The sequence below is a fragment of the Conger conger genome, chromosome 2 (assembly GCF_963514075.1).
Source record: "Conger conger chromosome 2, fConCon1.1, whole genome shotgun sequence".
NCBI classification, from domain to species: Eukaryota; Metazoa; Chordata; class Actinopteri; order Anguilliformes; family Congridae; genus Conger; species Conger conger.
This window is the reverse complement of record NC_083761.1, coordinates 27,225,364-27,369,542: the sequence shown is the minus strand read 5'-3', so window position 1 is coordinate 27,369,542 and position 144,179 is coordinate 27,225,364. Positions and strand designations below refer to the sequence as shown.

At 41.9% G+C, this 144,179-nt stretch overlaps 2 protein-coding genes across 2 annotated transcripts; both read left to right on the top strand.

The window, feature by feature from the left end:
• The first annotated feature begins 1,445 nt into the window (after positions 1–1,445).
• pdk2a (pyruvate dehydrogenase kinase 2a) lies at positions 1,446–14,215 on the top strand. Its single transcript, XM_061231695.1, has 11 exons — positions 1,446–1,705; positions 3,061–3,202; positions 5,654–5,725; positions 5,924–6,108; positions 6,645–6,734; positions 6,957–7,034; positions 7,392–7,468; positions 7,579–7,677; positions 8,907–9,017; positions 11,708–11,821; positions 12,254–14,215. Exons 1-11 carry the CDS (start codon positions 1,588–1,590, stop codon positions 12,395–12,397), a joined length of 1,230 nt encoding a protein of 409 aa, XP_061087679.1. The 5' UTR covers positions 1,446–1,587; the 3' UTR covers positions 12,398–14,215.
• Positions 14,216–33,606: 19,391 nt separating this feature from the next.
• On the top strand, positions 33,607–139,271 carry myo1d (myosin 1D). Its single transcript, XM_061231199.1, has 22 exons — positions 33,607–34,163; positions 66,395–66,603; positions 69,160–69,253; positions 70,980–71,145; positions 71,376–71,429; positions 73,064–73,159; positions 74,822–74,938; positions 76,124–76,327; positions 76,953–77,098; positions 77,436–77,550; positions 78,814–78,984; positions 87,446–87,516; positions 89,121–89,195; positions 90,019–90,151; positions 91,370–91,536; positions 94,924–95,131; positions 109,769–109,992; positions 110,265–110,403; positions 112,959–113,063; positions 113,190–113,303; positions 120,505–120,659; positions 137,760–139,271. The coding sequence occupies exons 1-22, from the start codon at positions 34,069–34,071 to the stop codon at positions 137,914–137,916; spliced, it is 3,015 nt and encodes a 1,004-aa protein (XP_061087183.1). The 5' UTR covers positions 33,607–34,068; the 3' UTR covers positions 137,917–139,271.
• The last annotated feature ends 4,908 nt before the right edge of the window (positions 139,272–144,179 follow it).

Sequence of the window (144,179 nt, the reverse complement as noted above, 5' to 3'; positions counted from 1 at the left end):
TTGGACTGTGGGAGGAAACCGGAGTACCCGGAGGAAACCCACGCAGACACAGGGAGAACATGCAAACTCTGCACAGAGAGGCCCCGGCCGGATTCGAACCCAGGACCTCCTTGCTGTGAGGCGGCAGTGCTACCCACTACACCATCCGTGCCGCCACTTCCTGTTTCACTAGAAAATAAAAAAAGAGGTAACAAGCATGCAAAATCCCTTTTCCAACCATCAGCATGGGAAAAGCCCAAGAACTGTCAATTCAAAAGACACAGATGGTTATTGACCACCCTTACAAAACAAAACCAAGCATCTTGAGTTTGCCAAACTTTATTGGAATTATGACTGGAAGAGTCATAGCTATGGACAGCTATGGTCAGATGTGACCAAAATGTATCGTCTTGGCAATACACACCATGAACATGTTTGGTGGCGAAATGGAATGAATGCAAGGAGAAGCACCTCATACCTGTCAAATGTGGCTCTAGGTCACAGATGTTTTAGAGATGTATTGCTGCCAGTGGTCCAGGGGAACTATTTAAGATCAATGGCACAATGAATTCTTGGGAGAAAATCTGGTTGCCACTGCTAGGAAACTGAATCTTAGTCATAGGTAGATTGTCCAGCAGGACAATCATTCCAAGCATACACCATCTCGGTCCCAAGACTTAAATCCCATTAAAAACCTATGGTCTGATATCCCCAAGGATATCAATGATTCTGAAAAGTTATGCATGGCGGAATCGTCCCACCAAATGTGTTCTATAACATTATTGGACTCATGGCTGTCATCTTTGTCAGGGGTGTTTGCACAAACACAAAGTATTAAACCAGGGGTGCCAATAATTGTGGAACCTGTTTTTTGGGGAAATATATTTTTTGTTTGAAAAATGTAAGACTTTGGTTGATTCCATTGAAACATTAATAGAGTGTACTACTTTATGCATGTTGGAAAAAATAGAATTTTTTTGTTTACATGACTTTTTGTGCATATTTATCAAGGGTGGCAATAATTCTGTCCCACTGTATATTATTATATACCATATAAAAATGTTTCCATATGGAAATAAATTAATGCTATACATTCAGCAGAACAATGCAGTTATGACGCTCTAAACACAAAATAATTGCCAACATGATTCACTACTTCTAATTCAAATTAAAAGATGAGACAAATTTGCTTGGCCCACTAAGTGAGATACTATTTCGAAGTTTGTCTATATATTGTCTAGTTCAAGAAAATGCATTTTCGACGTCACAGACACGACAGCAGAGAGATCACGTTCCTTCAAGAGAAGACAGGGTCATGAAAACATGCTTCTCCGGTCAAGTACGCTTGTTGACAAGCTATTTTGCAGGAGTTTACCCTGGGACTGCCCCCCGCTTTCATTGGGCGGATCTGTGACTTTTGCAATCGATTCGCCACTCTATTGGATGCAGTCATTGTGATATGGCTATAGTTGTGCTTTACAAAATCATAACGACTTCAAGAGAGGGAGCAGTAATTTGGGGATATCTTATTTAAGACATTCGTGTCAGCAATTAATTGGAAGCTCTGTTTAGTACTAGCTTACTTGCTATTAACGGTTTGTTTCCGCAATGAAGTTTGTGAGGTTTCTAATGAAAAATGCTGCTCTGGCCAATGTGCCAAAGCACATTGATCATTTTTCTAAGTTTTCGCCTTCACCTTTATCTATGAAACAATTCATTGATTTCGGTAAGTAGCTTGCTACTTCTGCTGTTGGAAATGAAAACTATACTTCTATAACTAAGAGTACCTGTTTTATTTGGTGGTTTTGTGGTACACTGTAGCCCATCGCGTAAGGCTCGATACGTTCACCAATTGTGTGTATGTGTGAATTATTAGCCATCGCAAGAGTCGTGCAAGTATTCTAGTTAGATAAGGTAAATTATCTCGCGAACAACAAGAACATAACCTGCCTGGCGGTTGCTAGCTACAGAATTTGGGGTTATCAATGTGACATTCTTCGGTTATGTGGACAGGACTCAAAGGAACAGAAATGAGTAAATTGTATTTGTAATTTGTATTTATTTGGGTTCTGCAAAAGCTTAAACAGTGGCACAATGCGATATATTTCTATGCATATCTTTTAACACTTTATGGGGTTTACACAAAGAATACGGTTGCAATTTAGCAATATTACCTTCATAGCTAACTGCAGTCCATAGACGCATCCAGTCATGCGTCTGCATGCAGTTCCGAGCTAGCATTGCATCAGAATTATATGTGGTCTGCGAGGTGGATAGCCAGGGAATCCACCAGCTAGCTCGCTGCTACTAACATAATAGCGCTTAAACTTGTATATTCTGCGTGCAATAGATGTGATTTCTGCAATGCAGTGTTGTGTTTATTAAAAAAACAGCAGTAATTAGATATTGTCCCAAGGCAACACTGCTGTAAATGATACTCGTACTCCGTACGAACTGGGCAATATCGCCACACTGCAGGAAAACAACACAATGATAGACCTGGCGTGACAGTGTCTTCGTCAATCCTAGAAAACTACAATGCTATATGTTAATATTTTATAGTGTCATGTGGATTAACATTTGTCCTGGATTGCTCAGTGATTTCAGCCTTTGGAAAACACTGCACGTCAAAATAACTCCTTTTCTTTGCTGTGTTTACTTTTTTGTGCAAAAGTGCATCGACCGTGATGTCTTTATTTATTTATGATTTTTTGAATGTATTTATTTATATGAAAGATACGGGAAAATAATGGCTGCCTGTTTTTTCTTTTCTTTTTTAAATACTTTTTTAGATGCGAAACGGCTCTGGGTGAACCAGTTGTAGGCCCATGTCTTAACCCGCAGAAAAATATGAGATCAGGAGTTTAATATTCTGTTCAGTTTCTATAAAGTCGGCTACTCATCAACCTTCTGTGCTGACAAGGCTGTCTGACTTTGCATTAACTTGAAATAGTTGTTTGTATTGACCTGCCCTGACTTGGTCACTGCTACCCAAACTGTCTTATAGTAATGCTTTATGCAGAAGCTATGATGCAGGCTTGTCATGGTTGAAGATCATGGCTAAACCCTTGCTTTTTGCAGGTTCCACAAATGCCTGTGAAAGAACCTCTTTTGCCTTCCTGAGACAAGAGCTGCCTGTGCGTCTGTCCAACATTATGAAGGAGATCAACTTGCTGCCCGACCGTCTGCTGACCACCCCATCAGTGCAGCTGGTGCACAGCTGGTAAGAGAATAGTGTAATAGCTAGAGGTGGGAGTAAATTTTTCTCTAAACAATGATAAGATGATACAGCAAAAATATTTGTGCATGGCTTAAAAGGCTATATATTTATTGATCATATGGAAAAAGTCTCAAAGATTACATCCAAGTGCTTTTAATTTTAGCTCAGGAAAATAAGAAAAGGATGGATTGTATGTTTTATCTTGTTTATCTTGTTCTTGAAACATTCACACTTGGAACTAATGTTTCTGTTTTAACTGAAGGGTGTTTTGGCAGACTCTTGATTGCTAGCTTTAAATCTACCATGCTGAAACGAATACAAAATATAAGTACCATAGAGTAATTTTGATTCAGATAATTACTTATTATGAAACAGTATTCACTCGCTAAGTTGCATATTAAGACAACAGAACTGTTATCGTTTCTCTGAAATGTTTCCCTTTAAAAGCTTAAGAAACATTTAAATGTATTTTTAGCAGTTTCCACAATTTCATTACTCGTATTTGCCATTCTTCCGTTCGTTCCAACAGTTAAGCAGTTAAGATAGCCTTAACTGCTATCTTCCTATATTATTAATAGTATGCCCTTTGTCCCACATTCATGCATCGTAACTGACTCCTTCGGCCCAGTGTGCGTAATACGTGCAGTGAACTTTGTCCTAATTCCGCTCCCCCTTTTACCACCAGTCACGTGATCAGTTGTTTTCGAGGTTTGCTTGGCCGTCTACTGGATAACGAAAGAACGCGATGCCAAACTGTAACAGTGATGTGTTGGATTTTCGTATATTAATTGTTAAAGTTAAAAGAGAAATAATTACGAAAATACATATTGTAGTAAATCGCTTTCTCTAAATGTAATACATTGCTAAATACCTTTAGATTTGGGGGTGGGAGGACCTCCTTCCTCCTCAGTTGTGGGCTCGTATTGTTTTTGTACTGTTGAGTGTAGAGGACGTTTAGTTCCCACTACTGCTGGCTTGCTTTGATTATCGATAGATGACCAATCTGTGTACATAATTTGGGGGGGGGGGGAGGCATAGATCCTTAGAACTGCAGCCCCCTGGGAGATAAAAAAAAATAAAAATAATAACAGCTATGAAATTATAATCTGAAAATGATTAATTCTACAGGGAATTGAGGGAATTAGTCCAATAATGGAAAATACAAACTACTCATCTGTTGATCGCAAATTACAACATTTTGTTTTGTTATATTGGACAGTTGTAACCCTGTTAAGAGCCACAAGGAAGGTGCCAACACCATGAAATGGCATCCTGAAGTCAAGAAAAACAAGTTGTGCTGTCAAATTATGACTTGATTTATGCTCCCTCCGCCTGCATGTCTGTACAAATGGTCATATTTCCGAAGATATCCTGGCTTGTGTTTATCTTCTTGTGGTTGAATGTTTTATTAGTTGAGGTGCATTAGATTTGCACCTCAACTCAGGTTCCCAGTAAGCTCATTATCTTCGCAACACCAGTAAATGGGTACATGAAAACTTTACTATACCGGGGAGTTTAAAATAGGTTTGACATCAAGAAAAAAATACATATTAATCAAGATTATATCACAAAATCATACTTGAATTTCCCTTTTCAATGTATTCAGCATGCATACATGGATATACTTACAGTTTATGTTTTTCTATGTGTGTGGGGGTGTGGTGCACCAAGACAGAGACATTTTGTGTTATGATTACATAGAGATATTTTACAGTTGGCTGGCACAGCACGAGGGTCATATCAGCTGTACTCTTAGAATGGAAAAGTACACCACTCTTCCAGTAATTATAGATGTTCTTGGAAGTGCAAGGGGCAACAGATCTTTCTCCTTAAATTGCCAGATAATACTGTATATTACTCATATGCTAAATGGATTCATACTGAACATCAGTTATACTGAAAGGAATTCCATAGAGAAAAGATATAGGCCATAAACATCAGAAATGTTACCCTGTTTTTAGTAGGATTAAGCAGAACAAACTTCAGGTACTTGAGCTATGGTTGCTAGGCTTTGGTTGTAACCGAAGAGTAGATTTTGACATACTTTTACCACTCCAAGATGGCTTGCTTTGCTGGCATTGTTTGGTCCTTATGTTAAGAGACAACAGCAACAGATGTTACCAATTCTAGACCTTTTTGTTAGCTTTCTTGTGCATGAACTAATGATGAAGAGACACACATCCAGTAAGAAACAGCCACTTGTCTAATTCATTTTCTCCCATTAAATGTGGAGACTATGTCTGTAATTACTACACGGATCACTGGAAATGAATTGGAATGCCCTTAAATTAAAGCTGACAGTCTACACTTTAACCTCCTACTCATTGCTTTATTTCCACTCCAATGTGCTGGACTACAGAGACAAAACAATAAAAGATACATCACTGTCCAAATACTTGCAAACTGCACCGTATGTTGTGAGCCTGATCTGATCATATCTGTCTGTGTGTTTAGGTATGTCCAGAGCTTGATGGAAATCCTGGATTTCCTTGACAAAAGCCCAGGTGACCACAGAGTTCTGGGAGAGTAAGTTTTATTTTATTTCATGTATTTATTTTATTTATTTACGAGGGACATTAATCAACGTTTTCAGTTTCCATGTAAATGTGCCAGAGTTAAATAATGAGCTAATAGTCCCTAACCCGCACGTCTTTGTGCATGTTCTGCCCTGTTCTTCTGATTTCACTGATCCAGTGTTATCAACACCATTTGTCTGCCCGCCAGGTTTGTGGACACGTTGGTGACCATTAGGAACAGGCACAATGACGTGGTGCCTACTATGGCACAGGGCGTGATCGAGTATAAGGAGGCCTTCGGCCAGGACCCCGTCACTAGCCAAAACATCCAATACTTCCTGGACCGCTTCTACATGAGCCGCATTTCCATCCGAATGCTCATCAATCAGCACAGTAAGTCAGACTTCAAATCGCACTGCTCGCTCCTTATCTGAACCGATTTCCCATTGACGCTTAGGTTCAATTCCCTAACTAATCTAGATTCAAGTCCAGTGCTATCAATGAGTAACTGGCAGCTGCTCAGGCATTATGTAACTTATCTGTGCCGTACAAAGACGTTCTGCAGCATCAAGGAGGTTCACAGTAACCCTTTGAACTGCTGACACATAAACAGTGTATGCCAAGGGCACGATATCAAATTAGTCATGATTAAAATTTCCTCATGTTCAGCAGTTTTTATAATAGACAGAGCACTGGAAGCTGCTCCCAGTGTGGTTATATGGCAACTTTATCTTGAGTCAAATTAGCAGTGGAGTGCCAGGCTTCCAAAAGTATAATCTTGCCTCTTTGCTTCAAAGGCCTTCTTCTTTGTCTTGAATCCAATCATGCCTGTCATCTGACAGTCATGCTTTTCTATGTTGCTTTTGTCCCACTTTCATTTGCTGTTGGTTGCCTAATTTTCCATCCCAACCCTACTTCCCTTTTTTCAGCACTGATCTTTGATGGAACTACAAACCCACTTCACCCGAACACTATTGGGTGCATCGACCCTCACTGTGAAGTGGCAGAGGTTGTAAGAGGTACAGTGAAACTTCAGCTTTTTATTTTCTGTTGTGGCTGTAAAAGCAACATGTTTGAAGAGATAAGACATAGATCACACTGGAGCTTATGTGTTTTGAACTCTGGTTCCAGGGGTAGTCAGTCAACCATTATCTCTGGACCCAGATTTTATTGTTTTACAGCTTTGCCAAATCTTTCATTTTGCTTCCCATTTTGTCTTGTTTTTGTTTGCATTCTTCCAGATGCGTATGAAAGTGCAAAACTGCTCTGTGACCAGTACTACTTTGGCTCACCTGGCCTCGAGCTTCAAGAATTGAACAGTAAGTGGTATTTCAATACCCAGTAATGTGCCTTGTGTTCACTTTCTGCATGACGTAATTCAGATTAAATGCAGAATTGATGGTAGTCACCTTTCTTTACTAATTTCACACACTATTAATTTACAAATAACCCTCTTTGTACTGTGCTTCAATACATAAATAACTTGTTCATCTTACGGATGACTCAGCAGAATCTGTCGTCTTCCCTACAGCAAATATAATAGACCAGTTTAGATGGGTTGCTGCCTGTGTCAATATTGACATTGGCTGACTGAATTCCTATTACTCTGTGAATAATGTTCAATGTCCAGTGTTTGTATCTGTACAGTTTTGAATTAATGCCTTTTTCTTACCTAGCCAACCAGAAGGGGCAAGCAATCAACATGGTCTATGTCCCCTCCCATCTCTACCACATGCTGTTTGAGCTCTTCAAGGTAGGATGATGTTAATTTATTTCCAAAGCACACTTGCGGGAAGATGTTATTGGAAATTATAATTATTTGTTCATATGAATGGTTAACTGGTCCTGTTTTTCCTCTCCCAGAATGCTATGAGGGCCACCATTGAAAACCATGAAGCAAGTAGCTTCCTCCCACCCATTCAAGTTATGGTTGCCATTGGTGGAGAAGACCTGACAATCAAGGTATGTGCATTCTTATGGTTGGTTGGCATTGGCATTTACATATCCAAAACACTGCACAATTGATGCTTCTCATGCACCCATTCATACACACACTTACACACCAATTGCGTGTCATGCAAGGTACCAAGCACCAAGTCAGGAGCATTTGGGGGTCAGGTGTCTTGCTCAGGGACATTCGACACACCCACACCCATTCGAACTGGCAACCCTCTGACTGCCAGATGACTGCTCTTACCGCCTGAGCCAATGTAGCCCTATTCAAATTCAAGAACTGCGCATGACCTCTAAACCTGGCTGAAGCTTTAATGCGAATTGCTCAATCGAGCGCCATCAATAGTGAATTCCCATATATAATCAAACAAGGTGGGTGCAGAAATCAATGGTATAATGCCCTGTGCATCAGGTTTGGCTGTTCTAGGTAGTAAAACAACTTTTAAATGTTAAACAGAAATGGGAAATGTCAGTAAAAATAGCCTAGATTTACAATTACATTTACATTTCAGTCATTTGGCAGACGCTTTTAATCCAAAGCAATTTACAAGTGCATAGGTTCTTCCACAGGTTAAAGCATCACATCCATAGTAAAATACACATGAAATGCTGTTCTAAACATACAGTCATCATAAGTGCAATTATATATATATATTCTTTGGGTTAGACAAGAGGAATAGGGATATCGGAAAGGGGAGGGGGGAAACTGCTGATAAAATTAACCTTCCAATAATCCGAGATCTTCCACCACAAATGAGAAGCGCTATATGAATTCACATTGTTATTATTATCCAATCGTTTCACTACCTCAGTCACCATTTGTGCACATTTCGTAAATTGCTCCTTTTCTTATGAATGGGTTATGTAAGGTTGAGCCCTTCTTGTAATCTGATAATTAGGGTCATAGCCTGCAACTAATCCAAGTTAAAATTGATCAGATTTGGCACTGCCTGGAAAATTATAAGCCTTTTAACCCAGTCTGGATTTGTGGGACTTTCTCTGGCTCTAGCTGGATACATTTATAGCCGTACATATGCGTTTGTGAGGAGTGAATGAAGGGAATTGTCATTGTTAACTCAACATGAAGGTGTTGATATGTGCTGCTAGCCAGCACAGCTAGCCAGCACAGTGTAACTACATTACTCTGCCTCAACAGTATGTTTTTTTTTTTTTTTTCCGGTTTGACAACTCTTACAAAAACAACCCTGTGACTGTGGCATGTTTTTCTCCTGATTCAGATGAGTGATCAAGGTGGTGGTGTCCCCTTCAGGAAGATTGAGAGACTCTTTAGTTACATGTACTCAACCGCTCCTGCCCCACAAATAGGCCGCCACGAAATGGCACCTCTGGTGAGTCTCCCTTCTAGCAACATTTGGCACATACGTTGCTATTGTATTCTAATATGAGTACATGCTACAGTATCTAAATAGTGCTCTCTGTTGTTGTTCTTTCCAAATCTGCTTCTGCCACCTTCAAATTCTATACACACCATGTTTACTGTTTACTAGATAACCAAACCCTTGACATAATGCCGTTGACAGCAATTCTTTTATTATGCTATTATTAGGCGATAATTATTTAGGCCATAATTATATGAGGGTTTCCTTTGGTAATAATCAGCCATGACACTTGAAAAGTGGCATCTAAAATACCGCATGCAGCGAAAAAACATGTGAAAACAAAAAGTGAATTTGTCAACCTCACCCACATGAATTTCTTTACATTTACTCAATGCTACAGTCATGATATTTTACAAGTTACACGGTTACCCCCTACTGCTATTTGTTCACAAAAGACCAAGTGATGTGGGCTAAATGCTAGCTATTGCTAATGATGGTGTTGCAAACGAAAGCTTGCACAAACCTACATCACCTGGTTCTATCTGTTAACTTTTGTGCACAAATAGCAGTAGGAGGTTCTATCAAATTTGTTGGAAATAAACATCAACTTGCTTACATTTACTCAATGCTACATTCATGATAATGTATAAGTTCACCAGCTCGTCTATGTTAATTTATAATGAATTTGACGGAAACCCCTACTGCTATTTGTTCGCAAAAGTTAATAGATAGGACCAGGTGATGTCGGTTTGTTAGCGTTTAGCGTAATAGTCTAATGAGACTAATTATACACAGTTCTGTCATTGTGCTAGAATTACCATGAATTTGACTGGAGAATGAGTGTTCCAGTTCAATTTTCTTTCTGATTACCGTATTTTCCGGACGATAAGGCGCACCGGACTATAAGGCGCACCGTCAATGAATGGCCTATTTTAGAATTTTTTCCATATATAAGACGCACCGGACTATAAGGCGCACACATTATAAGGCGCTAAGTCAACAAAACAGTCAGATACCGTAACTCAGTCAGTCAAACTTTATTAATACAATACAAACCAGCAGTGCAAAAACTCAACGTTGTTCAAACGTTAATGTGCATACTATTCACTTGTTCTCCCAAACGTGGAGGTAAACTTTTCCCTAAATCAGTAAACTCGTAAAAGAAAGGCATTCACAACAACTCACAAGCAACTTACATTGCTTTGCTTTGCCTTACGTATAACACGTACTGTACTGGAAGCAGGTCAAAGTCAAATATAAAAACCTATTGCAAACAGGTATTGCAGTTCAGCTTATTCACCAAGGTGGAGACTACAAGTTAGTGTTACACCTCACATGACATTTGGGAACGCTATTAAAATATTTGATTAAGCCTATACGTAGCTAAATAATCTACCGCCATTGTGAAACCCTCTTGCAAGTTATGTGAAATTTACCTGTACTTTGCCTTTTGCATTTTATGCAGGCAATGAACTATTAAGTCTGCATAAACTGTGAACTTGCTTTGTGAAACCTTAAATCCTGACTTCATCCCAAAACGGCGACAAATTAATCTGGTTAACCGAGTTAGCCACATACATGAAACGGGGTTAGCAAACAACGGTACTGGTGTATAGGCGAGTGACAATGGGGTGCAGGCGTCCTAGGTTGCCTATGTCTGCTAGGACTCTAAACTGCTAAGTGTGCAGTGGTGCGAGTCAAGAGGATGCAGGTTCAAATTAATACAATTTATTCAACATTGTGCAGAGCAGAAATATAATTACGTGGAAAGGTGCAATATGAATAGCTATACGCGAATGGTGTGCAAGAGGTCGTATTATCGAGTCTCCTCGAACCATTCCATGTTTCCCTCTATATACCCAGGGTTTACACGAAAGCACCAAGAAGGACCGCCTCGAAAGTCATTGATGTTCATGTCCTGTGCTAGCGCTGCTGCCTTCATTCGAACAGTGACTGTAGAGACGCTTCTACTTGCTGCTCTCTGTTCAACAACCCACTGTTCGAGTTGGTCCTCCAACTGTGGCCATCTCGCTTTGTGCCCTCGCAAACTCTTTTTATTCTTTTTACTTGGCGCAGGTCTTCTTGCTTCCTCCATTTCCGTACCATTGATTCATTAATGTTGAATTCTCTCGCTGCTGCTCTATTCCCATGTTCTACTGCGTGACTGATAGCTTTGAGTTTGAACTCTGCGTCGTAAGCGTGTCTCTTCAAAGGTGCCATTTTGGGGTCTTTTTTTACAAGTGGTGTATGGGTAAGCACAGTACCTACCGGTATTTGGCGACCCCACCTGACTACCGTAATGCTGCAAACGGTGCGCATTTGTAGTTTACCAGCCGTACTGAAACATTTTGACAGAGCGCCGTGTACAACCACTATGGATCAAACAATTAACAATTTGATCCATATATAAGGCGCACCGGACTATAAGGCGCACTGTCGGATTTTGAGAAAATTAAAGGTTTTTAAGTGCGCCTTATAGTCCGGAAAATACGGTACATCATAATCTTCCAGCACATTCCTTCCATCCAGTCGTAGCTATGATCGCATTAAGACCACAAATAGCACTACAGTATATCCGTTTGAACATTGTGCTTGTGCTTACATACGGCAGAAGACATCTGGCATTCTTATTATAAAGAATATGGAGGTTTGTAGTTAACTGTGAACTTAATGACTGAGGGTGTCTGTGTCATCTGCAGGCTGGGTTTGGCTATGGACTCCCAATCTCACGCCTGTATGCTCAGTACTTCCAAGGAGATCTACAGCTCTACTCCATGGAGGGCTATGGCACTGATGCTGTCCTTCACATGAAGGTAATACTGCACTGCAGGGAACAGCCCATCTAACATTCAGCACTCACCACACCTGGGTCAAATACCTATTTCAAATTATATTATTATTTATGAATATTATATTATTTCATAGCCTTTTAAATAATTTTTATTTGCTCTATTTTGTATGGTAAAATGTTTTTTGTTCATTAAAATACATCAATTCAGCAAAAATGTACATTAGAGAAAGCGTAATAATGCCACTGTTACTCATAGACATCCACAGCCCCTTGTTGTGCACGGTTTAATTGAGAACTACTTTCTACTGAACTACGGCAACTGGATATATCCATGCAAATTCTCAAACACGCCAGTATTCTTGGGCACAGTGTCAACATTGTTTTAAGCCATTGTTTTAACATAGGCTTTCCCTAGATCTGTGTGTGAATTACATTGCTGATCTCCCCTCTCTAGGCGTTGTCAACAGATTCAGTGGAGAAGCTGCCTGTCTATAACAAGACGGCACTGAAACACTACAAAATGAGCCAAGAGGCTGATGACTGGTGTGTGCCCAGCAAAGAGCCCCTGAATCTGGCTATCAACAGATTAGCCAAGTGAGGGACCATCAACCCAAATTCTCAAGTTATTGTCTCGGTAGAGGCCAAGCAAGATGGACCTTGTGCTCCGCTGAATTTGTGGAGGGGAGTCCGGAGAAGACAAAAGACTATTAAAGAGACCAATCTCAGTAGTGGCTGTTGGACTCTGTAGACCATCTTGATTTATTTTGAATCTAGTGACCAGGACTGACCCTGCCCCACCTGTTGTGTTTCTAGCCAAGAAATTAAAACTGAGTTGCGTTGAGCTGAACGAAGGTTTAAACATCACTCAGAACACTGCTGTCATGGGAATTCATGAGATTCTTATTACATCACCATTCCCTTCATAGAAGTTCTGATGAGTGGTTGTAGAAGCACTGTTACCAGGGTCCATAACAAAGGGTAGGCGCCCAGTCACAGGCCTTTGTACTTTGGGAAGGCAATAAGGATCAAGGGCCAAATGTTAGCCAAGACCAAGAGATGATTGGAGGCTTTCGTATGTTGACATGTGGGAGCTGTGTAGAGAGACTAGCCTTAGGCTGAAACTGAACTTCTTAGATTGAAGAGTCTGAAGCATCGTTGTTGATTCTGCGATCAAGTGCATTCTGTTGATATTATTGCAGAGACATGGAAAGAAAGGATGAGAGCCAGCCCTAAACTGAATATGTAGGAAGGATCCTGAGATCATGGCCAAAACAAGAGGCTTTGTTTTTGAGGCTCATATCCTGGTCTGTTGAGACCACTCTCACTAGCGACAGTGCCGTTGGCTCCAGTATAGATGTTTCGGCCACCCCTTTCAATGCAAGTCAATGGTGACAATACTAAGTCAATTTTCTTCCCCCACAAGTAAACGTAGTTGTGATCTTTCTTCATCCTGCACACAGGGAGACATTGCACATGGCCATTTCCCTACTGCCAATTAGAACAACATTGCCACGCCCAAAAACTTCACTTCTGCAGTGTCAAAATGCTTTTCACAAACCCATGGAAAATCACTGGGTGATGTCACAGACGCCCGGCACTCATTTTTTCTACAAGTGTAAATCTTCCAGATATACACTTGGCTCGTATTGTAGTATAGTAGTATCATTTCCTGGATTCAGTCCGCTGTTGTGGCATTTCATGTATGGTCATGTGTGGTATGTAAGGATAAATCTGTGGACCTATCCAAACAATTCCGAAAGTGTTCTGCAGCTGGTTTAAACCAATGCTATACTATTTAAGTTTGATTTAACCTGCTTTCATATTTTGAAGTGAACTGAACAAACAAATGACAACATGTAAGTTTCACTGTTATTGTACCCATCATGTCTAAACTGTCTTCAGAGGCCATGATGTTGTGCCTCAATACTTGTCGGCATTGTGAAATGTAGTTGGTGCTAGAGTGCCCGACAAAACCGCTTGTAGTTTGCCCAGAGTACTTTAGCCTTTACTCTCTATACATCCAGAAATGTATGTCATGTTCGCACCCAGTTGTAACCCCAGAATGTACATGCACACTTGCTGGTATTGGTGTCAGGGTAGTAAATGTATTGTATTAAGGGAAGCTGGTTGTCATCTGTAAGGCTGTTTTTTCAGCCATTTGAAGAAAGTGTGGCATCTGTCTAAAGGTAGTGGGTCCACCAGTTGCACACACAGATTATATTTTTAATGTTTGACCATTAAAAGTTCTTGCCTTTTTGTTTCTTTTTTTATTCCCTTTGCTTTGCATCCCACTTTAAATCACATGCATTTATGTAGATTTAAAAAGATCATATTTTTGTAAAGAAACCATGTTTTATTTCTGAAATGACTATTTTGCTATTGAAGTTAAATAAATGGCTGTTTCAATGAAAAGCTATTGGCCATCTCTGACTGGTTATTAGCACTGCATTGCTTCCCTGGGGATGGGTGAGTAGGCAAGGTGTTCGGTAGGTGCTATGCATCTTGCCAGATTCTCAATTTGACTTCTACACAATGGATTTGGTAGGATTTTAAGTGGATAGAGCTGATCCTGGACTGGAAGTGGGTGGGAATAGAGTGCGGAGAGTTCAGGGGATGTCATCTTTTGTTCTCGCATTGGCTAGAGTCTAATCAATCAGTAACAGGCACAGTCAAAGTCAAATGCACCTTGTGAGCAGGAGAACTAAAAATGTGACCTCAGTTGCTACAGGCTTTAGTGTAATTGAATCAATGAAGAAAATGCTATAACAAAAAATAAATAAAGATATGACTCATTGTGTTTGGGCATAAGCATTTTTGATTCATATTCCCAAACACAAAAGATAGTGCTCACATGAAGATTTTCAGATCATTTGGTTGATTTGCTTTGATAATTTATCAAATAATGATAATTTATGTAATTGGGTACAGTAAATTATTATTATAAAGTAAATCATTGATATGAGAAAATCTGCCACTATTAAACTTAATTAAACTGTAGTTTCATGGTCAGAGGACTACATGCCGACAGATATACAGCTGAATATTTACATGTATTTACAATAAAATTAATCAAAATACGATGAGAATTGGAATCAATTTGGCCAAGTGTGCTCACACACACTCCAGAACAGTGTCTCCTAGTGCCTTACATAATACAAAACAAAACGAGAAAAAATAAAAAATAAACGCAAGACAATAAATGTAAAAGAGGTTAATATAAAGCACAATATACATGATGAATTAGAGAGTATTAGATGAACTAATTTGAGAGTATATACATTACATTACATTACATTACATTAATGGCATTTGGCAGAGCTCTTATCCAGAGTGATGTACAGCAAAGTGCAAAGTGCATACCCAGGGACAAGTCTGCTGAAAGTACAATTTGAACTGCTAACAGTACAACAAAGATAAGGAATAGGGCCTATTTGATTAATGGATTATATTTATACCTAAACCTTTTTTTAACCTTTATTTTACAGTATATTTTTGTGCTGTATATACATTACATCCATATCGAGTAATCTGTGTATGAATTACAGGCCTTTTTATACATAGTCCCTCCATTGTACCAGACCAAATTTAATTGGACAAATTAACATGATCTGAAATAAAAGTTGTCCTGTTTAGTACTTGGTTGCATGTCGTTGCAACCGATTGATATCACTGGAGACTGTACTGCACTTCTCTGGTGATGTTATGTCGGGCCTGTACTCAGCCATCTTCAGTTCCCGTTTGTTTCTGGAGTGTTTTTTCCTTCAGTCTAGTCTTTAGCAAGTGAAATGCATGTTGAATTGGGTCCAGGACAGGTGATTGATTTGGCCAGTCTAGACATTCCACTTTTTGGCCCTGAAAAACTCTGTTTGCTTCAGCAGCGTGTTTGCACGGCCATTGTCCTGCTGCCAGGTGAAGCACCATGCAATAAGTTTGAGTCATACATAATTAATGAATGCTTCATGGTGGACCAGAGAAAGATAAGCCCTTTTACAGTAGGTCCTGAATTACTGGCACCTTTCATAAATATGCACAAAAAATACTGTAAATGAAAACATAATACCGTTATTGACATAAAATGTATTTTCCAACATGTGTAATGCCGTATGCTTTATCAAGGATTCAATAGAATCAATCAATTGTTTCACAATTATTGGCACCCCTGGTTTAAAACTTGGTGCAACTACCCATAGCAAAGATGAATGCCTTGAGTGACAGATGACACATATGGTGTCAAAATGACATTACGTTATATTATATTTTACTTCATAGAAAACATTGAAGTATAGTTTTCCTATATATTTGAACATTAAAATCATTATTATCAGAATGTTTTTTTCATATGGAGCCTTTTTCTTTTTTTATCAAGGGTGCCAATAATTCTGTGGCTGTCTGTATATTTTGTTTCTGGTCATCCTTCAGTCCAATACATCTTTTTGGTAGTTTTCAGGAAAATAACACTCTCCTGTAGAGCAGTCGTTCTCAAACTGAATCCTTAGGGACCCCTGTGCATGCTCACTTTTGTTACAATTTTTTGCTCAGTTAAGGCTGTTGAACACAGATATTTAGGTTCTTTCATATTTGTTTTTCTTTAAACTTATGAACACAATGCAGATATGACTCGTTATCATTGGATTGAAACTTTGAATTCTTTGTTATCTACCAAATTGTTAGTTTTCGTGGCCAGATGTCCACACTTTCACAAATTAGAAGCCTATTGATTCAGCTTAGTCTTTAATTTGATCAGTTTTTTTTTAAAATTTATTTTATGCCGCCGTTTGCACAATAACACAACAGCACAATGTGAACATGAGTTGTTTATTCTTCATGGCATGAGGGCATCGACAGCCATTTTTTAAATGTGCCGAAAGAGCGTAAATAGTCCCTTGAAGCATGAAAAGCATCTAATTAAGAACAATTCACAGCTTCCTGGGATTGCAACTGTGGTTGGAACAAAAACCTGCATACCCAGGGGTCCCCCAGGACCGAGTGTGAGACCCAATGCTGTAGAGAATTGTTGCGAAACAGTGTATTGCTATGTTGGGTGAGGGTAAAACAGGATGATGATGAGCTGTTGAATGACATGACATTGGCTACCTTGCCAAAGGTTAATGTTACTGTAGGCCTATCATAAATTGTATGTCCAGGCAGTATAATTAAAGGGGCCATTCACATTGACACACTATTCTCATTTAAACATTAGTAAATGAGAATCAAGCACCTCTGCTCAGAGGTCGATACACTACTCTGATTTGCTATTAAGGACACCACCCGACGACATTGGGGTGACATTGGCTCAGGTGGTCATCTGGCAGTCGGAGGGTTGCCAGTTCGATCCCACCCTGGGTGTGTTGAAGTGTCCCTGAGCAAGACACCTAACCCCAATTGCTTCTGATGAACTGGTTGGTGCCAGTCTCCGTTGTCGTGTGTGTGAATGGGTGAATGAGAAGCCTCAATTGTACTGCGCTTTGGGTAAACGCGTTATATAAATGCAGACATTTACCTTTTACCACACCCTCCTGCGGCCACTAGTTTATTACAAGGGACTTTATCCATATTCAGTTTCCGTGCAATAATAATCATTTCAACTTCAGTGAGAAGTCAACCAGTGGCAGGCCTCATAGTGGGTATGCGTCAGATGAAGAGAACTAAGATCAATCACGTCACTCTTGCATGGGCATATTATATAACCTACCAATTGTGTGCCAGCAATGCATGATAAGGACCAAAATGCTAGCCAACTGGGCAAAGGTTGGCTGCATGGGTCACATATTGAGAAGGCTCCTGCCAACAACGGGATGGCCTTTTGCTTTATCAAACGAGAGCAAGGGCAAGTGGAATCTTTTTTCCATTGCCAAACTTTCCTTAATCAGAGCAGGCCATATCAATGAAATAATCACTACTGACCTGGGATGGCTAAAGTCAGCTCAATAAAACAAATTCATTGAATATCTTCCACTTATTAATGTGTCTGTTCTGAATGGCAGCTTGCGGTCCGTTTGATCTAATCTTGTGTACTAGCTTTGAATACTCTTTCTGTGTTTGCCTGCACAATACATGCAGAACTATACAGAACAGGGCAGGGGAAAGGAAATATTAAAGAAAAGGAAGTAGATGTTCTTCTGCATACCACTGTTGTAATGTGTGGTATTGCGTTACTGTCACCTTCCTGTCACCTTTCACCAGTTTGGCCCTTCTCCACTAACCTCTCTCATTAACAAGGCATTTTTGCCCGCAGAACTACTGCTCACTGAATGTTTTTCTTTTTCTTTTTTTTCCACATCATTCTCTGAAAAACTAGAGATTGTTGTGCATGTACAGGTGGTTACGGTACACGACTGTGTAGGGTTCTCGCATGGGCCACCAAATAACGCAGGGATTTTACTCTCTACGAAACCGGGGCGCCAATTCATGTTATGTTGCAGTATAACTGCAAAAGGTAATCGGTCTCATAAAATTACAGAAATATTATCAGAAATATCTAACCACAAATTTAGTATTTGGAAGGTTGGAAGTTCTTCGAAAGACTGCTTTAACTCGGCTCTCATGTCTATGTGATGCCAAAACAGACACCGGGTTTAATAAAATATATTTATTAAACAAATGTACAAACACAGAACAGATAAACTAACGGGAAGTTAGGAGGGTGTGTGTGTGTGCGTGTGTAAGAGTGCGCGCAAGCGCCCGTGTCCCTTGAACAAAGGAAAGTAAAAGAGGGTGTGTTAGTTATTGTTAGCTGTGAGAAGACTACTTGCGTAGTTTATATATGCGCAAAAGACGGTGAATCAATTCAAGTACATATATATATAGCTAACAAAATACATTCCAATGATGAGACGGCAAATATGGAAACACAGATTCACAAAATCAGTTAAGACTAAACTAGACACTGGCTATGCCTGAATGTTTTTTGTCTTACTGAGTCCATACGCATTGGATCCAAAAGACGTGCTGTACTTATAGGAGCCGCAATGGTGCTGTGAATAATGTCCTGGAGAGGTGCGCAAAGCTGGGGTGTTCCTGTCGCGCGTTGTCATCTGGTCCGCTCGGTTGCTGGAAGGATGTTCGCTGGTCCTTTTTCCGGGTTGTTGCTGTTGTTCGTTGGTGAGCTTTGCAGGGGTAAACTGATGTAGCGTTCCGCGTACACCAGTTTCCACTCGCTATAGGCCTCGAAGTTACTGCAAGGTAAGTAGGTGTGTCCGTAGGCCTGGTAGTGCGCTGTGCAGCATTCAGCCTCTGTCCGAGTCTCGGAGCAGATGAGCTGAAGCGAATGGCCAAAAAGGGTGCGTCGAAAATAAGTGGGAAGAAGAGAAGAAGAGAAGAGGATCCCGAGAACATGTCTTGCTCTTATACAGGAAAGTTTATTGCCCCCGCCATTACGGGATTGGCTGAACTAAGCTAGACATCATGCGGGGTGGACGTCGCGGAATTGTCCTGTGGGATTGTGGGAAATGTGGATCCTACAACTGGGACCCGCAAGGTCGGTGGTAGATCCCCGGTGTAGCCACAATAAGATCCGCACAGCCGCTGGGCCCATGAGCAAGGCCCTTAACCCTGCATTGCTCCAGGGGAGGATTGTCTCCTGCTTAGTATAATGAACTGTACGTCACTCTGGATAAGAGCGTCTGCCAAATGCCATTCATCTAATGTAATGTAATGAAAATCCCAGGAGATCAGCGGTTTCTGAGATATTCAAACCATCCTGTTTGGCACCAATAACCATTCCACGGTTAAAGTCACTGAGATCACATTTCTTCTACATTCTGATATTTTGTCTGTAAAACAACTGAAGCTCTTTACCATGTCTGCATGCATTTAATTGCTGCCACAAGATTGGCTGATTAAATATTTGCATTAACAAGCTGGTGTACAGGTATACTTAATAAAGTGGTCACTGAGCGTACAGTATGTAAAGTTTATGTTTTTGTATTAGAAATAGTGTCACAATACCAAAATTCTGACTTTGATACCAATACCACTACCGAGTACAGATGAGTGTTTTTCCAGCTGTATAAATTGATACTGCATAAAAATGCAAAAGCTGTGTAAGTCACTCTGGATAGGAGCATCTACAACACTTGTAATGTTATTAAATAGGTCAAATTAATTGCAGCTATGTGACATTGGGCACTGTGGACATTGTTGATAGGTAACAACATAAGATGGACAGAAAAATATTGTGTGATACCATGTGACTTTCTGGTCATCTACCACACCCTACAAGGCTGTTCAGTCTCTTCTACCAGGCCTGTGCTTATTTCATAAGCACCCTGACCTCCAAAAGGTTATAGAAATAAACAAGCCTAATCCTGCCTCCCATCAAATTTGACTCATTCTAGAACCTCACAGGCACAGTCATTTCTGCAGTATAGATTAGAGCCATTTGGAAATTCTTTCATTGTTTAATCCTATTTCATTAAAATGAAGTGTCAAAATACAGAAATAATAAATATGAGGTCAGCTACATTTTAAAAACAAATACAGTAGTATAAATACATAAATTACCTGACACCGACTGAATGATGTATCAGCTGACCGCTGTCACAGATATCTCCTACACAAGCAGCTATTTTTACGTGTCGCACGTAAATGTTTCCGCATGTTTACAGCCACCATCATCAGTCATCAGTCAGGGAGGGTCAGCTGATTGGTTCCCTATCAAGAAGCAGGTGGCTTGACATTAGACTGTTACAGTATCTGGTTCACATCATAGCAACATTGCCCTTTTATTTATATGTCATATCAAGTCACTTCCAGCAGATGCAACTCTCGTGAAAGTCACTGGATTCTCTTTATCTCTGTAGTGAATAAGCAAATCAAACATCAAGCAAATGCTGAAAATGAATGCAGTTTACAGTTTACAGATCTTAAACACACATCCAAGTGATTGTTTCACACTATCTTTAGGCTATTGGTCAGAGCAAGGATCTGTGACTGCTCAAAGTGTTCATTGGCACACATAGGGATCATAATCACAGCAGTGTAGCTATAGACAAGTTCTTTGTAGGACCTGGAAATAAGTTCCCACCAGCTGTTTACATTGCAGTCTTACTCATTTGTGTTTCACGGTACACCAAAACAATACTTAGTTTTAAAAATGGTTTGGAATCAGCAGGGGTGTCTCCTGCATTGTGAGGATAAAAGCTAAAACTCTTCTAACCTTACCAAATATCCATGTAGCAGATACCCCGACATTCAAGGAGTATAGACTAGAGACTGGTTCCAAAATAAGCTAGCTGGCTAGCATAATTAAAAACCAAAGGGTCCATTCACATTGACGCACTATTCCCATTTAAACGTTATCAGGGTTCATAGACATTAGTAAGGGACATTATCAGGGTTCATAGACATTAGTAAATGAGAATGAAGCACGTTTAAAAATAGGCCTACCATTTATTTTCACTACTGTCATTTTTTTTCCCCTTGTGGTTGAGTCATCCACATCTCTAATTATTGTTGTATTCATATTTATATAACATAAAAAACTGTGACATAATAAAACTGCTAAATGGCAATGCTGGATTGTTAAAAAAAAAAAGACTCCCTGCTAGCAAGGGCAGCAGTTTAGATGCCTATCAGCCTCTTTACAAAGCAGGGCAATAAAACTCCAGCCTCTCCCTTACCACACTCATAGTTTATAAACCTTACCCCGCAACAGACTCAGACAAAAAAAAGCATATTTGATATTTGAACAATCCTTGATACCATTTCTCTATGTCAAATAATTATGTCCCTGGCACTGCGGTAGCACACGGTTAAGACATCGGACCTTGACGTAGGCATCAGTTCAAAGCAGTTGCACACCGGGATCTGGGGTTTGTGCCCCAGGCGTGCTAAATCCAAGAATGGCTAGCGCATGAGTATTGCTGCATACAAAAAGCTCCCTGGATTGCTCCGGAATCAAGGTGCATAGCATGAGTCAATGTGGCTTGAAGGCAAGGTGATCTCCTTACGGCCACCAGGGGACGGGGTTGTAGCAACGGGGGTCCTCAACAAGTGATTGAAATAAACAGGGTACAACTGGCAACCAAATTGGGAGGAAAAAATAGGAAAAATATTAAACTTATTTATATATATATATATATATATATATATATATATATATATAATATATATATATATATATATATATATATATATAGTTCCAATATAAGAAGAAAAATATACAATATACAATTTAGAAGTTGTATGAAGCACACTTTTTTTGCACGTCTGTCTGACATATTTATAGTTTGGTACAAATATAAGTTTGTTTTGCTAATTATTTGAACATATTTATGGAACCAAATATCCCTCCTGGTTATGAAGCTACAACTTTTTTAGAAAACTATATATTTGCCGGGAATATACCTAAGTGCGAAATGCATTGCTAGGTCATTTCAGTTCCAAACTAATGTAAAACATGGTAAGCTTCCAACAAGGTATAATTTGACATATTCAGGTGACGGACAGTTAAGGAATATCGCTGCGTTCGCATAGCAGAATTAATACACACGTGCTTAATTACAGGATTTGGACTGGCTATAGATAAATCTGTAATTGTACTGGCTACCGGGGCTAATGGGGCTCTGGTTAACCTCATTTTTAAATAAAGTTTCATTTTAAATGTGATGCAGAATGGTTAGAAAGCATTAGGGTGAGTAATACTTTTTGGACACTTTGGGCATGCTAAAACATACTCCATATATGTGAATGAAACACACATGTACATTTTCTGTACATTTTGTACCAAAAAATAGAAAAAAAAAGCTTTTCCTAATTTTCATGCGTCTGGACATTTAGTTTAGTATCGGATATTGTGGTTTCTGTACTCGGTAGTGGTATTGCTATCAAAGTCAGAATTTTGGTATTGTGACAACACTATTTCATACTGTACGCTCAGTGACCACTTTATTAAGTAGACTTGTACACCAGCTTGTTAATGCAAATATTTAATCAGCCAATCATGTGGCAGCAACTAAATGCATTAAAGCATGGACACGCAGCCAATATGTTCAGCTGTTCTTCAGACCAAATGTCAGAATAAGGAAGAAATGTGACTATGACCGTGGAATGATTGTTGGTGCCAGGCAAGATGGTTTGACTATCTCAGAAACTGCTCTCCTGGGATTTTCTCAAGAGTTTGCAGGGAATGGTGTGAAAAACAAAAAACATCCAGTGAGCAGTAGTTCTGCAGGCAGAAACAAGTTGTTAATGAGAGAGGTCAGAGGAGAAGGGCCAGACTGGTTGAAGCAGACAGGAAGGTGACAGATAACCATGCATTACAACAGTGATATGCAGGAGAGCATCTCTGAACACACATGTGTCAAACCTCTAAGTGGATAGGCTACAACAGCAGAAGACATCTACATAAGTCTAATAAATACCTAATAAAGTGCTCACTGAGTGTATATCTAGCCATTGTTAGCCAGGTTTATAGCCTATGATATATTTAATGACCATGCACTGTAACTGAACACAACTAACATTTACACTTGTTAATTAATAAATGGCTCCAAAGTAGCCTATGCTGCAGAAAATTCTATTGAAAAAACCCCAAAAAAATGTATCAGTGCAATACAAAAAAGATTTATATTCCCAGCTAAAATACACTTTGTTTTTTTTTGTTTTTTTTTTGTGTGACAATACTCAGGTACTGTATATCACGGGTATTGTTGCTATGAATAGCATTCTAGCAGGTAGAACATATATAGTATAACTATTTTACCCATAAGGTAATGATTCTGTGCTGTAGAGTGAGTTTAGTGAAGAGCAGAGTTTAGTTCCGTGCATCTAAAAATTAAGCTCTCTACCTCCTCTAATGCTCTATGTGCACCATAATACATTACAGCTGCAAAACAGTGACAGAGCTAGTTATCAAGTTCATATATTGATTTAATAAAAATGAAAGAGGGCATATAACCAAAAATATCTCCATGAGGGCAGTGTCTGTTAATGATAAACCGCAGACTGCCATTTTTCCTGTATCACTGATATGTGAAAATGTCTATTATATAATAGAAGGTAATTTCAGGGCAACTCAGCACTGTCATGTACATTCCCCTCCAAAAGTATTGGAACAGCTAGGCTAATTCCTTTGTTTTTACTGTAGGGAAGAATACAATTCCTGCTTGTGTTCTTGGATAGTCACCTAACATGTTAACCATACTCAATGATCAAGGGGGGTTAAGATCAACTGTTTACTGTTTGCTTTGGTGACAATGACCATTTGGTTTCATTCCACATCATATGCATAGGTAACAATGTCTGTTTGTCTGCCTGTCACCCAGTCAGGGACAGGAACCTGCATTGTGGGGTATAAAGCTTATACCCACACAATACTTCTTTGTAATTGCCCTGCCTTGCTTTTACCCGGTATGCTTCATACTGTAATTAAGACTATTTTTTCTGTATAATAAATTGTTATTAACCTGAATTTTGGACTACAAGGTTTACTTCACAAATGACCAAATTCCTACATCGCTATATACTGATGACAAGTTTGAGTTTGAGGTCAAAATATGTACATTAGATGACAGATCCAAATGTCAGCTTTTAATTCCTGGTATTTGTATCTAGATTTGATAAACAACTTAGAACATATTACCTTTTGTATCAGACCACCAAATTTTTAGGTGAGCAAAAGTATTGGGACATGTGACTGACAGGTTTTTATTATTGCCCAGATGTGTCCTGTTAGATTGATTGGTTAAACAATACATTGTTCTGAATGCCTAACTACTCTTGGTTTTAGCCTTGGATTTTGCCTGGGAAGACTGCATTTGTGTTAGGAAAGATAAACCAACATGAAAAGCAGAGAGCTGTCTTCGGGAGAAAGGCAAGCCGTTTTGAAGCTTAGAAGAGATTGTCCATACTAAGCTTAAGTCTGTGTTTGTGAAACCAGCCCTAAGGCTTCACAAATTATTTTTGTGCAGTTATTGTAAAGTCATGACCATTGTAATGAAGCTAAATGTGCATTCCTGAATATGCTTTGTAGTCCACAAGATAACAGCTTTATGAAATGATAAGTAAAGCATATTATAAGCCATTCATAATGCTCTATGTAATTTTAATATAATGAAAATGTGTTATGCTCATGAATGTATAATGAATGCTTTATGAGAGAGTTATATTTAATACCTACACTCACCAAGCAATTTATTAGGTTTTAATTAGACTTATTTTATTTTAGACTTCTACTGCTGTAGCCTATCCACTTAGAGTTAGGATGCATTGTGTGCTCAGAGATGCTCTTCTGCATACCACTGTTGTAATGTGTGGTTATTTGCATTACTGTCAACTTCTTGCAGATAGGATTGACACTTCTCTGGATTCGCACATCCCTACACACTGGAGAGACACAGGCTAGTGCTCTGCAGCAAATGGCAATGAGTCTGTACCGAGACTAGGAAACAGGGACCTTTATGGAGTTAACACATTACATTACATTACATTACATTACATTACATTGTTGGCATTTGGCAGACGCTCTTATCCAGAGCGACGTACAGTTGACAGGAGACAATCCTCCCCTGGAGCAATGCAGGGTTAAGGGCCTTGCTCAAGGGCCCAACGGCTGTGCAGATCTTATTGTGGCTACACCGGGATTAGAACCACCGACCTTGTGTATACAAACTACGCTACAGGCCGCCATAATCGTGACACAGCTTTGCACTCGGAGAAACCAATGCCTGGGAGCCTCCCAGTGGCCCAGAGCAGAACCACACTGGGCCACCACCTAGTCACATCCAAGTCAATCTCCCTTCAGTTCAGTCTGGTTTCCTTAAGCAGACTCTTAACATGAAGTCAACATAATATGGGTTCCTATTCATTGGAATTGTCAGTGCTACAGCACAAGAGCATCAGGAAGAGGCAATGACCATTGCAAACGTCCAGGCATTCATCTTGTAATATAACCATTTTTATTACTTTAATTTTAGGATGGGGTGAAAAATGGCTGCTACATTATAAAATGCATTAGCACAAACAGCTGACATGGCCTGATATAACGTGAATGTGCAATTATCATGAAGACTATTCTAAAAGCATGAATGGTAAAAACCTTGACCTCAGCCCTGCCAAGCTAGCTTTTTGCAGGACAGTGGCAGGTGACCTGAGGGGGAAAAACGTTGTCAGAAGCTTTTAATCAGATCAAATGGTTTCCTGATTTCTGCTGACTGTTAGAACGTTTTTTGGAATCTGAATCCAAGCAGACTCAAATCCAGAGGTAGCTCACTTAATGGTGGTAATCCCACCCTGTCACCAGAAATACTGTGTGTTGACTCATTCATGAAGGGTCACTTCCTCATCTTAAATATTATCATTCACAGAGCAGGATGTTTGCAGAAACTCAAGGTGCTACAGCAGTGGCCTCCGGGGGTTTGAACCTTCCACTCAGCCTGCTTCTGAACCATTCACTGCCAACCCCGAAACTACAGTTCCCTGAAAAATTTGGCCAGCTGTTTCTTTCTATTATTACATATTTGTTGTAATGAATGATTTCAGGTCTGTAGATAAAATGTAATATTAAACAACGGGAGCCTGACTAAACACAAAACAAATTTCTATTTTATTTATTTCATGAAATATAAAGTATCAAACAGCCAAATCAACCCTGGGAAAAAGTACATTTAGCATCAATAATTGTAACCAAATACTTAATTTGATATTAGTATTTTGCATCACTGCAGAGGAATTTTAGTTGACTCTTCTTTGCAGAACTCGTGAAATTAGGTGATTCAGACAAATTGGAAAGTTTCAGGTCCTTCTTTTTCACGGCACTGTATAACCTGTCCCTGAGCTACCAAGGCTTAATGAGCCACTGGCCCTATTGACCAATTACACCATTAGAGAGGAAAGCAAACACTTCAGACTGAAAGGGAAGGTCCATTAACTAAAGAACTAAAGTGTTTCTGGGGAGCTCATTGATATACACTCACAGAGAACTTTATTAGGAGCATCTGTACACCTACTTATTCATGTGATTATCTAATCAGACAATCACGTGGCAGCAGTGCAATGCATAAAATCATGTAGATCTGGGTCAGGAGCTTCAGTTAATGTTGAAATGAATCATACATACAGATGGTAGGGTCAGAATTTGGTGCCAACAGCATGAATCCATGGACCCAACCTGCCTTGTGTCAACAGTCACACTGCCTATTTGAGGATTGTGACCATGTGCAGCCCTTCATTGCCACAATGTACCCTTCATCTCATGGCTACTTTCAGCATGATAATGCACCATGTCACAAAGCAAAAGTCATCTCAGACTGGTTTCATGAAAATGACAATAAGTTCAATGCTCTCCAGTGGCCTTCCCAGTCACTGGAATCCAACAGAACAACTTTTGGATGTGGTTGAACAGGAGATTCACAGCATGGATGTGCAGCTGACAAATCTGCAGGAATTGTTTGATGCAATCATGTCAACATGGAACAGAATCTCAAAAGAATATTTTCAATATCTTGTGAAATTGAGGATGTTTTGAGAGCAAAGGGAGGCCCTACCCAGTATTAGTATAGTGTTCAGTGAGTGTGCATGTCAGCATATCATCAGAGCAGGCTGATTTACACACAGTCTCTGACATCATCAGGAGTGGGCTGCAACAGGTGATACATGACATGCTACAATGTTATAGAAACCTTGTGTAATATGTCGTTTGTCTGTCTTCCATTACAAAACATAATTCTCAGCATAATTTTGTACAGAACATGTCTGAATTACACCATAATTCAATAATAATCAATAGTAATCATTAATAATTCATCATGCTTTTTATACTTGTTGAACCAGGGGTGAACTAGTTTTAAGTAGCACTGCAGTGGTGCTTAATTGTTATCAATAAAGATAAGACATTTCAAACTAGAGAATTAAAAATAACAGCATAGTCCCTTAATGTAGAAAAGTGGTTCAGCCCTAACACAGGTCTTCAGGCTAACACTCATCTGTGCTATTCAACATATTAGACCGCAAGAACAGCAGAACAGAATGTTACATGTTTGTATATAAACAGACTAGCACATGATGGACTGCGCAAGGTTGCTTATTCTCTGGAGATGGTGAACTATGTTTTTACTATAAGCAACACAAAATTCCATGCTCTCAATATTTTTCACAGAACACACCTTCCAGTTAACAAAAACAAATTGTAGAAAAAAGGTTAGGGTCAAAAGGTAAGCAGGATACGATAATAGTGGCCATTTTGTGCAACTGCTGAATATTGTTCCACTCACATCAGGCTACAGTGTGGGATATATATGTATTGTGCATGAACAGTGCCCTCTGGCTGTTAGACAGCACATATTACCTGTTACATAGTTAATGTTAAATGGTACAACATATAGTAGCACATTTCAAGAAGTGTGCAAACCACCAAGTGAATCACTGAGTCTCTTATGGATCATAGAGGTGATGGGATGATCTACTGTCATTAATTCAAATACTTTTTGCTGATCTCACCAATGAAATTTGTTTGTTTGAGATCTTAGGGAGAATGTTATAGATCTTAGACAAATAAAATGCCATTTCAGCCTCCTTCTGAAATGCTGTCTTGACACACAGTACAAGCCCCTCTTTAAAAACATATAGCTGGCTTGTTCAAAGCTATTATTTGCATAATTGGCAACAAAAGAGAGGAATGACCAACTATTTGAGGTGTGAGAAGTTCATTCATGTTGTCAAGGTCGGCCTAAATACCCCTCTGATGTGTAGAGAAGGAAAAATCCCAGTTTTACAGCCTATAAAATAAATATTATAAAATTACTTGGATATCTAACTCATTACATTGTGTAGCAGGTAATGAGTACACTGCTTATGACCAACTCACATGCAGTGTTCAAGGCGTGACCGGGCTTGTGTTTCACTGAGAGTTGATCACACTCAATTATTCTGGCTCTGCATCCAGTACCAGCCTATTCCTGCTCTCTGCTAGTTCTTTCATGTCCTCTTTGATGATGGAAACAGCAGCAGATTTTTGACTTAATTTATATTTAGATATTTGAGATTTTCTACTTGTTTAACTTATTTTATAATAAGGTACATTAATTGGCATTAACAAGAATTATTTGACGTACAAATGTATTATAAATTTACTTTTCATTATAATGTATTTGTTAACTACTTACTAATGTATTAGTTACATTAATATTTATACATTAGCAAACAATAGGATAAACATAGAATTAGTTAGCCATTATCAAATACATTAACTGTTTTTATTTTCATTCCAATATGAATTGGCAATAACTAATGAAGTAGTTAACACAAATTATTAATGTACAAATACATAAACGAAGCTGTACAAATGGACTTCTCAGTAATTAGTTAACAACTACAATAGTTAATGCCAATTCATGTAAAATTATTGTAAAGTGTTACCAACTTATTCAAGTCATACCATGGCCATGCCCAGTATTTCTGCAATAGGAATAGCTTAGCTTGGATGGTAGCTTGATATTCTTTGATCTGATTTGCACACAATTGAGCCACATCAATTGTCACACCTTCAGTGGTTAATGTATCCACTGAGATATAGATCCATGAGAGCAGTGTTCTGGCTCTTTAAAATGTCATATTTTCTCAGTTCCTGCACACATGTATCAGATAACATTTGACAACTGTGATATTTAAAAAAAAATCTATGGTACACAGATGTTATACAGATGATATGAAATGGCTATTAATAGACTCAGAGCATCAGCCCATCCACATATTAGAAGATGTATAGCAGGGATCAGCAATTCATGGTCATTGAGGGCTGTGAACTGCTGGCTTTCTACCCCCTTTACCTGGGAGCCAGGTGTGAAACCAGTCTGGCCAATCAGTAGCACTAATTACCTGGGCAAAAAGAAAATCGGGACTGGATTTTGATTTGAGGGCCATAGTTGGTTCTGTATAGATCCTGTATAGATCCATGCTGTATAGTATTTGAACATCAGCACACCAATATAAACTAGCCCAGTGCCATCCAATTGCATTTACATTACATTACATTACAAGGTATTTAGTAGACGCTCTTATTCAGAGTGACGTACATTTACATTTACATTTTACATTTTAATCATTTGGCAGACGCTTTTAATCCAAAGCGACTTACAAGTGCATAGGTTCTTCCACAAGTTAAAGCATCACATCCATAACTGGTAAAATACACATGAAATGTTGTTCTAAACATATAGTCATCATAAGTGCAATTAAAACTAGACTATTTTGTTCCCCTGTTCAAGATATTTTATAAGGTCACCCTCTCAACAGCTGGCTAGCTAAACAATTGTATCAATCCAATATATACAAGTTGAAACAAATTCCAAGTGGTTATCCAACTTGGAATTTGATTTGCCTTCTCCAAACATATCCCAATGTGTATGCCTCTAACACAGTTAGGCATCCACCTTCAGGGTAAACTGCTTCTCAGGGTCGGGCGTGGTCAGGTGGCAGTTGGGGCTCCAGCCAGTGATGGTTCCCAGACCCAGTCCACTTCAGGGTTGTACTGGAGAAGCCAGGGTCTGCCCAAAACCACAGGAACAAGAGGAGACTTCATTATGTAGAAGGCGATCTCCTCCTGGTAGTTGCCGGAGATCTACAGCCAGACTGGGGAGGTAATTGTGTTGACTGCGGCCAAGGGGGTGTCAGTGAGCGCGTTGGTGCAGAGCCCCAAGCTTGTCCCAAGCCCTCGATCAGGACTCGCACTTGGTGGCGAGCCCCCTCCCAGGAGATGTAGGGCATTACGGTGGATCTGGTGGTTGAGGGGGATTGATCCAGTGTCATGCCTGTCAGGACCCCCTCCTTCACTGATGGGCGTTGTCCTTTTACTGGACAGTTACAGATGCGGTGACCAGGTCCACCACAGTACAGACAGAGGCGCTCCAGCATCCGTCTCTCCGTCTCCAGTACTGAGAGTTGGGTTCACCCAAGCTGTATGGGCTCAGGTTCAGGAGCGTCTCTGGGGATGAGACGCCTGGCACGAGGAACCGGAGGAGGCTGTAGATGGTCAGGTTCCTGGGACTGCCTGGTAGCGTGTCGATCCCTCAGCTGAGTGTTTACACGGATGGCGAAGTCAATGAGGGTATCGAGGGAGTCTGGCAGGTCGCAGGTGGTCAGCTGGTCCTGGATCTGCCCCCATATGGCCCATGCTGCCAGGGTCTGGAACTTGATGGAGTAATCAGAGACAGTACAAGAACCCTGGTGGATTTTGAACAGCTCACGGGAAGCCGCTGGTCCGGAGACAGCCCGGTTGAACACCCTCTTCATGGTGGTGGAGCATTCGGGGCCAAGTTGTAGCATTCGGGGGTGCCAGAGTCTCAGAAGGCAGTTCCCCACTCATGAGCTTGGCAGGACAGAAGAGTGATGACATAAACCACCTTAGACCATTCGGTGGGGAAGGTGGAAGGTTGGAGCTCAAAGATGAGCGAGCCCTGGGAAATTAAGGAGGCGCAGGCCTTGGGTTTGCCAGCGTAGCGCTCTGGAGGTGGCAGATGGGGCTCAGGATGGGACCGGACTGGTTTAGGAGCAGGAACAGGTAGAGGCTTGGAGACATGTGCACTGACCAGAGAACTAGCCAACGTGGCCACCTGGTGGAGTAAGTTCTGGTTCAGGGAGCAGAGTTTGGTCTCATTAACTCCCAGGCATTGTCCCTGTAGTCTCAACGCCTCCAATGCTGGGGTTGGGCTCGCTGGGTCCATTCTGACCAGATTCTTTATCAGGTTCGTAGAAAACCAGACCCAGAAGCAATAGCCAGCAAACGGGAATTGCAGGGAATAGGAAGTTTGTTATACAGTGTCCAGAAAAATGCTCCTGCAAATAGGAACAACAAGGATAATCCAAAATGGGGTTGTGACAGGGTGACTATGGTGTGCACAGGGGGTACTAAGAGAGGGAAACGCGACACACATCGACAAAAAACTAAACAGTGAAAACACGGAACCTGACATAATCTTAGTTCTCAAACAATGGTTAGATCAAACAGGACAGGGGCCTGTTTCACAAAGCAGAATAATTGAGTTAGCTGGATAACTGCACAGAGTAAAACCCAGAACAGCACTTTTTACTTCAGTCCATGTTCCAGATTTGGGTGGGGTCTAAGCTTTACTCAGTGCAGTTATCCAGCTAGCTCAGATAGTCTCCTTAGTGGAACAGGCCCCAGGTATTCTTGGTTTGCTTGCCACATGCACTTCCCGAAACCTGAATAGTACTTTACGTGTACATACTGTAAAGGGCATGCATGCACTTGCACTTTTTATGCAGTTTTAATGAGGTGCCGTTCATCAGGTGTGACAACATGCAAGGGCACCAGTCTGACAAGCAGGGTGGCCAACATGCAGGGAGGTAACGCTACTGACTGGTTCAGTCACTAAAGCCAAACTCTGAGGAGTGTATTCCATGCATGTTGGAGTATATCTTTTGAATCATATCAGAAAGATGGGTGGCTGCAAGACTAAACAGATTCCTGTGTTTGGAGGAGAATTCTGTGATGAATATGGAATTTAACGGGCAGCCAGTACATCTTACATAATTCCTGGTTTATGCCTGCCTAGGATTTTGTACAAGTGAGAAACCTGGCATATGATCATAAGAAATACTAAAGACTATTCAAGGCCTTACCAGATATTGAATAACTGCCTTCAAAGAAGAGTTAGGAACCAAGAATGACACCAACATTTCTTCAGGGTGACCCTGAGAGATGATTGGTCAGACTGAAAATTGCAAAGGGAGACAAACTTCTGTTGACTGAAGCAGAAGAGATAAAATTTTATTCTCAGTAGTATGAGTTGAGAAGGAATGTGTGAGAAGGAAACCATATGGGACTTAATGAGAGCCAGAAGTTCTACATTAGAGGAGAGAATGGTGTTTTATTCACATCCATGAAAACAGTCAGATTGACACACTTAAGGCACTTCAAAGTTGGTATGTCTGCTGTAAATGGGGAGGTAGTCGTTTCACCAAACATGGAGATTCCAATTTCAACACAAAGAAGGACAATGGGAAACTAATACATTGAAATACATGGAGGACCTGAAATATGTTTAGTAAATTGATATCGTCGGAATCAACACACGCATTAATGAAAAATGACATTGCAGAAGTTTAAGGAACGTGGAGCATGCAGATGTTAAAACTGATGAGAGGTACAATTTCAAATGTGAACTGTAGCCTAACAATAATCCAAGAAGATTTATCCTATTTAAATATAGCAATAGCAAATATGAAATACAGCATCTGACTGTGTAGGTTGTTTTAACAGAATTAATAAATTCGGTTGTTGTAGGGACTTTTAAACTATTTGGTTAATTGTGCAGCATTCGTTTTACGGAGCCCAGACGTGAGTCTAGGATTTCACGTTATGCCACTTTAGTCCGGAAGATGGCACAAGTATAGCTCTCAGACTGTACTTGTAAACATCTGTCAACATCCAACCGCAAGTCTCCTGCAGTATCCTGTTTTTTTTTGTTTTTGTTTTTTTTAATAATATTTTAATATTTTCAATATATTTCAAAATAATATGTTTTTGCAGAGGTGAACAGCAATCTAAGAATACAGGAAAAGTATAAAATCGGGACCCCACTCGGGACAGCAGCATTGGCTCATGGCCTCTGTTCCTTTAAGCGTTAGTGAAATATTAAATACGTTCATCCATTACTAATTCTTAAACTATTATTTAAATTTTGGTGGCCAAGTAGTTGTAGCAGTATATTTTATATTACATCTTCGTCGCTTTTCTCTGCTTGCATTTTGACCGTTTAATCAGTTTAGGCTCCGCTTATACAGTACTTACGGTCGTACGACAGTCTCCTCCTGTTCAGGTGAAGTGGGGCACCAGTAGTGCGTGTTAGAAGGGTCAGCGCCGGGTGACTATAATAGTCTTAAGCGAATGGAATAGCAAGGAACATGACATAACCTGGAATCATTACGGAATTGCGATACCAACTTTTAAACAGACGTTTTAAATTCCTTCTTATAGGTGGTTTATTTTCATGACTTCTTGGGCGGATCACAGTAGCCTAACTCTGCGCGTCAAATAAGGAAACTTAGAAATCGATAGCAAGCAACATCTAGTTCTTTCTAACTGAGTTTTCCCTTATAAACTAGGAACATTTACTTTTTCTTTATTTTGCGAATGTCTGTTTTTACCGTATATCACTTTGTATGTATATGAGAAAACAATGGTTGTTAACAGACGTTTACTCTTTGCATAAACTGCTACATAAATTGCTTACTGGTTGGGCGTTTGTAAAACATTTTTAAAGTTTTTTTTTTTTTTTAAGAAGGCAATATTTGAATTAAGAGAAGACTACTATGGCTGAACACGAGAGTTTGGAATTTGGAAAGGCGGATTTTGTGCTTCTCGACAATGTCTCGTTGGAGGAATTCATGGCTAACCTCAAACTCAGGTAGGCATGTGTTCTCTTTCGTTCCCCTCTGCAATTTCAATGTGCAGGAGTACCGTGGAGACAAAAGCATGGAGATGAGCAGTCTGTCATGTGAACTACCTTTAGGATACTCGTTCATCTTCCTAATCTAGTACGATTTTCGCATAGTTAAAACGCATTATAAGCCTACGATATTAAAATACGAGGAGATTATAGCAGTTCGCATTGGTTTATTGATGGTTTGTAATAGAAAATGTTGGTCATAACTGGGTGACTGTGATAAAACGTCGATTGCTTGGGTTGGGTGGGAAATCGTCTGTGTTCACACTTAACTGAAGTTTCTACATAATCCGTGGTTTCTACACAATTCGAAGCTTTAATTTACTTCTATCGTTTTCGAGGTTTGTTCAATTCGTTGTGAAAGCTGCGAAAAAAGTAAATTTACTTCAAATAGACTACATCAGATGGGTCCTATTTTTTTACAGAGAAGCTACTGTTCTTTCCGACATAAAAACATGGAGACCATAGCTGAGCTTCTCAAATCCATGCCATGAAACTGTACTCATAAAGGAATGCCTGATGGGTCCACTGCTCCAATCTGTTTGGAGGGCACTTTCTTAGACTTAACACAACTCATGTAAATAGTTTTCCATAACTGAGTGAACAGTGTCAAATAAATTTGAAAACCGATTACAAGTACCATTTCCCTTTATCTGATTTTGCAGTCGGTAAGGTCTGTTGTAGGAAAGGAGGTACATTATTCACGTTCTTGATGAAGCATGTGTTTTGCCAAATTGCCATTGTGCTTTCACTTGAGGAGGAGGAGGCATTCCTGAGAAACTTGTGCTCCAGCGTGGGATATTGTGAATGTCCCACACAGAAAATTCGCTGAACAGTGTGATATGCATCTTTGTCCATTCTGCATCCACGTCCATTACAAAAGAGCAGCTCCCTTTCTTCTCAGGTGGTGTTTCTTGGGCATGGGTATTTGTGTTATTTCTTGACCATAGACATGAGGAACATTAAACTGTGATTATTATACATGGCTGAAACCAACATGAGTTGCTGTGCTAGCTCCAACCTTCAGTGTAATTCAACTCCAGAAACGTGCCAAAAAAAAGGTTTTATTAGGCGTGTGTAGCTGCGCAGTTGTACATAGCCTACCAAGTTTCCTCTGAGTTGAAGTGCTGCCAAGTTCTTCTGTACATGCACATACATAAACATACATAAATCAGTCAGCTGGGAATACAGCTTGCAGCAGACTTACATTATCTGTCTTTTTTTTTTTCCACTGATTGTCCAGTGTATACCCACGATAGTTGGTGAGGAGATTAAATCGTGGGCTTAGAGAAGAGATCATCAATTTTTTTCCCGGGTAATGAACTGGACAATTAGTGCTGCTGATTGGCCAGACTGTCTTCACACCTGACTCCCAGGTAAAGGGAGGGTGGAAAACCTGCAGTTCCTGGCCCTGGCCTCTTTCGTCATGAGCAAAAGAGCTTTAAAATAAATGTGAAATTTGGGTAGTCATGGCCTTGTTATGGTTATCCTTTGTGAAGACCACCCATGAACTTCCTTCATGAAGGCCAGCCATCAAATCACAGTGCTGTTGTTACAAATCTCAGGTGCACCCAATTGCAATGAAGGCATCCGTTGCGACGGAGCTTTATTGGGCAGTCGACTGAACTGTTGTTATAGCAGAAAATTCTGGGAAAAATCTGATTTAGATTTTAGATATGGCTGGAAAAAGGCATGTTTGGAGCTGTATTTCTACCCCCAAAAAATTTAGGCTGTGATGAGGCAAAGAAATTCCCAACAAGTAAATCTATGACATGGAATGCACTAGGAATGAGCATGGTTAATCGATTAACCGTTTAATCGAAATGGATACTTGATCAAATTTGTATTTATTATTTTTCATCCTGCATTGCAGCTGCTATAATTGCAGCTGCTATAATTAGCTTAACTCCAAAAAACATTTCTAAAATGTTCTATATTTATTTATAAATGTAGAACTGTTCTATATTTTGACTGAAGTTGTGGATAGCCTACAGCAGTTGGGTCATAGAATTTTAGAGTAGCTAAATTAACATGATTGCCACACCACCGACTCAAAAACACAGCAGAGTAGGCTATGGCATCATTTTGAAGAGGATCATTTGTAAAAACTTAAATATAAAATATGTTGCATGAAACTTAGGTTCAACAACTACATGATACAAAGCGCAACAAAAGCACCATGACAAATCCTTTGATTAATTAAAAGGATCCTCTAAACACAATTAAACCGTGAGTCCAATTCAACCAGATTGCACAGCACGTCACTTGTGTGATTACTAAGGACATGTTGCCTCTAAATTTTGTTATGGTAAATAAAGGCTGTCTTGATCCCATGGAGTTGTTAGAGCCAGAATATACCAGCGTGCAAGATCATTACAGCGCAGGTTGAGAAGGAACAGACCAGCAAAGATAAAGTCGGGAAAATAAAATCCCATGTAGCCAAAATGGTTTGGCCCCATAATGACCCAAATCCGGCAGGCCAGAAGAAATAACATGGCCCAATAAAAAAGAAAAGAAAAGCAATCATTTTGAGGCTTAGAAAAGAGGGGAAATCGATCAGAGCCATTGCGCAAGCATTGGGGATAGCTTGTACAACTTGGAATGTCCTGAAAAAGAAAGAAACCGCTGTTGTACAGAGAAACTTACATCGAACAGGTTGATTAAGGAAAACGACAGCATTTGATGACAGAAACATTGTGAGAGCTGTGAAGAAAACCCAAAAAACATCTGTCAGTGACATCACAAACAATCTCCACAGGGCAGGGGTGAAGGTCTCAATCAACCGTGTGAAGAAGACTTGGAGAGCAGCAATATAGAAGCTATACCCCTTGATGCAAACCACTCCTCAGTAGTAAGAGTAGGAAGGCGAGATTATAATTTGCAAAGAAGTACAAAGATGATGAGACCAAGATTAACCTCTACCAAAGTGATAGAAAGGCCAAAGTGATCTAAAACATTCACTAGTGGATACATTTGCACCCCAACATAAGCTATGTTTCCTTACTTCAAATGTAATCACATTTATCTACAAGCCAAGCCAAGTCAATTTCTATTCCAAAATAGACATTTCCTCCCAGTGAATTTCAAGTCAGGGTCAAAAGAATACAATCATATCTTAGTCATGTTTTAATTAGCCTACTTGTTTGACTGGAATCCTAAGCTGTCAGGTGAATGCTGATTTCATGACTGTACCTCCTTTGTCAACACCATTCCTATCGGTTTAGCAAGGCGAGTACACTCACCACCCTGGATTCATAACCTTGGAATCAATCTCCTGTTTGTTCTGCTGTTGTTAGCGATTCTGAGGGACAATTAGAAACACTGTGGAAGAAATCTAGTTCTGCGACTTTATATATTTATCATTATAGTTATGTAGCCTATATAATTATAGTTCTGCCACTTGATAATATTTTTGCTCTTCCATGGTGACGTTTTTTAGGTATGCAAATTTAAACCCCGTTAATGGACACCAGAGCTGTTTTATGATGCAGTGAAATGTAAAAAGAAAAGAAAAAGGAAAAAAAGAAGCCAATTAACATGTAGGTATACTGTATTTCAGTATTCAGTATTTCAGGCATGCCTGTTGTATTCTATTTAAATATACTCTACTTTATTATCCGGAATAATAGATGCTTGGCACATCCACCCAAACTAAGTATTACTAGTTTAAAAAGAAATATGGTACATATTCAGCATGGTTAAAAAAAACAAAAAAACATTTTTTTATTAGGCCTACATTTTGGTTTAAATCTTCATAGTTTATCACTTTTTTTACTGTCACCTGAAGAATTTAAGGTATTTCAAATGTCTCTGGGTTTTGTCATTGTTGATTCACCCAAGGAACATTTTAAATTGAATTGGGCATTGCAATTGTATGTGTAATATGATTGGCATTCCTTATGAATGAGCTCTTGTCACTAGCAAAGAAATGGCAGATCTTAGACAGTAGTTTTCTTTTCTCTTTTCCCTCATTGTGGAATGTAGTTGTATTTGTAAGCTGGATTCATCACTGCTGCCTCATCCATCAATTTGAGGGCATTCAGACAAGCCACATGCTCTCCTTCAAAAGATGTGTTGGTCTTGGCCCACCACCTGTTTTTGCTGCACAGGCAAACCGTTGAACTTTAGTGATAAGATTTGAACCCTGTAATATACTTTATTAAACCCTGTGAGGTCATTTGTCCTCTGCATTCGACCCGTCCTAGTTATGTGCATTGGGCAGTCACATTGCAGCTTCCAGGGGCCAACTCCAGTTCTGAGGCCAGTGCCTTGGTCAAGGGCAAGAGCAGGAGCAAACCTAACCGAACATGCATATCTTGTTGTATAACTGGTGTCAACACACTGATGATTTCTCCCGTCTATTTGTGACCCAATAACCAATTATGCATTGAGACCATTTTGTTAAACTGTAATGATGATCCTTTAGATCCTTCACCATGTGGAGGTGACTTATTGGTCATTGTGAGGTTTAATTTCCCTCTGATGGGAACTTTTGCGTTGTGATGGTAAGCTTAAATTTGAACTGGTCCCACTCTTGCTCAAAATGTTAATTTAGCCACTCAAAAATGTACGTGAGAAACAGGATACATGCTGGATAAAAATAAGGCACTGGCAGTAATAGTGATCACGTGACCAAGGGTCAGTAATGATCAGATGATGGCTCCACCTTGGTAACACTTTCTAAAACAATAAAAACAAAAACTGTTACTCTACGGCAGTTTCCCAACTTTTTCGCTTCCGTGGCACACTTTCCAAGTTTATAGAATCTGACAGTACACCATTCTCAAAAGCGACTGACATACATTGTTGTGAACAGTAGGCCTGAATGTTCTTTTGGGGGTTGAATGTGAATTCAGTGATAATACATTTCAGTGAAATTTATTTAGCTTTTTGTGAATGGGAATCAGTGTTTCCCACAGGATTTTGGGAATCTGTGGTAAGGTGAAAAGTATAGGGGCCATGCTCCTCCGGGAAAATTCTGTTTCACATTTTAACAGTCAAATCCCACAATCCCGCATACTATACAAACACTCCCTATCCTCCACTCTCTTTTTCCAGAGACGAAAAGAGTTACTGGTACAATTACGCACACACCGGCACCGACATGCATACACCTTTGTCCTTCAAAGACAAAGCGTACATACGCTTGTACATGTACATGTACACGCACATGCACACACACTTTGTTAGCATTCCATGTAGCATCCTCTGTTAGCATTCATTCATTACATTACATTATTGGCATTTGGCAGACGCTCTTATCCAGAGCGACGTACAACAAAGTGCATACCCATAACCAGGGATAAGTTCGCTGAAAGACCCTAGAGGGAAGTACAATTTCAACTGCTACCTGTAGAACAAAGATAAGGATGAGGGCCCTTTTTTTTTTTTTTTTTTTCGTTTGTTGAGAACAAAGAAACAAACAAACAGAGCAAAAGTTAACCAAGTGTGTGACCAAAGTTAACTATCCAAACACCTTACCTAGCCAACTAAAAATTCCGATACACAAAGCAAGTCACAGAGACAACAATTAAGGTTCACAGGGAGGTAGGGAGGGATGGGGAGAGGTGCTGCTTGAAGAGGTGTGTCTTCAGCTTGCGCTTGAAGGTGGGGAGAGATTCTACAGTGATTAGATTAGTCCTTGTCTACTTTGTTTTTGTAGTTTTGTCAAAATGATCTTATTAAACCCGGTGTCTGTTTTGGTGTTGCATGATATGAGAGCTGAGTCAAATTCGTCTTCCGAAGTACTCATCTGTATGTTTAATCATTGATAATGGTTATCTTAAAATATTAATTAAAATACTAAAGTTGTGGTTAGATATTTCAGATAATTTTATGAGACTGATAACTAATTGCAGTTATACACTGCTTCCCCTACACAATTGGCGCCCACATGAGGACTGAGGCGTAAAAACCCTCCACCTCTAGTGCCTAGGCTACTTCTACAGATCTCATATACTCTTGCCACCAGTGCAACCCTCTGTCACCTCAGCAACCAAATCAGAGTACTTCAGCTTCTTCCACTCAAACACTCCTCATATTAATAGGCTAGGCTATATTAGGGCAACAAGTGGCATCAGCGAATGCTGTCTAAAAGAAGGATAATGACTATGGTTACGTATATAGCCTATTAAACTTTGGTTGCGATAACAGAGGAAATGATGAATGAGTTCCATAACTGGAGTGGGTGATATTCTGAGGGAGCCAGGCGTGGGCACCTTGTTTACGCTGCAAACAGTTCAATGCTGCGAACAAAGAAAGAGCTGAGGAACATATGAGTCTCATGCGCGTACTTTCCGGAAGTACTAGTGAACAAACGAATGAGCTAAATGAAGAAATATTTTGAATGACCAAAACCAAAAGATGCGGCTCACAAAACTGAACAAGTGTTCCCATCACTACTCTTCTTAGGTAGTGCCTTTCCTGGTCCATTGTGCTGATTATGATACAGCACCATATCGTACTAATGCCGCCATTGCAGTAACTCTTGTTTTTATAATGATTTTGGACACCGGACAGAATTTTATGGATGCAGCACAAACGTTAATAGAGGTGGCCGCCTCACAATTTTCTATGCAGAAAAAAACCATGCAGGCATTGATTAGGATGGTCAGAGATCTAGAGAGAAAATAAGAAAGAAAACAAGGCAACACATGCCCCGCAGGCTGCCCAAGTACGGGAGGTTTCAGGCAGCCAGGACGACAGTGTCTCATTAATAGACTGTAAAATATGGCCAAAATGTCTGTGATGTCACCCATTGATTTCCCATAGGTTTGTGAAAAGTGTTTTGAAATCACTAAAGTGTTTGTATATTTATTTATTTATTTTTAGAAATTGGAGCCAGAGCCTCTGTAGCAGGGAAAAGGGGGGCCCTTATATGGGCATGAAGTCTCGCCAAGTCTGAGTCGTCCACTAAGCGCAAGATACAGTGGTGCTAGATACAGTGACTCAACAGCTTGAAAACAGCTTGACCACGCTCTCTAGAATCAATGGCAGAAGTTGCACCAATGAGCACGATTGAATGCGATTGGGCTTTTCAATTTTGGAGGAAAGGTGGAAAATCCATATAAAAAAAAAAAAAGAGAATTTTTAATCTCTTTACTTTGACTCATATCCCTCCCAGCCTGAGATGTTTTTGTTTATTTAGTTAGAGGTTGAAGGTGATGGTGTTACGCCAATATTCTTCCCCCCTGTGTACTTTGGCTTGCGGATAGAGAAGGCATTGTTCACTGTGGGACTGTGCAAGAGGGGCTGGATAGAGCCGCACTGCTCAGCCATTGCCCACCTCAGGCCCAGAAGAGCAGTTGTAGCAACAGAGCAATGCCTGTCCACTGTGACTAATGCTGCCAAAAGGCCAGGAAGGGGCTACCACAGATAAACCAGCGGCAAAAAGATTAGCAGGGCATCAGCTGTGGCTGTGCAGGTTATAGAGCATCTGTTATTGTCTTCACTTTAATTTTTATAAACTTTCCATAAAATAAGTGTGTCGAAGTTTATCGATCTTGAAGTTCACAATCAGCAAGTTGATTTTCTTTTTTCTTTTTATTTAACATGCTCTCTTTAGGGATTGAAGTACAGTGCAGTCAATAAGGATTTGGAGAGTGATACAATTTCTGTCCCTTTCGGCTCTACACTCGCACACATTGGATTTGAACTTAAACAATGAATATTAGGTTAATGTGGTGCAGACTGTCATCTTTAATGAGGGTTTTTTTTTGTCTTTCTCAGCCTCACAATTACTTATTTGACTGTCATTGGCACAACCCTTGTCCTCATGTTGGCAGTAGCCAATAGCAGACTTAAAATGCAAAAGCCTAGAATCAAGACTAGATCCTGAAAGCTTTTTAAGCTTGCACTATGGACGTCATTAAATGCGCCTGAGTAATCAGAAACTGCTGAGAAGCCAACTGTCTAATTACTTTTGGTCCCCTAAAATAGGGGGGGACTATGTGTAAAAAGGGATTACATATACAGATTACCCAATATGTAAATACCCTCATATTGAAGGTGACAGTCTGCACTTGAATTTCATATTCATTATTTCATTTCAAATCCAGTGTGCTGGAGTAGAGCCAAAAGAACATAAATTGTACCACTGTCCAAATACGCAAATGCAGCTCAATTCTACTATGCTAAAATTCTGAAATGAAATGAAGTAGAATTATCAAAAGATGACTGACTGTCGGTGAGGACAGCTATGTTAAATATAGACATATCATAAAAAATAAACATATTTGAATTATAGACACCTCGAAAAAGTGATGCATGACTATAAACCTTTTTGAAGGAGGGAGAAGCACTGTCAGGTTCAATAACTGATTGCTTTTTTGGAGCCTGTGATATGTGGTTGCTAGCCCTATTCTAAGCCTGATGTAAGTGAGCCTGCCTGATTTGCTCCCTACTCCAGCCAGCCTCCTCTGGTCAGGACGGTTGCGGTAGGCCAATCTTAGCAGTGGGTGTGGCCAAGGGACATTTCCTGCCCCACCCTTTTTCCACATCTGCATCCAGGCATGAGGGAGGGGGACGTGGGCCACCCAGAGTACACATGGCCTCCGCGATTTCTCTGACCTTTTGCCTCCTGACAGCATGCGTTTTATGGAGCGTTTTCATGGGAAAATGGGGAAAGTTGGTTCCGTTGGTCTTGTTCAGGCAGTAGTCACAACAAAACCCCCTAGTACCCCTAGACTTAAGTATGAACACAAGCCAGAGGCCATTGTCCCCCCCCCCTGCCACTTTTACCATCCCTGTATCCACGTGAATTCCCGAAGCTGCAACACTTACGGTAAAAAGACGTTGCATGCATTCCCGTTTGCTCTTATTTTAGCCTACCTACAATAAAGCATGCAAACATAAACAGGAAGAGTAGTCACATTTTCATCCAATCAGAGTCCTTTATCGCACAAATCAAATAAACACTGTGCACAACTGCCAAAACGGGGTGTTGAGGATATACTTGGCGGCTGCAGTTCTGAAAAGATTTTGGCACTCCTAAACACAGGCCGTGTAAAGATGGTGACTGCGTGTTTCCCCTCAGTTGCCCTCAGTAGTTTGCTCGGCACATGTCTGCTCGATTTGACTTAACTTCACATTAAACATTTCGCTCCGGCTGCTGGGAATGGGCCTTCTAAGTATAACACTGTGGAAGTGGCAGAGCCTGTGGAAAAGTCTGGGCTGGAGTGGCCAGCTGCTACCCAGTGAGAACCAGACCCTTGTGTTCACCCATGATAGTTTAGCCATGAACTCCACTCTTTTCCAACTGCTGATATCTGATTTAATCTTATCTGGCAAGATTCAACCTGTTGTTTTTACAATCAAGAACATGCGATGGATAAAGATAACGGCGTTAATAAAAAGGAAGTATAAAACTGTGAACAAACATATTTGATCCTTACCTACAGTGGCAAGAAAAAGCAAGTTAACCCTTTTGAATTACCTGCATGTATGAATAAATTTGTCTTAAAAATGGTCTGATCTTCCTCTAAGTTACAGTAATGAACAAACACAGTCTGTTTTAACTAATAACACAGAACTGATTGTATTGTCATTTTCCATATTGAATACATCATTCAAACATTCACAGTATAAGTTGGAAAAAATATGTGAGCCCTTATGGCGTCACTAAAAGCTAATTGGAGTCAGGAGTTAACAAACCTGGAGTCCAATCAATAAAACGAGATTGGAGGTGTGGGTTAGATCCAGATTTCACTCATAAAAAAAATTCTACCTTTTTGAGTTTGCTATTCACAAGAAGCATCTGCTGATGTGAACCATGCCTTGCAAAACAGATCTCAGAAGACATGGGGCCAGATTTACATACATGACGCTCACAGTACAAAATAAAGCCTGACAAGAGTGTTCGTGTGGTCGCCGTCTGCCTTAACGTCTTATTTACGGAGGCCACAGCTCATTATACAATCAGCGGATGGAATGCCTATGAACCACATTTTGTGAATGAGTCAGATCATGCAAATTTAAAAGGCGCGCTTAGTGCACTGCGTATCTTCACTGCGAGGTGTCCTGGCTAAAGCGCCTTGATGCAGGCATCAGTTGTTGATGCAGTTGTTCACCTCCCGGTCCTGTCAAAGCCGAGTTTGGCCAGCGCACGTGGAGCGGCATAATTGGCTCGCCACTCCGAGGGTAGGGGGAGGGACTCATCAGGGGCCGTAGGCCGCATGCAATGGTGCCCTGACTGCGCTTGCCTCAGAGTCATGGCTGCAGGGCCTTCTTGATACAGCTTGTAAAACACGCGTCGCTCTCTAGATCACTAGATCTCTTTTTGGGGGGAAATTAAGGAACAAATTTTGAATCAAAGAATATCTTCACTGCATGTGGCGATATCCATGTATCGGCTGCCATGTAACGCATATCCAGCGCAGGACAAAATGTGTACAAATTCCAGCTGTGGTGACTATTGTCGTTTCCATTATATATTTTAGTTCTCCCAGAAGCGCAATTATTTGTATGGCTGGTTGTTTGTCACATAAGTCTTTCCCTATTCCTTTTCCGTGGTTGTTTATGAGGATAACTAATCAAAGCAAACACACAACGCCTGCTCTTTAGAGGCTGAGAAGTGTGTGAACTTCAGTAAATTCAACGGAATACATAATCAGCCACATTTGCTACTTACATTTGCGTGATCCACCCTTGAATATGCATTAAGGAGAGAAGCGCATCTTGTGATGACTCACCTAGATGGCATGCATACTGCGGTTCCAGCCCCGTGCGTCAGTTTGATACAGCTAAAGCTAAAGGCTTGAAGGAATCATTGGAACTTGTTAACATCTCTGTTCATGAGTCTACCATACGCAAAACATTGAACACGCCTGGTGTCCATGGCAGGACCCCACAGACAAAGCCGCTGCACTCCATCTCTGTGTGCCTGAAGTTTGTCAAAGAGCACCTTGACACTCCACAACGGTACCGGGGAAAATGTTTTGTGGACTGATGAAACTAAGGTTGAATTGTTCGTGAAGAACATGCAGCACTATTTTTGGCGTAAAAATGGCATGAAACATGAAAACATTATCCCAAAGGTGAAGTATGGAAGAGGGAGCCTCATGCTTTGTGCCAGGCCATTATTGAGGGGAAAATTAATAACTGAGTCTATCAAGGTATTTTACAGGACAATGTCAGGGTGGCTGTCCTCCAGCTGAAACTCAGTAGAATGCAGTTGGGTGATACAGCAGTGCAATGACCCTAAACATCAAAGTAAATATACTCCAGAATGGTTTGGCCCAGTCATCGCACAGACCTTAACCCAATAGAAATGCTGTAGAATGACTTCCAGCTCTGTTCACACCAGACATCCTAAGAATATGGCTAAGCTGAAGCAGTTCTGTGAGGAAGAAGGATGAAAAAAGTTATCCCGAACGTTGGGCAGGTCTGATCCGCAGCTACCAGAAGCACTTGTTTGAGGTTATTGCTGCCAAAGGAGGTTCGACCAGTTGTTTAAAAAAAAAAAAAAAAATGTGAATGTTTAATGGGTGTGTTCAATAAAGACATGACATAATATAATTGTTTGTGTGTTATTAGCTTCAGTACATTGTGTCTGTCTATGCTTGTGATTAAGATGAAGATCAGATCACATTTTATGACCAATTAATGTAGAAAACCAGAAAATTCCAAAGGGTTCACATACTTTTTCTTACCTCTGTAAATGTGCTATATGGGGTCGATTTAAGAACCTAAATGATTGATTGTAGATTGATTGTAGAAAGGCAAAAGACAGTCCATATTTAGAGATTGTGCCACAAGTTACTAAGATTTCTTCCTGTAAAAAAAATAAAATACAGGAAGAATTCTTATCAGCCAGTACTTATCAACCTCTTTTCTTGTTGAATTTGATATGCATACAACACCCTTGTTTGGAAAACTCTCGAATGTCCACAACTTATTCATTGCTTCATATCCTACCATATGACTACTGCAACAGTACAGTATGGATCCAATCTGTCATAGAACTCTTTTCTTTATATGGAAGTTTTGGTTTATCTTTTCCTCGGTCTGTTGCAAACATGTTGGCAAACCAGTGAACCGTTCCAAAATAATTATTGCGGCATTTCTCAAATTCTTCTGGTACTCTGATACTTGAGATAAAATAGCAGACAACGCCTTTGAATTGTGGGCAGTTTCTGATGCCGAAACTTTCCCCATTGCAAAGGAATGCAGGGTTGTTTCCAGAAAGAAAGATATACAGCTTGCCTGCCTTGCTGTTATCATAAAAAAAATATCTTTATAAAATGAGAGAGCATATGTACATATATTCATTTTATTAAATTTTTTTCTTTCACATGGGTGGAGAAGGTAACTGATAGAAAAGCGATCATAGCTGAGGAAGTGGCATGGCAGGGACCAAAGCCCTGCCTGATTGGGAAGAATCACATGACCCAGAGTTGTCTGTCTTGACCACACATTTGGCTTAAATTTGTATCTTTTCAGGTACAAGCCTGGGATCCACAAGGTCGCTGGTTCGATCCCCGGTGTAGCCACGATAAGGTCCGCACGGCTGTTGGGCCCTTGAGCAAGGCCCTTAACTCCACATTGCTCCAGGGGGGATTGTCTCCTGCTTAGTCTAATCAACTGTAAGTTGGTTTGGATAAAAGCATCAGCTAAATAACACGTAGTTTTCTATATCCTTTCAGACGTTCGGCAGAAATTTGAAATTGAGAAATGAAAGCCGCAACTTTCTGTGACCCTGATCTAAATAGTACCTGCAAAACCTAGATCCGTTTTATTCTCAAAGTTAATCAGCACCAGTGTTCATCAGAAGTCATTTAGAAATTTCCTTTGGAACATCTGGCAGTGGGGATTAGTGGTGATTTCAGCGTACTGTCGGGGAGGATTGAGTCTATAAGGAAATATCGGGGATGTTCAGCCGCTGGCCGGCTCTTCGCATATTGCCATTTTCCTGTTTTAACGCATTCCTTGGGGCTCAGTCAGAGTCCTCTTTTAGGAAACACGGACCACTGTTAGTAATGGTCGCCTTTAATGCCGAGCAGTTGGCATGCTACAGATCCAGTTCATCCAAGACTTGCGCCCTAATTTCACGGGATTGAGTACGATTACAATCCTCGATTATTAAAAGCATTGCTTCATTCTGTGGGATATTCTCTTCAGTCCTTTTAATCTCTGTGGAGATTGAAAGCCTTTTTTTCAAAAGGTAAAAAGTGCTCACACCATTATGCTCATGGCATAATGTCTCACATTATGGTTAAAATGATGTTGCCTTGCGACATTGCTCGTAAGAAATGTTAGTGACCGTATGATTGACAGCAATAAATAGTATTTATGAACACATTTACAAGGCAGTTCCCAGCAAAATCCCAGATGTTCAGCATTTGAACAGTGCACACACTGTAGATAAGTGGAAAACCTTTAGACTTCCGATAAAATGCAGTGCTCTAACACTGCTTGCATTTGTGTTTTTACATTGATGGCAGCTAAATGCATTTCCAAGGCAATAGTATTGTGACTCAACACAAATATGTTTGTCGATCATCCCAGTGCCCAGGTCAGGTAAATAGAAGTAGTTTATTCTCTGGTATCATCTACCCCCTGCTGTTTAAAACAAAAAAGAAATTCAAAAATATAAAGAAATTGTACCCTGAGCCATTGGCTGAGTGTGTATTTATGTACATAGCAGCATAAACATTGGGCATAAGAATGTTATTCCTTGGAAGAAGCACAAGATAAAGCCTCACATTAATATATTAATATAATATATTACTTCAAGATGTCTTGAAAAGAGATGGGCCTTATTTCCAAGAGAAGTTGGGGAGGGGTAGAACTTTTTTGGGAAATGCAAGATGTTGAATGAAATGATTTACTTGGCCTAAAAGGCTCCTGTACTCCCCCTTTCAAATGGCATTGGTGGTAGTGGGGCTATAGGATAACAATCCCTTCGTAAGGCAGTGGGAATTCTGGGATCCAGACTGCACAGTAGCAGCAGCTGATGACACAGTCATCCCATGGGGGTTTGTGTTTCTTTAACAGCGCTTACTCACTGTGCATGCACTGTAAGTCAATACTTGGGTGGTATAGGATGTCTTCTCTTTTCCGCACAAATCCTCAGAAACAATGTGGAAAAAACAGTATGTTCACGATTTAGCTGTGTGGTTATGATTTAAACCATGTGTCCAGTGCGAGGCAGGCATTATGCCTTCCGGTTATAAGTTCAAAACTTGCAGTTATTAGTTTTTCATATTTTATTAATACCAGTTTTATATCTTAAGGAGAAAGTCCTCTTGGGACTACCATATGAAATAGTGTGCTGTTCATTTAGTTCCTCATCCATACTGTCAATTCTGTTCATGTCCCTGGAGTGACAGTTGCTACTACTTCTTCCAACATTCTACTTATTTAAATGTTTTATAAAAACTACATTTCTAATGAACTGAAATATTAGCTAGGGGGATTCATGGACTCCCAATGCCACTGCTGTCCCAGTGACTGGACCTACATCAGAACAAGTCGTCCCTGAGTCAGCCAGAGATGGGAGGGATTCATGGTGAACAAATGCCTTGTAACCTACAGTATATTTTAGTATACCAGAATACCATAGTATACCATTTTCACTTCTACACTAGGATGTAAAGCATTACTATCATACACTGACAACCTGTGTCAATGTTCACTTCTGCCTAATACCTTGCTTGTCTACTTGTAAAAACTTATCTGGCCACTTCTGGCTGTGGGCATTTTTTATTTCTTCACTGTATCTGTTCTTTACTCATATGTTTTATGATCCAATAGGAGAAGACGTGTATGGATTCGCTATTGCAGTGGTGAGCTGTGAGAGGAGGTTCATGTATAGACAATCCAACACGCTTGGAGGGAAAAACATTTTGGTACGAGTTGACGTTAAGATCCGAATAGTCAAAGTGTAAGCCTATTCGTATTTCATATTTATCAATCATTTACCAGAACACGGTGATAAGAGGGCTGCATGTTCCCAACAATATGCGACTTAGAGGCCAATTTATTGTATCATAAAAGCACGGAACGGGCATACTTCAGAGTTGTCAAGTTAGTTGAAATCTTGTTATTCAATGGCCTCTGGTGAATTCATTAATTTCTGTTCTGAAGCAAGTAGTTTATTCAGCACAACTGAATTCTGAAGCAAGTAGTTTATTAATTTAACTGAATACAATTTAATTTGACACTGTTGCTACCCAAACTATGAAGGTAGCCATGACATTTACAGGATGTTTAAATGTATGATAAGCAGAGATGTCAGTCATTCATGCCCTATCTTGTGGTTTTGAACAGTGGGGTCACAGGACTCCTGAGCCTGAAGCACCAGTCTTGGGAAGTGATGCACCCCATAGGCTATTCTTGCCTCCAGATGTAAAAACATAAAGAGATTATTCCAAGAGTTGCTGACTGAACGTGCAGCAGACATAAGCAATTATTTTGCCAGTGTACTTTTACTGTCTAAATGGTCCATTTCTTTACGCAATAGTGCATATTTCTCAGCCCGGTGCTGACATAATGTTCTAGCCTAAGAATGTTCTAGCCTAAGGTCAATCTCAGAAAGGAAATGGTGGAGACTGAGAGTATCCCAGTGTAAAGTTTTCATAAAAGCTTGTGCAGCATCCCTGATGAACCCTGTTTTAGCCTGTGTGCTTAGTCTGCTGTGAGTCCACTGGTCTCTGTTGTGCAACACTTACAAGTACTGCTAAATTAGAACACCGTAAGGTGATATCCCGCACATGCCCAAAGGACTTAACAACCTGAAATTGCAGGACAAATAGACCCGTGGCTCACATTTCAGGTGCGGCACTGCTACAGGTCCACTTAGACCTAAAATGTAACCGCACCACCTCACACTTTAGCTGCGCAAACACGATGATCAAAGGCTCCTCGCAGGTCATGTGGAGCAAGAGGGGAGGTCAAAGTTCACCCTTCCTCTTCCTGTTTGGACAGCGTGGGTAAACACAGCGGACGCAAAACCGATGAGACCCTGGTCATCTCCACCGCTACCTTTCTTCACACCCCCCCTCTCCAGCTGCTTCACATTCCACATTCCCGTTTCAGTAAATACACCGGTGCGGCCTTCTTCGGTAGAGGGTCTCCCCTTCCCCGTCCAAGCCTCCCTTGTGCTCAGGCTTTTGTTCCTCCCCTTGCAAAAACAAACACTCGCACAGAACACGTTGTTCTATGAGACGGCGCCGATCCCCACAGCACAAGGTTAAATTTAGCGCAAACATGCCGTCCCAGATTAAATCAAATCCACGCTGTCTTATTAAAACTTTTAGTTGTTGCGGTAGTCTTCCCCCCCCCCCCCTTCTACAAAACCCCGGAAAGTATTTATAGCTTGGGTTTAACTAAACTGTGGGCTCTTCTGTCTGCTTAGTTTATGTAATCTCCTGTGCCCCGCCACACAGCCTCTCTCTGGTCTGCAGCCCACAGGAAAAGAAATATGCGGGGTACGGCAAATCGTTCCATCGCCAGACCGGCTGCCAAGGGGAAAATGACAGGGAAAGTGGGGTTGGGTGCTTTGACGAGGAGTCCTATCTCCCTCTCTGACCCCTGACGCATCATATAAAAAGGTTTTCTCCATTACTTCATGCGCGCTACGGCAAAATGAGTCCCCAGGGACATTCTGGAGGGCGGGGAACCTTTCCCACAAAGGGAAGCAAGCCGCGTTTCCCAGCTTCTACACAGGCAATGCGTTGTGTGTGAGAATGGCCGACACCAGACTCAGTGAGCAGTGCCCTCACCTCCTCCTCCTCCTCCTCCCCCCGCTCGTCTCCCCCTCACGGTGTCGGCTCGCGCCTCGTGGGCAAAAGACGGAGAAGGCACCGTAACACTGAAAAAATGTCTTCTCCCCACAAGATCCTTTTTTTAAAAAATGGCTGTGTTCTCCCTCCCTCTCTCTCTCTCTCTCTCAATCTCTCCCTCCCTCGGCAATGAAAAGACCAGTCTCGCCACAAGAATTTCCACACAACCCCCTGTAATCTGAAACACATTACTGGCCTTGCATAAACAGGACCCATGTTTTTGAGACGAGCCCTTTTCCTAAAATAAGTGCACCGCCGTGCAGACGTCTCATTTGAGGGCTGTGGGCCTTGGCAAGCGGGGTCCTCCCTCAGATGTGCAGGGTCCTCCCATTAAGCAGTTGCCATTTTGTCTTTATCCATGTAGCCTTTGGCTCTGGATGATTTATATGCCCCACCCACTCCATGGTTTATGTTCTCTGTTATCTTTACTGTACTCACACCGCAAGGTGGCTGCATACCAGGATTCTGGAGGGCATAGCCCAGAATTAAAACATGAAGTCATGTTTGTGTTACTGACCATTTTGGGTGCTTTCATTTGCAGTTGGCGTGGCCGATAGGCATTAAGTTAATAATGACATAGTACAAGTTTTATGCCTAAAAAAGTATTTATCATTTTATTTGTAACCCATTTTGTCCCGTTTCAGTGGCTGGCTCCAGCAAACATGTGACTGCTCAGCCCCTCTGCGCAGAATCCCCAAAGGAAACAATGTCGTAGATGTGAAATCTAGATGTACAGATAAAACAAAATTGTATTAATGTATTAATAAGACATAAGTGTCTCTTATGACTAATATCTTAATGTTTTTGAGAATGTGTAATGTTTCTGAATTCGTTACGCACATAAAATAAGTACACATACACTCACCAAGCACTTTATTAGGAACATTTTTACTTTATTACACCTACTTATACATGCGATTATCTAATCAGCCAATTGTGTGGCAGAGGTGCAATGCATACAATCATGTAGATACAGTTCAGGAGCTTCAGTTTATGGTCACATCAACCATCAGAATGGAGAAAAAATATGATCCAAGTGACTTTGACCATGGATTGTTGGTGGCAGGGTGGTTTCAGTATCTCAGAAACTGGGATTTTCACACTCATGCAGACAGAAACGCCTTGTTAATGAGAGACATCAGAGGAGAATGGCCAGACTGGTCAAAGCTGACAGGAAGGTGACCGTAACGCAAATAACCACACATTACAACAGTGGTATGCAGAAGAGCATCTCTGAACACACAACACATCATAACTCTTGAGTGGATAGGCTACCGCAGTAGAAGTAAAACAAAAAAATAAGTCCAATAAATACCTAATAAAGTGCTTGGTGAGTGTAGAATGCTTTGAATAATAATGTTTTATTATAGCCACTGGATTTTCTTGTCACTTCCATAATCCCTAGCAGCCCCACTATTGGGGATTTCAGGAACTTACTTCCTGATGTTTTTTTTCTTTGTTTCTGATGCCATTGTCCAGCTCCCCTTTGTCTGTCCACCTGGATGAGTGCTCAGCATTGCTATGGCAAAGCCGTTCTCGCACCCAGTCATTAAACTAACAGTCTTGGTCTTGGTGCATGACTCACATGCTATTGACAGAATCTTACTCCAAAGGACTGACTCTGGATCGATTCGATCTTGTTGCAGTAGTTGGAATAAGGCTCAGTAAACTTGTTGTCCTGGATCGGTTTATGGAAATGGAAGTGCCCGCACTGATTCACCCTTTTTTGCCCTAATAAAAATCGCAGCGGTTTCCTCAAATAGCGCGCTGAGTAATGTCTGGCTTTCTTGCGTAACCTCTTTTTCTGTCCCATCTGTTATTTCATTCGCATATGAGGCAGGCTTAAGTGTTAAAGCGCGAACCGGGTTACCAGCAGGCTCGAAGCCAAGATGAAGGACTAAATCCCCACAAGCCTTTTTATTGAATCTTTGAACGACGTCCTGCAAAGCTTCTTTTTTCAGCCCCGTTTCCCTCGTAGACATATCAACCCTGCAGGCTGGGGTGGGATGGAATCAGTAGCTCTGATCTCTTTTCTATACCATATATTGGGACGCTGGGGAAAAACAATAACTCGCAGCTATCAGATTTTCCACCGAGCTGTTTTCACCTGGTTGGCTGGCTCCCATTTCCGAAACATTTGAAGTGAAGCTAACAAAGCTAAGCTCACTCAGACACCCACGCAAGGAGACACAAAAGGATTGCTTTGTTCATTTTGGCCTTTTCATACAGCAGCCATTCTAACATAGAGGGACTAATGCTACAAGCATTGTCTTAGTGGACGGTAAATGCTAGCCGAGTAGATCTTTCAGACGGTGTGAGAAATATCAAGGTTGTGGTTTTGAATTCATGGGAGTTTTGCTGCTATATCCTCTCCTCTGTATTTTGTTTGGTCAGGACATTGGAACAGATTACCTTTAATATCTCATGTACCTTAAATCCTTATGGCACAGTTTTCGCAGAGAGTCTGGATTGAGACTAAGACAGGAAGGAAGATCAAATTACACCCTTTCAGTTTCTGAGATTGAGTACTGCTCTGTCTATCACCAACAATCATTCCACGGTCTGTCACTTAGATCACATTTCTTCCCCATTCTGACATTTGGTCTGGAATATAACTGAACCACTTGGACACGTCTGCATGCTTTTATGCTCTTAGTTGATGACACATGATTGGCTGATTAAACATTTGCATTAACAAGCTGGTGTACAGGTCTTACTAATAAATTGGTCACTGAGTGTATAGTATATTCTATAGGATATAATCTACCTAAATATCATACGGCACAAATTTAGCAGAGTCTGGGTTGGAAATAAGGCAGAGAAAGGAGGAAATGGGTTGGGCAGGGGATAGTTCAGTGAACTTGAGCCAGCTGGGTTTTCAGTGGCTATGTAATTGACATATTGGGAACTCATTAATCTTTTGAGAAGTAGAAGCGTTTGTAATTTATCCAAGGAGCAAAGGCCTCCTATTTGTAGAACCCATCAGAAAATCCTCTTAGTTACAGTACATGTGCCTTCAAGAACAATGAAACAGGGTTCAGAAGATTGTGGCTTATTCTGGGGTTGCTATACTAGCTAGACCTGTGGTAGGACTTTTTTTTGTGGTAGGGCTATTTTGTCTTGTGTGCTAAAATGATATGCATTACGACTTGAAAATATCAACAAACTACCATGTAAAACTGCAGCTCTTAACTTGTTTAAATTCCCTGGAAAAAGTAAGTATTTCATAATAAGCTCAGGAAAAGTGTTTGGTTTAACATTCAGAGTACATTAAGGGTAGGTTGGAAGATTGATGGATAGAACCACATGATTTCCCAGTGTTGTAACATTTCATGAAATCTTGACTGGCCAAAGAATTGAATGGAATAACATAAGCCAATATAATTCAAGATGTCATCACATCATCATATCCCTGGATTTAGTTTTTCCTTAACATAGACCTGCTTGTAAATGTGATCATTGCTTTTCAAAAATATGTTTCTTGCCTTAATTAAAATTTTTAAATAAAAATACTGATCATTGAACCCAAACTATGCTTGTGAAATAACTAATGACATTAGGAATACATAAAGCACATGTTGATCATGCCGCAAACAAAGAACCAGGATCTGGTGGTTTCCCTGCTGAATTGTCAACACTTTTGGCAAACAATTTCACTATTGTTCAACTCTTGAAATAAAACAATTCCAGGGTCTGTCCACATATGAGTACTGCTGCCCAGGCAAACCAGGCAAACCAGGCAAAAGCCCAGCCTTACTGAACAGCTACCACCTCTTATCACTGATAAGATCTCAAAATCATTAGTCACCCCCTGCATAATCCACAAAACTGGCTTCATTAAAGCTAGATCATCAGATGCCCATAGATTTTTTGACTTAATCAAGTTTCACAACACAACACCATTAAGACAGTAAATCTATCACTGGATTCAGAAATAGGTACAAACCTCTTACTTCATACGTTCATACAACTTGTTTTGAGGGAGTAAGTTATTCACTGGATAAAGGTATTTTACACTTCCTCCAGTCACGGCTAAAAGGATAACAGTTTCACATTACATACACAGGGGGCCCAGACAAGGATATCCAGTCTTACCATCTTTATTCCCAGTAATCCCAAGTGCTTTATTCATTTGATGACATGTGTAAATGACGCAACCAGACCCTGAGCAGTATAAGGATCATTTCAACAAACAAGTAAAAACTTAAAATGTTAGCTTTTTTGTGTATGAAATGATACGGAACAGATCATGAAACAGAAAAATTAATCACTCGTGTGTGCACACGAGTGTGTGTGTGCACGAGTGTGTGTGCACGTGTGCGCGTGTGTGTGCATGTGGGCTTTGGGTGCATACATGTGATGTGATGTGCACAGGACAGAGATGGTGTATCAGAGACAAGCACTCCAATAACAGTGTCTGTATATCCATTTAATTATTGGCAGTCATGCTATCCAATGAAATGCTTTTATAAATGAAAGGATGGTTTTACATTTAAAGCAGTTTTCCATTTTCTTTAGAACGTACCACTATTTTTTCTGAATACCTGTTTTTCCAAATAACCATAAAACTGTACCATAAAGTTGTAGAGTCCTTTTTTTAGCCAGCACATTCATGGGAAGTAGAAATCAGTGGAAAGCAGAAAATCCAGGTTCAGAAATAAACTCCTCCCTTGTAATTTGTTCCAAAGAAGTGTAAAAAAATATTTAAAGAATATATTAATTATAATGAAATTAATATTATGCCAAGGCTTTACATACATTATAACCAAGAATATCCCATTTTTATTTTTGGCATATCCATTTGTATTATTTCGTTGCATTGTATGGATATAGGAGTCTGTTTTGAACTGGTTTGGGAGGGTGTTGTAATGTAGTAATCTCACCATGTCAAATCACATCGGCCACCGTCAGACTTGCAGTTCTTTAAACAGATGCATCGAATAGGCTTCACATTCAACATGAACATTTTAGCACTTGAGGGCCTTTAGGGACAGAATGCCTAGCATTTCCTTTGTTATTCATCACCCTGCTAAGCAGCCGCACTGTCCCTTTTATATGAGAGTATGTCGTCAGTTGCACCCCACCACAGCAAGCTGTGCCCATAACCTCAGGGACCCACCCAAACAAGGCTGTAACTTTGTGTTTTTGGTCCGGTCTATAACACTGCATCTTCTTTTTCCATCCCAAAGGGGCATGGCAACCTGGTGGACAGTTAGAGGGTGTTTTCCGCTGGGATGGGACTCTGACTCAGCAGTGGTGAAAGCCTCTGGGCAGAGAGGAAATGAACTAATGGCCACCACCCTTGGGTCACTGGTGGGGGTAAGGGCAGCTGGAGGGCTGAGGCTGGTTGCTTGCGGAGGACCCAATTGTGGAGATCAGATGGCAACTTTTTTTTCCTCTACAAATCTCTGTAGAGCACCAACATTCCAGAGGGAGAGAGCGAGAGAGAATGAGCAAGAGAGAGAGACCGAGAGAGAATGAGCAAGAGAGGAAGAGAGAGAGAACAAGCGAGAGAGAGAGAGCGAGAGAGCGAGAGAGAGTGGGAGAGGGAAAGAGCAAGAGGGAGATGGTGAGAGAGAGTATGTCAGTGCGGTTGAGCGAGAATGGGGAAGGGTGAGAGAGGAGTGAGAGGGAGACGAGGTGATGGCTGAAAATGGGGACCGCGAGGGAGGCAAGGGCCCTTGGAGCTCTGCGCCGACAGGGGCAGTGCACTGCCGACGCTAAGTGGGACCAGCTGTGAGGGGAAGTGCGTCTGGCACGGCAGGAAGTGCATTTGGAATAACGGCGACACCCTTGATCTCCTGCCAGCTGGACCCTACCCAGGAGCTGCTGGAAAGTCGGGGCTGCATACCGTGGGACGTTCTGTTGTGCCCTCCCCTTTCCAGAGACCCCCTGCCTGGAGTCGCACCTTCTGCAGCCCCTGGACACCGTGTCATGCGGATGATTTATTGCCCTATTTCTCCTCTTCGTTCAGAGACCGCAACTTTGCAAATACTTATGGAAAGATCATCTACATGTTCTAATTGATCTTATGGTGTACCCATTTTTGTCATTCTAATTGATGTTATGGAATGGTAATGAGGCCATTCTAAATGATATGATGGAATGGTAGTGAAGCCATTCCGATTGATGTTATGGCATGGTAGCGTACCCATTCTAATGGATCTCATGGCATGGTAGCGTACCCATTCTAATGGATCTCATGGCATGGTAGCGTACCCATTCTAATGGATCTCATGGCATGGTAGCGTACCCATTCTAATGGATCTCATGGCATGGTAGTGTACCCATTCTAATGGATGACATCGCATGGTAGTGTACCCATTCTAATGGATCTCATAGCATGGTAGTGTACCCATTCTGATTGATGTTATGGCATGGTAGTATACCCATTCTGATTGATGTTATGGCATGGTAGTGTACCCATTCTGATTGATGTTATGGCCGAGTGATGAAGTCATTCTGATTGATGTTATGGCAGAGTGATGTAGTCATTCTGATTGATGTTATGACATAGTGATGTAGTTATTCTGATTGATGTTATGGCATGTTAGTGTACCCATTCTACTTGGCCTCATGGCATGGTAGTCTACCCATTCTGATTGATGTTATGGCATGGTAGCATATCCAACCTGATAGATCCTATGAAATGGTAGTCTACCCATTCTGATTGATGGTATGACATGGTCGTGTACCCATTCTGATTGATGGTATGGCATGGTCGTGTACCCATTCTGATTGATGGTATGGCATGGTCATGTACCCATTCTGATTAATGGTATGGCATGGTTGTGTACCCATTCTGATTGAAGTTATAGCATGATAGTGTACCCATTCCAATTGTCATGGCATGGTAGCTTACCCAACCTAACAGATTTTATGACATGATAGTCTACCCATTCTGATCTGATGGTATGGCATGGTAGTGTACCCATTCTGGTGGAGCCATTATGATAAAACTATGAGCATTGTATTTGTAAGTGTATCCAAGTAAAATACAAATACCCTTTGATGGGTTTCACTGTTTGTAGCTAAGGCTTAGTGAAAGAACAAAATATGGGTTTGTCAGGTTCCTGCTTCTGTTCTGCATCTTGCATCCAAAAATCTGTTTCATAATAAAGGTGAAATTATTAGTACAACACTGCTAGCTTATTGTTGCCTTGAACGTTTACAAAATAATTAGTAAGAGTCAGGTGAAGTGAAGTGAATAGTATTTTCTATTTTGGTATTGTGCTGTTTGTACAGTAATTCGGGCTAGTGAGGTAATTATGGGATAGGTCAAATGCGTGATGTGCTGGCTGGCACCAGTGAACTTATTTGTTTAGCACTTTTGGAATTCCTTTATAGAGATACACAGTATTATTAACCATATTATTAGACAGAAAGAAATGCCCAGGAATGTTAAACATATTCTAGTTTAGATACCTTTCTTTGATTTTCTCAGTCATATTTCAGTGTGGCGGCACGGATGGTGCAGTGGGTAGCACTGCCGCCTCACAGCAAGGAGGTCCTGGGTTCGAATCCCCGTCGGCCGGGGCCTCTCTGTGTGGAGTTTGCATGTTCTCCCCGTGTCTGCGTGGGTTTCCTCTGGGTACTCCGGTTTCCTCCCACAGTCCAAAGACATGCACGTTAGGCTGATTGGAGAGTCTAAATTGCCCGTAGGTATGAGTGTGTGAGTGAATGGTGTGTGTGCCCTGCGATAAACTGGCGACCTGTCCAGGGTGTATTCCTGCCTTTCGCCCAATGTATGCTGGGATAGGCTCCAGCCCCCCTGCGACCCTGATCAGGATAAGCGGGTTTAGATAATGGATGGATGGATGGATATTTCAGTGTCATTTTGGGTTAAATTTCAAATTGTGTTACAGTATATTCTTGTGTCGGTTTTAAATAAAAACTGGTGTCAATTCCAGTGTTAGTGTTTGCCGCATGTACGTACACCTGAAGCACTGTAGAAGCGTGCCATGTGGCAGTACACGTTACACAGTACTGTGGATGTTGTGCAGTGATGTTCATTCCAGGGTTCCCCCAAAGAATGCTTCAGTGGCAGTGTGCCACTGTGTTCCCTAACTTGCACCACTGTGTAACGATTTGTCCAACCATCTAGTGTAAGAGAATGTGTAAGACACAAAATGCGTAGTAACATAAAAAGTGTGTTGAATATTATACATCCTTTTGGAGAATATGGATATGCAACAGATTATTATAGCTCACTGAGAATGTTATACTAGTGCTCATAAACATTTTCATGTTTAAAATAACCTTGCTATAAATGCTGCCCAAACACATCTCATATCAAAAGATCAAACTAAAAAACAAAGCCGCTCCCTCATTGAACAAATTATCTAGATCATCTATCAGCTCACAGGACAAAGTCCTTTTTTTCAGCGTGGCGAACTGAGTAAAAGTATCTTTAACCCCTTAAGCATCACCTCTTTTTCTTGACACAAGCTTGTAAATGACATGCCAAAATTAGAATAGTTACTATTCTTGAACCCTTTGACAGGTAACCCTTTGAGGTTTGTTTTCCGAGAGTCAGAATTACTAAAGTATTACTAAAACAAAGTTACTGTCGCTCAAACAGTCTCATTGAAAACATTTTCTGTCTTTGAGTGGATATAGATAACTGTGGCCTACTGTGCTTAGCATGGAGCCACAGCCAAGACACTGGACAAATCCCCTTTCAAATTTGATGACAATAGCTCCAAAAATTAGCATTCTGTGTTGTTTTTTCTAAGCTATATCTAGGCAGTTTTCCCAAAAAGGACATTTCGAAACTCCAAAAGGACACTGGGAAACTACATAATATGGGTCGTATGATGTGTAAAATGCAGTATTTTGCTCACAAAAGTATACAACACTTTTTATCCTCATTTTGTTGTACGTCGCTCTGGATAGGAGCATCTGCCAAATGTGTTTGCAATCCCCGCCCCTCCTGTCACCATCCCCCTACCTCTCCCTCTCCTTGTGCTTTCCTCAGACAGCAGTAGTAAGTAATAAAAAAAAATAAAAAAAGGCAATAATCACAATAACAACATCTTTTATACTAGTATGTTGATTGAAGTTTTTGTCTAATATGCAAAACTCCATCAACATTTCACAATTTAACATGCTATTCATTATTCAACTGTAGGCTTGTTCCTTAATTATAAGCATAATGGTAGAATAATAGTAAAATATTTTGAGAATCTACCTAGATGCTAATTGATATGAAATGGGGTCACATCAATAAAAATGCCCTCTATATTGGAGCCAAAGGTGTTTTCACGGTCTTACTCAGAAATATTCACTCAAGAATACTCGAGAGGCTAGGGAGAGATGCCTTTTAATTGTTGTTTTTTTTTTTACTTCATAACCCTCAAGACTTAACCAATCTCTGCAATTCTTAAACTGTGATTTTTGGGTTACTTATGGCCTTCCGCACCATATTCCTTACTGTCCGTGAGGATAATATGCACTTGCATCCTTTTCCTGCCAAGTATGCAACCATTCCATATGTTTTAAGTGGTACATTTAACCATTTATGCATTTATGCATTGCCTGACTTGTGATGGTCAATTACCATCTGTGTCTTCTGAATTGACATTTCTTAGATTTTTCCCATTCTGATGGTTGACAAAGGGATTTTGCATTTCTTTATCCTCTAGTGAAACAGAACGTGATGAAATTACACAATATAGTTCCTTTAGACCTAAATGAAAGTAAAATTCTGTTGTCAATTTCACTTTGTTTGATTTACAATAATTGTTTGGGGTGTCAATCATCTGTGGTTTTCTGAACAAAATCTGATTGCTAGATAAAAAAACATTGAAACATGCGAGTAAATGTATTGAAATTAAAGTATATAGATGACCTGTATGTTTCAACATAAAATATAGTTAATTATCCATGTTGTTCATTTTATGCAGCCTTTTTTCAGGGTGCCAATAATTCTGTAGCCCACTGTAGTAGTGTCCTCATTCCCTTAGGGTTCATTACCATTTTGAAGTGTTCTGGATCAAGATAAAATGATGGTTTATGCAAGAAAAAGTTCCATCCACCCAAAGCCCTGCCCCAGGGTGCCCAAGCACCACTATGTCAAAATATTTTGGGGAGAACCATGTATTCATTCTCATAAAACATCTATTCTGTAAGAGCTCTAAATATATAAACAGAAGAAAAAGGAATAAATACACACACTCACACACGCACACACACAAAAACACTCACAACGCAGCGTGTTCTGTCAAAAGATTTCACCAATGATTTCTAAAATGTATCCAATAGGAAATTCTCCATTTACAAGACTGGAATTATTTTTATTTAATTGTTTTCACACTCTCCCTTCGCCCCCCTTTGGCAGGCTGTGCCCTTGTCATACAGACCCCCAATTGATGGCCAGACAATGGGGCGAGCGCTCAGGCCTTCCCGCAAACCCGGGACAAAGGGCCCTTTTGACACGAACCCACGCTACATTCGTGCCACCCCCGGTCCGGTTACACGCCGTGTGTCACTGGCCACACACGGGCGTCTCCCTTTCTCCCCTGGCCCGCCCGAGCATGTTGTGACACGCAATAGCTCACACGGTGGTTGGTCCCTCTCAGCCGTCGTGAGGGAGAACCAGGCAACCGCTGGGCTCAGGGGCTCGGTGAGTCAATACTGAGACCTTTATCAGCGAACCTGGTAATTACAAGAGCTGAGTCATCCCCAGTGCAGAGTTCATCCCCTCTGCATAGCGCTCCTTCTGTGGGTGTTGCTAATAACCTTTGCTATGCCTCCTAAGGCAAAAGGAAAATAATGACCCAAGGGGACATGTATTTTAATGCTTGATGTAACCCAGGGGCACAGAACTCTCATGGGCTGGATTTCAATCTGCTCATCGCCAGTCGAGTGTCTTACCCACAATTCCTCTTGATGCTGGGTGAAGTAAATGGAATCCTGTATGAACATTGTATAACCATTTTCCCCATGTGACATTTAATGCTTAGTGTTGGTCCATAAACTCAGCCATCTTGTTTTTCTTCAGTGCCCAAATCAAATTTTGACAATCAGCATGAGACATTATTTTGTCTTACATTTGATTCAATTGAATTGGCATTCACCATTTTGACTTGATTGAAAGTAATATTCCGCAGTGGATGTTAAATGTTTGCACTTAACCCCTTATGGGCAGATGCAACCTCTCCCTAAACAGACAGATGCAATGCCAGCAGTGTATTTGATCATATGACCGCTTTTAAAGACACATGACCGTTGAAATGCATTGTGATCCCTAAGGCCTTTCTATGGGTTTTCTATAGGGTGTCTTAGTCCATAATGGGTTAAGCACCTGTATAAATCACTTCAGGAAATTATCCTTTTCAATGGAAACGAAGCACCCACACAACGGCACTGTAGTTAGTTTGTCTTGGGTGAAGAGGTGGAAACTTTCCCCCACACCCAGTCTTTCCCAGCTCTGAAACTCTGATCAATAAGAGCAGAATTGTCTGCTCCTCTGACTCAGTCACAGGTATGTGCTTAGACCCACGGAAACGCTGACCACGACGTTACGTTGCGGTCGAGGTTTGGGCCCGGTGGTGTTGGCTTACGGCAGCCAGCAGGAGACTGCATTTGGCCTGCAGGTGCTCAACGTGATCTGAGCCTGTTAATATCCTGCTGTGGCTCACCTGCCAAAACTCATATTCCTCAGTCCCAACGTGGGTCTATGAAAAACAAAACCCATGTAAATGCCCTTGGTGTGTCTTGCGACAGCCAACTAGCCATTTTCCCAGTAGCTCGTATTCTGGCGCTTAAGAAACTTTTAAGAACCTGAAAACTGAAAATGTGATCAAATATAAAAACCCATTGAAGTCAGATATAGTGGACATAGAAATGATGAGGTCAGCTCCTGATTATGATGCCAGAGAAGAGCCTAAGGTGCTCGTTGGTCCCTTAACAATTAGGCGTAGGTGTGACACCTCGAATGCACAGCTGAGTTGAGCCTATGCAAATTAGACTAAATGCAGGTATAGGCACTTTGTGACAGCCAGTGGCCTGCTTATGGTAAGACCTGGGATGGCTTGAATGTTTGTATGTCCACTCAAAGTGTACCTCTGCTTTTACTGATGCATAGCCCTGAAAATGGCATTTTACCACAGTATGCAGGGCAGACCCAGTCTTTCTCTCTCAGGATATAAATATAGTGTGTCTTGTCCCACAAGCTGTTATCAATCAAGACGGTATTATTGCTGAGCTTACAGTTCTGTGGTTGTTATAGTAGATGCAGTTTCTCAAGTTCAGCTATCCCAGGAGTCCAGGGTTTTCCATTCTATACAAAGCCATCTGGGATTGGGCACCTCACTGAACTGTACCATTTTTCTTTATTTTTTATTTTTTTATCAATTGTTTTTTGTATTCGCACAGAACAGTACGGTATGCCCTTTTAAGTCAGTTTTAAAAAAGCAAGAAGCATGCAGTATTTTCATGTTTAGTTGCCTATGGATTGCTGATAGACTCTTTAATTTTTCTGTGCGGAAACGACTGCTGGAGTGTCTTGCTGAAAATGTGTATAATAACGAATACTCAGCACTGTTGCTGCTCTGAACAGGAAATTTAGCACTGTAGCTTCTCAGAGCAGACATAATCAGAAGCGTTGCGGCTATGAACAGGAATAATTAACAGCATTGCTGCTCTGAACAGGAACACTTAGCACAGTTGCTGCTCTGAACAGGCACACTTAGCATAGTTTCTGCTCTGAACAGGAACACTTACCACAGTTGCTGCTCTGAACAGCAATAATTATATTTGTAGCTCCTCTGAACCGGTAGAGTTAGTAGCATTGCCCTGAGCAGTCGGAATTATTTGAGCGGTTGTCCTGAACTGAAACAATGAGTACTGTAATTATCCTAAACAAAACTACTTTGTACTGAACCAGAGTGATTAGTGACGTCATGATACCCAACAGGAATGATTAGTGTCGCTGCCCTCAACAGGAATAATGATCATTGTTTCCCGTTTCCTGTGAAAAATGAAAGGCTGAGGGAGAAGCCATCTAAAAGGGCTGCGGCTCTTCGCCGTGACGATCCCATCGGTCCTGCTGTGTGCAAGTGGGGAGGGGGGTGGAGGAACGGAGAAGAATGGGTGCTTTATTGTAGGGAGCGGCCGGTCCTCAGAGGAAGGAAGGAAGTGAGGCAGGGGGCCGGCGGGCGCGTTGAGGGAGCCTGCTACAGCTGCGATCAGCTGGTCTTCGTTCGCAGGGACCAGCGGGGCAGGGACCAGAGGGGCAGGCACCAGAGGGGCAGGCACCAGAGGGGCAGGCACCAGAGGGGCAGGGGCCAGAGGGGCAGGGGCCAGAGGGGCAGGGGCCAGAGGGGCAGGGGCCAGAGGGGCAGGCGCCAGAGGGGCAGGCGCCAGAGGGGCAGGCGCCAGAGGGGCAGGCGCCAGAGGGGCAGGAGCCAGAGGGGCAGGGGCCAGAGGGGCAGGGGCCAGAGGGGCAGGGGCCAGAGGGGCAGGCGCCAGAGGGGCAGGGGCGGCGGAGAGTGGACAGCCTGTGCCCGGCGCTCTGCCTGCCCCTCTGGGTCCAGGCGGCCTCTCTGCGTTTTAGCACATGCTGTGTCGGGATCAGAAGATGTGACAGGTTGTTTTAGGTTTGAACCTCCGTGGTTGATTGTTGATGCCTGAAAGAAGGGTGTTGTGTGGGTCCTGCTCAATCCCTCTGGGAGGTTACACAACATGCAGGTTTGAGTTTATGGACTGATGGCTCTATCTGTCCGTTTTCACACATGGAACCCGCAACATCGCCGGGTTCAGTTTTCTGGGCTAGGTAGTGGTTTTCCCTATTCACACATCGGTCTCCTATAGGGAAAAAATCCATGTCAAGTGAGTTCACGCATAACATTACTGTTCTGGATAGGTTAGGCAAAGCAGGTTGTTTACCTTCTCAAGCAGTGCAGGACAAATATTAACTGTAGCTGTGGTGTAAGATTTCCGTAAATCTTACTAACCCAGTCCCAACCCAAATTGGAGAACCGACACCGACTCTGTTCACACATGACAGTGACCTGGAACATTTACAAAACTTTTATGGGTTAAGATGTGTGAAATCTGTGAAAGGGGCTTTGTTGCATATTTTTGGCAGGTATCCTTCATTTTGGTAGACTTTTCCACACATCATTTTAGATCTCCATCTTGACTTGACAAAGCCAGTTTGGAAAGAGCAGTCTAGGGTTTTGATGAAGCTATAAACAAATTATGTAATTTGCAGGGTTGTGATCCCATTTCCAGAGGTGTGTCCATCCAAAAACCAGCATAGGCTGCTGCAGCATATAAAATAAATATTCTACTCTAATTTGACGCTCTACGGCAGGGGTCTCCAATCTTATCCTAAAAGGGCCGGCGTGGGTGCAGGTTTTTGTTTTAACCCAGCAGTAACACACCTGATTATACTAATGAACTAATCGTGGTCTTTAATCAAGACCTAGATGAGTAGAATCAGCTGTCTTAGTCCTGTGCTAAAACAACAACCTGCACACACACCGGCCCTTTCTGGATAAGATTGGAGACCCCTGCTCTACGGTTTACTGTAAGGTCACATTCATCATTCAGGTCTAAATGAATGTACATCTCATACATGTACATTCAAATATAAATTATATATAATTAATATAATTAACTTATAAACTTCTAACACTAAAAATCAGTAGCGTTAACAAGGTGGAAGTTTGATGAATGCTGGATATGTTCCCCCTTAGTTTTATTGTCTCAGCAAACCGCCATTTGTGCCTTTAATGTTACCTGTTATGGGACCCAGTCAAATCTACTGATTCAGTGTTACTTTGAAGAACTGTGAATTACTTATCAGGAAATAGCAGGCAAAATGCAGATGGAGAAATTAAAGGGGATCGAAGGCCACAGAATTAACAAAGAAGACAGGGCAGGAGAACGGGCGACCTTGGGATTTATTGATTTTCTTTAGAGGCCCAAAGATTCACTGTGTGCAGGTATCAGCTGAGTCACTAAGTTCTGTGTTTGCTTAGATTTTTTTCTTGCTTTAGTCATAGCCTTTTTACTTCTTCAAAAAAACTCCTTTTTTGCATGCCTGCAGTCGCGGGTTTTTAGGTTATTATTTGATTCATGGATGAAATGCCTTCGTGATCGAAATTCGTGTTTCTGATGCTCATTCAGAAATCAGAATCTTGGTGTGCTGGCACAATAGACCAGGCTTCCTGCAGCCGTGACTACAGGACTAAGGTACATGACTGCGACCAAGAAGGTTGGTGGTTCAAGTCCCGGTGCAGCCGCAATTAAGACCCGCACAGCTATCGGGCCTTTGAGGAAGGCTCTTAACCATACTTGCTCCGAGGGGGATCGTCCCCTGCCTAGTCTAATGAACTGTAAGTCGCTTTGGATAAAAGGGTCACCAAGATAACAAATAATTGATTCGATTTCTGACCGTAGGTTTGAAAAGGGCCGGATCTACACCTACATTGGGGAGGTGGTGGTGTCTGTGAACCCGTACCGGGCCATGAACATCTACGGACGCGACACCATCGAGCAGTACAAGGGCCGGGAGCTCTATGAGCGGCCCCCGCACCTCTTCGCCATCGCAGATGCCGCCTACAAGGCCATGAAGAGGAGGAACAAGGACACTTGCATCGTTATCTCAGGTGGGGGGAGCTCATTTGTCAGGAAATCTGCTTTCCGTCACCGGTCCTAAGTCAAATGTTTCATAGTTTTTGATTCAAATCGTTTTCTGCACTTTGCTGAGCTTCTGTCGGAACCTATGAAATACTCTCAAAAAGCGCAAACCCCACCTTCTGGTCCTCTTGGTTGGCTCAATTGCACCAGGCAAGATCAATCGAGCACAGAAAAGTATTTAAATCAAATCAAATTACAGTACAAAACTGACTCAGGTGAGGGCTGAATCAAGTATGCTGGGGACATTTTCACTTTTGAGTGTCCTTATATGACAGTAAAAATTTATAGCAAAAATCAATCCTTCACTTGAGCAAATAAGTAAAAATGAGTTGTTGTATTCTTAGGTGGTACATAATTTCAGCAGGCCTCAGGCTCAATTGCATCAGGCAAGATCAGTCGAGCTCAGACTACTTTTTTTGAAGGTCTGGTTTTGCTACAACTTGGTGACATTCTGGTTGTGTGGACAGGTATCTTCATCTAATTGGGGTCACACTGCAGCATGACTACTACTCCTTCAGTAGAGTCTTAAAACTTTCCTTCCCTTTAGTAGAGTATTTGAGTCCTAAAGAATTATGTATTTGACCCAGGTCTGGTCACCACGCACGTTAAGACCCCTTTTGTCTGGGAGTGCTGTAACTGTGAAGACGAACACAATGTATTTATAAGTGCTTTGAACCTCTGCCAAACCTTTCCACAATTTGTCTAATCAAAACATGCCAGAATGAATGGTAATTTTTTTAATTGCTTTAATTTATGTCATTGTATATGAAACATTAACTCCCTGGAACAATGATATTTAATTATAGGTGGAGCAAATTGTTGTGGAAAATTCTTTGGAGTCCCTTCTGAGTTGAGCCCCGAAAGGCCAACAGTGTTTCATAAAGAAAACATTGAAAGCTATCCAAAGAGGACGCAGTACTGTACATATTACATTTGATGTGCCCTCTAGTGGTGAAAGGAACACTACCAAGTTGCTTCCCCATTTTATGAAGTAAACTGAAAATGAATGTTTCATTAGCACATTACAGTGCGCACTCCTGAATTTCTCATAATGTTAAATAGCTCTTATAATTTAGAAATGTCATTTAGGAAAGTAAATGTGTAAATATTAAATCTGTGCATTGAATGAACCTAGTTAGGATTATTATAGACAATTTGGACAGGGAAGGGGCTGGAGGCTCATCCTGTTAAGGCACTTTTCTATTATGTGGATAGACCCCATGTTCTGGAAGCTTATATTTGACAATGTGCCATTGTCAAAAGTGGCCACTACCCCAATAGGGCGATGCATAATTGGCGGAAGTGTCAAACAGGGTTAGGGAGGGTTCAGTCAAGTGGGATCCGTGTCTCATCATTTTCTTCCATCCCCCTGCTTGTCGATCAGATACCTGTGGTCTCTTTACTAAAACTAACATAAAATGTCTTCTGACTAATGTTAGTGCAGGTTTGATTGTGTGATGCTGAATGGGTGGTACAATTAAGCAGCTGGTGACATCACTTGCTTTGGCTGTACTGAATCTGATTAGGCATTCCAGTGAGAGAATTTTACGAGAAGAGCATAAAGTATACACTGATTGGACACACCTGCTTAGACCCGTTTTTTCATGAAATGCTTTAAACTGTATACACTTGTCTATAAACACTTAATATTTCATTTTTGATATGTGTACTTATATAAGCAGATAATCATAAGTGAATTGCATTAAGTAGTTTCATTTTTAAATGGAAATTGAAATCTTGTAAGGTCATTGGGTGGGGGAAGGATGCATTGTTTTGTTATTTAAATATCTTTGTATGTACTGGTGATCACGTCTATCTTATAGGTACACCAGGACCTGTAGAAATTTTCATATGTAAAATAAATAAATAAAAACACGTGGCATATTTACTACATAAGTTTCACCACATGCAATACAATGTAATTGCAATGGAGGGATGAAGGGTGAAACTGATCTAGGGTTAGATGCCATGCATTTTTAAATGAAGAACAAGTCAAAAACATTCAGTTCATATTATATTTCAGCTCAATGCTAATTTCCAAACAGAAAGCGAGAACAGAAATTGTGTTTAGAACAACTTTTTCCGGGCAGAAAAACACCACAATTAGTCTTCATCTTTTTGCTCCGTCATCCTGAAATTCTGCGTACGCATGTCAGATGACGTACCCACTGTAATCATAGGATGGAATCTTGCTCTTATTATTGAATTCTTATCGCATGTGACAGCAATGAAAGACGTCATATTGTTTGGTCTACATCGCACAGCCTGACCGGCCAATCGTAAAAAGATGGGCGATATCACACACACTGCAGCTAGCATTAAGGGATTAAGCAAAGGCAGTTGGCCGTTCAATGTCTTCTCTGAATGCACGGTGTTGCCGCAGCTCTGTTTGACACTATCTCTAACACATCTGAAGTGCTGGAAATAACATAGATTACACGCTTTCAAATGCAACTTATAGAAATCTTGTTGTTATGACAACCCAGACATCATTCACCATGGCACTGCCTTCCATTGCACTGTAGGTGAGAGTGGAGCCGGGAAGACAGAGGCCAGCAAATATATAATGCAGTACATTGCCGCTATCACCAACCCCAACCAGCGAGCGGAGGTGGAGAGGTAAGAGTCGGGCGATCCTCCTTGGAGCAAATGCATGCATAAGTAAAACCGGTCACTCAGGCCTGGGTCAAATGCGTAATTGTTCTGGATTCAGATACTTTTCTATGCTTTACTGAGCTTGTCTGCCGTATTGGAACTTATGAAATACTCGCAAAAAGTGCAAACCCTGGCTTCTGGTCCTCTTAGTTGGTTCAGTTGCACAAGACAAGATCAATCGAGCACAGCAAAGTATTTAGTTTTTTTGACCCAGGTCTGGTTATGTGGACCGGTAGCTTCATCTAAATGGGGTCACGCTACAGCAAACTATTCCTTGAGTATTGATATTATTTATTCAGCTCGAATAGGATGTGAACCTTTTCTGTCAAAGGTGTAATCAGTTTTTGTTATAAAATTTTTGTTATAATTGCTGGCTAAAGTGTGGGAGGGCGCCATTTTCTAAACTGAGATTGGATTCATATGTTATGATTATCGTAAATATGTAGTATATGTTGTTTTACTTCCATTCAGTGTTGGTTCCCTGATACTTTAATATGAGCAAATTTGTTAACTACAAGTAGATGCCTGCAATGCCTTGTTCCTACTGTACGTCCGGGTCAAAGATTGCATGCTGTAGACACTAGCCTACATAAACATGCGCATTTTATATCCTTGTGCAACAAGGTGCTACGTTTTCATTTTTTTTTCTTATGTCCTTTATCTTCTTATATGATATGTACAGTACATGAGTACAGTGTACAGTACATGAGTAATCATCCAGCACCACAATGGAGATGTCCAGATTAAGGCTCATTGTAAACACGGACTCTTGCTTTACAACCGCAAATAAGTAGACTCGGGAGTGCCAAATTAGGGTTGAAATGAAAACCTACAGGATGGTAAATCTCCAGGAACAGGATTGGGCAGGCCTGTTTTACAGCTTTACTCTCGTTGCCGATATCTTGTTCAATGAACCAGTCAACATTTTGAGGTGCTAAACATAGTCATTTTTGGCCCTTTGAAAGAGAGCCGCTCCACCTTGCCTGCATATTTTCTTCTGTCTACACAGCCTGTACGAGGAGAAAGAGAGCTAGCGTGTTGGTGTCTCAGGCTCCTGCCCACCATATTTTTTTCCCACGCAGTTCTGCCTGTTGGGAGTGGAGTGGGCGTGCAGCATGGAGACCGCACAGCGAAGCATAATATTTGTGTTTACGCCACGCCGAGACTAGAGAACAGCACAGCAGATGGGCGACAAGGCTTCAGTCTGCCTGGTGTAAAATGGAGCACAAATCACTTCTGTTGATGTGCGCTAGCTGTAAGATGCGGTTACCGCAGGGAACAACCGTGAAAAGTACATTACTACAGATTCCCCCCCCCCCTCTTTTGAATATGAAGAGTATTGCTAACAAGTCATTGTGTCGGCTGGCAGAAACACCTGAATATATTTCCAGTTTCGTCAAGCACGTGATTAAAACACTGCCTGTGTGTGTCTGTTTGTGTGTGTGCATGCATATGCATTTGTATCCGTGTGTGTGCACATTTTTGTCTTTGTATTTGTGTGTCTTTGTGTGTATCTGTACATCCCCATCTGTTTATAGTTGTACCTGTGTGTGTGTATGTTTGTGTGTTTGTATGTGTATGTTTGTGTGTCCGTGTGTCCGTGTGTCCTTGTGCATGCATGGGTGTGTTTGTTTGCGCCTGTACGGGTTGATGTATGGATTTATACCGATTGCCGGCCGTCTGTTTTCAGGGTGAAGAACATGCTGTTGAAATCCAACTGTGTCCTGGAAGCCTTTGGGAATGCAAAAACCAACCGCAATGACAACTCCAGCCGCTTTGGGAAGTACATGGACATCAATTTTGACTTTAAAGGGGACCCCATCGGGGGGCACATCAACAACTACCTACTGGAGAAGGTAGGGGGCGCCAAAGTGAAAGAAGAGTGATGCTGATGCTTATCTTTCAGGATGTTTATATAGTTCAAGTAAGCTCTCGGACAAATTAAAAGGAAAAAGCTCTGTAGAGCTCATGTAAAATAAGGGTAATGTAGTTTTCAAATCCCCATGCCCGTGTCAGCTCACACGCTTACCTGGATGAATCTGTCTGTCCACCATTCTTCTACTCTAAACCTCTGTCCTATTCTCAGTCAAGAGTCATTTTCCAGCAGGAGGGTGAAAGAAGCTTCCATTCTTTCTACCAGGTGAGTGTGTCTGTATACCAAGGCTAAATATATATTTGTTTTAGATTCAAATACTTTACCACGCTTTACTGAGCTTGTCTGGTGTATTGTCCTATGAAAAACTTTCAAAAAGTGCAAACCCCACCTTCTGGTCCTCTTAGTTGGTGCAATTGCAGCAGGAAAGATCAGTTGAGCACAGAAAAGTGTTTGATTCCGAAACAGTTGGATTCTGGTCTGTATACAGTATTAGGAGTGTACATTAATCTATTTAACTCTAATATGGGATTAAAGGATGGACATCTCAATTATTTGTATGGGTACATTAACTCATGTTTCAAAATTATTATGTTTTTGTTCATTTTAGCATCTTGATCATGTTTTGGTATTTTTAATAATATGTCAGTGGTATGCTAGTTTGAATGTTGATTGTACTCTTCAAGGGTTCTGAATTTCTGTATGTTTACACTAGGACTCGGAACTGTACTGTCCTCTCAGGTCTACTTTTGCACTTGTTCTTGTGATTGATTTGCACTTTGTTGTACGTCGCTCTGGATAAGAGCGTCTGCTAAATACCACGTAATGTAATGTAATGTAATGTCTCATTCTTATTTAAATCTCTACTATGCCGAACTTTGAAGTTTATTGCAACCATAGCAGTACAGGGCACATCAAATGTAATATGTACATTCAAATAAATTAAAGTATGGCTGTGTTCAAAAACCTCATACTAACATACTACTCCTACGAAATCTCAGACTGAGTTTTATATGCTTAGTCGCATGCTGGCGGCACAGATTGGTGAAGTGGGTAGCACTGCCTTCTCACAGCAAGGAGGTCCTGGGTTCGAATCTCCGTTGGCCGGGGCCTCTCTGTGCGGAGTTTGCATGTTCTCCCCGTGTTTGCGTGGGTTTCCTCCGGGTACTCCGGTTTCCTCCCACAGTCAAAAGACATGCAGGTTAGGCTGATTGGAGAGTCTAAATTGCCCGTGGGTATGAGTGTGTGCGTGAATGGTGTGTGTGCCCTGCGATGGACTGGCGACCTGTCCAGGGTGTATTCCTGCCTTTCGCCCAATGTATGCTGGGATAGGCTCCAGCCCCCCTGCGACCCTGTTCAGGATAAGCGGCTTAGGATAATGAATGAATGAATGAATGAATGAATGAATGAATGAATGAATGAAGTAGCATGCTAAGTATGTGGTTTCAAACACAGCCTATTTCCTTAAAACATACCTTGATTTATTTTTGGGTGAGCTGCCCATTTAATTAGGGCTTTAGATTGGTCATTACATTTATATAGACACTCAGAGCGCTTACAGTGATGTGGGGGAAACTCTCCTCAACCACCACCAATGTGTAGCACTCACCTGGGTGATGCATGTCTGCCATTTTGCCCCAGAACGCTCACCACGCACCAGCTGAGGTGGAAAGGGAGAGAACAATGTTTTTGCCAATTGAATCAGGGGATAATTAGGTGACAGTTTGAAAGAGAATTTAGCCAGGAGACTGGGAACCACCTACTCTGTACGAAGAGTGTCATGGGATCTTTAATGACCACGGTGAGTCAGAACCTCAGTTTAATGTCTCATCCGAAAGACAGCGTCTCCTACAGCAGAATTATAAACTGTATTGGAGCCTCCCATTATAACTGCCTTTCAGCTGGTGAAAGGGGGTCCAGAGACTCTACTGCGATCACTGCACATCCAGAAAGACCCCACCGCCTACAACTACATCAGAGTCGGGGGACAGGTCAAGGTGGGTTCCGGCATGTTCCTAGAAAACCATCTCTTTCACTTTCAAGTTTACATTTACCAAGAGAGACACGGTAGTGCATGGCTAAAATAATGATGCAGGCATCAGTTTGTTACAGTTGCGCACACAAAATTTGGTTTGATTCTCAGTCCTGCCATAGTCTAAAGGATTAGTAGAATCGCTCAATAGTGCCCCGGGTACCTCGGAATCACGGTCACGGGTGAGACGATACGGCTCGCCGGGTTGTTGACGGTATATTCTCAACATCGATAATTAGAATAGAAAATAGGAAAAAATCTAAAATAATAAAAAGTTGACATTGACTGTCCTTTTCTTTCATCAGTGACAACAGCAAATGTTATTAATTGACGGTGTCAGTTGATGTCAGTTGCTACTCATTTCAAACCCTCGTCATGTAGAGTATCTTACGGCTTTATCTTTTGGACCTGTCATCTTCTGATATGCACATCAATGCGCATTGCATCAGAAAGGGCATAAGATGGGTGGCAGATGGTAAAGAAATGGAACTGTGGCATTATAAGTTGTGGAATATGCCTCACTAAATACAGAAAGGACAGCTGGCTAGGCAAAAAAAAATATAGCGGACAGTTTGGTGATGGGTGGTGTGAGAAGGAGTGTGTCGAGACCATATATGGCAGAATCAGAGAGGATGAGGTCATCGTCGGTGCACAAATCGACAGGTTTTTTCATTTTCTCCCTCTTGCTTGCAAGATGCTAAAAAGTACTCTTTAGCTATGCTGTGCCAATATGGAAAAATAAATGCTAACATTATAAACGCAAATTGTATATGTAGCACAAGTACTCATGGCAAGCCCATTGTGTAATGCCATTGTAAAAACTTTCATCTGTTTTTGAGCTTGCTGCCAAATCTGTTTGTAAAGACTCAGCAGCGCAAGTGTCTATACAACACGATGAGTGGCTATGCAACGGTGGCTTCAGTGGTGAATTACCTCACTCTGTTGATTGCTACCGTCATGCTGTAATAAACCGTGCTTGCTTGTTGACCGTCTACGACCGCGTGTTTGCACGATGGCCAGTGACATCACCAATTGCAGCATAATGTGGTTTAAGGAGCTTTTTTATTGTGAGCTTTTAATCTCCGCTCTACTTGTGAGTTTCGAAGAATGGGAACCATAAATAATGGCTGATGTCCTGGAACAGGGCTACAGAGCAAACAGATGGAGACAGACCAGTGCTACTTGCGGCTGATTAGGAGAGCACGTCCTGTCTTGAAAATGCTGTTGGTGGTTTGATGATAAAATGAAAACCAAGGGAAGTTTTTGGTCAGGCTAAGAGAGCTTATCTTCTGGCTATGCTCACCTCAATGCATCTTGATTGCTTGTTTTTAGTATTGCAACAGTTCTTTTGGACATGTCTGTAATGAATAATACGCCTGATAGTCATGATAAAAACAACTACTTAAAAACAAAATCAACTTTGCTATTATTGCTATTTTGAATATTATATTTTATTATTATACACCACAACAGTTATATTATTATTATTATTATTATTATTATTCCTACTGGTCCTCATGTAAATGATAGTGAACATCATAGTCATGCCAAAGGACAGCAGTGTATGTTATCTGGAGGCTTAGAGCTTTTGGGTCGTTTCTTATCGTTCCTTCTTTCCGTGGCTCAGTCATCCATCAATGACAGCGCTGATTTCAAAGCTGTGGCTGATGCCATGAAGGTGATCGGCTTCACGGCTGAAGAAATCCAGACTGTCTACAAGATCTTGGCCACCATCCTGCACCTGGTAACATTTGTCCCACCTCCAACCGTTTTCTGTCTGTGCCTGACTGTTGGCCTTTCCCCAACAATTGTGTCATTATACTGTAGACATATTTAACCTTTGTCTGGTCCAAAAGATAGTGTATATCTAGTGTATATGACACAATCACTGAAGTCACTGAATCATATGTCCAGGTCTTATCGCTTAAGCCTAATTCATTTAATTGAAGTTTAACTGCCTATTTAGTAGCATCACATTCATGTTTATCCTGTTCATAAATTAATAAGGATGCTGGATTGCTTCTTTGTTGGTATTAATTATTTCTACTGGTGGGTTATTTTATTAACCCTTCAGCTTTCAGAATGTGGTTTATTAGCAGTCACTGTGACCATGTTGAAGTACTTTGACTGCTTGATAGTTTTAGCTCCTCAGCTTGTGAGTCCTTCCTTTAAAAGCAGTCCAGGGTGGCTGATTTGTTAATTTTTTTATTTATTTTTTTATTTTTCTGCTTGGTGAATACTTGTGTCCAAAAACAAGTACAGTGCAGTATACCTTAACAATTTCAAGAGCGTTTCTACATGCCAATTTAGATTTTGACTATAATGTATAAAACTGCAACTCCACAAAAACTGCTTGACACGTTGCTTTTGTGCATTAAAATATGCATTGTGATAATGGGCAAAACATTAACTATATACAGTAAATTTTATATGCCGAATGTCATGTAAGAAGGGTGTTCTGTGTCCTGTGCAATAGCCAGTATTATACAACAGTTAGTTCTGACTCGTGTTGAGATTGGCTAAGAGACATTCAAAGGAATGTCATTATCACTAACTTGAAATTTTGTTCATTCACTGTGTCAGAGCGATCATGCTCGTAACCTAGCAACACTTCAGAAATGCTCCGTTCTGTCGTTAAAATGGCATAATAAATCTGAATTACTGTACTTTCCTTAAATTCCCTTTTCTTATATAAACATGTTGCTAAAACTCTTGTATAATTCCAATAATACACTTGAAGTCGTGACTTCCCGTGACATAATGTCACTGCTGTGTGGGTCTGCCAACGCAGCAGAGCGGTGACATTATCTCACGGCAAGTCACTCCTTCTCGCGTTTCATTGCATAATTACCGCCGGCTGCCGATAGTCACTTCCCGGATCCTGTTAAACATGACGATGCGTGACTTCAGCGTTGTGTATGACCTCCAGGGTAACCTGAAGTTCGGCAGCGATGAGGATGTGACGCTGATTGAGAACAGCAAGCTGGTGTCCGTGCTGGCCGATCTCCTGGCCACCAAGCAGGAGAACGTGGAGAAGGCCCTGCTCTACCGCACGGTGGCGACAGGCCGAGATGTCATCGACAAGCAGCACACGGACAAGGAGGCCAGCTATGGCCGAGACGCTCTGGCCAAGGTAGCCGTGCCTGACGCGAGCCGTTCTTCACCCTTGGGTTTGATACTTGCATTCATTTTGAATTTCAACTGCGTTTCGCATTGGGGTTATAGGATTATGAGTGGGAATCAGATTCAGGCCAGATTCAGTTCACTCAATGGTTTAATGTTCTATGAGCCTTTTTCAATTTGGTTGACATATTTTAAAACTTGCTTTATAAAGCTAAAAAACCTTTTCTGTAACTTATTGTAAAGCCCCTTTCAAGGTTATTTAGAATATGGGCTGTCAATTTGAAAATGAGAAATTTACTGGGTTTACAGATTTTTCCTAAAATCTAGTGAAGGTGATGACCTAGCCCAGAGAAGTAAAGCATGTTGTTTTTGAGCAGCGCCGCTATAATTATTTGACATTTTATGCTTCCTCTAGTGTGCCAGAAATACCTGTGAGACACGGTTTGAATGTTTTGTAATATTTCAAAAGGTTACATTGTCATATTATGGAGTGCTGTTCTGTTGATACTCTAACCATATTTAAATGTAGACAAGGTACCTCATTGATCCCATGCACTGAGCAAAGCTGTCCTTGGAGGCCATTAAAAATATAAAGATCTTCTATTCGGGTTCATTTTGGGTCTCATGTCCTGCAGGCCATCTATGATCGCCTCTTCTGTTGGATTGTGGGACGAATCAATGACATCATTGAGGTGAAAAACTACGACGCCAAAGTCCACGGGAAGAACACGGTGATTGGCGTACTGGATATTTATGGCTTTGAGATCTTTCAGAACAACAGGTGAGGACAGCGAGCAGTTTGCAGTTGCGTTAGCAAAGAAAGATATTCTTCAATTCTGATATCAGTTGAGCTGCATTATCATGTATTTGGATAATACTCCTGTAAAAGTATTTGTATGTCATAAATTGTAATTTACTATATAAAGCAGTGTTCAGCCATTTTGTCTCCTCTATCCAAAATACAGTGAAATAGTGATAGAAGTGAAGTATTTTGATACCCCTCTATGCCTTTCTCCCACCTCTCCCTCTCTCATTCTCTCTTCCTCTCTTTTTATTTCCCTCCATTTCCAATGCTCTCGTTCCCTCCGTTTTCCTCTCTGTTTCTCCCTCATTCTCAGCTTTGAGCAGTTCTGTATCAACTACTGCAATGAGAAGCTGCAGCAGCTGTTCATCCAGCTGGTTCTGAGACAGGAGCAGGACGAGTACCAGCGCGAGGGCATCCCCTGGAAGCATGTAGGTCCACTTCCTGTTACCTTCACTTCCACTTCCTGTTGCATCTCATCCACTTCCTGTTCTACTCAAGCCCGTTACAGCTAAGCCTCAAGATAGGGGGGCAAGGGCATGTCTGGGGCATGTTTTGAGGGTCTGCCCTCCACAGGGCTTTGTGGAATGCACTGTACTTGTATATACCTTGTTGTTTTGTGCCAGAAATATACTGTACTGTGAGCTCCAGAATTATTGGCACCCCTGCCTGGCAATGGATAAAAGCGAAACTATGGTTGCATCTGAAATTGAACACGACACACTGCCCACTATACACTCAGTGAGCATTTTATTAGGTATTTATTATACATATTTTAATTTATTTATTGGTCTTCTGCTGCTGTAGCCTATCCACTTAGAGGTTTGATGTGCTGTGTGTTCAGAGATACTTCTCTGCATACCTCTGTTGTAATGCGTGGTTATTTTCGTTACTGTAACCTTCCTGTCAGCTTTGACCAGTCTGACCCTTCTCCTGTGACCTCTCTCACTAACAGTTTTTTTCCCTGCAGAACTGCTGCTCACTGGGTATTTTTAGTTTTTCGCACCATTCTCTGCAAGTTCTAGAGACTGTTATGTGTGAAAATCTCAGGAGATCATCAGTGTCTGAGAAATTCGAACCATCCTGTCTGGCACGAACAATCATTCCATGGTCAAAGTCACTTAGATCACATTTCCTCCCCATTCTGACATTGAAAAACCAAATGGACCTCTTCACCATGTCTGCATGTTTTTATGCATTTAGTTTCTGCCACATGATTGGCTGATTACATATTTGCATTATTATTTACATATTTGGTGTACAGGTCTACCTAAGTGCTCAGTGAGTGTATATGCACAGTACCATGCAAAACTATTTCCTCCCTTCCTGATTTCCTCTATTATAGCATATTTTTCACACTGAATGATTTCAAATCTTTAGACAAAGGGGACAAACTAATAGAGGAAATCAGTTTTCTCTCAGAAGTAATAAATCTTCTACGAAAGTAAATCAGTAAATAATTGTATTTGTCTTATTTGGGAGACCAGTAAAATGTAATTTGTGATGATTTGCTCATGCCTAAAGGATGTGACATGACCTAAATGCTCACACGTACATACTTTGGACATACATCTCTGTTGTGTGAACCGACTCCCCTTCTCCTGGATAAAGAACCCAGTTTATTTACAGTTCCTGCCTCATACACTTCTCTACCAACTTTTGGAGTCTTACAGTAACCTCTACCTATGTGGCAGATCGACTACTTCAACAACCAGATCATCGTGGACCTGGTGGAGCAACAGCACAAGGGCATATTCTCCGTGCTGGATGAGGCCTGCATGAACGTGGGCAAGGTGACAGACGAGATGTTTCTGCAGGCGTTGAACAGCAAACTGGGCAAACACGCCCACTACACCAGCCGCAAGGTATGCCCGCTCCCGCCCTTCATCTCTGCGAGCGCTTCACCTTCTCGTTTCGCCTGCTTCACTTATATTCAGATGGTCTTATCTGTTTACCGTAACAAATAATGTAGGGATGATTCCTCTTTGATTTAGGGTGTGGTAATGCACCAGTAATCGACCAGCGATGGAAATGCCTACTGCTGGAAAAAGCTGCACTTACACCTACAGACCACAAGAGGGCGACAGTCTTCAATTAAAGAGTTCCCTCGTCGTCACTTGGCTCCGGGCGGTGATGTCACTGGTAGCCAATGATAGCGAGTCAGTCTCGCATCTTCCAGTGTGGGGAGATGAACCTGGCAGCACAGCAGGCCAAAAATCTATCTCGCCCTCTCCTCACACCATTCCCCCCCCCCCGGGGTCATTGAGTTCCACAAGCAGCGGCAACGGTGTATCCGTGCACATTTCATGTGACGGTAATGCTTGAAAACTATTGGTTTTACCAAGCGAACGATTCCTTCTTTTTTTTTGTGAATGAAGGGTTAGTGCGGCCTGGCACCTCCTCCTTAGCCTGGAGTGGTGGGCAGAGCCCTGTCACAGTCAGTAGCTCAATGCTCACCCCCAGCAACTCCTCTGTATATGATTGCTGTGATACGCCAATGCCTCTCTCACTGCAGAAACAATGAAGCTGTCTTTTTTAGCTGATTTGCAGTACTGATGCTTTTGTGGCAGTGTAGAGGTGTCTCGGTGTAGTGTAGAGGTGTCTCAACTGTGTGTTAAAAGGAGTTAAAATACTAGTCTACAGCAGGATTGGGGTTGTATGGGTTTTTACACAACCAATGTAGAATGAGCTTGAATCCAAATCCATGCAGTTATTTGGTTTGATGAAGAAATAAAAGCAGACAGATGAAGCATAGTCCTGGACTAAATTCAATTTTAATGTGGATTCTCCGTACAAACCGCAGTTTAGTGTTATTATTCATAATTCCATTTTTGATTTCGCACCTTCAAGAGAATCTAATCTAGTTCTAACCTCCTGCCATGCCGACAAACCGCAAGCATGTTTTCACTATGGTTATTTCTGGAAATGTGTTTTTTAAACCTTCTCTTTCTAAAAAAAAGGTAGTTTAAGAGAGTGAGGGAGGGAATGTGCAAGGTGAGAACTGCAAAATGAGTGGCAGATAGATAAAGTGAAACTGGGGAAAGATTGGGAGCACAACTTAAAGATGGAGAAAAGAGAAGAGCTGGTTCAGTAGGAGTGGTAGTAAGAAGATGGTTGGTTATCTGTCAGCAGTGACATTCCTGTCTCATTTTGATGACACTCGCAAACACAGGAGGATTTATAGGGCATTCTGACTGGTTCACATGACTTTTTATGGACCGTACTTGAAGGGAAAGATCAAACGTAGCTCCCAAGGCTCCTGTGTTGATTTAGGCTCACTAAGGATGAACGAAAAGAGGAAAACAAGATTTGATATTGTGCAATGTATACATCTCTGCTCCACCACTATTACTCAAGCCCATATTGCCTATATTCCATGTATAGCATATATTCCCTCTTCCATGCTTATAATGACTGTTTGTGTGGGCCATTACGCTCCACAGACAGAAAGACAAACACACAGACACACACACAAAGGCACAGACACGCACACACATACACACACAGACACAAAGACACACAGACACATACACTCACACACACGGCTTCTCTTTTATTTTCTTGCTATTCCCCTGGTACAGTTTGCATGAACAGAGCTAACTTTAGCTTAAGGAGCATGTTGCTCCATGGTCTGATTAAAGGTCTTCATTATCCCCTGCATGCTGTGCAAAACTGTGTTCCCTACCCACACCTTTTTCCTTCTCCCAGCAGTCCAACTGAGCCTTGCACTGCATGTGCTTAATTAAAATAATAAGAATGATTTGTTATTTAGCTGACGCTTTTATCCAAAGCGACTTCCAGTTGATTTGACTCAGAGGGGGACAAACCGCTGTGTGGATCTTACCGTGGCTACACCGGGGTTTGAACCACCAACCTTCCGGGTCCCAATCATGTCCCAATCAGGCTACCCTCCCCCTACTACCTCACTCCAGACCTCACCCCAGACCTCACCCACCGCCCTCCATGACCACTAGGTGTCTCATCCTGGCCCCTCCCCCATGCCCAATGCAGATGCTGCCGTGCAGAAGTGCACAGTTCTAGCACTTTCTTTAAAGGTCCACACGCATATTTTTAGTGTTTTTTTGCTTTTCATGTCATCCTGGAGCTTTCGATTTGTGTTCCATACTGATCCAAGTAAAACGATTGCAATTTTGGTTTGCATTTTTTAGGATCCTAAGTGCTTGAAAAGGTGTTTTCAAAACGATTTCCCCTGTGACATGACGTATGTTTTCGCATAATTTTTGGATGACCACAGGAGGGGGAGAGGAAATTGGGCTCTGGGGGCAGGGTTAGGGACAAAAAAAAAAATCACTGAACATTTTGTAAAGATACTAAAGCCATGGAGAGAATGCAGATGCGTGTGGGCCTTTAAAATAGAGGTTGAATTGTGGTGTGATTCATTCGTCACTATGGCAGGGCCCTCCCCCTCTCTGGAGCCGTTTCCCTTCTCCGGGGTATATATAGCAGCGCGTCCGCATGGTTGTGATGTCATCGTGAAGAGGATAGTAATAGCGGTGGAACAGTCCCATTCATTAAAACATGCTGCGCACATGGGCTGCCCGTATGAACACATGCGCAAAGGTTGGTAGATAATCAGCTGTTGGTAGCAAACCTGGATCTAATATATCATTCATTTGGATTAAATAATGTTTGTCTGTTGTATTGGAACCTATGAAATGCTCTCAAAAAGTGCAAATCCTGCTATTTGCTTGGCTTCACTGCACCAGGCAAGATCAATCGAGTTCAGAAAAGTATTTTAATCCAAAACAATTCTGTATTTGACCCAGGCCAGGTTTGTAGCGGGCATGCATATTGTTTTTTGAGCACGCCTGGTCATTGTAGCTTACAGTACCCTGCTGCCATAATTATTATTTTTTTATTCTTAACCTTTATTTAACCAGGAAGACGCTTGAGTTTAAAAACCTCTTTCATGAGGGTGGCCAGGCAGGAAGGTCAGCAGGACAGTGAAACACAGTGGCATGTTCAATTAACAGTTACAATAATACAGTAAGTACAACATGAAATCGCAATTATTCAAATCCAAGTTAAAAGCGGGTACTGCGGTCACATGCAGTATATGGCGCTCAATCAGAGCCTTAAACTCAGGAAGAGAGTCCCCTGCTCTCCTAGCCTAAGGGTCTTTTGCAATGCGTTCCAGGATGAAGGTGCATTATGGGAAAAGGCCAGTTGTCTGAGGACGGTCCCGCGACAGCTGTGGTGAGCGAGGTGTGAAACGCGATCTCTGTCCCGCGCCTCGACTGGCACCCGCGGCGTTACGCCCCCTGCTGGTGGAGAACGAGCAGCAGGTCCACGGGGTGGCTGGGGACGCAGGTGGCAGGCAGGATGGGCACCTGAGGGGGGTCCTGGAAGCCAGGGCGTGCCAGGCAGTTGGAAGGGGTGGATTTTAGGAAGGGGTTTGGTGAGGGTGCTGAGCTGATTTGGGAAGTCATGGCTAAAATCTGTCCGCCCTGGGCAGCTGAATCGGACTGTCCTTCCAGATCAGACCTGGGTCAAATACGTAATTGTTTTGGATTTAAATACTGTTCTACTGAGCTTGTCTGGTGTGTTGGCACCTATGAAATACTTTCAAAATTGCAAAACCCTGCCTTCTGGTCTTCTTGCCTGGCTCAGTTGCACTAGGCAAGCTCAATTGAGCACAGAAAAGTATTTGAATCCAAAATAATAACATATTGACCCTTGTCTGTTCCATATTAACCTGGGTTTGTGGAGGTCAAGCAAGCGACTGGCACGGGCAAACAGAAGCGTGCTGGATGTAGGTTTGTGCGCCCTCTTTCGCTCGATCGATTCGCTTCCTGTTTAAACCCGGTGGCTTGCGTGCCCTTCTCGGCTGTGTGGGGCAGTCAGTAGCCATCGCCGCCAGGACAGGAACTGTAATATCTGTGTCACACGGGCGCGAAAACTGCAGGCAGCCAGCATGTAGGGCATAATGAATACACCATATTGATATCCCCTCCAGTGTCTCGGCCCTGAGAGATAGACAGACAAAGGAAAAACAATATGCTCTATCTGTGTCTGCTGTTTGGTTTGTGTGTGTGTGTGTGTGTGTGTGTGTGTCTGTCTGTGTCTCAGTGTCCTTGCATGTGTGTCTTTGTGTGTGTGTGTGTGTGTGTGTGTGTGTGTGTGTGTGTGTGTGTGCGTGTGCGTGTGTCTGTGTGTGTGTCTTTCTGTCTGTGCCTTTGTCTGCATGTACCTCCACCTCTCTCTGGGATGTAGCAGCCACCTGTCCCTCCATTTCGCCCAATGCTGCCCCCTGCTGTCTGACATCTGTGGATACCACCCTTGGGATGGATCTCAACCAAAACATCCGATTGCTTGCTACAGACTTGCTGGCTTCTCATTCATTACTCAGCCATTTCCCCAGGCACTGTCTCTGGTGAGGGAACATTACTGGGAACATTACTGGGAACAGCCTTTCAGCCTTTCAAAGCCATTGGCCTGTATGTTACTGTATACAGCTAATGGCTTTCAAATATTTCACTATGCATACTGCATATACTTATTTAATGATATCACCCACATACACACAGACACACACACAAAAGCATAGAATGTCATTATATCACAGAATTATAGTTTCCAGGTCATTTGAAAGATATGAAAGAGCTCAATCAAATAAATGTAATAACCCTGGTACCAAAACACAGTGGTACCAAAACAAGTAAGACCTTTCTTAATTATTATTAATTATATATATATATATTTTTTTTATCAATGCATTCATACTTCAGCTGAGATGACATTGAGAAGAAGTCTTATAGGAGGTTCATATAATTATATTTCTAGTTACTCCTTTTTTTAATCCCTTAAACTGGGGATTAAAAAACACCTTTTGTCATTGGTGTCCTGCCCACAATTGTGTAAAGAACAGTACAGCTGAAATGTATCCACTCTTCTGATGATTACAGATTGCACTGTGCTATAGGAGAGAGCATCTGTCAATCAAATAGAGGGATATATCCTTCCCTGGCAACAGCCAGTATTCTGTGCATACCTGGCAGGCTATTGGGTGGAACTAATGTGGTGGCAACACAAGGAATCTGGGCCAAATCAAAACCACCCAACCACCTGGGTGGACGAAGCCATTTTAAAGTCACCAACTGCTTGTGGAGATCACTGGCCTATGGGGTTTACTGTACATTTCAGACCCATTTTTACCTTGGAGGTGTGTGTGCTTACCCCTGAATATAACCTGTATTCCCAATGGTAGCACAGGTTTGAGAGGTTTCCATTAAAACAGCATTCCTCTTGTGTTAACTACTGTACAGATGAACCTCTGAGATCCGAAAGCATTGGGATTTGAGACTCTCTGGAGGCATACATAGGTATTGCTGTGCAAGCTCATGTGGAGTCACTTGAAAGTATTTTCTTGCTTTAGCATTGCAAAGCTGGCAGTTCATTAGAAACGTCTGTAAATATTTAAAATAAAACAAATATTTAATCACGCACTAAAAACAATCAAAATAATGACAACCTTGTGTATATTATTTTTGGAATTTATAATAGAGCTTTTGCCCTGTGCCGGCTTTGTAGCATTATTAAAAATATACTGTTTTAGCACTAGCAGTTCATCAAGGTGTGTTGTAGGACACACTTGGCCACTGTACGGTATATTGTGTATCAGCTGTAAATAGCAAACGCGTTTAATAGCGATGCCTCCTCCATTCAAACAGCACAGGTGCATTTTAAATGGGGTCAGAGCAGGAGAACCCATGGAGAGAGGATATTCCTCCTGCTCCCTATGCGGGGTAAACAAAGGCAAATTCACAGCAGGAAGGAGGCAATCGACCTCTCTGTCACCTCCTTGGCTGGGATTGGATCGGAGGAGCCCCGCGGAGCTTTCCCCACGGAAGCGTAATTACCTCCGAGACCACTGCAGTGCGGCCGTCCCTCACGTGTCGCCACGGGCAGGCGTGCACGGAGTCACGCAGTCGCCGTTGATGTAGTCACAGTAACATGCGTAGTGACGGTTATGGCTTGAGCCGGATCCATTTTGCCGCTTATAGCATTAGCTAGGGCTCTTGTTGGAGGTTTGATAACGCGAGCTGTCAAGGAGGAGTGTAAATGTAGGAGGTTCAGTGGCAGTGTGTTTATGCAGAGGTCTAGAGTAGTTTGTCAGTCTCTCTCTCTCTCTCTCTTCCTTCTCGAAGGGACGTGTCGGTTAGCTGTTGGCAACCAGCTTTGTGAGGCTCAGGCTGACTAGCCGTTATGGATGGGAGCAGTGCGGCCATTCCGGCTCTCCTGAGTCTCGCCGGTCAGCTGGCCTTGCAGGGTCACAGACCGCCTTAAAGCTGCAGCCATATTAAAGGCACAGGAGTGGGGATTCTTTTGTGGTCATTACTGTACTGTTGAAACTGTACTTCCCTCAAGGATCTTTCAGTTGACCCTGGTTTTGCACTTTGTTGTATGAGTGTCTGCCAAATGCCAGACCAGCAACGCGTCACCACCATATCCACGAGAGCTTTGCTTGACACCAGCCATTAGGCTATACAAGACACGGAGCTAGCTAACAGGACTTGATACTGGAACTGAGGCAATCTGTCGATATATATATCTAAACAAGACATGGAGTTAGCTAGCTATCAAATGGTCCAGTGAGAATGTGTTGAAGTGATTTAACGTAACGTCAGTGTACCGCCGGACTTGGCAACAGGGCAATAGAGCAGGTGCAGACTTGTGCTGGTGTCAAACAAAGATCTCCTTCTCGAAAACTACTCATCATAAAAATGTAAATTTAGTATGGAAATGCTCAAAAGACATTCAGCTTGTCTGGTATATGATATATTGTTGTCAAAAGCTAATTTAGGTCCCGCTGTGTTATGCCTGCCCGCAAGTAGAGGCGTGTACATAAAAGTACTCAAATTCGCCGGTCTGTTCCATAATGTATTGCAATGTAATCAGGAGGCATGGTCGATTACTCGCCAGCCCCGCCCCACCCATGTTGCTGTCGAAAATGGCTGCCTCCTCTTGCCATGCGGACTCCAAGCCCCAAGATGCACTGCTCGTCTCTCGCATCGCAAGCCCGAAGGAAGGGGAGGCAGAGACAGGTCGATGGAAATAGAAACGTCGCCTCCCGCATTCGAGAACCATTCCCGAAACAGATAAGAGGCCCGGGCGCAGGAACGTTACCCGCGGCTTTCTTTCCTCTAAGTCCCCTGAACGCCTCGGGGGCTCTATATTCGTAGCCGCCCGACTGTCGGGGGAAGCTTCAGATCTTCGCTTGTGTCATTGTTCTGCCCGTCTTAAATCTCTTGGCTTCTCCGATGCCTTGGCTGGCTACCCGGGCGCTCCCTATCGCTCAGCCTCCTGTTTTTACCCGAGCGGAGGCCTCGCCCATTTCATGTGGGCTCCGGATGTGTTTTATGAATGGCGGTAGGTCTTATATAACCGCTGCGGAGATGGCGTGTCTTTGTTCCCCAGAAGCCCCCTGTGGGCCTTGACGACACAGCAGACACACACATACACCTACACACACTCACACACACACTCACACACACACACACACACACACACACACACACACACACACACACTCACACGCACACACAGATGTACTTGCACACACGCACACTTGCACATGCTTGCCTATACACACACACACGCACATGCATACACACAGACACACACACACACACACACGCAGGCATACCCATATATACACACACACACACACACAAGCACACCCGTGCACAGACACGCTCACACACGTTCTTGCACACATACGTACACTTGCGCATTCCTGCCTATATTCTCACACAGGCACACATACATACGTACACACACGCACCCGCATACACACAGACACACACATACACACACAGCACGCTAACAAGCTGACACCGGGCTGCAGCACTCCCCCTGCATCTGAATTTAGAAACAAGATTTCTGTCTCCGCACTGAGGAAGGATGGCCTACATAGAGGCACCGCTGGCTCCTCCACTCTGCGGCATGAGGCTGGATAAAAGCTCATCGCTCATTTATTTTTCATGCAGCCAGATTTATACTCCGTTCGCCCTCCCCTCCGAAGGGGTGGAAACAGATCACGCTGTGCCTCATGTCACCCACTCGAACACCGCTGCCCCCCCCACACGTAAGGGGAGGGGGGGGCGTCCCTGGAGTGCAGGCCACAGCTTTACTGTGAAGGAAAAGTCGGTGCGTTCCCCAGAGTTTCATACGGCAGCTTGTTTCTGCCTGACCGCAGCGGCAGAGCTGTGTTTCTGCAGCCGCTGGACCTGAACACCCCCTCCCCTGTCCTTTCTCTCCTTTTCTCTCTTATCCCTTATTCTCTCTCTCCTTCTCTCCTTCCAGCTCTCCCCGCCCGACAAGAGCCTGGACTTTGACCGGGACTTCCGTATCCGGCACTACGCAGGCGACGTGGTGTAAGTACACAGGAGCTTTGGGCCGGCTCGGATATTTTGCTTTTCAGTAAGTGCAGAGATGGCATTCCATGGGGACGAACTGACCCTGGATCAGTGGCAGTGTTTTTTTCAGACAGGAAAGCCTCCTTATCTGCCCCACTTAAGTCAGGAGAACATACAGCAGTGGTCCCCACACCTGGCCCTGGAGAGCCGCAGGGTGTGCTGGCTTTTGATGTTACTCCGCACTTAATCAATTACGGCAGTTAATTACACAGTTAACTCACCTCACCTGGTTGGTTACTTGGGTCTGAATTGGTTGCTGATATTAAAGCTAATTTCAATCTGTTTCTGCCCCTAGTAACTGCTACTGGCTCAGCCTGCCAAACCAAACAAAACCAAACATTCTGCCAGTTATCTTAACCTTTTAGCCCTTTGAGGTGTAAGATCAGAAATATGTGATTTTTAACTGAATATTCTAATGCCGTGCTAACAATCACTTCCTGGTAATAGATCCAGTGACAGGCCTACAAGGTCATAATCATAATCGTGGTTTGGTGGAGTTTTCATAGGAAATCAGCGAAGCACTTACAAGTCTCTAAATTATTTTTTGAGCTGCGGAGGCGCCCGGCTAAAGTAACAGACCTTGATGCAGGCATCCGTTTGTTGCTGTTGCACACTGATTCTTAGGGTTATGTCATCACAGAGAATTGTCGCTGTAACCTGCGACGAGCCTTCACTGCACTTCAGCCTGCTTTTTACTAGCAAACTAGCCAAGCTAACACCGCTACATATATGTTGCCATCGGCCGATACATTTTGCGTGGATATTAAATAAAGGAATTAAAGAACCAACAGGCGGCCGCTCTTCAGATGTTCAAAGGCTCTCTGGTTTGATGGCCGTCCCTACCGAAAGAACAACACGCTGCGAGTGGGGAACACTGTTGTCATGGTTTCCACCTGTCTTACCCTGCCTGTCACATCATGTTCCAACAAACAAAGATGATGTATAATTTGAGGAACTGGCCAATAAAGACATTCATGGCCAGAGCATAGATCAGATTGCAGGAACAAAAACTGTCGATGAATTCAACCCTGCTGCTAGTCTGTCATTTTCCCTCAGTCTCTGTGTTTAACGCCCCGGTAAATGCAATATGGGCCGTGAGAAGGCGGAGGTCTGTGAATATATGGTTCTCAGAGGTGCACTATGTAGCATTGCGGACGTGTGAAAGTTGTTCAGGGTGAAACAGACCTATTTTTCTGCTGTTTTTCCTGGTGGGCCTTTAAAATACTGATCACACAGATGGCTCTTAGGCCTTTTGACTTACTCATGCATATGTAATGCGAGGCCTTGTGCAATCTGTGACTCTGTTACTGTAACCTTTTATTTCCTTGTTGGATTTTGTTTTTTTTTGCTACTTGCCTTCGTCAGGGGGAAATTTATTAAGTTGTCTGCCTGTGTGTGTCTGTGTTTTCCTTATGTATGTATGTCCGTCTGTCTGTTTTTGTGTTTGTCTGCCTATGTGTGTGTGTGTGTGTGTGTGTGTGTGTGTGTGTGTGTGTGTGTGTGTGTGTGTGTGTGCGCGCGTGCATGCACCTGTTTGTGTTTGTTATGTGTGTGTACTGTAGGTACTCTGTTATAGGCTTCATTGACAAGAACAAGGACACCCTGTTTCAGGACTTTAAGAGGCTGCTGTATAACAGGTGAGAACCTCCTGCTCTCCTTAGTGCTGCCTGTTCCAGCACCCCCAGTGGTGTGGTGTGTCCCATCTGCTTTGTGTTTCAGTCAGGGGGGTGTGAGTTTTGGGGAGGGGGAGATCTCACGCACACACACACACACACACACACACACACACACACACACACACTATCTGAAATATTCCTTGGCACTTTAGATTATTTATTTAGAATCATGTGAATTGATTGAAGTTTCTTTTTAAAGATAAAAAAAGTCTCTAAATTAGTTTTGTTACTCCGGCTTTGTCCTGATAAAATCTTTCGCCCCCTTCCTCTGCCTTCTTCTTTCATTCAAATCTTACCTTATCCTCTACATTCGACCTTATTTTTTATATTCTCTATCTTGATTTTCTTCCTCCGTCTTCTCATCACCCCTTTAGCTTCCTTTTCTCTCTTCCCGCTTTTTCTCTCCACCATGGGACAGAGTACTTTTTTGTCATAAAAGCTTCTGATAATTTTATTTCTAAGTTCTAAGAATTATTTCATGAGAGGAAATGGAAAAGGAAAGTTACCTTTCCTTCACCGGAATGTGCGTTGGGAATCTTGCTCGTTCTAGGCGGACCTGTGTCAAATATGTAATTGTTATGGATTCAAATAATTTCCTATCCTTTGCTCAGCTTGTCTGGTGTATTGGAAACTATAAAATACAGAAAATGCAAACCCCCACCTTCTGGTCCTCTTGGTTGGCTTAATTGCACCAGGCAATATCAATTACGTATTTGAGCCAGGTCTGGTTCTAGGACAGTTTCTGCTGTTTGGTGTGACAGTCCCTCTCTCCTTCTCTTCCCAGTTCAAACCCTGTGCTGAAAGCGATGTGGCCAGAGGGGAAGCTGAGCATCACGGAAGTGACAAAGCGCCCACTAACAGCCGCCACAATCTTCAAGAACTCCATGATCGCACTGGTGGAGAACCTGGCCTCCAAGGTGAGGAAACACTGAGATTCGAGCCAGGGCCACCACCAGAGATTTTGGGCCCCATTAAAACATTTCACATTGGGCCGCACCAACCCAGAAAATCCTTTGTTCTAATACAGTGTTTCTCCACTCCAGTCCTCCAGTAACCAGGAACCAGGAACCCACACAGCTGATTTAATGACTGAACCAATCAAACCACCAAAAATGCCCTTGATTAGTTAAATCACGTTTGTGAGCTCCTGGTTACAACAAAAACCTTCTGGCAAGTGCGTCCCGAGGACTGGAGTTGAGAAACACTGTTTAAATATACCTTTTGGGCCCTGTCAGTCCTTACAGTGCCCCTGCTTCAACCTGCTGTAGCGGCAGACTCTTGTACTTGGCGACTTGAGTCGCTGTCTATTTCCTTCAAGTGCGTCAGGGGACATCAGGGCCCCCGAGCTGAGATTACATTTCTGAAGTCAAGACTTTCTATGTAATTTAAAAGCATGGGTTTTTTAAAGTCATTTTTTGGAATAGTATTTTTTTCCTTGGTTGTTTTTCTTTTTCCTTTGGTTATCAACTAAAATGACATTACATTATATTTTAAGAATTTAATAGATGGTCTTATTCAGACCACCTTAAACGGCTTAAATATTTGCATGTATGCATCCGTTTATCTTGCTGGATGTGTGTTGAATATATTTTGGTATAATTGCTTTGCCAAAGTACAGTGCAGTACCTAGGAACTGAACCTGCAAAGTGTCTGCGATGTGTCTGTGGACAAATTCTTTGCAAATTTGACAGTTTCTATGACTTTTGAGTGTCAGAGAAGGGTGTCCTGTACCTACAGATTTTTGTCGCACAGCCGTGATTGGTTGACTGAAACGAAGAAACTTTTGCCAAGGCGAGAATACTAGCTAACCAGGCTACATGTTTTTATGAATGAAGAAGTTTTTATTTACTGCTAGCTTGCAAAATGGACAGGTTTGTGCAGAAACTGGTTTCTATAGTAACAGTGCGTACTATAACTGTGTACTATGAATGCAAAAACGTTGTCAGACACAGTTCTGTCTGCAGACACTCGTCGAAACATAGACACTACACTGTTGCCCAGAATGCCAACTTGCATTCCAAAATGGCTGCTAGGAGAAGTGGAAAGAGATGTGGGAAATTGTATGTGTGCTGTATGTCCAGCTGTGAACCCTGTGCAGACATGCATCGCTCACTCGCCCTCCTGTGCGTCTCTAGGAGCCGTACTACGTGCGATGCATCAAGCCGAACGACTTGAAGTCGCCGCTTCTGTTTGAAGAGGAACGCTGCCGCCACCAGGTGGGGTATCTGGGTCTGCTAGAGAACGTGCGTGTACGACGCGCGGGATTCGCTTACCGCCAAACCTACGCCCGTTTCCTGCAGAGGTAACTATCCCACCCTCATCCTGCCCTGTCTGCTCTCTGTCATTCTCCCATTGGCTAGAAGTCATGAGCCAGCCAATGGGATGCATCCCCCGCCCCCATGCCTTCTGCTGTGACTATTACATTACATTATTGGCATTTGGCCAAAAATACCGAAACACAAAGTAAATCACAAAGACAACAATTAAGGTTCACAGGGAGGTAGGGAGGGATGGGGAGAGGTGCTGCTTGAAGAGGTGCGTCTTCAGTTTGCGCTTGAAGGTGGGGAGAGATTCTACAGTTCTGACCTCAACGGGGAGTTCGTTCCACCACCGTGGAGCCAGAACAGGCAGTAATCGTGAGCGTGAGGTGGAGGTTCGGAGAGGGGGAGGTGCCAAGCGGCCTGTGGAGGCTGAACGAAGAGGTCTGGCAGGGGTGTAGGGTCTGATGATTTTTTGTAGGTAAGCTGGGGAAGACCCCTTAACTGCTTGGAAGGCTAGCACAAATGTTTTGAATTTGATGCGAGCCATGACAGGCAGCCAGTGGAGGGAAGTAAGCAGGGGGGTGACGTGTGAGTGGGAAGGTTGAAGACCAGACAAGCTGCTGCATTCTGGATAAGTTGGAGGGGTCTGATGGCGGACGCTGGGAGGCCAGCCAAGAGGGAATTGCAGTAGTCCAGGCGGGACAGAACCATCGCTTGGACCAGGAGCTGGGTCGAGTAGGGGGTGAGAAAGGGGCGGATTCTCCGTATGTTGTATGGGAAGAACCTGCATGACCGGGTCACCGCCGCAATGTTCTCGGAAAAGGGACAGTCTGCTGTCCATCACCACGCCGAGGTTCCTTGCACTGGGTGATGGCGTGAGTGTGGTATCCCCGAGGGAAATGGAGAGATCCAGGTGGGGAGAGGTATTGGCATTTCAGTCTTGCCTGGGTTGAGCTTTAGATAGTGGTTGTCCATCCAGCTCTGGATGTCACTCAGGCAAGCAGAGATACGGGCTGAAACCTGTGTATCAGATGATGGGAACGGGTATCATCTGCATAGCAGTGGTAGGATAGCCCATGTGCAGTGATCACAGGGCCAAGGGAATGAGTGTAAAGAGAAAAAAGAAGCGGGCCTAGGACTGAGCCCTGGGGAACTCCTGTGGCAAGGGGCCGAGGTGTCGATACCGTACCAGGAGCGACCAAAGAGGTAGGACTCAATCCAGTCCAGGGCTGTGCCACAGATGCCCGTTGCTGACAGGGCGAACAGGAGGATGGAGTGATCCACAGTGTCGAAGGCAGCAGAGAGATCTAGAAGAATGAGGTCTTGCAGGTTGTTGTTAGAGAAGAAAGAAGAAAGTTGAGTAGAAGCAGCTCGTTCTATGGTTTTAGAAAGAAAAGGAAGAAGAGATACTGGGCGATAGTTCTGGATGATGGAGGGATCCAGGGTAGGCTTTTTTAGCAACGGAGTGATGTGGGCCCTCTTGAAGGATGCTGGAAAACAGCCGGAAGACAGGGAGGAGTTGACAAGGGAGGTGACAAATGGGAGAATGTCTGGTGTGATAGTCTGATATTACTGTACCGGTAGTCATTGATGCTAGCTATTTGATGTGATATCAGTGTAATTTAGATTTTTTTTGTTGTTCTTGGAATTTTATTCTTTCATTTTAGCGTCTGCATTTCCAGTTTAGGGAATATAGTTTTCTTTTTTTTACTTTTTCAGCTAAAGAAGCAGTGTGGAACAAAATACTTAGATGCCTCTTGCAGTTTAAACATGCCTTTCGGCACATTTTTAATCCTTTCACATGGATGCGCATGAAAAGTGGTTATCTTGCCAATTTGCATCAGACTCCCAAATACTTGAAGCCATTTGATAGCTATACAACACAACAGCTACACAATGTATGAATTTTTTTTCTGTGTAGAATGCTGTGGTGAACTAGTAATTTTAGTGTTGTGTGCTTGTAGTTTGGACGCAGAGTCTGCTCACTGTTCACACCCATGTTGATGAAGTTGAAGTCATAGGCTCTGCATTTCAAATGTGTGAAGATTTTGAAGGGGAGTCATCAGTTTTCTCGTGACATTTCAATTTGTTTGGCCTTTGGGAAAGAAAAGCTGTGATAACATCTAGCTGCATATGTTACTTGTTTCTAGCCTGAGGCCTGATGAAATTATCTACCACCTAAGAATGCAACGACTCATTTTTACTTATTTGCTCAAGTGAAGGATTGATTGTTTGCCACGAAATGAAAAGATTTGATTTTTATTGTCATATAAGGATACTCAAAAGTGAAAATGTCCCCAACATACTTGATGCAGCCCTCACCTCAGGGCTCGTAATGTAATTTGATTTGGTTTAAATACTTTTCTGTGCTCGATTGATATTGCCTGGTGCAGTTGAGCCACCCAAGAGAGCCAGAAGGTGGGGTTTGCACTTTGAGTATTTCATAGGTTCCAAGCTCAGTAAAGCATATAAAAGTATTTGAATCCAAAACAATTGCATAATTGACCCAGTTAAGGAGCAACCGACACCAGTGGTAAGTATGGAGGCATAATGATAGCAGCACTTACCCCCAGAGATTATAAAAGTGAAGAAAGAGAACTGAGTCCATTCAAAGGGACTTAAACTAGTCAGGGTGCTGTTGGTGTGCAAGTGGGGAAGTTAACTTTCCCAGATGGAAAAAAGGGTTCAAAATGGCCCCTCAAGAAGACAGAAGTGATATTGGTAGAGATTACGCACATGATTATGCACATGTCTGCATGCTATTGGCACAAGGGAAAGTTCAGTCGGTTAGTTACATATCATCATTCTTTACTGACCCCCGCTGATCGATCGGGACACCCCGTAGACCGTACACACTGAAGGAACCCTTATCACAAACTGTCCTGAGCCTCTGCCCGGCTGGCTCACAGATACTGTCACCTTGGACTTCTAGTGAAAGCACATCAGATAACGCTGCAAAAGTTTGCATAACATAACATTTTTTGTGTTCTTTCCCAATATTTCTGACAATGTTTGCTGGTAGATTATGTCATGTTTTACAGCAGGACATGATGAATAGAGGATTGAAGCAGAGCTTGTGAGGTGCTGGTAGGATGCACAGTTCAGGTTTTTCTTCTTGAAAAAATAAAATAAAAATGAGTATGATTCCTGGAGTGTGGGGCAGCAGTGTACCCTGGTGTAAAATCCAGCTATGTATTTTCAAGCTGGTCAAGCTGGTTATGAAGCTAGTCTAGCTGGCTCTGAGCTGGTCAACCACCTAGTGCTGATAGTTGGTAGCTGGTTGACCAGTTTACCAGTTGTTTCAAAACCTAGCTTGAGGTGTTTTTCTCAGCATGGTAGTATAGTGGTTCAGATAAAATAAGCAGCAGGGAGGTTTATAGTCAACGGTCAAAGGACTCACAAGGCTGGGATCCCCTTACCGCCGTTAGGTACAAGATGATCTCGGAGTTCACGTGGCCCAACCACGACCTGCCATCGGACTGCGAGGCAGTGAAGAAGCTGCTGCAATGCTGCGGGTTCGAGACGGACGCGGCCTACGGGAAGACCAAGGTGTTCATCCGCACGCCACGCACCCTCTTCACGCTGGAGGAGCAGAGAGCCGAGATGGTGCAGCGGATCGTACTCTTCCTGCAGAAGGTGAGCGCCTCTGACCTTTCACCTGCTCGACCTTTCACCTGCTGACCTCCCGTCTCACGTGCTGACTTCGTCCCGACTCCCGTCACACCTGCGCAGAAATTCCTATAGTGTGTCACCTGCAGGTTTTTATCTCTGAGTCTGCCTCAACTGGGAATTGACTCATGCAGGAAAGACATGTTTCGTGACGTGCCTGGCAAAATAAATTTTTCAGTTAAACAGAAGGGGCATTCTATCAGAAATGAGAAATCAATCCATTTCTGACCTCACACTTTTATACATATTTGTTGTACAGGTTAACCTTTGAGAGAGGGTTAGAATGTGATTTGATTAACCAGAAAGACCAACCTTTCAGGAGACGGGGCCCTCAGAGTTGACCGATATTGAACCCCCTGCCCTACCTACAGACACAGATAAACATTGGTTCTCTTATTATCAGAAAGCTTACAAACAAGGTTATCCACAATTTCAACACCAAAATAAATGCTGTTGGTGACATTTTAGAGTTGGGTTGGTATGAAAGTTTGCTGGCAGATTATAAAACTGTTTCACTAAACATTTCCGATATGGAAAGCTGTTCCTCGTAATTGTGTAACATTTGCCTTTAGGTAATTTCTTGTACTTGCTAAGTCACTCATGTTGTTGTTCTTTTGCTGAGCTTGATTAAGGGCCTTGTCTGACATGATGGCTTCAATTTGGTTACCAAAGCAGTCTTTGACTATGACCTAAAGGTCTCCACCTTCAACAGTCTTCGGACAGCATGAAGCACTAGAAATGTGATAACTCCTTTAACTCCTTTAAGTATCACCCCTTTCTTAACACAAGCTTGAAAATTAAATAACCAAAGCAAAATGCCTACTATTCTCGAACCCTTTTGACTACAGGCATAGTCTTGGTGTCTTCAGAAAGGTTACCCTTTGGTGTTTGTTTGCCAAGAGTCAGAATTTCTCTATGTATTACTAAATCAAAGTTACAGAAGCTCAAGCACAGTGGACGTGGATACAGACTAATGTGGCGGTAACTGGCACACTTAGAAACAATGGAACTACAGCCAGAACACTGGTTTGCCCCTTTCAAATTTGAGCAGAATGAGCATTCTGCATTGTTTTTTCAAAGCTATGTCTAGGCAGTTTTCCAAAAAGGACACATGGAAGCTGAAATATATTATAGCTCTTATGACATGTAAAATATTTACTAAAGTATACAACACTTTTTAGTCTGGAAAAAAATCTTTGCACTTCCCCCCCCCCACCTGTCACACTTCCCCTACCTCAGCCTCTGTGGTTTCCTCAGACAGCCACAGGTTGAGAAGATTGTAAAAAATAAGTAATAATAACAATAATAACCTCTTGTATACTAATATATTAATTGAGGTCCATCGATTTTTATTTTTGCCTAATACCCAACCCCCATCAACAAGTCAAACACATTCCCCAATTTCACGTGCTATTTATTATTCCTTATTTATAAGCACACTGAATAATATTTAAATATTTTGAGAATGTATTTAGATGATCACTGATACAAAATGGGGTCACAACAATGAAAATGCCCTCTACTGTGGAGCAAAAGGTGTTTTCATTGTCTTCCTCAGAAATATTAACTTGAGAATACTCAAGAGACAAGAGAGATGAGATTCCCCCAAAGGAATTCCTCTATTTAGACAGGTGTCACAAATTTGTTGTAAAACATCAACCTTTTTGGCATTAAAATCTCAAGAACTGTTTTTTCCAAAGCTTACAATTTGAATACATTGTAATGTATCACCTTCCCAGGTTGACATTTTCCACATAGCAGTATCAGTTAATTTAGTTTGCCAAATTCATAATTATATTCAAACTATTCTTGATTTTGACATTAATTTTATTTGCTAAAATACATTCTGTCACCATTATATTTGGGGCGTCAGCAACTAAAACTGCCATATTTTTATACAGGTAATGAGGACAAATAAGGAAAATTACTGTATTAAGTTCCCAAATCTGACTGCTTGGGGACCATATTTCCTTGCTCTTTCCTGATCCCTCTTATCAATCTTTGTATTCTACCCTGGCCTGAAGATCATTTTAATCTTGGAAAGATTTAATTCCCTTTAATTTAATTTTTATTAATACTGAGTTAAATTGCTAAGTTGCTTGTGGATGTAAAAATCTCTCAGCTTGCAGATTTCATAAAAACTATTCTATTTTGGTAGAAACGAAAGGTTCAACGTCTTGTGGAATCCATGCCACAAAGAATTGCTGCTGTTTTAAGAGCACAGGGAGGCCCTACCCAGTATTAGTAGTTATAGTTCCTAATACAGTGAGTGTATATAGTCCTAATAACACTGTCAGTACTCAACTCTCATTCACACAAACATCTGAAAGTCTGTTTCTTATCCCATCAGTATTAAACTTGTACTTCTCTTGGCTGCAGGGAAGAACAAAGCTTGTCAAAAAGTAATATATTTTTATGTGTATTTTATTAGCTTTTTTTCATGACAGCCCTGTTCTTGTCAAACTGGATTATTGGCTACGTTATTTAACGTGTGAAAAGAAGCCCAGAAGACAGGCTCTAAACCGTTAGTGAAGGCTGTCTGAGAACATGTGATGCACAGTGACTTTAAGGCTCTGTAATGTTTAGAGAATTATAGCATTATAGCATTACCTCTCCCATTTCTCTCTCCCACACATAGCTGAATTATCCTCAGTGTGCACTATCCACCCACTCTGCAAACTTCTGCCAGGTGGTGACTGAATTGTGACAAAACATTTTTATCAGCGTAAAAATAAATGACCATCAAAGCAAATAAATGATGTCCCAGATTGAAAATGATAATGTAATGTGCAGGTGTATGTTGGTTTAGGTAAGTAAATTATATTTTTAGACTATTTGAGGGGGTCCTCAGAAACCTATTCCACTAGCGAGAACATTTTGTCCTAAATAAGCTACATGCAATCGGTTTCATTTTTGAAAGTGATGTGTGTTGGAAAGCACGGTCATAGCATGAATCAAGTAAGAGAGTTATGGTGCTCTCACTTGCTTCTCCCTTGGTTTTTGGCTTTGAGTGTATCAGGTGGTATCTTATGGCAAGAAGTGGCCATTCATGCCGTGCTTCGTGGTGGAAGCATGCACTGTGTTGTGTTGGAGACATTATGCCACCGTGGCTTCTATACTCTGGGGGAGAACTGGATGTTCGGTCAGTGTCCCCACAAGTCATCATGTCAAGCTTCTCACCTCCCTGCCTGGAATGTAGCTGCAGGTCTCTGACGGACAGTGAGCAAACCCAAAGGCTCCCATTCACACCCCACCTGAGCACCAGGCTGTGTGGTGTAGAGCAGAGAAAATGAGGGATATCGCTTAATGCCAGTGTACACTCAGTGATCACTTCATGGTTAGGCAGACCTGTACACCAGTGTATATCAAATCAGCCAATTATGTTACAGTAACTCCGTATGATCATGATTTGTTCTATGAAAATCTTTTGTTAATCTATTTTGGTACACAACAGAAATATCTGGGAGAATGTCTTTGTTGCTATGGCTACCAAAGATGAAAGGGAAGAAAATTACCTGTGAGGAAAATTACCTGAGAATTTAAAGTGCCAAATGTCAATTAGGCATGCTGTTACTAACTATGGCTATGTAGATGTATTTAGATGCTCATTCAGTTTTATTTATAATAATGTTTAAAAAATAATAAATTGTAATATGGCCGTTTAATTTGTGAGGCTATTAGGTTATGCACCACTATGCAAACACTATATATTGTCTATTGAGGCTTACTATTTTTTACAGTAGGTTTCTTTTGAAGTTGTTCGCTTGCCACCTTGGCAGTCAATTTGTATGAATTGCCCAAAGTAACAAAATACTGATGTTTTACTGATAGTATGTTTGGATTACTAATCTTGGCCTTGAGAGTCAGAATTGCGTTGATCCTGTTTGCCCACCGGGCATTGTTGGTCAGGAAAACTGAAAGGGTTATTTTATGGTTATCAGACATATCTCTGTCAGCTTTGATTTGAAGGATCGGTACTGTGTAACCCCGTGTTCTCACAGTGCCTGTCTTTGTTTGTTCTCTGTGTCCCATGATGTACTTTTTTGGGATTCGCTTTTATTGGTTACTTCTTGTGTCAGTGTCAATAAGAAGATAACATGTCAAGTTGCTTCAAAATACAAGCTATTACATATTTGCTTTCCCCCTAAGTACAAAAGTACATCATAACCGGGGTGTGTACTGTTGTGTCCCCTTGTGCATGAATCAGAACGGTGTGTGGAGGACTCAGTGGTTCAAAGTCTCCCTGACTCCCCTTAGAGACGTAGAACACATGTAAGCGGACATCAATGCATTAAATCTATCAGGGGTTGCTCATCTGACCTTGGCATGAAGCAGCATGCCTTTCTAGAAGAGGAGCCAATGTCACTTTAAATAAGCAGAGATGGTTAGTCCCTAGACCGTGTCAATCAGTTCCATTCACCGTGGCTGCTCTGCTGGGAAAGAAAACCTTCTGGCAGGTTTGCAGATCTGTTACAAATACCCATCCAACAGTTACAGTGAAATGCACCTTCTAGTCCTCGTGGTTGACTCAGTTGCACTAGGCAAGATCAATCGAGTGCAGAATAGTATTTTAATCACTGATGTGTATGACCCAGGTCTGAACGGTTGGCTTGCGTTGTCCTGCTCTGCCCTTCACGAGTGTAGTCTTCCCACACCTGTAAGTGTCAGAGGAGAACAGCAGCTCCGCGGTGGCTGGCTCATTAGCGTACAGCGCTTGCATAAAAAGCGTCCTGCTGCAATGAGGTAATGCAAACAGCACATCGCCAAACCCTCCAGTCCCACATGTCCGCAAGCTTACCCCCTCCGAGCCAAGAGATATAGATATGTAGATATGTTATATAATATGCTATAGTTCTCACACTCAAAGCGCTTTTAGAGCTTTTACAGTTATGAGGGGGAACACGCCTCAAACCACCACCAATGTGCAGCTCCCACCTGGGTGATGCAACGGCGGCCATTTTGTGCCAGAATACTCAGCACACATCAGTAGAAAGGTAGAGAGGGACGGAGGGTTTTCTTACCTGCGCCGTTGAACGAACAGTACCGCAAGCTTGCTCTCTCTGCTCGGCTCTTTCGTAACGGATTAGCGGGGGACACTGTGAGGGATGTTGCATGTGATTCGCAGTGTGACCCTGAACATTCCTGTACATTGAGCTGACGTGCAGAGGAAAAATACAGAATATCATCCAAAATGTCGAGGAAAGCATCACTGTGATAAGGCACTCTTGCTACTGTAAGACACTACTTGCAGCATGGAGAAAGTTCACAACAGATGTACAGTACGGAGCTTTCTCTGAAACAAACGTCAAGCTCCCTGACACATATACATTTGACTTTCGTCAAAACTGTACACATGGCACATTCTATATTGTTTTAGCCATATACATAATTCTTCTTGTTACTGCTGAATCAACTCAGTAAAACATCAAACGGCTGGGCAGAACACGCACGCATGGGATTATCCCTTAGTTATCCCTTAAGTTTCCACACTTTTTAAGACTCGCAGACCATGGAAGGTGGCTTTTCTCGCTTATCATTTATGTATCTGCAGGAGATTACTGCCAACCATTCAGTGTGTGTGTGTGTTAACATGACAGCGATCGCCGTTCCTGTTATAGAAGTGTGATTATGTTACTGTGTGTGATGGATAGTCCTTCAAAAGACACACATCGCAAGATTGCTTAGTGTTTTCCCTGCCCTGCTTTAGCTGGTGTACTTTGTGGTCAGCAGTTACTCTCTTCAATAAATCATGCTTTATTGGAACCTCTCTGAACTAATTTCTCCTGAGTTGGAATTCTTCCAACGTGATACTGGATGAGTAAAAAGGTGGTCTTGGAATAACCTTCCATGACAGTGACTTAATACATAGAGCCTTTATAGATTAGTTGATGACGCTAATAATGCAGGAAGAACCATTTGTTTGGGTCAAAGGAATAGATGCATTCTAATTTCCAGAACATTCTTAATGTTCTTCTCATAAAAGCCTCTGTCCAGGTCCACGTTATGCTCTATCCCCGCAGTGGCTCCACCCACCTTATGGTAGCCAACCTTAACAGGCCTTATGTGCCATGCAGATGGTGCTGGGAAGAGGGAGGTTTCCGACTACTCTATTCCAGGTGCATCAGAGCTCATTGGAGCAATGCTGAAGTGCAGAAGAAGGGCAGGTCACATGATCTCTCATACACATGCACAAAGACTCACACAGACGGACACACAGCAGGGGCTCTTTCACATACAGACACACACACACAAGATGGGTCAGGCAATCGCTTAGACGTGCACACACACACACACACACACACACACACACACACACACACTTATGCCTGCACACACACAGACGGCACACAGCAGTCACACAATTGCTCAAACATACACACATGTACAGGCACTCACTCACGCACACACACACGCACACACACATACAGTAGATGATTGAAGGTGCATGAATACATACTGGAGCACATAGCCTGAAATATTGGCACGCAATAAAAAACACTGGACTGAACATATAGATGCACCTGGAATAGGCAATACTCTTCTTGGATGACTAATGTTTGGAAATCTCAAATTTGCTTTTCTACTGACATACTAATGCAGTAGACAAGCCCCTAATACCAAATTTATTTTAAAAAATGTAAGGTGCAAAGTACTGTACACACACACACACACTGCTGCTGCAGGCCATTTTGAGTTTTTTCCTGGGTCTCAGATTCCCCTGCGGTTGGCAGTCTCTTTATCAGTGTCTTCCAGACCAACGTTCCCTGTGCCAGTAGAGCCCAGGGCACTATTGGTGCCAGGATTTCACCAATCCCTCAAGCACACCACTTTTCTTATTTTCACAAATAGTGAGCAGAACTCTGCCATTTGTGGGACTGTCTGACCTCACACAGCCCAAAATGGCTAAGAAGTCTCGTAGGGGTAAAAAGTTGGATGGGTGAGAATCTCTCTTGCTCGTACTCCTTCACTCTAAGCTCTGTTTGCGCTCATAGAACCAATTAAATACTCTCAGAAAGTGCAAACCCCACCTTCTGGTCCTCTTGGTTGGCTGAATTGCACCAGGCATGATCAATCGAGCACAGAAATTGAAATCCTAAATTACAATTATGCAGGTCTCCTCCTAACAACAGTCAAACCTCCCCCCACATCTCCGCAGAGGGGAGGCACCGGCGCACTTGCAACTCCCAAGTCATCTTATTTTAGTGGCCATTCCCTAACAGAAAACAAGACCAGTTAAACCTTCTGAAGCTTGGCATCGCAGGGGTTAACTAAGCCAGTCTTGGGGTGAAAATACGATGACACATAGGTGCTGAATTATTCACTATTCCTTTTTAATTAATATTTGATCACTCCGAGCCCACCCGTCCCGTTTTCCCAGTCAGTCAAACTGTTGATGATGACGGATTACACATTCTGTTTTTTCTGCCTTTAGAAGTGCTTTGCTGCGGGATGAAATTTAGTACTTCACTGGAGTCAGCCAGTAAAGAAAGTTTTTCCTAATCACACACTTCTGTTTTATTAAATGACCAAATGGATCCTACCATCGCTGCCAAACTAATGCCTTGTGTTCCCTACATAACTGACCTGGGTCTAATATGTAATTGTTTTAGATTCAAATACTTTTATACGCTTTACTGAGCTTGTCTGGTGTATTGGAATGTAAATACTGTCTTCTGTTGGCTCAATTGTTGCAAGATTAATTGAGCACAGAAATGTATTTAAATCCAATACCCAGGTCTTCTTAAAATTGCACTCAAAAATAATTCAGGTATTTTTGAGGGCTTACAGTATGCACTTCGGCATTGCATAAAATATGTAACGCAGTTTAACTTTACCTTTCAACTAATGTCCTGTAACTGTGCTACATTTAGACTCAAAACAGGTCACCAAGCACTAATGCGCGCATGAATATACGCTGCTAAAACAGGAGTAATTATGTAGTGGATGAGATCCCAAAATTTCCCTGTTGGATAGGTGATTCCCCGTTGGATACTAGATGTGATTTCTTCTGACTACATTCAGCTGCTAATGCCCCGGTCATCACCATTTTAAGCCTCGTATTGCTTACATGGTAGTGTGCATTTCTTAAACCACTGACTTAAAAATGGATAGTTCTGGTCTCTGCACATTTTCCGTGCCTCTAGTCTGAAAGCTCAAAGAAAGCCAATGTATTTTCGGAGCTTTCAGCACTGTGCTTTCTATTCCTATACTGCAGAACGGGGATATTTTGAGGGAAAACAATAACATTTTGGTCACGGGCATAATGGCAAAGCACCAGTACAGTAGAACCTCAGACAGTGAAGTAACCCTCAGAGTAACTGACTTACCACCGGCCAGCTAAATAGGCTCTGAACCCAGAAGTGGCACAAACAACACTTTCAGAAATGTACTGAAAGGTACAGTTGAGGAACATTTTTGTTCTTTGAGCAATATAATTCCAAAATGTACCCTGAAAGGTACAAAAATATTTTCTGGGTGCTAATAGAGTTTACAAGCAAAAAAGATGAATGAATTATTAAATGGTTATAATTTTATGTACCTATAGGGTACCAGTCCAGTGAGACGTTTTTACAATTTTAGGCTCTTTTTCATATCTTTTTTCTGAGTGTGAATGAAGCCATTTCTTCTTATATGACACATGGATTGCCTTGTTGTTATCACTGATGCAACAAGGAAACTGAAGCGACTCACACCTTCTAGTGATGGACTTATTTTGTGACAAATATCTCCATCACATTTGGAGTCTTTGCCCATGTATGATCAGATTTGCCCATGTATGCCTTTTACACCGTATATGCTGCTACAGCTGGGTTTTTGCTGGGGCACGTTTGGTAACGCTTTATTTCATAGCTCATTAACAAAATCTGCAAGTACCTTATGTAAGTACTGTGCAAGTAGTGTTTTTCATAGAACTTCCCTTTGAAATCAAAATGGCTACCTAATAAGAGCCGAGTATTTACCCGAGTGCTAGGTAATTAACGGACTATAAAATAAAGCGGGACCACACATTTTTATCTTGATGTAGAGAGCAGCTGATTATGCTCCTTGGTTATGAAACCCTGTGACCGATGCTACAGCCTGAGGCACGACGCTGTTGGGCGAGCTCATTAATTCTGCACACACGTGTGCACGTACACAGACGTTCACACCCTGTCTCTGCAGTGCGGGCAGCAGATGCAGAAGGTCAGCTACCTTTTAAGCTGATACATGAGGCGCGAGTTTTCTGGTCAAAGGTTGGGCTGAAGTACAATAATTAGTAACCGCCAGGCTCCGGATTTATAAACAAATCGGAATGCCAACTTCTCAAAAAAAAACTAGAACAAGAAAAGATTCATTAGCAGGAAACTTTAAAAATTCTATAATTTCACTGTTAGTTGTTCTTTTTTTGTATGGACAATGAAATGCAATCTAGGTAGTACTCTCTCAATATATTCGTCCCATGTAATTATGTAACTACAGGACAAATATATTGCTGCACCGAAATTTGAATAAACACCAAATGTGTGACGCTCATCAAATATGCACATTTTAAAAATATAGGGATTTAAATATGAAGGCATGCAGAAAGCATTTGGTGAGCTCATCACAGTTGGCATGCCTCCGGTTAATCTGACCTGAGTACTCATTATTTCCCTTCTGCAGGAAAGGGAAAATGTTTTATTTGTTTTAGCTGGGCTATGATTTGATGAGCAAGTCGAGGGACAGGACCATCATGAACTGCCTGTGGAAGAGGTTGACATCTGTCCAAGAGGAGATTGATGTGTCACGAGGAACCAGCTGTCATTTACCCTAATTAATGACAAATGGCAGCGCATGCAGCATAAACAAGGACCATCGAACCCTCCTGGAGGTCACATGGAATGTGCCGGTAACCTTAATGATGCGGGGTCCAGCTAGCCAACACTCGGTATTGATTTATGCAAACGCTTCCCCCTTCTCCCCCGCCCCTGTGCTTTTTGTCCCAGTTGGCTGGCTGCGGTCAGAAGCGTTTGATCCGCTGTCGAATTTCATGGCGCGCCGATCGCGCTCTGTTTTCCCTCAATCGGTCGAATCGAAGGGGACCGCAGGAATGTCCCTCATGAGCGTTTGAGCGGATGGTTTTCGCCGCTATGAGCTTTCATCTCCACTCGGTGCAGTCTTGAGCTCGAGGCTTACAAGTCTTTGGGGGAAAGAATCGAGCCACCCTCAGCTGTCTTCCCGCCAGCTTTGGGTTTGGTGCTAGGCAGGATAATCCAACCCCCCCCCCCTCCCCCAAGAAAAGAGAAAACAGATTAATGTGTGGCAATGTTAGCTGGAATTAAATAAATCAACATTAACATGCATGATGTTTCATTGCTCTAAAGACCAGCTGATTTTACAGTACTCCATTCACACACTGTACATTTTGCATCAGTCAGGTAATATGGAGGAGTGTAGCTATGTTTGTACTGAGCTGCTGACTGTACAAAAAGGTAAACTGCAATAAAATCAAGGGAGGGTAGCCAGCCTGTCCTTGGAAATCGAATCCGTTTGACCTGATTCTTCGCGCTTGACATAGTTAAGGAAAGATGGTGTTTAAATACATTTTTTTAAAGTCAAAACTATATATAGCCCAGCTATATCCTAACACCTCTGTGCACTATTATTTAATGGCTCCATTACCATGTTGTTTGTGCCAGTGTTTGGATGTTTGAACTGAAACCGGGCTGACACCAAGGAAAGAGCTTTTTTCAAGTCTGAACCTTACGGACCATTATAGGGATATAGCAATGGCCCTGGTGCAGAATGCTCATCTGGGTACTTCACCTCTCTGAAATAACAATATGCTTGGACCCTCTGGGCTGTCAAAGCTTCGACCAGGCCTAGTTTTTCATGGCAGTTTAATATTCCATTAACTCACCACCTCCTTGGCCTTGGTTTTAATAGCAAATTATGCTCACCCTCTTTCAGCCCGACGGTATTCATTCTATAATTTGTGTGCAGTTGATTTATTCCCCAGCGCTGTGTACTGTAAGACAGAGGTTAGAAATATGCTGGTTTAGAAGAAGACCTAGGTATTTAATTGTAATACCTAAAAAAATATTTCACCTCCATTTCCCTTTCTTTGTCAGCCCCGCGACTGACAAAGGCAAAATTGCGGATTACATCTGCCGGCAGGTTGCCATGTTCATGAGGGATTTACCCAGTGTGCTCCGTGTCCTGGTCAGCCCCTAATGTAAACGCAGTGGGTTTAACCAGCTGGCAGGCTAACTAATCTGTCACACTTTGTCTCGGCCAGCGGTCCTCAATTCGCCTTTGATGAGGTCGTAAAAATGCGACAAAAACCCAGCTAAGAAAAGGCCGCATTGTGGCCGACTCGTTAAAATGCTGCTCAGATGGTATGATCGCAAGAGAGGAGGAGGGGCGTACATACCGAGCTCATTTACCCCAATCCCCCGGGTATTGTCTTGTCACCACCTTCCCACAGATAATAACCACCCGTCTGCGCCTTTGTTTAAGTAACGGAATGGCACCGAGCTGCCAGGCTTCTGTTTCTCCCGTCGGCAAACACGGCAGAACCTAAAATGGATACCTGTTTCGCTGTCTGATTGATATGCGCTGAAATGTTCATCCAAGCCAGGTATTTGCTGGCCTGCTGTTCCATATGTTTACAATGCTTCGCTCTAGTGTTTAATTTGTCAATCATAAAGTGTCTGAGCTTAATGTGAAAGAGGGAAGGTGGGTTGTGTGTGGAGGCTGGAGGGACATCATCAGAGATGGAGTGCGTCATCATGCATATGATGCCGAACAATGTAGTCACTGTGACAATAACACTATGAATTTCACAAGTATCTATTGACCATAAATTAACGTATACGGTGGGATGCAAAAATTTGGGAACCACTGGTTTACATGTAATCTGTATGTGATCGAAAGCAAACCTGAACTCTAAATGGTACATAATGGGACTTAAACACAAGACCTTTCTGTACATTTTAAAGCAAGATTGCTTTTTATTTTTATTTTTTTTACTGTTTAAATTATTAAAAAAAGGAAAAGGGCCATGTGAAAAAGTTTGGGAACCTTTTTGGATTATTCTTTGTTCACAATATGATTACTAAGGCCCAGATCCAGGTGATTTACTTATTGGGGTTTCAATGAATCAGTATAATTCCAGGACTGACCTTTTATTCTGAAGTAACTCCATACCTTCTAACATATCCAACTGCAGTGGCTGTTCTGTCTGGTGTTAACAACCATGGGTTCCTCTAAACCAGTGGTGGAGCCAGAGGGGTGGCCGTGGGGGGGCACTGGCTAACCTTAAAATCTGATTGGCCAGCCCCCGTGCCACCCCAATCTCTGTCACGTACCTGGCTGATAAGAATGATTACACCCACCCATTTGAGGTTCCTTCAGTGCGTGTTTGAGTCGCCCACACATTCCATCCAGTAGGAACAGATTTGAAGTTTAGAAAGTACATTTTTCAAAAAATGCCATTTAAGTGAGCATGCTCTCATTCATTTGTATTAAGCATTAAGCTAAGTTATTGTATCTAAGTTGTTTGTTTATAAAAGGAATACATGGAATATGCATATTATATCTTGTTTAGTGGGTTATTTTTATGTTTATGCATTTTGGACCATCTTCCTTGGGTTGCCAGTCCCTTTGTGATTAGTAAGCTCACCGGTGCTGTCTTTCTTCTTAATTATGTTCCAAACTGTTGATTTTGGTAAGCCTAAAGTTTGGCCAATGTCCATTTTATTCTTGTTTCTCTGTCTTATAATGGCTTCTTTGACTTTCATTGGTACAACCATGGTCCTCCTGTTGATAAATGGCAATAATAAATAATAGATTTAAAGACAAGGCAATTAAACACACCTGAGCAATTACAAACACCTATGAAGCCATGTGTCCCAAACATTATGGTGCCCTCAAATCGGGGGACTATGTATAAACACATGTAATTTCTACATGGTGAAACCAAAATGTAGAAAATTTAAATCTGAGAATGTGCACTATAACCACATGTTAATTGGGTGATTCCAAATCAAGACATAATGAGTCTTTGTCCTAAACAAACATTATGGAGGGCACTTTATATAGAAAGGGCTGCAATTGATCTGATATAGATGTAATTACCCTCAAATTAAGGCTGACAGTCCACACTTTAACCTCATATTCATGGTTTTTCAAATTTCAAATCCAATTACCTGGAGTACAGAGCCAAAACTGTGCCACCATCCCAATACTTTTGCATTTAACTGTATGTATTATGGAACATGAAGTTTTCTAGAAAACATAAGACGTCCTGTAACCCCGCATAACACATTTTGATGATTCAAATACAAATTGAATCAGTGGCCCTGCCAACCATCCTATGATTTTATTTTCTCATGGACCAACCCCCACCTGTCTACATGTTAAAACAAAGACATTGGATAGTGTACTCTGTCACCCCCATGAGCTGAAGACCCCTGCTCTTGTGTCAGGGAGGAAGAGGATGATGAATGCGTTTCTCCCCAGTGGGTCTCCTGCCCCCCTCCTCCATTACTTACAGAGCCGAGAGCCATAATGAGCCCTTTGAGGGCAACAGAGACCCTGTGGGACTCGACCCACTTTGAGGTCACGTGACTTGGGAGGCGAAGCATGATTCTGCACTGAGTGTGGATTGGTTTCTTTTTTGGTGCTCCACATAATGACTGGGGTCAAGCTGTTCCCTGATCTGTATCTCTCATTGATTCCTCTGAGTGATGTCTTCATAAACTGCCACAATGACCAACGCATCTTCTCTCCTAGGACTTGTAAATCCATTACTTCACAGAATATTTAGAGTCTTTATTTTGTTTACCTGCATAGGGTTAGGTGGCTTGCAGTGTCTGTATCACATTTGTGATTTTCAAGTATGTAAATACTGACGTGTATGACACACTATTTTGATGTAAATTGATAATGATAGATGGTTCTGTTTACTGTTTTATCCTATTTCTGAAATCAGGCAATTTACTAGACAATGCAAGACCCGTTGTGTCCCTAGCGTAGTTTGCCCATTTGTAAGTGAGACTGTATACTGCTGTACCATGAGCTAAATATATTACATGCAGCACAATAATAATAAACCTAGGATAGATTTGCCAGAAATATTACATGGGAAACATACTCTGGGGACCAAGTACCATACAGATTTAACCCAGGGAGGAGGTTATATCATTGTAACTGCAGTGCTTCCAGCCAGGTTTCAATAATGCATCTTATATAGAATGCATCATATTTATTTAGATATAATACTTGACCCTCAACCACCCATGGACATATTTCCTGCTTACAATACATTTGTGCATCCATTTTCCTCACTGCAAAAAAAACCTGTCTGAACTGTTTTAGTCTTGTAATGAGACATAAAATATTTTTTAGTAGATAATATTAGCTTGTTCAAAGTTACTGTTTGTTTGACAAGTGAAATTATCTTACCCCAATGGCAAATCTTGAAAGTCTATAGAGTAATAGAAATAAAAATGTCTCAAATTAAGACCTTCTTAGTCTTATATTTAGACTTAATATCGTATTTCTATTACTTGTTAAGATAGATTTTTAAAGACTTTTATTTTTTGCAGTGCTAATACTTGTTGTTCCCATCATCACCTGCAGGTGTGGCGTGGCACGGTGGCCAGAATGCGCTATCGCCGCATGCGAGCCGCCCTCACCTTCCTGCGGGCCTACCGCCGCTACAAAGTCCGAACCTACGTCCGCGACATCAACCGCTCCTTCAAAAACGTCCGGACCATGAAGGACCATGGGAAGCATATCAAGTGGCCCATTCCGCCCAAAGTCCTGCGCAAGTTCGAGGAGTCGCTGAGGAGCATCTACAACAGGTCGCCGCTTATTTTTCTGCCGCGTTGCCGTGCGGTCGCAGAATTCTGCACAACCTTCAATAAATGTTTCATTTTTTTGCTACAGGGAGCACTTGTGCTTGCAAGTCCTGCCTGTAGCCTCAGGTTTATCTATATTAATGAGGACGTCATTGCGATCAAAGTGAGATTTGATGTAGCCGGATAGCTGGCGCAGCAGATTTGCGTACCGGAAGAAAAGCACGGTTTCTTAGGTGAAGTTGAAGTTTCACGCTGTGTTCGTTTGCGCGGAGCAGGTGGTGGGCGTGGACCCTCATCAAAGGCCTCTCGCCTGAGGAGACGTTGCAGATGAGGGCCAAGGTGGCCACTTTGGATGCTCTGAAGGGTCAGAGGGCAGACCTGGGTCTACAAAGGGCGTGGGAAGGAAACTACCTGGTGAGTCTGTATCCCTCCATCTTCACCCAGGAGGTCTTGTCAGGCAGTGCTTTCTCTCCCTTTAAAGACCCACATGCATCAGCATTCTCTTCCTGTTTTAGTATTTAAAACGCAAACAAAAACGTTCTCAATGAGCAGGAAATCGCTTTCTATGCCGCTCAGAATAGCAATTAGACTCTACAATATGCATACTTCTACCAAAATAGCTAACTGTTTTACCTGAATCAGTATGGAACAGAAATTGAAAGCTCCAGGATGATATGAAAAGCTCAAAAACAATAGATGGCCATTAAGCCATCTGCCTATTTGAATGTGGGCCTTTCAGTTTTCCTTGACCACATCCCATGGGATTTATAAATCCATTATTTTAAAGCGTATTTAAAGTTTTGTAATGCATACCTGCATATGGTCAAAGTTGTCTTGCAGTGCCTGTATCACATTCGTATTTTTTAAAAATGCGTGTATGCTGGACAACTCTGATACAAGGTGATGATTGATATTTCAGCCTAATGCCTAATCTTTAATCGTATTTCTGATTAATCTGAAATTCAGAAATTTACTAGATAATGCAAGACCTTTTTGTCCCTAGTGTAGTTTGCTTTATTGCTCTCAACCACCCATGGATGTATTTCCTGCTTACAGTACCCACAGTCATGTCCAAAAACTTGGGCGGCCCTGGTCAAAAAGCCTTTTACAATGAATATCCGAGTGAACAGAAGCGAACCTGACTTTTAAAGGGTACAAAGTTAAACATGTCAAATTTATTCAAATTTTAAAGCAAGATTACTTTTTCCTTTTTTTACAGTTTCAAAATAATTAAAATATGGAAAAGGGCCCTGTGCAATAATTTGGGAGCCCAGTTAGTACTTTGTAACTCCTCGGGCAAGTATAACAGCTTGTAAATTATTCCTGTTGTCAGTGAAGTCTTTCAATTCTCGCTTTTGGAATTTTTCCGTATTCTTCCTGACAGAACACCTCTAGCTCAGAAATATTCTTCAGCTTCCTTGCATGTCCGGCATGTTTGAGATCTCTCCAGAGATATTCAGTAATATTCAAGTCCGTGGTGACCATTCCAAAACCTTCATCTGTCTTTTCTGGATGTATTTTCTGGTTGATTTTGATGTATGCTTTGGATCATTGTCTTGCTGGAATGCCCAACCTCTCTTAAACATCAATGTCTGGACTGACCTTAAAATATTAGCCTCTAGAATTTCTTGATATTTGGTGGAATCCATTCTTCCTTCCGCTCACACAGTATTTCCTGTGCCCCCAGCTGCCACACAGCCCCGAAACATAATGTATTCACCATGCTTCTCAGTTGGCAAGGTGTTTTTCTGAACAAAGGCTTCATCCTCTTTTCTCCAAACTTACTTTCTTTGGTGATGGGCAAAAAGCTTGTCAGTCCAAAGCACATTGTTCCAAAAGGATTCAGGATTTTCAATGTTTTCTTTTGCGTACTTCAAATGCTGAGTTTTGAGATCCTTCTTTCTGACATGGTCTTTGTTGTTTAAAGTATGCTGTATTGTTGTCCTGTGAACAGCTAGACCTATATCTGCTACTCTTCTTTGCAGCTCTTTTGCAGTGATGTGTGGGTTCTTCTGAGCATTTCTCAGGCCATTCTATCTGAAAATTTTCTTTGTCTTTCAGACCTTGACTTCAACTGTTCAATTTATCTTACATTTTCTAATAATGTTTCTAACAGTGGAAACGTTGCAAGTTTTTGTAGACTTCACCTTCTTGGTGGAAATTAATTACTTTCATTCTGACATCCTTGGACAACTGTTTAGAAGGAACCATGGTTGTTAACACTAGATACTTCAGAAGTAAAACTTCAGAGTTACTTCAGAATACAGAGTTCAGCCCTGGAATTATTCACCTGACTCATTGAAGCCCTAACGAGTAAATCACCTGGCTCTGGGCCTTGGTAATAATTTTCTTAAAAAGTAACAAAGAATAATCCAAAATGGTTTCCACATTTTTGCACAGGGCCCTTTTCTTTTTTAAATATGATTTATAAACATTAAAAATAAAAATAAAAAGCCATCTTGCTTTAAAATGAGCAGAAAGGTCTCATGTTAATCCGTACCATTTGGAGTTCAGGTTTGCTTTTGATCACATACAGGTTCATCAGGTTCACAGACATTTTCCTGCACCCTACTGTATGTGCATGCATTTGTCTGCTTACAGTTTTGAATACCCCTGCTGAAAAAACAGCTCAAGGTATGTTTTCAAACAGCTGGTAGCTGGTTTACCAATTCAGCCCAGCTCCAAGCTTGACACGGTTTGACCAGCTTGAGCTGTGCTTAGACACAGCTGGTAGCTAGTTGACCAGCAACCCGCTCAGACAAGCTACCAGTACTAGCTGGGTGACCAGCTCATATCCTGCTAGACCAGCTTATGACCAGCTTGAATTTTCAAGCTGGCATAGTTGTATTTTACAGCAGAAACTTGTGCTGGAGGTCTTCTTCTGCCATCCTTTCTCTCTCTTTATATCTTCTTGATAAAAAAAAAAAAAATGTTCTTTTAATGTTTTATTTCACATTATCTGTCTGTAGAAGCGAGATAGCCCCGAGACTGCATCCTCCTTCACCCTGGTGTCCAATGACTTGCAACGCAAGGACAAGTTTATGAGGGTACTCTTCTCCTGCAATGTCCGCAAGGTAGGTTCCCCTAAACCAAGAGAGTCCGTCAACTTCGCAGTAGCCTGCCTCTGTCCTCCACTTATCAGCAAAGCTCAGATTTGAATCGCTTTGCTCTGGCAGTGACGATGGTTTTGCATTTCCCAGATCAACCGCTTTAACAAGTCAGAGGACCGCACGGTCTTGATTACCGACCGACATCTTTACAAGATGGACCCCCTCAAGCAGTACAAGCCTATGAAGAGCATCCCACTCTACAACGTATGTACTTTACCGGACTGTACTCCTCCACAACACTATGCTAAAAAGTAATTGGGCAATTCCACAGTAATGTAAACTTGAGCATGAAAAAATTAACTTACTTCACATTTACCCTTAGGGAGTGTTGGATTACAGATTTGTTTAGGCCATTGTATTAATTAAACAGCATGTTATTACCATGACAGTGCAGGATACATTGTCCCAAATATAGGTCTTTTCAGTCAACTACATTTAATAGCTTTTTTAAAGCGCTCACTGAACTTGTTTTTCATTCACATCTACCCCCCAGTGTTCTTTTATGAAATTGAGATAAATAAGTCAAAATTAATCAAATGTGTCGATGCGACCCTTGCGTTAAGACACTGATAAGTATTGAATGACATTATGTAATTATCATGTACGCATGACTATACTATTATTAATAACAAGATATTAAACTTTCATTGCAAAACAAGTTTAATTTTGAGGCGCTTTGTTTAAAAAAATGGTGTATAAAACCCAGTTGGATTGTACCATAATTACAAGTTCAGTGCATAATTTTTCTGCACCAAAGCTAGGTGGAACAATTATTTACAACATGGTATCATATCGGTTGGACAAATATGAAACCTGCGGAATTGTTACATTAACTTTTTTCCGCCAACTTTCATTGTTCAGTTGCCCACTTGCTCATGTTGTTGCCCATCACTCAACTTAGAGAATGTAGAGAATTAATGGATTTCCAGCAACTGGTTGACGAAATCGTTCATAGTGTGAACACGGGGTAATATCCAACACTCAATAGGGTGGTGAAGCTGAAGTCCCGCTGAATTTCATTTCTGCTATAGTGCTATGTGATCAGAATTCATCATAAAATGCAACAACAACAACTTCATCTCTCTTCAACTTGAATATCTGGACTGACCTTCAAACAGGAGTCGCTAGAATTTATTCATTTTTCATTGTTTCTAACCAATAACCTCAATGGCATTCATCCAAACAGTAACATGAAAATATACTGTAAAAGTGCAATCAAATAATCAACAGTACAAACTTGTAAAAATACCCAAATCAGAAACAAATCCGTATAAGCAAAGCAACTAAGTTTCTCACTTGGGTGGATGAACACTAATGGTAAGTGAAAGTCAAAGTTACCATTTGCATTGGCTATGTCCGTGTGACGCAATCTTTACTTGATTTAAAATTATTTGCCTGCTTCTCGCTTCCAGTTCCATCCAACAGCTAATTTTCTCCCGGTCCTTATTTTTGTCAAAAGTGGTATATATCTTGTAGGCTAACTTCAAACTCACTCCCTTGTCTAATTTTGAAAAGTTACTTGTTTTTTTGCAGTTGTCATTTTGTATTAATGTTATAATTCCAATTCCATAACCTGTTCGGTTGACCAGAGTTTAGGTTTTGGTTCTGCTGTAATGTCTCAGCTAAAAATGATTTGTTATCATGTGTCAATAAGATAATGTATTGTGGCAGTTTTGTATTATGTTTAGAGAACTCAGTTGTAGGTTTGATTCCCTGGTGGGGAGCTGCCATTGTACCATTGAGCAAGGGTATATGTAAGTATATGTAAATTGTATTTGGGAAAAAATGTTTTGTATAAATAATTTTGACATTGTAGCATACAGCACATTGTAGCATTGTCACTAGGGGTGGACCACCAACCATTTACGGGGCAGCATGTAGCATAGTGGCTAGTGCATGACTGGTGGGTTCAATCCCCATTGTGGCCATGATAAGATCAGTGTGGCACTTAATCATACATTTCTCAAGGGGGGACTGGCCCCTGCTTTGTCGCTTTGGACAAAAGCATCAGCTAAATTACTGTAATGTAATGTACTACAGACAAGTACTCATCAGGTTGAGGTTGAGTCAACATGTCAGTGAGCCTTTTTCAATGATAGGAAGGGATTTACAATGTTCTTATAACAATCTTTTAACACAAAAATCCTACCTATTGTACATTTAAATGTAAAAGAATTGTAAAGTAAGAATTTTCTTCTTTTTTTTTCTTTCTAAATTAATTGTCATAGTGGAAGGTTAAAACATGTATGCGTGTTACCCTTGTTACAAGTCAAAACAAGCTTTTATCTTATTTTAATAACAGTCTATGCCAGAAATACGCCATTTTTAAGTGGGTCTGCTGCCGTAAAACAGGAAACATAAATAATAAATAGTTAAGTAAATTCAAGGACAAATCACTTTGTAAACTTTCCCGCCCCAAATTGTCACTTATATTGTACAATGCTACATATATTTGACATATTGCATTGAGATTTCTTCATTTTATCTTTGAAACATGGATCCACTCTACCAATTGATGATTGATTATTCTCTATAACACCTTCATAGGACACGGCCCACACAGGTTTTCCCATCTGAGCTTGGTTGACAAAGTCCACGCTGTTTTCACACCGCATTCGAAGCACCGTCATTTTTAAACGCTGACAAGGTTCAAAACCTTGAACCATCAGCGGGATCAGCGTGGGATGTAACAGGCTTAAACGCGAGGAGTTGACCTTGCGATGGCGCGCAATTATTATTTTTTTTGGTCGTTCCTCTCCTGTCGCGCAAAGCAAAAGCTTTCTCGATGATTTCACTGTGACAGCTGACAGGAGACGGCCAGGAAGCCCTGGTATATCCTGGGGGGAAGGGACAAGAAGTATTGTGCGGGAGACCAGGAGTCCCTGCACGTGCCTCCGGCTAAATATAGAAGCCAGCTGTGTAGCATCCCCCGATTTGTTTGGCGGCACAATGCGAATGCGTTTGCGCAAAGCCACGTTGAAGGGGTACACCAAAGAACAGAAGTCAGTGTTTTGACAGTGCGGTACAAAATGACTCGATCCTGAGAAAGGAAGAAGACCAGCGAGGAAAGTAACGAGCAGGAGCCGTAGACTGAGAGGAAAGAAGAGCCGAGTGAATACAGTGGCTCAGCTCAGTCTGTGTAGTGTGCGAGGCGTCTGGAGGCAGGCCAACACGGAACTAAACGGGGTGGGGGTAGAGAGAGCAGTAGAGAGCGGTGTCAGAGAGGAAAACTGTAAACACGGAAACGGCCTCAGGGTGTAGCGCAACTGGATCGATGCGTGGAGGTTAGAAGGTGTCAACGGGTAGGGATTAGTGGGGAACATGGTGGGGAGGGGTTTGTGTTGTTGGCACGTTTCAGCACCGGGGCACAGCGGCTCAGGGCTGTGTGCAGCCCCCACTAACCCAGGCCAGGCGTTTAGGCGAAGGTGCTTCAGGGCGCCTTCATTCCAGCCTCGCCGTCCAGCCAGCCCACGTGCCGCTAATCGTCACGACCGCGCTCTCACGCCACGTAGGTAAAGGACCCCGCGACTGGGAATAGCCATTCTTACGCTTCTTGACATCGCCCTCATCGACCCCCCCGTTCTGCACATTTCTCGCCACTTCACTTCTCCAGCGTCCATCTTGTGCTCTCTCTTTTTCTCTCTCTCTCTCTCTCTCTCTCTCTCGCTCTCTCTCGTTCCGCTGTTGTCATGCCAACTTCCCGAGAGACAGGGTTGCCGTGGCAACGGTGCAGGAGGGAAGATCAGCTGATGTCTGGTAGCGTTCGGGGCATGTGTTCGTGGATCTGCTGCCTCTGCGTGCATTCTGGCCTCCTCGGAAGAGCTTGCTCTCTTCTTCCCTCTTTCTCTCTTTTGTTTACCTTTTCTCTGTTCTACACTTCCTGTTTATGCATTTCTGCTGCAGTGTGTCTCTCTCTCCCTCCCTCCCTCCCTCTCTCTCTTTCGTTCTCTCTCGCTATCAACTTTTCTTAGCCCTCGTGTAATTTGTATTCTCTTCCTGCACTGGGTAATTGCTATAAAACCCCTTATAGTTCAATAAATATAGTTCAAAGCTGGCCCAGTGTGGGAATTAAATGCGTTGGCTTTTTTCCTGTGACAGTGTAATGTTTCACCACAAGATATCACACCCCAGGTGTTCACTGTAAAACCGACAGCGTTCACGTTTGTTGTTTAAATGATCCTCATGTTCCAATTCTTCATATTGTTGTAAAAAATAAACAAGGGCTTTTTCGGCGCTTTACCAAATTTCATATGCTATAAGGGAGCAACAACCTGGCAACAGAAAAATAAAATTTTAGATCAGGTACAGAAATGTATAAAAGTTACATCTGTGGGCATTGCACCAAACATAGCCACAACAAATCCCTGGAAATTGCAGTTGGAGTAGTTTCGTTCCAGGTTTTTGTGGGTTTCTTTTAAAGCAGCCAAGAAAGTTTCTTCACATATTTAAAATTATTCTTTAAGGTTATCCAAATTATTTGTTTTATTTCTTATTGTTTCGTTTTTTGTCTTATCTCAATAAAAAAGGATATTAATGTACATTTTGTGATCATTATGTATTCAGTTTCTTTATACACCATACAACCCCCCCCCCCCCCCTCCCCCAGATATGGGGAGACTTGCAGTTCTGTTGATTGTCCTGATTTCTCCACTTGGACTAGGGGCAGCTGCCTTTCCATGCTGTGGGTGTCCGGAGTGATTCAGCCGTGGGTTACGTAACAGCGGACATTTTTATCTCCTTCCACAGCGTACAGAAGGAGGAGGGGCCAAGTCAGTGACTGCAAAACAGCTCGCTGGTCATGTGACCTCCACCTGCTGTGCTCAACCTGTAGTTTTACTGGTGACTGCACACGCCACCCTCACAAGTCCTTTTGGGGACAAGGGTGGAGAGCAGTGCATTTGCAGTGCAGTCTCATTGATGCGGCGTTAGCAGAAATGTCTGAGCGCTCAAAGAGATGATGAAAGGATGATGAAAGGATGATGAAATACAGAGAAAAGGAAATAATATATGTATATTATTTGAATTGATAAAGGGACAGCTGAGTAGTGGTTGCATGATTGATTGATTGGTTGGGCAAGAGATGTGATTATTTTAACAGATATTTGAAAGTATGTATGGATGTAGATACTCTGAGGAATAATGAGAGGGAGTGTGTGGTTCACAGTGTTGAAAGCTTTCCTGAAGTCTATGAATATGGCTCCGGTAATTTGACCACTGTTAAGAGCTGTACGGATGTGTTCAGTGAAGAGCATAGTGGCAGATAAAGTTAGGCGTTTCTGTCGGAATCCAAACTGTAAATTGTTTAAAAGATGTTGACTTTCAAGGTAGCTTGTGAGGCAAAATGCTGATGGGTCTGTAATTTGACACTAACTGCATCACCGGATTTAAAATCTGGAGAAATTTGATTTCTGAATGCACAAATTAATCAACCAATTAAATAACGGGAGCAAAACATCATAATGTTGTTTTAGGAACATGGTTGTTCGACCATAGAAGTCACACTTAGTTATTTAGTGACATGAATGTTTTTTGAACTGTAGATATTGGTACTTCAGAGAAGCAAAAGTGTGTAGAATTTGTTTCTGAATTATTGTCATAGCTGGAGATAAGTGGAGATTTAAATGAATTTGCAGGGTCAAGAATAGAAGAGGCAAAATATTTTTGGAACTCATTAGCAACCAATAATGGGTCGGAAATGATGGTATCTTGTTTTTTTCATTCAATTTTGACACAATTATTTTTGTGTTCCCGGTGATTGAGTTCTGCCAGAGATTTTTTGGATGTGTAGCTGCATAGGCTATTATTGATGGATAGTATTTCTTCTTTGCTTTCAGAATCTCAGTGGAACATTTGTTTATCTGTGTGTATATTTAATTGTCTAAGTTACATCTCATTTTATAGTAAATGCCAAGTCATTTTTCTTTCAGTTGGAGCATTCTTATGATTTTGGAATTAATCCAGGGGAGAGCCCGCTTTTCTACCCAGGTGGAAGTTGACGACTTTAAATAGAATGTTAATCCAACTCTTGGATGCAGTCCAGAAATAAGAAATGTTTTTTGTTAAAATCGGCAGTATTGCAGGAAACCAGAGTCATTGCCGCCGTCTTAGCCGTCATCCCGTCCTCTAAAACAGTGGATGTTCCTGGCTACTGTGCCCAGGGGCTTTTATCTTCTCTGTAGTTATTTTGGTAATGACCCCCCCCCCCCCCCCCAACGAACCACTGGGTCTGGCCCTTGTCTTCGCCCCCAGCTGTTTTTCTGCTGTGCCCAACGAGCCATCACCAAACTGCACCGCTGACGCTCGGAGAGTTGGAGACCAGAGAATGGCGATGTCGGGCTCCCATTGCCAGCCATTACCTCTCTCCAGACCTGGGTCAAATTATAATTGTAATTGTTTTGGATTCCAATACTTTTCTATGCTTCACTGAGCTTGTCCAGAACCTATGAATAATAAGTGCGAATCCTGCATTCTGGTCCTCTTGTATGGCTCAGTTGTACCAGACGAGCACAGATTAGTATTTCAATCCAAAGCAATTACACATTTATTAACTAAAAAAATAATAATAATTTGTTATTTACTTGAAGCTTTTATCCAAGTTATAGTTCAGTAGACTTAGCAAGGGACATTCATCACTGGAGCAATGCGGGGTTAAAGGCCTCGCTCAAGGGCCCAACAGCTGTGGGGATCTTATCCTGGCTATGCTGGGGCTTGAACCACCAACCTTCCCAGTAATGTACCCTAGCTACTAGGCTACAGGCTGCCCAGGTCTGCCTGTGAGGCATCCACTACAGGCCTGCTTTTGGAGCGTGCGTCTTCTATCACTTTTTTTACCAAATTTTGAGTTTGGGTTATACAAACTCACTTCAGTCCACTTGTGTAGTTGTATTAATCCTGCAACATACCAATCCGAAAACAAGAGGCGGATGGCTTAATGTCCAGCTGTCAGGCTCTGCTGATGCCACTATAATCTATATCATCTGAAAATGATTAGATGATGCCATTTGACTAATATATACCTGTAGAACCGCCAGAAAAATGCATTTCGCTTCATATATTTCGGCTTTTGAGTGATTTGAGACGGGCATGTTATTCTCCTCTTTATGCTCACTCATTCTTATAGAGCAGGTTCAACCACCATTCGCAAAGTTGTTCAGATACCTTATTCCTTTGTCCAGCATTTTCTGTTTTTGGTTCAAACCTGCGATCTGTTAGTTGAGATGTTTTTTTCGAGATTAATTACCTCCGCTTTAAATATTTTGCGGGTATGCTGAACTGCAGTTGCTATATGGGTTCAACTGTCGAAGCAAGATGTGCTACCATTTGTGAGTCAAAAATAATGAGGTCGGGAACAGTGACGACAGCCTGTTTAATTACCATTCAGAATCCTGTCCCTTTGTCGTCTCAGGTGACGGGGGTGAGCGTGTCCCCTGGAAAGGACCAGCTGGTGGTGTTCCACACCAAGGACAACCGTGACCTCATCGTGTGCCTCCAGGGCATGGTTCCCACGGGGGAGAGCCGCATCGGAGAGCTGGTGGGCACCCTCCTCAGCCACTTCAAGAGGTAAGCTGGCACAGTTTGGGACAGTCTGTAGCGTAGTGCTTAAGGTACACGACTGGGACCCGCAAGGTCGGTGTAGCCACGATAAGGTGGGTGTTTACCATAGACGCGACTGGGGAGTCCCGTTTGTGTACCTGTCAGAGCACTTTCCTATGGCGGCCCACACGCTTCAAAAGCACAAGCGTTCAGGGAAACGCTGAAATTGACAATTTGGTTGCCCTGTATTTTGTTTCGACACCCTATATTTTGAGCAAACTATACCCCACATTTGAATGACACAGTGACATAACGAATGTTTAAAACATGTCACCTCAGCACATCATTGTTTCAACAGTTACTTTACAGGGATACTTTAGACACAGATTAAGCTTAGTCCTGGACTATATGGAGCTGTGTTTGGAAAATCTCCATTCAAAATTGAATTCAGTCCATGTTTAGGCTTCATCTGTGAAACCTATATCACCTTTGTCAAGTAATTGTCAATATGTCTGCTCACTGAAATGTTGCGGGACCAACGTAGTCCGAGAAAGTAAATTAAGTATGTTGTTATTTGGGACTTATTTAGCTGACGAGAATGGATAAAGTTATTTATGATATATTGAACAGATCTTGGCATATGCTCATTTTGGGTACATTTTAAGGCACATGCAAAATTTACAGAATGACATGGGTAGGGTCATCATCCCCCTTTGGAGCCCGTTAGAGAACTGGATCTGAACAATTCCTTCACTGTATAGCCAAATAAAATAAAACACGATCACACCGACATAAGACACTGGACAAAACATACTACGGAATAAAAAGTACAATTGGTAAGATCTTTGTGATAAAACATTGTTACAAGATCATTCCTATCCCTTCCTATCATTGAAAAAGGCTCACTGACATGTTAACTCACCCTCTGCCTGTGTTTATAGTCCTTAAATTCGGGTTTCAAAATATACAGTTGTCGGACCGACACTCAAAACATTGTAAAGCTGTACTATAATTCAAGCTCATTGGTTGAAAATTGGTTCTAGTTGCCACAGCCAATGGTGTGGGGGGTTTCAACATCAGTGCCTTCACAGAGAAGAGCGAGGGATAAACAGTTGTGGTTTGAGGCTGTTTGTTGCAATTCCTCTCTTGACCATTAGAAGTCCAAAATTACCTATTGTACCTTTAAAGGAGTTCAAATGACTTCCCTGTCCTGGTTACACAACACCTCCCCATAGGGACTGGGGATGGCATTAACAGCAGTCTCTGGATAATAACCACATGGTTGGAGTCACAGTGCAGGCACAGCTTTTCAAGGGAACTACTGGATGTTAGATTAATTTTCACATAGAATGTAAAAAACAGATGAGGTTAAATATTCTACAGAATACTGCTTTAGTTCACCAGTACCCCGAGATGGTAACTAGGCAAGAGGAAAAAAACAACCAAAGCACTCCTAACCCCAGGGTCCCTACCAACTCGCTGTTTCCCTACATTAATTCCCTCACTGCCTCACTACCTATCTATAGTTGCCGGCGGTCTATTACCGAAAATGAGTGCAAAATACATGCATCAATGAGCTGCCAGCTCACAAACTGCCAGCTCACTCTCTTGCCTCCACACAAAGTCAATCAGACAGCCACAGGTGAGAGCAATCAGTAAAATTCACTGACGACATTCCCGCGAGGCATTGGAAGCCCCTGCTGACTCCACTACAGTACAAAACACATTAATTACACATCTCTCTCTTTCTCACACACATACACTCACCGAGCACTTTATTAGGAAAATGTTTACTTTACTACTCCTACTTATTCATATCTACTCAGCCAATTGTGTGGCTGTGGTGCAATGCCTGCAATCATGTAGATACGGGTCAGGAGCTTCAGTTAATGTTCACATCAACCATCAGATGTCCACTTGACCGTGGAATGATCTCATGCACACTAGTCTCTAGAATGGTGCAAAAGAAAATAATATGATAACGTAACAACATTAAAATCAACCTTCGTCCCTTTTTGTGCGCGTTCAATCTCATTATTTTTTAGCTACCCTCTCATTCGAATTCCAGTGTTTATTCAGCCCTAAGAGTTCCAAAAAATTACAGGAAATTGTGGTTGCCAAAGTATGCAACCAGAGGCTGCGGAATGGTTGCCAATTGCCCAAGTCTGGTTGCCAGGGCCAAGCGGGCAACCGTTATTGTCTAGCCCTGGTTGTTGTAAGCAAACAAGAAAAGTCAAGTTACTCATTATATTCAATATGTTACACATATACATAAAAAAAGAAAATCTATTTTTGTACTGCCAAATGTACAAAAGTCTAAATTATTTTTACTTCCATGGCTTCAGCATGTGATATACATGCATTTAACCAACCATTGAGGAAATTAAAATATATGGTATGGTATTTCTTCAATAAGATGGCAGGCAAGCCGGTGTCTCGGTGGCGCAGCCTGTAGAGCATTGACGAGCCGCGATGTCGGCGGTTCGAATCCGACCGTCTGACATTTGTCGCATGTCTTCCCCTCTCTCTCGCTCCCATTCCTCCTGTCTCTCTATACTATACTGTCCAATAAAGCTGAAAAAGGCCTAAAAAATATCTCAAAAAAAAAAAAAAAAAAGATGGCAGGCAATCCACCACTTCAGAAATCCAACAGGCAAATACAGTAGTTAGTCTTTGACCAGTGTGTGCCTACAGTTTGATGGCAAGACTAAGTACTTATCTTTTATTTATATTCCGATTAGCCAGATCAAACATATGCTTATAAGATATCAGGATTAGGTAAATAGCCCTGAAGAAGAATTCTAGCTATTGCTGTTGCTTGGCTGCTGCTGCCTTAAATGCCAGTGCCGTCTCTGGTGTCTGTGGTGTGAGTCCACTCTGCCATCTACCATCACTGTACAATCTGTTTTAGTTTCTCAGGCCTGTCCATGAGATGCGTGTCCTTATATCACCCAGATACAGAAACATATCAGTTCCCCCAGTCAGCCATTAATGCTCTTTGAAATGTCAGAATGTACGTTTGTACAGATTGTGCTGTACATATGAACGCATAAGACCTCTTCTGATGCCTGTGTGTTACCTGCTAAAGGTTAAATGTAACACTGCACTCTCCAGCTCATGAGTACTGTGTAGGCATGCAGTCTGCTTTGAATGTTTTTGTTTATCCCTTATTGAAAAGCTGTGCTATGTTTCTGTAAATAGAGCGACCTTGCGCTTTTTTTTGTTAGAGTGCACCCATTGCCTCGAATTTTGCTGTTTGCGGTTATGAAATGTAGCAGACAGAAATTATTATAATGATGCGATCAGAACTGAAGTGCTGAAGTGTCACTATAAGTGCCTGTGTATTAGCGCAGAAGCGAATACAAGTGTGGTACAGAGCAGAACGAGAGAGGCAAATATGGTGACAGTGGTACTGGTTGAACTAATTATACCATGAAGCGATACATGCATAAACAGAAATTGGAACATGAATAATGAAGTAAGGGTCCAATAGGTAGGATTTGTGTGTTAAAACATTGTCAATCCCTTCCTCTGCCTGTGTTTATAGTCCTTAAATTTGGGTTTCAAAATATACAGTTGACGGACCGACACTGTACCAAAACATTGTATGGCTGTATAATATTTCAAGCGCATTGTTGAAACTGGGTTCTAATTGGCACAGCCAATGGCATGCGTGGGGGACGCACTTCAGGTGACAAAAACTCCACCCGTATCTACCGTCTCGGCTCATGCCCTACCTCCAAATGCGGCATCATCTTTTTGGTCCGGCTTCAGGGATTTGGAGACTAAAGCTGTATTGTAGCCATTTTTATTATTCATTCAGTGAATACCTGCAATAAGCCTTTCATGGAGACGTTTTATTTTAGACAGTTTCAGATATCTGTCGGGATATTGTAACAAAAGAATCCTCTGGAACCTTGCTTTGTACAAGCCGAGTTTTCCTCTGAGGCACTTTTATGTTTATCCTTTGACAAGGTTTTCTCCTTCACTACAGAGCAAGCATCACTCATATAGCTTACACAACCCACCAGTGATTCATAGAGGGAGTCTCACAGCCTCTGTCTTTATCCTTATATATGGCAGAATTTGTGGGGCAGGAGAAGGACATAGCCTTTTTTAAGGCTATATATTATATATATAATATAATTTTATATTAGAAGCGGCCATTTTGTATTAGTTCCCTGATCGTTCTGAATAAAACAATAGCCATTATTTTTCCTAATGAATGGGTGACCAAATTTGTTGCTTTGCCCCTATATTTCTAGTGTGAAGCCTGCTGTAATACAAATAGACTGTTTTACAACACACAACAGCTGTATGTTTTTGTTACCTGTCTTATAATTGCAGGCGGCCTCATATATATTAGCAGTAATATACTATACTTCAAACGGTTCGACCTCTATCTCATAAAAAGCCTTGGATGTTTTCTTTCTTCATCCCTTTCTCTTTATTTATCCCTTTTCCCGTGTTTTCTTCTTTGCTTCGCCCCACCCCACCCCCCTCTCCCTCCCTCCCTCCCTCCCTCCCTCACTACCCTGGAGATGAAATATTTAAGGAGCAGAGCTGACTGCTTTGTGGGCCTGCTCTATATTTAGCTCTGAGCTTCGCGTGCCCTCCACACAGGAAGCAGGAGTTGGGGTGCCTAGGGAAAGGGAGGGAGGAGCGCATCTGTTCCCCAACCAGCCCAGTACCCTCCCATCTGTGCTACCTGCCCATTAACCACAATACTTAGATTGCACTATAAGTGCCCCGCCTTGCTCAAACCGTTAGCTTTACCTGACTCTAGAACGTGCAACCCCTCCAGACCTGAGTCAATCGCACATTGTCCATCTTTTGATCCGCCAAGATCACTTTTACTTTCACTTGTGGATCCTTTCTTGTCAGTCTTGTCTTGTCCTCTTCCCCAAAGGTGATGCAGTTCTCCCTCAGCTTAATGCTGCCAAGAGCCGTAATTGTTTTTGATTAAAATACTTTTCTGTGCTCGATTGCCTGGTGCAAATGAGGGAATCAAGAGGACCAGAAGGCACTTTTTGTGAGGATTACGTAGGTTCCAATACACCAGACAAGCTCAGTAGGGCGTAAAACATATTTGAATCTAAAACAATTACATATTTGATCCAGGTCTGTCCAACAACTGTTTTTCATGCCACTTTAGCTGAAAACCTGGTCACTCCCATTCAAATTTTAATTATTTAATTATTCTAAGACATGTTCCTATGAGACATGCACAGCATGCCATATTCCCTTATACCAAAGCAAGGGCCATTTTGGGTGACCTCTAAGCCGGTTGCCTGCCATGGAATGGTGATTCCCCTTTATTAACATTGCAATGACATTGTGGGCAATAGATGCTAGCTGGTTGTCCGCTTCACGAAACAATCTCTTCTCCCTTTCTCTTCCCTCTCTCTTCCCCCCACTCCTCGCATCGAGTGACTCAGCTGAATTGCACATCGTGGCTCCATATTGATTGTACTTTGACCTGGCCATAGTCTGTGCTTTGCCTGGCCGGTCATTGGTCAAGTGCCTCCTTGCATTTTTTTTTTTTTTTTTTTCAAAGCACTTTACAATTAATCGCATCCACCCATTCTAATACACACACACACACACCAGTGGTGAAAGGCTGCCATACAAGGCACAAACCAGGTTGTCAGTGCCATGCCAAGGCACCAACCCTGTCTCGCTCAGGGAGACTTTGGCACCATTCTGGTTTAAAATAGCCACCTATATGAAATACTTACACAGCACATTTTCTTTTGCATACAGTACGTTTCCTGAAACAATTCAGGTTAACCCTTTAAGGTGTAAGTTCACAAATGTGATTAGAATGTTCCATTCCAATGCCGATGTAGCAATTGCTACTGGTAATTGAAAGCAGTGCCGTTTTGGGAGAAAAAAACCCCCAAAAACATTTGAAAAAAACCTAAACTTCAAAGGGTTCAGTACCTTAAGTACCTCCCGGGGTACAATGGCAGTACCCCCACAGCAATCAATCCCAACAACCGCCCAGTTACCAGCCCAGTTCCCTAAGTATTATGCTCTTATCTCATGTTCATCAGCTCATCAGACCGCAAAATCATGACTTTTTTTTCTTCTGCTATTGAAGTCACTTCTCAACAGGGACCTGTGACTTAAATAGCAGAGGGTGAATGGTGAAATATTTATGAGAGTTATCTTGTTGTTTTGGCGAGCGCTTTTGTCTGCCTGTCTGTGTGCCTCCTGTTGTTCTCAGCCAGTAACACGGTAACTAATCTTTTACGCCGTTTAAGGTCTAGGGAGTACGTGGGGAAAGTCATTGGGTTTAAATATCTGACCCCTCTATGATGAATAGAATCTTTAAAATACAAAGAGAATGGATTTGTATTGGAAGAAAACAAACCCCCGACACAAAGGCAGCCCATTGTGGCTGGCTGGTGCCGACCGTCTCCCTTTTCAAGGTCACTCTTTATGCTGAATTGGGATTTCAGACTTGAAGAAGTCACGGTTAAAGCCCCTCTTCTCCTCCTCCCCTCCCTCCCTCCCTCCCTCTCAATTCCCCTGCTTTCTCTCCACCCCTCCCTCTGTTTCTCTCCAGTCCTTCCCTCTTTTGCTGGCTGCCTCTCTCTCTCTCTCGCTCTCTCTCTCTCTCTCTCTCTCTCTCTCTCTCGCCCTCCCTCCTGCTCCTCGCACGTCCTTTCTCCCTTCCTGGCTGCTGCAGATGCAGTTCCCATAGCAACCGTGTTTGTCTGATATTTAGACCATTAATAACCCTTCAGGTTGAGAATACTAATGGCAGGTTTTCTCTTGGAGTGTGTCTGCGCCTGTGCATGTGTGTGCATGTGTCTGTGTGCACGTGTGCACGTGTGCACGTGTGCACGTGTGTGTGTGTGTGTGTGTGTGTGTGTGTGTGTGTGTGTGTGTGTGGGGTATATCTGCATTCTTAAGTGCATGTCTGACATCCCCATTGAAAATAATAGGTATTCCCCTTTTGATTTAGCCAGTAAATTAATCCATGCTCTGTCTTTTTTTTCTGTTTGAGGCATTTGGTGTCACCTTTGCTACTGCTCTTCTTTGCATTTTGTAGAGCAGTGCTGTAATGTTTTACAGTAGCTTTTCGTTTTGAGGTCTTTTCTGTTGTGCCATGCAGCGAGTGGGCTCTGGACCACCATTTTGTATGCTGTGCTTCTGTGTCAGATGACGTAAGCATGTAATACATGTGCATGACTGCTTCATATTCAGCCAGCCATCCCCATCCGCGGTTATGCGTGCCATGCGCGCCCACCCTCCTGCTTCGCCTCTCTGGGTGTATCTCTCCTGTGAGCTGTTGTCTTTAGCTGCACCTGTCGCTCTCAGCTGTATATGTAAGCGCTGCAGGGGACCGGGCTCTGCATAGATGGACTGATGAAAATGAGGGTGGGATTTGCTGTATGTGTGTCAGATGGGATTGGCCTCTCGACCTGACCTATTTTTCCACCTTTCCATCCTCATCGGAAATGTTGCGTGGTTAGTGAGCAGTGGAATATCTAACCCACACTCACCTCCACACTCCTCATCCCCACACTCACCTCCACACTCCTCATACCCACGTTCACCTCCTTACTCCTCATACCAAGGCCAAGGAAGACCTCCACAGCTGATGACAGAAGAATTCTCTCCATAATAAAGAAAACACCCCTCTGACTGATCAGAAAAAGCTGAAAAATCAAGTCAGGTGTGGATTTGTCAGACTTCATGAACAGAAATACAGAGGTTGCACTGCAAGATCCAAACCGGTAGTTAGCCGCAAAAACAGTTTGCCAAGAAGTACTTAAAAGAGCAACCACAGTTCTGGAAAAAGGTCTTGTGGACAGATGAGATGAAATGAAGATGAACTTATATCAGAGTGATGGCAAGAGGAAAGTATGGTGGAGAGATCCAAGATCCAAAGCATACCACCACTACTGTGAAACACGATGATGGGGGGGGTTTTGGCCTGGGCATGTATGGCTGCTGAAGGTGCTGGCTCACTCATCTTCATTGATGATATAACTACTGATGGTAGCATTTGAGCCAACCAAGAGGACCAGAAGGTGGGTTTACACCTTTTGCAAGTATTTCATAGGTTCCAATACACCAGACAAGTTCAGTAAAGCATAGAAAACGTGTTTGAATCCAAAACAATTGCGTATTTCACCCAGGTGTGGTATACACAAATTCAATTTCTTATGATGTACGCCGCTTTTGACAGCTGCAATCCAGCTGTACATTGACACAGCTGCAGTCTAACTGCACTCTTACACAGCTGTAGTTCAGTGCGCCCCACTGGGATAAATGCCTCTCAGGTCATGTTCTCAGCAGTCTGTGCCCTCTGCTGGGGGTAAGTCTCCAGCAGGCTCAGGAAATGATAAGTTACTACTCAACTCCTTCTGACTGCCTCTCAAAGGATCAGCTGATTCCAGAGCAAATTTCAGAGCTGCAAACCTGGAACGGAAACAGCTGCACTACAAGTAGACTGGCTTTTAGTTCTGTGTAATGTACATTGTCGTGCATAAGTATTTGGACAGTGGCACTTTAAAAAGGGCTGCAATTCCTACATGGTTCACATGATATTGACATACAGTAAATACTCGCAAAAAAAAATCTTACATTCTTTCTTTTTTTTTTTTTTTTGATATTTTTTAGGCCTTTTTCAGGTTTATTGGACAGTATAGTATTGAAAGACAGGAAGAATGGGAGCGAGAGAGAGGGGAAGACATGCGACAAATGTCAGACGGTCAGATTCGAACCGCCGACGTCGCGGCTTGCAATGAGCATGCGGTCAGTGCTCTACAGGCTGCGCCACCGAGACACCCCTTACATTCTTTCTACTTTCATTTCGTATTCATTATTTTCAAATCCAATGTGCTGGAGTACAGAGCCAAAAGCTAAATTTGTGTCACTGTCCAAATATTTATGGTCCCCATGGTATATGATAACATAACGAGGTGAATGATGTACAGTGGGCTCCAAAATTATTGGCACTCTTAATAAAAATGGAGAAAAAAGGGAAATATTTAATTTAATTTAAAAAAAGTAAGACTTTGGTTGATTCCATTAAATCATTAATACAGCACACTGCTTTACACATGTTGGAAAATAAAGCTTATGTCAGTAACTATTAGGTTTTAGTCTACAGCATTTTTGTTCATTTTGCCAATAATTCCGAAGCCTACTGCATATGATTTTAGCATAACAGGCTGTATGATGCATATGATGTTAACATAACGCACTGTAAGAATGCTGTCCATACTAATTAAGTGTCTCAGGGCCACCATAGTGGTGAATTCCAACCCAAGAAACTTTTCTCATCAACTGGCTAATTTTTAGACATGAAACAGATATGGAACCCTTCCCACCCGCTTTAGTCCCATTTGGCTGTACCCCGGCCTATGCAATCGACCCAGGCCAGGCAGTGGAACAGAAAAGAAATGGGAGCTATGGCATGTTGCCCGCTGATCCAGTGGTGCTTTTTTGGCAGCTCCTGCCTTGGCTGCAGCGTTAGGCTAGCTCTCTCCCCGGCATCATTTTCACCGTAATCTGCTGGCTGGGGGATTGAAATACTTTTTTCCCCCGTTCCACCTCCTTTTTTTAAATGACCTACTTTGTAATCTCCTTGAAAATTTAGCTCCCTGTATTTAAAAACCAGGAAAGGGGAAAGAATGAAAGATGAGAGGCAATTGAAAGAAATCTGCTACGGATTTTCCTCTCACCCACAGCTAAATGAATATTGGATGTGAATGCTTTCATCGGCTCTGCCATGGACAATAACTGCCTAATTTTTCCTATTGTTTTTGGGGGGGGTTGGTTGTTGGAGGGGAGGGGCTGCTGCTTAAATTTTTTTTGCTTGTTTCTTTCTGCTTGTTTTTCCCAACCAATTCTCTTGGTTTCCTTCATATGATCCTGCAGATTATTTTTAGCTAGCAGCCTGCTTTTTGCTGTTTAGTTTAGTCATTTACATAACCTCATTTCCATTATTTTGGATAAGCTAAGCACAATACCCGTTAACCTGAAGCTGTTGGAGGGATGGTTGCCCTGCCCTGCACTACGCTTCAAAAGAGATGCATTCTTTTATATGGTGGGCTCAAAAATTAATAGCACCCTTGATACATATGCATATAAAATACTGTAAACTGCAAAACTAATTCAGTTATTGACATGGTATGGCTTTATTTTCCAACATCTGTAAAGTATTGCGCTTTATTAACAATTCAATGTAATGAACCAACGTCTTACTGTCACATGCCGTGACATAACCCTGGGTGGACAGAAGAGATGGACACAGGGAGGTAGCAAGAATGTCGGTTTTCACCGGGGAAGGGAGAGAGAATGAGAGCAAATTTATAAATAAACAAAAAGGTCTTTACCCGTCACCCTCACAGGAATGGGATGGGGATCAAAACAACAAAGTAAAATAATAAAGGCAAACAAAACCAAACTGTAGCTTTCGCTGTCTCTTGTCAGCTCTGTCACTTTCAGCCCTGTCTCTCTTGCACAACAGCTCTCGTCCGCTGTACATGATGTTGTTTTCACGTAACCATTTCTGTGTGGATTTTGATCTATGTTGGACAATCTACCTATGACCAAGTCTCAGCTTCCAAGCAGAGACAACCATATTTCTTTCCAAACTTTCCTGGTACCTTCTTGAATTTGTTGTGCCATTGATCTTAAATCGTGCCCCTGGACCACTGGCAGCAAGATGTATCCAAGACCTCAATGACCCACCTCCATATTTGACAGTAGATATGAGGTGCTTCTCCTGTTATACGTTCTTCTTTTGCTGCCAAACATGTCGATTGTGTGTATGGCCAAACTTCTCATATGTCCGTAACATTCTCTTCCAGTCATAATTCCAATGAGGTTTGGCAAACTCCAGATGCTTGTGGTGTCTTTGTGCCACTCAAGTTGTTGGTGTCATTTTATGGTTCTTTTTGTGACTTGGTGACCCAGAGATTCAAACAATTTCTTAAACTATGATATTTGGGTTCTTTATGGCCTCCCTCTCCCTCACCGTCCATGGGGACAACGTGCACTTGCCTACTCTTCCTGGCAACTTTGCAACCATTCCATATGTTTTATGCACTATAAAACTGGGGAGCCAATGAAGAAAAGTTCCTGAACACACCTCTTTTCTACTCTTGAGTTCGCTGTCTGCTGACAAAAAAATCTGTTGTTGCTCATCCATCAGGCAAAGAGCAGACTTCAAGAATATAATAACAGTTTGTAAAGGTAGCTGTTAATGAGGTCAGTAGTTTCAATGGGACTTGCTGCCTGAAGCCCTTCTGTAAGTTTGATTAATATCATATATCTTGGAGGGCTATGTTTCAGTGTTCCGGTGTCATCTAATACTTTTCAGGTACACATTGATTTGACATGAGATCTGGGTCAAATTTTTTTCAATTGATCTTGCCGGGTGTATTAAACCAGCCAAGAGGACCAGAATGCTGGGCTAGCCATTTTTGAGAGTATTTCATAGGTTCCAATACACCAGACAAGCTCAGTAAAGTTTAGAAATTATTTGACCTAGGTCTGCCATTGGCCTGAAAATGGGGTCCTGTGGTCTGACAGCAAATAATGAAACCAATGAAAAGGTATACAAGAGGTGGAACGGAATGTGTTTTCTGAGGACATTTGACTTGACAGCACTCAATTTGCACTCAATTGTACTTGTGAGAGAACATGATATATGGGCTAATCTTTGAGCTACTGTATAATAGGGAGGCAGAGGGACCAGCCATTTCATATTTCTGTACCTCCAAAGAGGAGCTGTGTAGCACGTGACCCCAAAACCCCCTAAGCTGAACCATAGCTCATGAAAACCATTTTGTAAATTCTGTGCTTTGCCCAGCTTGACTTATTTCTGATTGCCTTGTAGGGACATGCCCTCATCCTTTCATTAGAATGGAGTATTTTAGGATTGAAAGCTTTTTGTGTAGGGATTGCCATAGGGCTCTTTGCGGAAGGGAAGGAGGATATTCAGATATTTTAAGTGTTATCTCAGTTCAGGGTTATCTGTTTATTCAATTCTCCCAGCAGGGTCCCCTCTGAAGCTGAAGCAAAGGATGCTGGGACATGGCTCTGTTTATGCGTTGCGTTTTTTTTGCGGGAGGTGATGGGGGGGTGGGGCTTGGCTGGCGGGTAGGCAAGGTGAACTGAGGAAAGGGGAAAGGCAGGGGTGGGGAGTGCCTCATTCATCTGGACCCCAATGCCCTAACCCCCTCCCCCTCCCCCTTTCCCTCCCTCCTTCTCATCCCCCACCCCCATTCTTTAAACCTCTCACCCCTTCATTCCTCTGTGCAGCTAGAAGGGCTGGAATTACAACACATGCAGGCTATTGATCATAAGAGGCTGGTCTTTTCATAGTGTTCAGGCACCCGGGTAGTAGCATCTGCCGCTAGTTTTTGAGAAGGAGGTTGGGAGCAGGATTGTGACAGGCATAGCGAGGGGAGGGGGGGGGGGGCTCCCTTTATTTGTTCCTTTATTTTTTTAAACCATACCTGCACCAAACTGCTTTTTTTAACTCTGGGCTGTAATTTCACATCAAGGGAATCCTATGGATTTGGGATTTGTTTGTCTTCTTAAGCTTCCCTCTCCTTCCTGAATGATTCTCAGTCCTGCTCGGAATCAGTAAGCACATTGTTGGCTCCGGCATCTGGCCCCTTGCTTTTAACCCTGGTCTCAGTGCAGGCCTTGTGCCGTTGCTGGTAGCGGGGATGGATGTGGCATTCAGAGTCTTTCTTGAGTAAACATTAGACATACAGTTGCAAATACAAGGAGCTGCTTGATGGAGTCTCTTGAACCATTCCTTTCTTTCCAACAAGCTATACAATACATAATGATCTTTTAGCATTACATATTATAACATAATGACGAGGCCATGAACAGGCCATCTAGCCCAACATTGTTCACCATTTTCCTACCACTAAACTGCACCTAATGCCCTGTTTACTTAAAAACTTGGTAGTATCTATCTCCATATCAAGCCTGGTCATGAAAATTCCCACAGTTTCTGCCTCCACTACATGACCTAGTAAGCTATTCCACACAATGACCACTCCCTGTGTGAAATTATTTTCCTGGTGTGTATTTAGTACACAGTGTAGATCTGTTTATTTCTGATATGGCAAATCAACCCACCCCCTCCTCTTCGTCCCCCACACTGGTTTGACGTTGCTGTGGCCAGTCAACCTCTCTGGGACACGCGCCACTATTATGGAGTCTTTGTCCTGCTGGACAATCTACTTACGACCAAAACTCAGCTTCCTGACAGAGGCTACCAGATTTTCTGGCAAGATTTCCTAGTACTTGAATGAATTGCCATTGATCTTAAATAATACCCCTGGAACACTGGCAGCAAAACATCTCCCAAACATCCATGTCCCAGTGCCATATTTGATAGTATATGGTACATGGTGCTTCTCCTTGTACGCATTCCATTTTGCCATCATGTTGATGGTGTGTATGGCAAAAACATTTTCATTTTGGTCTCATCTGACCATAGCACTTTCTTCGCATAATTTCATTGAGGTTTGGCAAACTCAAGATGTTTGGTTTTGATTATTGTGGTCGGTAAGGGCTGTCTTTGTGCCACCCTTCCAAAGAGTTTGCTGGTATGGAGGTGGGTTTTTTTTGACTTGGTGACCCCAAGACGCAACCAATCTCTGCAATTCTTAAACAGTGATCCTGTGATACTTATGGCCTCCCTCACCATCTTCCTTACCATCCATGGGGATAGTATGCACTTGCATCCGCTTTCTGGCAAGTTTGCGATCATCCCATATGTATTATGGCTTTCGCTTATTGCCCTCATTGCCCTTTCAGTACTAAGTAGTTTAACCATGTAGGTATTGTCCTCCATTTGTATTAGGGGTACCAATAATGCTGGACCCCATTATAGTGTGGAAAATTGAAGGGGTTTAAATACTTTCTGAAGCCACTGTAACAGCCTTTGCTATGGTGAATCATCTAGTCACCAGATATAGTCATGTGCAAATATCTGGGCACAAAATGTTTTAATACCTTGGTGACCAAAAGTGAACCTGACCTCTAAATGGTACAAAGTTAAACATGTCACATTTCTTCACATTTTAAAGGAAGATGACTTTTTATTAAAATTTTTTAAGTATTCTCCATTATCTATTAAAGTTGAAATTAATTTTGTGTTGAATTTTCTTTCTGGCAACTTTGCCATGCAGGTATTTGTTGTTTAAAGTATGTTGTATTGTTGTCCTGTGAACCTGCTACCTGCAGCTCTTTGTCAGTAATCTATGGGTTCTTTTGCATTTCTCATCAGCTCTTCCAGACCTTGCCTTGACTTCAACTGTTCCATATATCTTCTATTTTCTAATAATGGAGTTACTTCAGAATAAAAAGTTCAGCCCTGGAATTATAGTAATCAACTTTTTAAAGAATAATCCCAAACTTTTGCACCAGGCACTTTTCATTTTTTATCATTTATAGTATAGTCCAGATATGTAACTGTAACTGAATGTTGTAATTCAAATTACCAAGGTGAACATAGTACCAGCCGCTCTGTTTGTTAAATGTTTTTTTTTTTTTTTTGTGGAGCCCCTATTTTTCCTGATTTTTCTATTGGTTCTTAATCTCACCTGGGAGCTTGGCTTTTGGCCCCTTCTTATCTAGGCCTAATTGTGTGAATCTCACCATCAGCATTGCGCATGCTCTTTCTTTGGGAGGTGGTTTTAGTCTTATCCCCACTGCTGACTGAAGCAGAATCCACATGGGGTTATTCTGCCCACTCCCAGGATCCAACAGTGCTTTCTTCAGACTTGACTGACTGTGGATACATCCCCTCTATATGTGTAGTACATTACCTTGTTTTTAAGTTTGTACAGGCAACTGTTGATGCGCCTTTAAGCAACCATTCCATCAAGTCACTGGTTCACTCTAAAGGTATACTCTCTGGTGGGAGAATTAAGAGAGATAAATGACTTTGACGCTTTGTATTATGTTTCAGTTTACTTTTTGTAATTTCAATTTAGCTACGTATGATCTCTCTATCTCTAACTACCTCTCTCCCTCCCTTCCTTCCCTCCCTCACCCCCCATCCATCTGGCCAATCCCTGTTACTTTATTGATCTTCTGAGAGAGAAAAGGATGGAAAATGCCCATTGAACAGGAAAGACTAACCCAAGCAGACAAGCACATAGCTAAAAGCCTAGCCACTTTATAGTTGAATCAGAAGTGTGTGTGTGTGGTGGTGGTGGGGGGGGGGGGGGGGGGGGGGGGTGTGGCTTCTTTCTGTTCCATTATCCTTGACTATTTTATATTGATTGGATGTGGCTTGTATATACTTTAAGTCTAACCAAAGCCACAGGCTATCCAAGCAACAATCCATAATACATAGAGTGATGCTCAACCTCTGACTTCTTGCACAGTGAATATTTAATATGAACGACTTGCCTCTCGGAAACAGGAAGTTGTGCCCAAGCCTAGATGGCTTTTAAGTTTGAAACTTACCTCTGCATTTCTCTGCGTCATCCATCACAGGGTCATTACCCAGACTGACTCTATAATGCTAAGCTCCAGTCTGACTCTGACTGAATGCCAGACCTGGGTCAAATACTTTTCTAAGCTTTACTGAGCTTGTCCGGTGTATTGGAACGTATGAAATGCTCTGAAAAAACCCCTGCTTTCTTGAATCCAAAACAATTATGTATTTGACCCAGGTCTGGTGTATACTGATTACGGTAACAAACTTTGTTTGTTTGGTGACACCCCATTCCAGTGGGTAGAATAGATTATTCTGTGGTTGTGATAACCACAGGAAACATGGTGGTGACAACGCTTCGTGCACTTTTTTTTTTTCTGTGCTTATATATAGATACCAAAAACAATTACGTGTTTGGCCCAGGTCTGCTGAGGGTAAAGTTTTAATTATTGCCAGTGAAATCCTTCAGCAGGTGCTGTGGGTCTTCTGGACCTGTCATTGCAGCCAACACTGCAAGTAGACTTTTGAAATATGTAATTCATTTGTCCATCTCCGCCTTTGTCTTGATGTATGTGGAGATGGACAAACATGGATTTGCTGCCTTGCATCTCGTTGAATATTGAATGGGGTTGAGTTTCCCTTACTCTTTGATGTGCTTTATGGTGTTTGATTATAATCCCCACCCAAGTCCATCTACACTCAGTGAGCACTTTATTAGGTAGACCTGTACACTAACTTCTTAATGCAAATATTTAATCAGCCAATCATGTGGAAGCAAGCAAATGCATACAAGCATGCAGACATGGTCAAGAGGTTCAGTTTTTCAGACCAAAAGTCAGAATAGGGACGAAATGTGATCTAAGTGATTTTGAACGTGGAATGATTGTTGGTGCCAGACAGGGTGATTTGAGTATCTCAGAAACTACTGATCTCCAAAAAACATCCAGTGAGCAGCAGTTCTGCAGGCAAAAACGTGTTGTTAATGAGAGACGTCAGAGAAGGGCTGACCGCAAGATGACCATAAAGCAAATAACCACACGTTACAACAGTGGTATGCAGAAGAGCATCTCTGAACACACAGTACCAATTTAAAAAGTCTAAAAATTCAGTCTAATAAATACCTAATAAAGTGCTCATTGAGTATATATTGCAGTCCTGTTCAGCAGAAAGCCACAGTATATCTTGCTATTTTAAGGACTCAACCCAGTAGATGCTGTATGAGACAACGGATCGCTCTCCTTCATTTTTCATGTTGCATTCCTGTACAGAATATAGCATTAAAGATCTACATCTACTGTACCCTGCATATGTATTCTACCTGTGAAGCCCCCGCAAGTCTAGCAACATCACCACAGTGCTGAGAATCAGAGTAACGCAGACTCCAGAATCGACTGCTTATAATCCAATGCCAGATTTAGGTTGTTCAGCCACCAAGCTATTTCTAATTAGAACATTAGCCTAACTGCCTTCTCTCCCGGGAGTCCCAATTAAGAGACACTGGAGCTGTGGATGGTGTCTGCTAATTAGCCTTCTGGTGTAAGAGAGCAAGACGGGTCCAGAGCGGAAGAGGTAACTAAGTTTGCCTCGTCGAGGAGGAGGCCAAACTGAGGGCTGACTAAAACTTCCCTCACTTTTTTGCTCGTCCAGTAATCCTGTCTGTCTCGCTCTTTCTCTTCCCTTCGCAGCGAGAAGAGGAAGCTGCAGGTCAATATCGTCAGCCCCATCCAGTGCAGCATGCAACGCAAGAAGTGCACTGTCGTGGTGGAGACCAAGATCAACCAATCGCAGCCAGACTTTACCAAGAGCCGATCCGGCTACATCCTGGCAGTGCCGGACAATTAACGGGGACCCAGGTTAAAGGATATCGGGGGCAGGGCACCTCGATGACATGCCATTTTTGGGGACAGGTCTGCTTGATGGCATCCTGATGAGATTTCTGTTCGTTTCAGCCTGTTCTATCACGAGTTGATTGCTACAAAAACAAAATCGAAAAGAGAAAATGTAATTACACGGATGAAGAATGTGTTTGATGAAGCTATACCAGATATGTTTTCAATGAAATTTTGAAGGAATGGACCTCAGTGAGAAACGCAAAAGGAGAATTTTAGTTGAGAGGAACGTTAATCTGCAGGTTGAAACTATTAAATGCATTTTGTAGATAAACCGATAAATATCCCCGTGACATGCAAATGCAAGCTCATCCCATGAGGGAATTAATCATTTAATTCTTAGAACTCGTGGTTTTCAGAGAATAACAGTAAGCTTCAATTTTTATGAGATTTATGAAAATGTTCCGTGACAACTATGGAGTGGGAAATGGGTTCCTTCGCATTGATTTGATAAAAAAAATACACAAACATTCTTTAAAGCTGTAGGCTACAGTATGTGTTGGATTATTTGGTTGTGCCTGCCTTTGCAGAAGCTCTACTTGAAACCCCAGTTCAACATGCGTGCTAGGTCAGAGAAAACTGTCCCTTCATTCGAATGTAATGTTGAGCATGCAAATATCTGGACTGCAGCCTATTTGCTACAGGGTTTGAGGATGCTGTGACATTGTGATGTTTCCATCTTCGAGGAGTGCATACCACAACTTGATGCATCTCCCACCATGCATGTCTTAAAGAAATGATTGTTTTTTTAAATTTCAGTAATTCATTTTTAGTCTGGAGGGCCAGCGCCTCCTTTTGCCCTTCAGCCATTTTGGTTGCGCGGTTTACCTCCATCAGTAATGGTTTATTTGAATGATTCTTGTTTATTTTTTACCAGTAAATTCCAGAGCCTCAGGCCTTAGTCAACAAGATGAAAGATGTGGTGCAACAGTAACCCTGCACGCATCTGCCAGCAAAGGCCTGGCATGTGTGTGTATGTATGTATGTGTGTGTACGTGCGCGCATGGCAGCGTAATGTGTATGTGGGGGAGGGGGGGGAGGTTTACCATGCAAACAAAAACTTGTTGATTTTTCAGAAATGATCGTGGCAGGGTGTCCATCGTTCAACCCTGATTTATGTTGAGAAGGACGTGCTGAGCACATCCTCAGACCCTTAAACTGCTTCTTGGAGCAGCAGTAAAATCTTAATTTAAAATGCATATCTTTTTTTATCTATATAGTATATATTCATGCATTCCCATTATGTATGCAAGATTTGTTTTATATATATATATATATATATATATATATATATATATATATATATATATATATATATATATATATATATATATATACAGATGTAAATGACCACAGCTTCCTACATTCATATTTGTATTACAGTAGAGATCTTAGATGAATGACAACCGATGGTCAGCTTGCAGGACATGCTCTCTGAAATTTGGCTACCATCTTAATTTAGGCCAGAGGATAGCAGAATCACTGTCAGTGTTTATGTTCAGCTAGCCCTCATTGGTATGAATGGATAATGGCTGTCTTGAGCCTGTTGTCTCTAATTAGCACCCCTCTCTTGTAACTGCAGTGATACATGAGGGGCTCAAGCCAGTGGGCAAAGCATGGCTGAGAAGAGAGACATTATATGTGGGACCCCCTTTCTGCTCTGCTGTTTGTAATATAATTGTTTTGGCTTCAAATACTTTTCTGTACTCGATTGATCTTGCCTATTTTGTTCCAGGACCACTAACCATGAACAAGTCCCACTGTTTGCCAATTGTTTTGCAACTGTGCATTTTGCAAGCCAAATATGTTATCTAAAATAAAAGTAGTTTTTCTTTTTTTTTAAGTCTTAAAATGAAATCTTGATTTTTGAGTTCACTCAGTTCTGCGCTAGCCCGTGCTTGAATTACCTAGGGCACATACTGTATATCTGTCCTGATAAGACCAGAGAGTTCTGCAGCCATGCACCAGAAGAGGCTTGGAATACCTTTCTGTTGGCTTTGATATTTTCACAGTCCTTCTGTTAACACATGATGAAAAGAGGAGTGAGAAGTAGTGAAACAGATGGAACTGTGCTGTCTGTATTTCTGTGTTGATAGCTATCAGAGCCATTACTCACTCCCAATACTTACTCAGTTTCAAACACTCCCTCTTACTGTACAGTTACTGTGATAGTGTTGTTAGCATATCATTTAAACATTGTCATAGGTGTTATTCTGGCTTCTGGAAAAAACATTGAACACTACAATAGTACCTATTACGGTTAAGAAAATTAGAATTTTCATGACAAATTACATTCGTCACTGTTAATTAAGAACCTGGTTTTACCCAAACCGTAAAATATAGCTTTTTTGGAAAATATGTATTTATAATTTATTTTCCTCCGTCTGATCATCTCGCCCTGCTGTGCCGCAGTGTGGGAGCGTGTGTGCGCGGCACTGACTCAAATTGACTGGAGCAATTGGAGCAACTAGGTGGCAGCTAGCTTTGATGAGGAGCTCCCAGGGTGCGTGGCCTAGTTTGAACGACTCCAGCAGAGGAGAGAAAGTGCCAAACTGCAGCCTCTGTGAAATCCATAATTTATCTCTGTATTTGGGAGAAAAGTGAAAGTCACTCCCAACCAGGGCCTGGTAACCGTAATCTGCATGTGTTCCGTCTTTGGTTGATGGGAGCCTCTTGAAAATAACACGCTTACCGGAACCTGCCTCTACATTTGTTGCGTTGCCCGCTTTTGGCTTCATACAGACAACACCTGAAACCCGCAATTCGACACTTAAGCATCTTATTAGACGGGTGTCTCGGTGGCGCAGCCTGTAGAGCACTGACCGCATGCTCATTGCGAGCCGCGACGTCAGCGGTTCGAATCCGACCGTCTGACATTTGTCGCATGTCTTCCCCTCTCTCTCGCTCCCATTCTTCCTGTCTCTCTATATACTGTATACTGTCCAATAAAGCTGAAAAAGGCCTAAAATCATCTTAAAGCATCTTATTAGACTAGAGATGCATTCCGTCTTCAGAGATATGCAGTTCCCTTTCTCTCTCCAGGCTAGGTGACATCTGTGCTGATACATACACTACTCACAGTAAAGTGCAACTTCCTGTGAGAAAATCAGCATTTTACTAACTGTGTGATGCCATTTTGGATCACGTTGTACCACTTTAGGAAGCTGGCTAAGATAATGCATAAAAACGAACAGCTAAAAGTTCAAATGCGCCTGTCATATTAGGCTATGATGAAACGGACACAGAATAGCTAGTTGACCTAAAATGAAAGGTTTGCTTTTGGACCTTATGGATTTGCTCCCACTGTGCCACACTCCCCCCCACCAATGCATTCTGTATTAAAATTTGATCACCTGCAGCTCCTACAGTGATTTGCTCCTGCCGATGTTCTGCAGTGTTTGGGGAAAGATATCTTTCCTGAGAACAAAGCAAAGTGTCTGCCTTCCTCTCTCTTCTCTGTATGAGGCCTGGCCTTGAGCCCCACAGAGCGAAAGCTACCATCCTGCCTGGATGGGCATTGATCAGGTGACCCCCTCCTGCCTCGAGCAGGGGGAGAGAGCTCACATCAAAGCTACAGAGCTGCCCTAATCAGGGCTGCCAGACGCCCCATGGAGTCCAAGTCTGTAGACGCCTTCACCTGCAATGAAGTACTGTGGAAGCTTCTAGAACTCTGCAGTGGACCCACGAGATGAGTCTGACCGTGACGTGTGGTGTTAGCCTCATGATTAGCCTGAGCGGCAGAAGCCCATACCATTATGAAACACCTCCCGATGAAGAGGTGGGCAGAGGGCGCAGGGCAGGGGAAGTCACCAGTAAGTTCACTGCCAGTAAGGAGGGAGAACAAACCACATCGACCATGTGTTCCAGCCATGTCCCATTAACTCCTTTACTGACAGGACAGGATACTAGCAGCTGGTTTCAGTACAGGCCCATCTACAACAAGAACTATATCTGTAACGATAACAATGTGAGCATCCACAATGCAGGACGATAATGTTCCGTAAATAGTCTCTCGGCTATGTCATCTACAATTTTGCTTGTGACACCCTGTGAATTTGGTTGGATTTTGATTGGATGTCAGTGTTTTATCGTTTGGGCTGCTGGAAATAATCGCTCCGGAAGTGATCCGAACAATATCGTTTGTCACTGTCGTTGTGGTGTGGACTCTCCAACTTCACAACAATTTTTGAAACAACATATTTATAGTTATCATTATAGTTATAGGTAGGTGACAACAGCTACGCTTAGTTAGTTTCTTCTTTCCTGTTGTGCACCAGTTTTATTTTGCACAATTGCTCAGTGCTATTGGTCAGGCAGGCTCCAGCCAAATACTCTTGTTATTTTAAAATGTTCATGTGCAGCATGATTAGCAACTTGACTAAGCTCTCACCTGCTGAATGAAAAATAGACAGCAGAATCTGAACTTGAATCTATAACAATTAAATTAAGTCACTGCTGAGGACATTGCCGAGAGGGCCCTCTATAATAGGAACTATTCAAATCCTAGTCTTTTTAATAAATAAATTATTTGTGGCGCAAGCTGATTCCAACTTTTTTCTTGATGTGGATCTCTCTGTGGAAATCAATCTTTCTGTTTCCTTCTGGGTAGCAATGCTTCCTATCTTTTCTCTTACCTGAGTGCCTTCAAAATCGTTCTTTTGTAATGGCTGATGTGGTCTATTTGTGAGCACAATAAAGGTTCAACATAGTAAATACATGCTACCTGCACACTATATATATATATATATATATATATATATATATATATATATATATATATGCTTGTTAATGTTATGTGCCTAATTTTGTATTTTACATATTTATGTAATATATTCAGAATGTTGTTCTTTAAGGACAGTGATTGGACCAAATCACAGGGATTATCATTTATTTTCATGGAAGCAAATAGTGTGTGAATACAGGGTTGACTTGATTTGAAACCCATATACTTTTTTTTGGTCTGTTTTGGGTCAAATAGATCATTGTTTTGGATTCAAATACTTTTCTGTGGTCGATTGATCTTGCCTGGTTCAATTGCATCAACCAACCGGGCCAGAAGGTTTGCACTTTTTGAGAGTATTTCATAGGTTCCAATACACCGGACAAGCCCAGTAAAGCATAGAAAAGTATTTCAATCCAAAACAATTACGTATTCTGATTACGTATTTGTTCTCCCTTTTCACAGTGAATTCTGTAACATTCCCAGTTGAAAAATGTGTTTCAGTCTGCCAAAAAGAGTTACTCCAGGTCTGGATCTGTGCACTCTTGCACCAAGGTAATACCACACTTCCCTCAACCTACTGTTGGTACTGTGAGCAGTGCTGGATTGAGCTGAACCCCAGGAACTGTGTCAGTTTCTTTTTTGTTTATGCTTTTTTTTGTATAGTTGTAGGCATTAGAAGCAGGTTTGTAAACTGATCCTGAATCAGTTGTTGGCAGGAAGAAATAACCAAAAGCTGTGCAGACAGGGTTTCAGGGGGCAGGCAAAAGGTGACGTTTTTTCTGATGCATTTTGTTAAAAAAACAAAAAAACAAAAACAAATACGGAAGTCACAGTAATCCAGCTGTGCTTGCTTCCTATACCAGCTTGATATCTGAGGACATATCTCCAGCAGATGTTTTACCAATGAGAAATATATAGTTTGTAGTACTGTACTGTGGTCCAGTATTAAATGGGCTTGGCTTCTTCCTTTGACAAGTGTGACAAAGTCCCTTTGTCTCTATGCCTTGCTTTCTATGAAGAACAGTAAAATTATACTTGGACTGCCAGCATTCTTCAGGTGATATCTTTGGTGTATGCTCTATCCCATCATGCAATTGCGATTTGTATTTGAAGCCTCTGTAATGCTGGTTCATTGCTCTGCTGGTCAATAAAGAGCCAATGAAGGAAACTTGTGTTATTTTTTTTATAAGACTGGAGCATCCAATAGCAATGTGTGCCGTTTCAACTGACATCAATGTAAACCAGTAATATTAATGTATGAGAGGGAATTGCAGTATATTTACACGTTGTCAGTTGAATATCGTCTTCCTTCTGTTTTATTCCTTGTGGTCAGACTGCATTTTCTGGTAAACAAGTCAGCAAAGATATCTAAACTCTGCCTCTGCTCTGGATAGTGAAGACACATATGTAGCAAGTCTTTTGTGCGTCATGAACGATCAGTGCATTTTATTTTCCATCACAGTACAAAAAGAAATAAAAATAAGCAGAAACCA

Coding starts and splice junctions, on each gene's coding strand:
- pdk2a (XM_061231695.1), top strand. CDS start 1,588: ATGAAGTTTGTGAGGTTTCTAATGAAAAATGCTGCTCTGGCCAATGTG. Junction 3,203..5,653: donor GTGCAGCTGGTGCACAGCTG/GTAAGAGAATAG, acceptor CTGTGTGTTTAG/GTATGTCCAGAGCTTGATGG. Junction 11,822..12,253: donor ATGCTGTCCTTCACATGAAG/GTAATACTGCAC, acceptor TCCCCTCTCTAG/GCGTTGTCAACAGATTCAGT.
- myo1d (XM_061231199.1), top strand. CDS start 34,069: ATGGCTGAACACGAGAGTTTGGAATTTGGAAAGGCGGATTTTGTGCTT. Junction 76,328..76,952: donor GCCGAGACGCTCTGGCCAAG/GTAGCCGTGCCT, acceptor CATGTCCTGCAG/GCCATCTATGATCGCCTCTT. Junction 87,517..89,120: donor CACTACGCAGGCGACGTGGT/GTAAGTACACAG, acceptor TGTGTACTGTAG/GTACTCTGTTATAGGCTTCA.